The 127718-nt window shown below is 43.7% G+C and overlaps 4 protein-coding genes, 4 long non-coding RNA genes and 2 pseudogenes across 43 annotated transcripts; 6 read left to right on the forward strand and 4 right to left on the reverse strand.

Annotated features, from left to right (window-relative positions):
- Positions 1-7553: 7553 nt before the first annotated feature.
- Positions 7554-29412, reverse strand: LOC100346269 (uncharacterized). 14 transcript variants are annotated; one of them, XM_070062276.2, is made up of 6 exons: positions 29278-29412; positions 27503-27565; positions 26668-26862; positions 11633-11775; positions 11300-11392; positions 7554-9908 (listed from the first exon to the last, which is right to left on the reverse strand). In XM_070062276.2, the coding sequence occupies exons 4-6, from the start codon at positions 11664-11666 to the stop codon at positions 7903-7905; spliced, it is 2133 nt and encodes a 710-aa protein (XP_069918377.1). In that variant the 5' UTR covers positions 11667-11775; positions 26668-26862; positions 27503-27565; positions 29278-29412; the 3' UTR covers positions 7554-7902. The 14 variants fall into 14 exon arrangements, with proteins under 14 accessions (XP_069918377.1, XP_069918370.1, XP_089175372.1 ...); XM_070062269.2 differs by having other exon boundaries at positions 11633-11759; positions 27485-27565; XM_089319246.1 differs by having other exon boundaries at positions 11633-11759; positions 29248-29363.
- LOC108176764 (mesoderm induction early response protein 1 pseudogene) lies at positions 14425-15270 on the forward strand (annotated as a pseudogene).
- LOC138846729 (mesoderm induction early response protein 1 pseudogene) lies at positions 15326-16135 on the forward strand (annotated as a pseudogene).
- A 6114-nt stretch (positions 29413-35526) lies between the features above and the next one.
- LOC138846474 (uncharacterized) lies at positions 35527-40376 on the reverse strand. Its single transcript, XR_011383980.2, has 2 exons — positions 39975-40376; positions 35527-35753 (listed from the first exon to the last, which is right to left on the reverse strand). It is a non-coding gene; the product is annotated as an uncharacterized LOC138846474 (long non-coding RNA).
- ZNF383 (zinc finger protein 383) lies at positions 40353-58294 on the forward strand. 15 transcript variants are annotated; one of them, XM_017342425.4, is made up of 7 exons: positions 40353-40443; positions 41840-41896; positions 45009-45139; positions 49250-49300; positions 52379-52505; positions 52791-52886; positions 55487-58294. In XM_017342425.4, the coding sequence occupies exons 4-7, from the start codon at positions 49292-49294 to the stop codon at positions 56680-56682; spliced, it is 1428 nt and encodes a 475-aa protein (XP_017197914.3). In that variant the 5' UTR covers positions 40353-40443; positions 41840-41896; positions 45009-45139; positions 49250-49291; the 3' UTR covers positions 56683-58294. The 15 variants fall into 15 exon arrangements, with proteins under 15 accessions (XP_017197914.3, XP_051703065.3, XP_051703062.3 ...); XM_051847105.3 differs by having other exon boundaries at positions 49255-49300; XM_051847099.3 differs by having other exon boundaries at positions 40385-40484.
- Positions 51763-75619, reverse strand: LOC127491347 (uncharacterized). Its single transcript, XR_007919993.3, has 2 exons — positions 75405-75619; positions 51763-52632 (listed from the first exon to the last, which is right to left on the reverse strand). It is a non-coding gene; the product is annotated as an uncharacterized LOC127491347 (long non-coding RNA).
- Positions 75620-76121: 502 nt separating this feature from the next.
- LOC100345749 (uncharacterized) lies at positions 76122-87776 on the forward strand. The gene is given in 8 exon segments (XM_089319068.1): positions 76122-76291; positions 81113-81241; positions 85215-85279; positions 86462-86828; positions 86831-87154; positions 87157-87662; positions 87664-87730; positions 87733-87776. Coding segments are annotated over 8 exon segments (1533 nt in total). The 5' UTR covers positions 76122-76260.
- A 3044-nt stretch (positions 87777-90820) lies between these two features.
- Positions 90821-100833, reverse strand: LOC138846484 (uncharacterized). Its single transcript, XR_011384001.2, has 3 exons — positions 100696-100833; positions 93783-93828; positions 90821-90875 (listed from the first exon to the last, which is right to left on the reverse strand). It is a non-coding gene; the product is annotated as an uncharacterized LOC138846484 (long non-coding RNA).
- On the forward strand, positions 100824-115315 carry ZNF527 (zinc finger protein 527). Of its 7 annotated transcripts, none has more exons than XM_008257200.5 (5): positions 100824-101071; positions 104807-104884; positions 107557-107683; positions 108308-108403; positions 113023-115315. In XM_008257200.5, exons 2-5 carry the CDS (start codon positions 104852-104854, stop codon positions 114591-114593), a joined length of 1827 nt encoding a protein of 608 aa, XP_008255422.3. In that variant the 5' UTR covers positions 100824-101071; positions 104807-104851; the 3' UTR covers positions 114594-115315. The 7 variants fall into 7 exon arrangements, with proteins under 7 accessions (XP_008255422.3, XP_008255423.3, XP_008255421.3 ...); XM_008257201.5 differs by having other exon boundaries at positions 100897-101071; positions 107557-107673; XM_008257199.5 differs by having other exon boundaries at positions 100933-101154.
- Positions 115316-121872: 6557 nt separating this feature from the next.
- LOC103348439 (uncharacterized) lies at positions 121873-124948 on the forward strand. 3 transcript variants are annotated; one of them, XR_011383991.2, is made up of 3 exons: positions 121873-122089; positions 123071-123147; positions 124178-124443. It is a non-coding gene; the product is annotated as an uncharacterized LOC103348439 (long non-coding RNA). The 3 variants fall into 3 exon arrangements; XR_016224776.1 differs by lacking the exon at positions 124178-124443 and adding an exon at positions 124758-124948 and having other exon boundaries at positions 121893-122089; XR_011383992.2 differs by having other exon boundaries at positions 121893-122089; positions 124198-124443.
- Positions 124949-127718: the final 2770 nt, after the last annotated feature.

A 127718-nucleotide genomic window follows, 5' to 3' on the forward strand; every position in this document is an offset into this window, starting at 1 on the left:
ACTATAAATATACAAGATGACTATACAATGATATGCACATATAAAGTTATGATAACTCCACTTTTAAACTTTTATCAAATGTAACATGTTTTCATATAAGACAGTAAAATACAACAATACTTTTGAGATTAACCCATGTTGCATACAGTGTCAAATCATTTCTTTTCATGTCTGAGTAACGTTCCATTTTAGACATCCACATTTTGCTTAATAATTTATTTACTCATTGATGTACCTTTGGATTGTTTCCAAATTTTTGGCAATTATTATACAGTTGCTTTTTTTTTTTTTTTTTTTTTTGACAGGCAGAGTGGACAGTGAGAGAGAGAGAGAGAGAAAGGTATTCCTTTTTCCGTAGGTTCAACCCCCAATGGCCGCTGCAGCTGGCACGCTGTGGCCGGAGCACCGCACTGATCTGAAGCCAGGAGCCAGGTGCTTCTCCTGGTCTCCCATGCGGGTGCAGGGCCCAAGCACTTGGGCCATCCTCCACTGCACTCCTGGGCCGCAGCAGAGAGCTGGACTGGAAGAGGGGCAACCGGGACAGAATCCGGTGCCCTGACCGGGACTAGAACACAGGATGCTGGCACCGCAGGCAGAGGATTAGCCTAGTGAGCTGTGACGCTGGCCTACATAGTTGCTTTTAACATTTGAGTATAGGTATGTGTGTGAAAAGTTTTCAGTTGTTAAGGATAAATACCTAAGGAGGAGAACCATCGGGTCATATGTTAAGTGTTGTTTAACAATACAAGAAACTGCCAAACTTCTGTGTGGACCCAAGTCCATTCGTGGCAGAAATGCACTGAAGTTTCCACTGCTCTGCATCATTGTCAATGCTTGGTATTTTTACTTTTAGCCATTCCAAAAGGTGTGTAGGAGTATCTCATTGTAGTTTTAATTACCATTTCCCTAATCATGATTTTGACCATCTCTTCATCACCTTATTTTCTCTTTGTATCTCCTACAACCAGATGGATAAATCTCAAGTACATCAAATTTAACAAAAGTAGTCAAATCAAAAGGAGACATCCTCATACATAACACATACATTTAATTCCATTTATACAACACTGTAGAAAATGCACAACTGTAGGCACAAAATATAGGTCAGCGATCAACAAGGGTTGGGAGTAGGACGAGGGACTAACTAAAAAACAGGAGGGAATTTGGGGCAGTGATGGAGCTGTTCTATCTTGAATGCTGTGCTGAATGCATGATTGTAACACATGTGTCAAAATCTCATAATTGTATAATAAAAGTGAATATTATTGTAAAAAGGAAATAACATTTTGAAAATATTTGTTATATGCACACAAAAACCTGCACAGAGATATTTATAGCAGCTTCACTATTTTTTTCCAAGAGGCAGAGTGCTAAAGAAATAGAGAGCACACATCCACTAGATCACTCCCCAAATGCCTGCAATGACTGAGGCTGGGCCAAGGCCAGAGGTAAAAATGGAAACACAATGCTGGTCTCCCACAGGAACTCAATTTCTTGAGTCAATACTGCTATCCCCCAGGGTCCACATTGGCAGGAAGCTGGCTCAGGGATGGAGCTCGCCACCAAACCTAGACACTCCAATGTGACATACAGGCATCTTTAACACTAGATTAAGTGCCCACCCCAGCAGCTTCAGTATTAATTGCCAAAATTTGGAAGCAACCAAAGTGAATGGATAAATGAACAGTGATACGTCTAGACAGTGGAATATTACTCAGTGCTAAGAAGAAGGAAACTATCAAAGCCATGGCAGAAACCTAAATGCATGATATTGACTGAAGAAGCCAATTTGAAAAGGCCATATGTTTCCAAGTGTATGACATTCAAAAAAAAAGGCAAAAACCATTGACAAAGTATAACTTGCCAGAAGTTAAGGTGGAGGGAGGGATGTATAAGCAGAATAGAGATTTCTAGGGCAGTGAAACAAGTTTGTACGCTACAGTATCAATGGATACATGCCACTATTCATTTGTCTCAACCTATAAAATATATAGTGAGCTCTAATATAAACTATGGACTTTGAGTGATAATGAATGCCAATATAGGTTTATCAATTGCCAAGAGAAAAAAAAAACCTCTGGTGGCAGGTGTTGATAATGGAGGTGACTATATGGGTGAGGCAGTGGATATATAGAAAATCTGTTTACTTTCCTCCCAAGTTTGCTATGAATCTAAAACCACTCTAAAAACAAAACAAAACAAAAAAAAACTCATTATCTATTACAATATTATAATATAAAAGAGGGAGTATCCTCAGAAAACTAGAAATAGAACTACCATATGACCCCCTGATACCATGATGGGTACAGACCCAAAAGAAAGGAAATTAGTATGTCAAAGATATCTGTACTCCCATGTTTTTTGCAGCACTATTCACGACAGCCATGATACAGAACCAATCCAGGTGTTCCACTGATGGATGAATGGATTAAAAAAAAAATATGGTTACATACCTACAATGGAATAATATTCAGCCATAAAAAAGAACAAGATCCTGTCACAGCAACATGGAAAAGCCTGGAGGATATTATGTTAAGTGAAGTCAGTCAAGTACAGAACAACAATTACTGTATTTCTCACTCATATATGAAAGCTTAAAAGTTGATCTTATAGAAGTAGAGTAGAGCAGTTACTAGAGACTGGAAAGTGGAGGAAGGCATGAACAGAGAAATGGTTAACGGGAACAGCAGTGCACTTGGATGGGAGGAATGACTTCTAATGTTCTACAGCAGAGTAGGGTAACTGACAAAAATTCTCTATTTCAAAATAGCAAACAGAGAGGGTTCTGAATGTCCCCAACACAGAGAAAGGATAAATGCTTGAGGTGATGGATATGCTAATTACTCTAATCTGATCATTACATGTTGTGCATTGAAATGTCACACTGTAGCCCATAATTACAATCATGGTGTCAATTAATAATATACTGAAAAACATAAAAGAGGAATAACTTAAAAGTAATATACAATGTCTTTCCCCATTTGAGGCCCAGGCATACAGAAGACAAATGCTGTGTCAACTGGCTAACATGCTCATTGGCTTCTGCCAGTACTACAGCTATCATGGACGCATATTAAACCACTTTATCCTATAATCCCTGGTCTAAGTCCCCTATGCCTTGTGAGGCACTCAGAGAGAGGCTGAAACCTCGTCTTCATCCCAATCCAGGGGCTCTTGTCCTTGTAATTGTGGAGAAGAAATATTGGGGAACTTGCAATAGCCAAACATGATGGAGGAGCCGTGTAAAACAATTTGGTAATGAGGAATCAGCAGACATTGCATTGGAGACCAACGAGGAACCAGCAAATGTCACCAGGATATAACAGAGGGGTCACAGATGCTTTTAGTGGTTAATGGGCATCAACAGGTACTGTGCTTGTTGCTAATGGAGATGGGGGTAACGAAGGCTCTAAAAATACAGATGGGAAATGTAAAGATTGATTCACTATCAGTCATTGCCATTCTTTGAGTGGAGGGGAGCAGGTTAACATATGTACCATTTTGGGGGTGTTAGGATAGATAGATACTGCTAGGAAAGCAGTGGAGGAAACTGGTTATCACTGTGATGGAAAAATAAATGGAGGAAATCCCACCTTGCTAGAGGTTTAATGTAAGTATCATGAGTAAGAGTTGGAATAGGTGGAGTACACCACTGTTCTCCATCCTGGGGGTTGTAACCAGTGGTCATCAGACACTGGAGTATGGAGGTTACCAGGCATTATTACAAGTGGGATGAAGTAACAGATATTACAGTGGAGTGAGGTAATTGAGGGAGCGGTAATCTGAAGATCTGCAGACACTACCTTCTGGAATTAGTGAGGAATCACACACACAGTACTGGAGTAAGGTAGGAAGGAGATAAAGAGGGTATCCAGACATTGTTTTGGGTTACAAAGGGGAGAAGAGGGTTCTCTCCAGACACTCTACTGAAGGATCAACAGATATTATCATAACTTGGGAAGTAATGGTAGCTCATAAGATCCTAAAATGGGGAATAAATACAGTGCTGGATGAGGTAAAGGGGACTAATAGTAGGTCACCAGACATTGTTTTAAGATGGAAAAGGGTATATGGTGATTCATCAAAGACTAGGAAGACATGAAGAACAACTAATCATGATCGGCAGATATTGACCTAAAGTAGGGTAATGGGATGTGTCAGCAAGCCCTGCCAGATTAGGGCTTGGGGGATGAAAGGGGAATCCTTGGCTCTGTTCCCTTGACCGGGTTCTCTCATCTTCACCTCCCCACGCTGGTCTTCACAAAGGCAAGACCATCTTTCCGCACAGCTCAACGATTCCTCACTGCTAGTGTTGCCAAAGGACACCCTCCAAACCAATCTTTCCACTGGCCCCAGTGAGGACACCCAGCAGCTCAGCATTCAACTGAACATCTGCCGACATCTGTGATCCACTGCTGCCTGAATTAAGTTGGACACTCTTCAGGAAGATCCACCCCTGTCTGCTCTCAGCCTCTCCACACTAGACTTTAGGCCCACACACCAGGGCAAAAGGAGGTCTATAGGTTGAGTTACCTGATGGGCTGGACACTACTGAGGTGCAAACGAATGGGGCAGGGTACAGCTAAGAATGCAGTGGCAGTAAGTAGGCTTTCTTTCAATCACTTTGGAACTGACTTGGGATTTAGCAAACATGGCAGAAAATTTTAGAAACAAGCATTGACATGGGACTTCCTGTAGTTCATTTTCCATTTTTTAAAATGGGTTGGCCCCTCTGCTGTGGCCAGGGAGTGCAGTGGAGGATGGCCCAGGTGCTTGGGCCCTGCACCCCATGGGAGACCAGGAAAAGCACCTGGCTCCTGGCTCCTGCCATCGGATCAGCGCGGTGCGCCGGCCGCAGCGCGGCGGCCGCGGCGGCCATTGGAGGGTGAACCAACGGCAAAGGAAGACCTTTCTCTCTGTCTCTCTCTCTCACTGTCCACTCTGCCTGTCAAAAAATAAAAAAAAATAAAAAAAATAAAAATAAAAAAATAAAAAAAATAAAATAAAATGGGTTGGCTATGAGACTGGCACTGTGGCTTAGCAGGTCAAGCCACTGCCTTTGACAGCGGCATCCCACGTGGGTGCCAAGTTTGAATCCTGGCTGTTTCACTTCTGACTGAGCTCCCAGCTAAAGTGCTTGGGAAAGCAGTGGAAGATGGCCCAAGTGCTTGGGCCCCTGCACCCAGATGGGGCGGGCTTCCAGCTCCTGGCTCTGGCCTGGCCTGGCCCACCCCTGGTTTTGCAGTTATTTAGGGAGCAAACCAGTGGATGAAGGATTGTCTCTCTGCCTCTTTCTCTTTCTCTGTAACTCTGCCTTTCAAATAAATAAATCTTTATATATATATATTTAAATATTAATAAATTTTTATAAACCTTTGGCCTGAAACACACACATACACATGTATACATGTGTACACACACACATATAAGTATGTATGTATGTTTCAGGCCACAGGTTTATAATGACTGTTTTTTTTTTTAAAGATTTATTTATTGTATTTGAAAGTCAGAGTTACACAGAGAGAAGGAGAGGCAAAGAGAGAGAGAGAGAGGTCTTCCATCCACTGGTTCACTCCCTAAATGGCTGCAATAGCCATAGCTATGCTGATCCAAAGCCAGGAGCTTCTTCGGGTCTCCCATATGGCTGCAGGGGCCCAAGGCCTTGGGCCATCTTTTACTGCTTTCCCAGGCCATAGCAGAGAGTTGGATTGGAAGTGAAAGCGGCACCCATATGGGATGCTGGCACCTCAGGTGTGGTTTTACCCGCTATGCCACAGCACCGGCCCTTATAATGACTTTCAAGAAACAGGAAAGGGATATAGCCCAGGTTTAAAGACAGGGGAAGAAAATACCTGGTGTGTTTGAAGCCAGTTGGTTCTCCATTCTGGAGCTTCTTATACTGCAATATATATTCATGTAATGAAGAGGGGCCAACATTCTGTAATGTGTATTTATAGAAATCGTGCTCTGTGACTGGCATGTACCTAGGTTCATAGTGGTAAAGAGAAAAGGAAAATGGGGGCCAGTGTTGTAGTACAGCAGGTTAAGCTGACACTTGCAATACTGGCATCCTGTATCAAAATACCAGTTAGTACTGATAGCTCTGCTTTTTATCCAGCTTCCAGATAATGTGTCTGAGAAAGCACAAGATGGCCCAAGTGCCTGGGCCCCTGCCATCTCTGTGGGAGATCCAGATAGAGGAGTTCCTGGCTCCTTACTTGGGCCTGGCCCAGTCCAGGCAGTTGTGGTCCTTTGGGAGGTAAACCAGCAGACAGAAGATATCGCTCTTTCCCTAGCTCCTTCCTTCCCTCCCTCTGTCACTTTGCCTTTCAAATGAATCTTAAAAAAAAAAAAAAAAAAAAGGAAATAACATCTTTTAAAACATATGTAGTGTGGGAATCAGACAAATAAGTGAAATATACAGAATACCATGTTGTTAAGTGTTATGGAGAAAGATGGAGGCGGATAGAGCTGGAAATTTATACGACAGAGAAAAACAGGAGAGGACCATGAGGAGGTGTCACTGAAGGAAAGAAAGAAGTAAGCAAACCACACAGATGCAATGAGTAACTGTGCTCTTTGCAGAGGCACTACAAATGCAAAGGCCCTGAGGAGGGAATTGAACTGAGATGTTTGAGACACACGGGAGAAAAGGTCCTTACAGAGGACATGGCATAAAGATGGACATAGAGCAGAAAGAGAACATATATTGGGGTTTGTTATAGCAGAATATAACATGAGTACAGATTTGTTATTATAAAAACCCGGTCATTAAGGCAAATGAGTTGAAAGAACTGTGACAGCAGAAGGGAAATTTAAGTTGATCCAAGGTAACCTGAATATTTGTAACTCAGACGCTTTCCTGAGGATAATGGGAGTTCACAAGACACTATGTTGGTGCGTCAGAAGACAACAGGCTGATGGCTTCTGAGTCTCAATGGCACCACAGGTAGGCTAATAAGAGGAGTAAAAGTAATGGTGCTAAATGAAAATACACTCTGAGAGTGCATCAGGATACAGGATTTTTAATGTGATATCTACTGACAGAAAAAGTCAATGATGGATTTGATATGCACAAATGTGTTACATTAAAAAAATGAACACAGGGCCGGCGCCATGGTTCAATAGGCTAATCCTCCACCTAGCGGCACCAGCACACCAGGTTCTAGCCCCGGTCGGGGCGCCGGATTCTGTCCCGGTTGCCCCCCTTCCAGGCCAGCTCTCTGCTGTGGCCCGGGAGTGCAGTGGAGGATGGCCCAGGTGCTTGGGCCCTGCACCCCATGGGAGACCAGGAGAAGCACCTGGCTCCTGCCTTCGGATCAGCGCGGTGCGCCGGCCGCAGCGCACCAGCCGAGGCGGCCATTGGAGGGTGAACCAACGGCAAAAGGAAGACCTTTCTCTCTGTCTCTCTCTCTCACTGTCCACTCTGCCTGTCAAAACAAACAAACAAAAAAAAACACAGATAACTGTTAAACATTGTGTTCTGCATCAAATAACTCATAGATATTAAAATTAATCACTATAGTATATATGAGTATGAAGTTGTTTCACCATTTAATTTGTTGGCATTATATTTATTCCATTAAACAGGATTATCATTAACATCATCTTCTTTATGAAGAAATTGCTAAAGCATTCCATCATGTTTCATGAGAAGGCTACTTCTAAGGCATCAACTTGACTCAACCCCTCTCAGTATGAATGCCCCAAGCTTCAAAAAGGCTGGTGAAAACGTAGGAAGCGATACCCCCTCAAGTGCTTTCCCAGAGGTCCTCTTCTGAACAGTGAAGTATGAGTGACATTGACATGGGCATTCCTACTCACGATATATGTAGCATTCTACGGCACAGATTCAATAATACACAACCATATACCTCAGTGAGACTCCTCATATTGTTTTTGTCAAGTGTGAATATTCTGATGCACATTGAGCACTGATTTCTGCACAAAGCCTTTCCCACAAACTGTACACTTGTAGGGTTTGATTCCAGTATGTGTTGTTTGATGCTTATTCAAATTTGACCTGCCAGTAAAGGCCTTTCCACATTCAACACACACATAAGGCTTCTCTCCCGTGTGAATTCGCTGATGCACTTGAAGCTGTGATTTCTTAGTGAAAGATTTCCCACAGTCAGTGCATTCATAAGGTTTCTCTCCAGTATGAATTCTGTGATGCGTAATCAACTCTGACTTCTCTCTAAAGGTCTTCCCACATTCAGAACAGAGGTAGGGCTTTTCTCCAGTATGAATTTTCTGATGTTTACTGAGATTTGACCTTCCACTAAAGGCTTTCCCACATTCAGCACACACATAGGGCTTCTCTCCTGTGTGAATTGGCTGATGCACCAGCAGCTGAGACTTGGAAGTAAATGATTTCCCACAATCACTGCATTCATAAGGCTTCTCTCCAGTGTGAATTCTTTGATGAGTAACAAAGTTTGACTTTCGAATGAAGGCTCTTCCACACTCACTGCATACATAGGGTTTCTCTCCTGTATGAATCTTCTGATGCACGATGAGTATTGATTTTTGATTGAAGGCTTTCCCACATTCGTGACATGCATACTGTCTCTCTCCAGTATGAATTTTCTGGTGTATATTAAGGTGTGACTTCTGGGTGAAGGCTTTTCCACAGGTACTACATTCATAAGGTTTCTCTCCAGTGTGGATTCGCTGGTGAGTAATCAAGTCTGATCGCTGGGTGAAGGCCTTTCCACACTGAGTACATACATAGGATTTCTCTCCTGTATGAGTTTTCTGATGTGTAACCAGGTTTGACCTGTTGGTGAATGCCTTCCCACATTTACTGCACACGTAGGGTTTCTCTCCTGTGTGAATTCGTTTATGCACATGGAGTTGTGATTTGGAAGTAAAGGATTTCCCACAGTGACCACATTTATAAGGTTTCTCTCCAGTATGAATTACTTGATGTGTAATCAGGTGTGTCTTCCGGATGAAGGCTAGCCCACACTGCATGCAAACATAGGATTTTTCTCCTGTATGAATTCTCTTATGCACTGTGAGTGCTGACTTCTGAGTAAAAGCTTTTCCACAGTTAGTGCATTCATAAGGTTTCTCTCCAGTGTGAATTCTCTGATGTATAATTAGTTCTGACTTGTAGGTAAAGGCCTTCCCACATTCAGTACATATAGAAGATTTCTCTCTAACTTGTACTTTCTTTTGTGTAATGAGGTTAGAACTACGGTTGAAGACTTTCCCATATTCAGCACATATATAAGGCTTCCCTGCTGCGTGCATTTCTTGATGTACCTGGAGCTGTGACTTGGAAGTGAAGGATTTCCTACAGTTACTGCATTCATATTGCTTTTCTCTAGTATGACTTCTTTGGTGTGCAATCAAATGTGTCTTCTGGATGAAGGCTTGTCCACATTCCATACATATATAAGATCCCTCACCTGCGTGAATTTTCTGATGCATCTCAAGTGTGGACATTTGTGTGAATGCTTTGCCACAATCGCCAATTTTGTGTTGCGTCTCTCCAGTATCACTATTCGGATACATACTGAGATCTGAGTTAGAAGAGAAGCCTTTCTGACATTTATTGCATTCATTGAGTTTTTCTCCAGAATGAATTCTCTGAAGTCTAAAAAGAGAAGACACTTGAAAAAAAGATTTTCCACATTCATTACATTGACAGGGTTTCTCTTTGGCATGGTTTTTTTGATGTGTCATGAATTCTGGCTTCTGTACAAAAGTTTTCCCACATTCAATACACTCGTAGAGTTTTTCGCCTGTATGATCTTTGAGCTGTGACTTCTGGGTGAAGATTCTTCCAAATTCAGCATATTCACAGGATTTCTCACCAGGATGAATTTTCTGATACAGAGAAGATGCTTGTTTATAACTGAGGAGTTTTCCACACTTTTCATGTTCCCATAATTTCTCCTCTGTTGGAGCACACACATTGTCAGTATGGGAAGAGATTTTACCATACTCAGTCATTACTTTAACATTTTTTGATGTCTTACTTCTATCAAAATTGTGTCAATCTAAATTATGCTTCAAACCATTTACAAATGAGTGGCACAAATGGGGTCATTTGGGTGGAGGAATGTATGGACTCACATAAATTATTTTTTTAATGTCCTTATATTCATAAGGACTCTTTGTAGGCATTATTTTCTTGAAGAAAGCAACATCAGTTAAGGATTTTTTTTCTCTTTACTGATAGCTGTCTATCTGTCCACCAATCTACTAAAATACTTGCAGAATGAAAAACAAGGGGTCTTCAAAAAGTTCATGGAAAATAGCTACTATGAAAAAAACTAGCTATAAATTTCAACAGTCTTTGCACCAACATAAGTTTTTCCCCACAAACTTTTGGAAATATCCCTATCAAATATCAAATTTATGATCACTTTCCCTTTCAATGTGGGAAGGAGCTTATGAGAAATGCATTACTTTAGGTTTGAAACCCAAATTCCTCTTCTGTAAGGAGAAATGGGTGATTTTAGCTCAAAGAACATCTCAGCAGAGGCTGGAGGAGGAGGTACATAGAGAAAAGGGTGAAGGGGAGTAATCTGATGAGGAAGGTAGTGTTGATAAGAAACCTTCAGCGATATAATTCAAACTAGGTGAACAGATTATACTATGTACAGATAGAGAAAAAGGCAAAGAGCAACATATATAGAACAGTGACATTTATATAAACCAATGATACCAATCTCTTAAATTTTATAACATGCATGAATTAGAAAATGGCTTATGGGGCCAGTGCTGTGGCACAGTAGGTTAATCCTCTGCCTGTGGTGCTGGCATCCCATATGGGCGTTGGTTCTAGTCCTAGCTCCTTTTCTTATCCAGTTCTCTGCTGTGGCCTGGGAAAGCAGTAGAAGATGGCCCAAGTCCTTGAGCCCCTGCACCCAAATGGGAGACCAGAGAGGAACACCTGGCTCCTGGCTTTGGATCAGTGCAACTCCGGCAGTTGCAGCTATTTGGGGAGTGAACCAGCGGATGGAAGACCTTTCTCTCTCTCTCTCACTGTCTATAACTCTACCTCTCAAATAAATAAATAAAATCTTAAAAAAAAATCTTTAAATTATACAAATTGGCACATGACCCAGAATCCAAAAACTCAAAGAAGAAATGGCAAAGGTCATCCAGGTAGAAGATCCTTAGCTAGTTATCCAAGAGGTCAATGTCAAGGGTCATATATAAGCAATACAAATAACTTAGAGCCTTCCAGAAGAGTCACCTTAATACCATTTCAAAGTTGTCCATTTTTCTCCTGACTGCTGACATTCACTTCCCTGGCTCCCATCTACCTGTTCATACTCACCTGAACAACTCTGATATCGGCTCTCATTCCACAATGCCCATGGCCCCTTTCCTTGCTCCAACATGAAAATCTCTGGCTCTGGAACTTGATAGCCTGTTCATATGAAATGATGAAGGATTCAGTCCAGCTTATTACATTTCAGAGCACAATCAACAGTCTTATTGTTCATGAGGATTTGTTCTTCAGAAAAGTAACTGTATCTCTAGAAATACAGTATTAAAAGTAACCAAAGGACACAAAATTCTGAACAAATTATCACAATTTGAAATTCATCAACTGAAAACAGTACACTCTTAGGGAGGCCTCCTTTCAGATACCAAGGTGACTGCTTACCTACTGAGAGCAGGTGGCTGAAGGTCTCCTGCATCACATCCCAGTAGAGACTTCTCTGAGCAGGTTCCAGGTGCTGCCATTCCTCACTGCTGAAATCAATAGCCACATCCCTGAAGGACACTGATCCCTGCAAGGGCAAATTCCTGTTCAATGTGAACAGTTAGCTCTGGGGGATACAGAAACTGTAGGAATATCGAGCTTGGGTTTTGTTATTCATTTACTTCCTCTTTTAAAAATTTTTACTTATTTATTTGAAAATCAGAGCCAGAGAGAGAGAAATCTTCCATCTACAAGTTCACTTCCCAGATGGCCACAACAGCTGGGGCTGGGCCAGACCGAAGCCAGGAGCCAGGAGCTTCCTCCAGGTCTCCCACATGGATGTCAGGGACCCAAGTACTTGGCCCATCCTCCACTGTTTTTCCCAGGCCATTAGCAAGGAGCTAGACTGGAAGTAGAGCAGCTAAGATACGAACTAGCACCCACATGGGATGCAGGCATAGCACACAGTAGCTTTACCTGCTATGCCACAATGCTCACCCCAATTTATTTTCTCTTTTAAAAAATGTGTTTGAAAGGCACAGTGACAGAATGAGGGACAGAGGGGGTGGGGATCTTTCACTCTGATTCAATCCTCAAAAGACCACCAGTGGGCAGGCCTGGGCCAGGCTGAAGCCAAGTGCCAAGAACCCCACTCTGGTCTCCCAAATGGTGGCAAGGGCCCAAGTACTTGGAGCATCTTCTGCTGCCTTTCCAGGTGCATCAGCAGAAGCTGGATATGAAGCAGAGTAGCTGGGACGCAAACCATCACTCCAATATGGGACGCAGGTATCTCAAATGTTAGCTTAACCTACTAACCACACCACGGGCCCCAACTGACCTTCTGTTTTGCTTTGTTTTGAAAGATTTATTTACTTTATTTGAAAGACAGAGTTAGAGCCGGCGCCGTGGCTCAATAGGCTAATCCTCCACCTTGCGGCGCCGGCACACCGGGTTCTAGTCCCGGTTGGGGCGCCGGATTCTGTCCCGGTTGCCCCTCTTCCAGGCCAGCTCTCTGCTATGGCCAGGGAGTGCAGTGGAGGATGGCCCAGGTGCTTGGGCCCTGCACCCCATGGGAGACCAGGAAAAGCACCTGGCTCCTGGCTCCTGCCAGGATCAGCGCGGTGCCCCGGCTGCAGCGGCGGCCATTGGAGGGTGAACCAACGGCAAAGGAAGACCTTTCTCTCTCTGTCTCTCTCTCTCTCACTGTCCACTCTGCCTGTCAAAAAAAAAAAAAAAAAAAAAAAGAGTTAACAGAGAGAGAGAGAGAGATTGATTGATTGATTTCCCAGTTGCATTAGCAGGGAGCTGGATCAAAACCTGGAGCAGCCGGACTCCAGCTGGCACCCATATGGTGCCACATATAACCTGCTATACCACAGCACAGGCCCCTTACCGCCTCTTTTTTTTTTTTTTTTGACAGGCAGAGTGGACAGTGAGAGAGAGAGACAGAGAGAAAGGTCTTCCTTTGCCGTTGGTTCACCCTGCAATGGCCGCCGCGGTCGGCGCGCTGCGGCTGGCGCACCGCACTGATCCGATGGCAGGAGTCAGGAGCCAGGTGCTTTTCCCGGTCTCCCATGGGGTGCAGCGCCCAAGCACCTGGGCCATCCTCCACTGCACTCCCTGGCCACAGCAGAGAGCTAGCCTGGAAGAGGGGCAACTGGGACAGAATCCGGCGCCCCAACCGGGACTAGAACCCGGTGTGCCTGCGCCGCTAGGCGGAGGATTAGCCTAGTGAGCCGCGGTGCCGGCTTACCTCCTCTTTTTAAGAACTCAGCCCTGGGCCGGCGCCGTGGCTCACTTGGGTAATCCTCCGCCTGCAGCGCCGGCACCCCGGGGTTCTAGTCCCGATTGCTCCTCTTCCAGTCCAGCTCTCTGCTGTGGCCCGGGAAGGCAGAGGAGGATGGCCCAAGTGCTTGGGTTCCTACACCCACATGGGAGACCAGGAGGAAGCACCTGGCTCCTGGCTTTGCATTGGTGAAGCGCCGGCCATAGAGGCCATTAGGGGAGTGAACCAACAGAAAGAAGACCTTTTTCTCTGTCTCTCTCTCTGTCTATAACTCTGTTTCTCTCTCTCTCTCTCACACTGTCTAACTCTGCCTGGCAAATAATAATAATAATAATAATAATAAAAAAGAACTCAGCCCTGGTGTTCTCACAGAGGCCATGGGGTGGAAGTGGCAGAGACGGTGGCAGTTAGAGTCCCATTGCTGAATCTTACATCTGGGTTCTGGTCATGACCAGCCATGGCCACTGGGGAAATATGATCCAGCAGTATGGCAGATAATCTGTTCAGTCCATAACCCTGTGTTGAGTCCCTCCATCACTACTATAGTGGTTTACTAAAAACATCAGATGTTTCTTAATTTCTTGAAGAAATTAAAGAGTTTCAGCAATATTAGATGACCATGAATTTTATCAATCACCTGATATACAGGTATATGATTTTGATGATAAATGAACAGAACAGGAAGACATGTTGGAAGGAGAACAAACTTCAGTTCTAACATAAGGGATGTTACAAGGGAAGTGACATACCAATTAATTTCTCACCCTTTATGGTTCTGATATAATTGAATTATATCTCTGAAGGTTTCTTATCAACACTACCTTCCTCATCAGATTACTCCCCCTTACCCTTTTCTCTATGTACCTCCTCCTCCAGCCTCTGCTGAGATGTTCTTTGAGCTAAAATCACCCATTTCTCCTTTCAGAAGAGGAATTTGGGTTTCAAACCTAAAGTAATGCATTTCTCATAAGCTCCTTCCCACATTGAAAGGGAAAGTGATCATAAATTTGATATTTGATAGGGATATTTCCAAAAGTTTGTGGGGAAAAACTTATGTTGGTGCAAAGACTGTTGAAATTTATAGCTAGTTTTTTTCATAGTAGATATTTTCCATGAACTTTTTGAAGACCCCTTGTTTTTCATTCTACAAGTTTAGTAGATTGGTGGTCAGCACTATTCGACTACCTAAAGATGAGGAAGAAGACAGGGGAAGAGGATGACAATGGAGGCTGTGGTGGGGAAAATAAATGAAAGAATATAAAGGATTTTTGGGGACAGAAGGATGAAACTCAGTCTTCCATAATGATCCATCACAATCTGTTGCTTTTCAAGATGCCCAAGAAATAATCCCCCATGTTGATGTAAATATTTTGATGCAAACAGTGAAATAGAAGAAGCATGTGAAGAAGATAAAGATTATATTCTATCAGAAGACTGAAAAAAAGATTACGGCAGGCTCAATGTTTCAGGCAGAAAGTCCCATTGGCATTTGTGAATACAAAGAAAATGAAAAAGTTTATCAGCTCCTGTGGGATTCTGAGTACTCACCAGAGGAAAGTTAAAATGATCAACTTCCTTAAGGACACATCTAGAGGATCAGATGATGAGAAAGGGGTGCAAGCAATTCCTGAAGGCTCTCACACGAAAGACAATGAACAGCTTTATAGGAGTTGGTTAAATGCAATGTTGATACAGCAAAAGCATTAATACTCAATGTAAAAGCAGCTAGAGAGGAACTGTCTGTATGGACAAAGAGTGTAGAGCTTTTGAACAGGGTCTGAAAGCCTACAAAAAGGATTTTCACTTGACTTAGAGTAATTCAGTGCAAACAATACAGTACTGCTGCCCGCAGTGCTGGCATCCCATACATGTGCTGGTTCAAGTCCCAGCTCCACTTCCAATCCAGCTCCCTAATAATGTGCCTGGGAAAGCAGTGGAAGATGGTCCAAGTTCCTGGGCCCTGCCACCTACATGAAAGAAGTTTCTGGTTCCTGACTTCAGCCTGGCCCAGCTCTGGCTATTGCGACCATTTGGGAGGTGAACCAGCGGATGGAAAATATCTGTCTCTCCTTCTCTCTCTGAAACTCTTTCAACTAAATAAATGTCTAAAAAATAAAGTACAAACAAGGTCAGTTACTAAATGTATAGCATTCTATTACATTTGGAAACAATATGAACACTATAATCTCATTGCTCTGCAAACACTATTTGGAAAAAAATAAAATCCCCATACTGGTATAATAAACCACTTTGGATGAAAGTGAAAGCACTGCTTTTAGTCTAGCAATGCCCCATGCCCCAATACTTCAAACAGTACTAACAGCCAGAGAAAGGAGATGGCACTAAAAGCAATGGTAATCAAAATAGGGTGTCACCTAAAATACTAACCAAAGAAGAAAAAGTTGAAGGGTTACACATTAATGGACCAAAAGATGGGAATGAGAAGCCACTTCACACAAATATGGATACTAACAGTTGTGAAACAGATAACCCTTATCACTGACCCAAAACTTGCCCATATGACCATAAGGAATGAAAATTATTTTGATGATGAAAGTGAGAGACCTGCAAAATGGTGAAGGATTAACAGCAAAGGAAAAGAAAACCCAGGTTCTTCTGAATTCTTCCAAGCCATCTCACATTGAAGATCTGAAGAACTTGGAAACACAGATGACTAAATTTCAAATATATTTTACTTTCTCTGGAGTAACTAAAATGTTCAGGGTTGACGGGCCACCTTATAAAGCTGATTTCCTATAAGTAGTTAAAAACTGAAAATCTGAATTGGGTCTTCACTTTAGAGAATAAGATAAAAAGACCCTTTTGAGGATACAAAAAAGGGGCCGGCATTGTGGCATAGTGGGTAAACCCACCACCTGCAGTGCCGGCATCCCATATAGGCGCCAGTTCAAGTCCAAGATGCTCCACTTCCCATTCAGCTCTCTGCCGTGGCCTGGGAAAGCAGTAGAAGATGGCCCAAGTCCTTGGACCCCTGCATCTACGTGGGAGACCCAGAAGCAGCTCCAGGCTTCTGGCTTCAGATCAGCTCAGGTCTGGTTGGTGTGGCCACTTGAGGAGCAAACCAGTGGACTGAAGACCTCTCTCTCTGTACCTCTGTGTAACTCTTCCAAATAAATAAATCTTTCAAAAAAACTAAATAAGGGGCCAGCATTGTATCAGCAGGTTAAAGTCCTGGCCTGCAGTGTCAGCATCCCATATGGGCACCAGTTCGAGTCCCAGCTGCTGCTCCACTTCTGATCCAGCTCTCTGCTATGGCCTAGAAAAGCAGTAGAGGATGGCCCAAGTGGTTGGGCCCCTGCACCCACACGAGAAACCCAGAAGCAGCTCCTGGCTCGTGGCTTCGGACCAGCTCAGCACTGGCTGTTGCAGCTATTTGGGGAGTGAACCAGTGGATGGAAGACCTCTCTCTCTCTGTCTCTACCTCTCTTTCAAATAAATAAAATCAATCTTAAAAAAAGATATAAAAATAGTTTAGCAAATTTGAGTGAACTAAAGACCTATATATTCTCAGTTGATGTATTAATCATAAAATTTCACTACAGGGTGATTTTTGCTTAGCTTGATAAAGATGAGTAGAAAATAAAGTTCTAATTTCTGCTTAACATTTTTTCTGAATTTTTTAAATGGCCTTAGACATTTTTCCTCTCCATAAAATTTGAATATTATTAAGAAAACCTTTATATATTCTTAAAGTTATGCTGGCATGATTTATTTTTATATATAGAACTTTAAAAATAAACGTTAACTTTGTGTATATAAAATTGTTGCCATCAATGATGTCTTTCCATATCTTTATTTGGACTTAAGGAAGGTATTCTGTATTTTTCCAGATTCTTTTTAGCTTTTTAAAGATGTTTACATTAGGTAGCTCTTGAGCTGTCCTTTCTTAATATAAAAGTTGGTATAATTTTCTTAATTTGGGGTCTGGTGCTGTGGTCTTTTGCGTCTGTGTGTGTCTAAAATAAATAAACTGACTTTTAAAAAAAAAAGTCTTCAGGGCTGGCAAGCTATGTTGCCACCTACAATGCTGGCATCCCATACCAGTTCGAATTCTGGCTGCTCTGCTTCTGATCTAGTTCCCTGTTAACACAAGTGGGAAAGCAGCAGAGGATGGCCCAAATACTTGTGCCCCTGCCACCCACATAGAAAACCTGTATGGAGCTCTCTGTCCCTGGCAGGAGCTCTTGCCTGGCCCAGATCTGTCAGTTGTGGTCATTTGGAGTGAACCAGAAGGTGGAAGATCTCTTTGTCACTTGCTTTTCCCCTCTGATATAATAAACAAACCTTTAAAAAGCAGCAGCAAGTCTATTTTACCTAGGGTCCTAACTTAAAAAAAAAAAAAAAAAAGCAGATGAAGAGGATCACACTAGAAATAAACTGTCACACAACAGAACACTTTCAATATAATTCAAGGAATTCACTATAAAATCACTTAAAATAATTAGGGGTAAAAGAGCCAAGAAAAAAAAAGAAATAATATTTAAAAAGATAGGCTAAGGAAACAGTTACGGACATTTTTGTAAAAATAAACTGGTAAAACTCAGTAAAGAAGTGCTAAGGAAAAAAAAAGATGTTCTCCCTGAAAATAATTAAAGAATCCTGCTAAATTACAAAAGGTAGAGAAGAGCACATCAAGTGTTTATTATTCACAGTAGAAACTGAAGATACAGTGTTAATGCTATAAAGATAATGCTTAAAGAAAAAATAAAAATGTATCTAAGCATTTCAAATTGCTAGAAGGGTCACAAAAACAATGCAAACCTACAGAGGACATAGAGAATGATATATAAAAGAAGTGTTCATATCACAAGTAGAATATAACCTGCACCTTTCCAATGCAAAAGGACCCTGACAGTGACAATAAAAGGATGAACAAGGGCATTATTTGGAAATGCCAGCAGAGAGGAAACAAGAGCTTCTACTTAATATTAGAGCTGAATTCTAAGGGAAAAATATTAAACGTAACAATTTAGAATGAATTTCTTTCTTTCTTTCTTTTTCTCTTTTTTTTTGACATGCAGAGTGGAGAGTGAAAGTGAGAGTGAGAGTGAGAGTGAGAGAGAGAGAGAGAGAGAGAGAGAGATAAAGGTCTTCCTTTACCGTTGGTTCACCCTCCAATGGCCGCTGCGGCCGGCGCACCACACTGATCCGAAGCCAGGAGCCAGATGCTTCTCCTGGTCTCCCATGCGGGTGCAGGGCCCAAGGACCATCCTCCACTGTACTCCCAGACCACAGCAGAGAGCTGGCCTGGAAGAGGGGCAACCGGGAAAGAATCTGGCACCCCAAGCAGGACTAGAACCCGGTGTGCTGGCGCCGCTAGGTGGAGCATTAGCCTATTGAGCCCGGGCGCCAGCCAGAAGACCTCTCTTTCTGTCTCTACCTTTCTCTCTAACTCTGTCTTTCAAATAAATAAAATAAATCTTTAACAAAAAAAAAAAAAAAGGAATTTAAGATAAAAACCAACTAAAGGGTTAAAGGATGGTTCATACTTAGAAAAGAAATAATATACAAATAACCGTAAAAACTGTTAGCATTTAACAACCTATCTTTGAACTCTATTAAGCAAGTGAGAACAGAAATGGTAAATATACCATTGCTATTGTATAAACTTCTCCCAAAACTTACTGATCATAGCAGACTCCTGTAAGGTTTACCAAGGTTCACCTTGTAGCATTCCTTTGCCACCAAAGAGCCAAACTGTGACATTTTGTCTATTCACTCCTGGTTAATGGCTTTGAATGAAGATGACATTATCTCTGACAGGCCAGTGTTTTCTTCAGGATTCAAGCACCATTCAATTCCAGGTTCACTTGGCGGCAGCCCTCAGAATTCAAAGGTATTCTGATCTTCCCACAGTCCTTAAGGTAGGATGTTAAGTTAAAGCAGCCTTTGACAGCTGGGAGTTAGCCTGGAACTATCAGGTAGGCCTCAGTGTTACTAAGAGCCAGACTCCCACTACATTTGAATGAAACCCTGAAATGAAATTTTTCTACCTTTTATGCATCCAACAGAAAATGAAGACATGACAAGAATGGCCGCTGTAATGCTGTTTATTTTACCAAATAAACAATAAATAAGATGCAAAAGTATGTTCAATATATAATTTTTATGAAATCAAAAGAAAAACAATGTTGTAGTTGTTTGTACCTGAATACAGAACTAAGCAGTTAAAAAAAAACTAAGAAAACCTTTCACCTGTACTGGGAAAAATGGTCAGGTTGGGGACACAGGTAGGTGAACCACATGTGGTAGAATGAGAAGGCCATGCCAAGATGGCCGCTGGCAAGTGAGTGCCAGTTACTCAGGAAAGGCTTTGGAAACCTCCTGGGAAACTCCCTGGGAAACCACCTGGCAGTGGAGCCTGCCTGGCAACAGGCTGTGATTGGTTAGGGCATAAACTGCCCCTTGACTGGATTGGTTGCCTCGGCTATATAAGCTGCTGGACCAATTGAAATAAATGAGCCTGCCAGCTGCTCACCTCTGGCCCACTTTCACCCGACTCCCAGGGTCTGTGTGGTGACTCCGCGCCTCTTGCCCCCACCATGCTCCTCCTCTCAGAACAAATCCACTGCAACATCTGGCACCAATGTGACAGGACAATGCGTGTCGGACTCAGCCAGTTCCCCCCTTGATTTCAGCAGAATTCGGAACCAAGTCATCTTCCCTCACTCAAGAGAGATGACACTCAGGAGACACCGTGTGGGAATACAGTGTTGACCTAACAAATCAAGGAAGTCCCCCACTAAGCACAGGACATACGTAAGATCTGATACACCACTGTCTGTTCATCTAACGTAGGGAATCCCCTGCATAATGCCATCAGCCGCTGAGGGGCTTTCCTTTGGCTAGAGTTGGTGTGGCGTGCTGCTCTTAAGTGCTCAAACATGGGAAAGATACCCCCCTCTCAGAAGCCCACATAGATTACCAAACATAGGCAGTGGAGAAACACAATGAATCTGTGAGGAAAACAGCCTGTCACTCCAGGCCTCTGCCTCACAAGTAACAGTTGATGACTTAGGGAGAGAGAGCTCTGACAGTGAAAATGACATGACAGTGGACAACGCAACAATGCCTAGTCAGCCACCCCCTAAATATCCGTGGGATGAACTTAGACAATCTTGAGGCAATAACCCATGCGAGGTCATCCTATCTGCACCCAGTGAGGATCCCCACATTTGTAGCAATCCCTGGGCACCCCAGGCTCTCAGGGCAGCCGCTAGACCCCATCCTACCTGCATGCTTGCTGTTAATGTAGGAGCGGACACAGAATTCAGGCCCTGGATTCCAACGCCTGTAAATCACCTTACTATGCTAAAAAAAGGCTTCTCGAGTCAGGTTCCGACTCTCCCTACTTTGAACAGGTGCTCACACAATGGGCAGCAGACCTTCAAACTCATTTTGACTGGGTTGCACTGCTCAAAGCATGTTTGTTGAGACCACAGTTCTTACAGTGGAAAGCCTCCTATCAGGAAGAGGCTGAAACTATGGCAAGGAATAATGCTGCCTACGGGATTGCAATAACCTTTGATATGCTTACAGGCCGTGGCACCTACATATATCCTCATGAACAGGCCCGCGTTGGAGTAGTTGTCTATTTTGATCAGGTTAGAGATTTGGCACTTACAGCCTTAAAAAATATAAATCCTCCTAATTATAGTCAGCTTTTTAGAAACCTAGTTCAAGGCCCAGGCGAATGGTTCCCAGATTTCCTTGCCAGAGTCTTGGAGGCAGTGGAGAAAAGATTACCACTTGGCCCTGATCAAGACAATCTGGTCACACAATTAGCTTGGGAAGGTGCTACCAAAGAGGCAAAAGCTGCAATTGCCCCAGTCCGTAATAAAGACTTTTCTAAATGGATAGTAGCTATAAAGGAGGTAAACCCTGCTGATACAACCATACAGGCCCTAACTGCGGTCATTAAACTGAACACAAGGAAGTCTAATGATCCTCCGGTTTGCTGGGCATGTCAGGAAATGGGACACTTATGGTGAAACTGCCCAAATGCTGACAGACGGGGTAAGCCCAAAACGCTGTGTCCCAGATGTAAAAAAGGCTTTCATTGGGCAAAAGATTGCAAGACTAACCCTTTAAACTCCCAGTAGGGCGGCCCTCAGCCCAGCAAATAAGAGTGAGTCCCACCACCATTAACTGATCGATGCCTATCTTCAATCTGAGGCCAAAATTAACCCTATATTTAGATGACATTGCTTTTGTGGGTTTAATCGATATGCAGGCAGATGCCACTGTCTTGAAAGCTAGGAACGCAAGGAAAATGCAACACTGGAAGACAGCGGCCGGGCCTGACCTCCAAGGTGTTAGAGGATTAAAATTTGTTGATTGGGTCATCACGCCTGTAACGTGGCGAGATGACAATGGAGATACGGGAACCATTTTTCCGCTAATTGCTGAGGTTTCCATGACCTTATGGGGGAGAGGTGTGCTCTCACAAATGCAAGCAGTCCTTACTACGGATCATAAATCTCCACAAGCCAACAGCTTTAATGGAGAGCCTACAAGTAAGATTCATCCCCAATTCTAGGAGCCACTGCTCACCTCACACAAAAGCCAGGCCCAATCCCCACTGAATGGGAAAAAACAGGAAACATCTGGGTAGGGCAATGGCCAATATTACAACCCAAACTTGGCATCCTTAGAGAACTGGTACAGGAACAATTAGAAAAAGAACACAAAGAGCCCTCCACTAGCCCTCATAACACACCCATTTTTGTGATACCAAAGAAACAGGGAAAATATAGGCTACTACAGGATTTGAGAGCCATCAACAAAATCATAAAAAAGATGGGAACATTCCAGGCTGGCATTCCCCATCCAGGGGCCATTCCTAATGGATACCATATAGTTACCATTGATATCAAAGATTGCTTCTTTTCCATTCCCATCACGGAGGAGGATAAGGCCTACTTCGCCTTTACTGTATGGGAGGCCAATTTCCAGCTCCCCGCAAAAAGATTTCAGTGGACAGTACTCCACAAGGCATGAAAAATAGCCCTGCCATTTGCCAAAGATACGTTTCTCATGTGACCAGCACACTTAAAGATCAGTGCTTGGTCATACATTATGTGGATGATATCTTACTTGCTCACGACAATGCAGCAACTCTGAAGGCCTAAGTGAGACAGTAAGAAATTTACAATTCCTGGGTTTGTCTGTTGTCACGGAAAAGGTATAACATTTTCCTCCCATTCAATTCCTAGGTTATCAAACCTCTTCGCATGTATCTCCAATGGGGCCAACCTAAAAGTCAAGCATAAATACTCACTGAATGAATTTCAGCAACTATGCAGCCAAATCAGTTGGCTGAAGCCCTTCCTTCCCCAAACACCTGCAGAGCTTAGACCACTATTGGATTTACTAAGGGGAATAGCCCTTTCTCAAAAATCACATTGACATCAGCAGCCAAATCCACTGTAGAAAAGATCAACACACAGTTGTCAAATTTAAAAACCCTGGCCGGCGCTGCGGCTCAATAGGCTAATCTCCTCCGCCTTGCGGCACTGGCACACTGGCTTCTAGTCCCGGGTCGGGGACCCGGATTCTGTCCTGGTTGCTCCTCTTCCAGGACAGCTCTCAACTGTAGCCCGGGAGTGCAGTGGAGGATGGCCCAAGTCCTTGGGCCCTGCACCCACATGGGAGACCAGGAGAAGCACCTGGCTCCTGGCTTTGGATCAGTGCGGTGCGCCAGCCACGGCAGCCACTGGAGGGTGAACCAACGGTAAAGGAAGACCTTTCTCTCTCTCTCTCTCTCACTGTCCACTCTGCCTGACCAAAAAAAAAAAAAATAAAAAAAAAAAATAAAAACCTTTAGATATGACCCTCGAGTGCCTCTATTTGCCATAACCCTATCTACCCTCAAGGTCCCCTTAGGAGTTATTTGACAACAATACGGACCACTTTTTTGGGCTCACATAGCCTGGAGCAAGTGTCGAAAAATAGTTAACAAAGTAGATGCCATCCTTATGATGGGACTTAAATTAAGATATTATGCCAATAAGATATTTAACACAGAGCAAGACATAGTGGTCCTACCTCTATCACAATTAGAACTATCCACACTGATGCAGAACAGCACGCTCTTTCAAACTTTAATGATACATTTCCCAGGACAGGTTGACAATCACCTGCAAGTGGACAGACTACCCCAGATGTTACAAACCTTAGAAATAGACTATCCAAAACATGCTTTCCCTGCTAATCAACATATTCCCATGGCACCGTGTGCGTTTATGGATGCCAACAAATCACTGTTTGGAATAGTGATCTACTCCTCAACAGAAAAGATCCATGTAGAACCCCACGGGGGATCAGCACAGTTGGGAGAAATAAGGGAATAGTCAAGGATCTACTCCTTAGCCAGGATGGGCCAGTAAATATATTTTCAGATAGCATATACTCAGTACAGGTAGCAAAGACGACCCATTTTGCGGTCTTTATCCCGACCAATAAACCAACTGATCAAATGCTCACAACACCTAAAGAGCTAACTGAGAATAGAAAACACCCACGGTATATCTCACACATAAGATCACATACTGGGTTACCTGGCTTTATTTTCCAAGGCAACGAAAAGGTTGATCGTCTTATCTCCTGCAACACGGCTTCCTTTGGACACCTACAACAAGCCTGTACTCTACACCAAAAATTTCATATGTCAGCAAACAACATAAAATCACTTTTCCTGGAGCTAACAATGAGCCAATGCAAACACCTAGTGCACTCTTGCAAGAATTGTGCCCGCCTCGCCCCGTCAGGCCCACTGCAACAAGCAGGAGTGAACCCGTGAGGCCTTGCTCCTAAGAAGCTCTGGCAAGTGGAAGTCACCCACATTAACTCCTTTGGTAAACTTAAGTTTGTCCATGTGATGGTAGATACTTATTCAAAGGCTGCATTTGCAACAGCCCAATCCAGAGAAAAGGCTAGAAAAGTGATAAAGGCGGTTAAGTCAGCCATGCTGGTCCTTGGTGTCCCCTGGACCATAAGACAGATAACAGGCCAGCGTATGCATCATAGGAATTTAATTCCTTCCTGAGGTCCTGGAACATACAGTCTGCCACAGGTATTCCATACAACCCACAGGGACAGGCAATCACTGAAAGAACTCATAAGGTAATTAAAGATCTCCTTCAAATACAGAAAAACAATCATATGCCCTCAGACCCACAGCTTGCTTTGACTGAGGTCCTTTTCACTATCAATTTTCTTACTTTTCATTCCCAAGGGATCAGCCCAGCTTATAAATACTGAGGATCCTTTCCATCCCAGACCCCGGCCCCTATGGTTAGGGGGAAATACCCCTGACAGGAGAATGGAAGAGACCACACCCTCTGCTATCCAAGGGCCGAGGATATGCTTGTGTCTTTCCAGAGAATGCGGCACAGCCCATTTGGGTACCAGCCAGAAACATCCAGCCTGCAACTGACAGCCAACCAGAACCAGCTGAACAAGACTGAGAATTGCCTTGTTAGCAGACACATCTGCTACCGATTGTCAAGCTGCTGCCCTATCATCTTACCCTGAGGAACTGCCCATAGCCACATCCGCTACTGCTTTATACCCCCCTAGCTCTGGTCAGCCACTCGAACGGCCCACAGCCTGTGTGTGGTCACGCCATTCCTGATTACCATTGTTCCTCATTCCTACCCCATCTGAGCAAGCACACCAGAGGTCTCCCATTTTGAGGGTTGATTAGTCAAGGACGGGTAAGATCCCCTGGGGCACAGCCATGTACACAGACCAAATGGAAATGGGGTCAACAATGGTATGGCCATTGCTCAAAAATAAACGAAAGGGAGAAATGTGGTGGAATGAGAAGGCCATGCCAAGGTGGCCGTTGGCAAGTGAATGTCAGTTACTCTAGTATGGCTTCGGAAACCCCTTGGGAAACCACCTGGCAATGGAGCCTGCCTGGCAACAGGCTGTGATTGGTTAGGGCATAAATCGCCCCTTGACTGGATTGGCTACTTCAGCTATATAAGCTGCTGTACCAACTGAAATAAACAAGTCTGCAGGCTGCTCGCCTCTGGCCCGCTTTCACCTGACTCCCAGGGTCTGTGTGGTGACTCCGCGCCTCTTGCCCCCACCACGCTCCTCCTCTCAGAATGAATCCACAGCAACAACCATACTTCCATTTTTACCTTGAATTTCTTTCACCATAATTCTTGCATGTTGCTTTTTATATTTCTGATTTCTGAACTGTATGTACTGCCTATTCAAAAAATTAGACTGTTTCTAATAAACAATCATAATATCTTCAGAGCAATAAGAAATACATGATAACCATAAAATAAGAACAGAACACCTATAGAAAAGAATATTTAGGTGTTGGCATTGTGGCACAATGGATTAGGTCACTGCTAGGGACTCCCTTGGCAATTCCACATCTGCAACTGAGTCCTGCCTCCCCCTCAGATTCAGCTTCCTGCCAATCAGTGTGCACCCTCAGAGGTAGCAGGATGTGGTTCCTGCCACCCCTGTGGGAGACTCAGATGAAGTTTCTGGCTCCTGGCCTTGGTTTCACCAGTCCCAGCTGTTTCAGGCATTTCGGGAGGGAACCAGCAGATGCAAAAATCTCTTTCCCTCTCTGTTGTTCTGCCTTCCGAATAAATAAAAGTAAGTATACTTTAAAATATATTTAGACAACTAGAATTTTTGAAAATTAAAACACAGAATTAAAATGGTGATACCAGCCATGAGAAGCTCAATAGAAGGACTAGAAACAAAATTGACAAAGTTTCCCAGAAAGAAGAGTAGCAAAGAAATAGAAAATAGTGGAGAAAAGTGGAGAACCAGCATCTGATAAACAAAATTTCAAAAATAGGAATACAGAAAATATTTGTATATGAGGAGGAAGTTTAGAAGGAAAATGGAGAAATATTTCAAAACCCCATTCAAAAGTGATTTATAACCAGGAATCTTATCTGTGGCCAAAAGATCTAAACAGTGTGATAATCAAATTTTCATTCACAGTTCACCTCTCCAATGTCTTACATCTGGTCTTGCAAGTTAACACCCACGTGTTGCTCATTCTTGACAAAAAGATCAAAATTTGTTTTAGGAGCACCAGGGTCTACAGTCTGGCTACTTCCTGGCCCATCTGACTGCCCTGAGATTCTGCTGACAGATCAGAGATATCTATTTCTAGAATCAATCCCCACACCCTGGGACTCCTCACCTCTGAAGCCAGGGCTGGGGGCTGCTTGGATGAGGTGCAATTAGCTGGCATGGCCACACTGGGTCTCATTCCTTGTTCTCTCAGGGGCTGAGAGCTTAGTGCTCATCTATAAAGTCAAGCAAAACTGCTGGGAAGAGGCAGCTGGACTCCAAAGGAAGATCTGGCCCAGGCCTCTCCAAGAGACATCAAAGACACCTGGAAAGACAATAGCACATAGTCAGTCATTCAACATTACCACATAATCCCTGCCTGGGCACACTAAGATTCAAGTCCCTGGGATAGAAGGTACAAAGCAGTAGTTCTCAAACTCAAACTATCCATTCGAATCACCTAAAGGGGTTGTTAAAACAGATAAAAACTCTCAACCTCACCCCCTACACTTTCTGATTCAGTATTTCAAAGACTTGGCTCAAGAATTTGCATTTCTAAGGCCCAGGTGATCTTGAAACTGTTGGTCCAGGGACCATATTTTGAGAGAGAGGACTGAGGAGAATAGAGTTCAACAAAATCTGCGATAGCCATTAGTCATGGGAAAAACCATGGGAGTCGGAGGAACATTACTGCAGAACTGAACACCAGCTCAGTAATTTTCAGCTATGAAAATATGAACAAGTTTCTTCAGTATCAGTTTTAAAACTGAGGATGAAAATGCCTATCTCATAGCCATGAAAATCAAATGAGATGATGGTTGTAAAGTGCTAACCACCTCACTGGCACAGGAGAATCATGCAATAAATATTAGCCTTTACCATATTCTTATGAAGTAAATTTATAAAAAATTAAAAAGCATGTAATCAAACAGATAAAATAAGCATACCAAACAACTGTTATTTACATGTCACAGAAGTGGTATTTGTGCACAAGACATTCACTGCAAAAATGGTGCTGTTTCATCCACCTGAAACAAAACATCACACTAGTCAGTCAGTAGACACATCCTAATAGGACTGAACAGTTAGATATCTGTATTTTTTAAATCTCAAAAAAACATTAAAATAAATTTTAGTAGTATATTTTTGTGTGCCATTGAGGTGGGCTGGGAGGAATGTTACACCTAAAATTCAGCAACTATAAAAGTAAAGGGCAGTTATCTCTAGACGATACTCCCTAATAATGTTACAATACACCATAAAAATCAACATGAAGTTATATGCATAATTTTTAATTATGTGACAACAGGCTATTTCTAATTAAAAAATATAGGAGTGGGCATTTGGTGCAGCAATTAAATTGCCACTTGGTACACCTGCATCCCATATCAGAGTGTCTGGGTTGGAGTCGCAGCCCTGCTCCCAATTCCAGATTCAACTAATGAGCACTCCAGGAGGCAGCAGGTGATGGCTCAAGGACTTGGGTCCCTGCAACCCACCTGAGAGCTCTGGGGCTCCCAGCTCCCAGCTGCAGGCATTTGGAAAGAGAACCAGCAGATGAGAGGGTTTTGTTTTTTGTTTTTTTTTTTTTTCTCTGTCTTCTCCCTTTCTGCCTCTCAGATAAAACTAATGAATAATTTGAAAATTTTTTAAATCTAGCAATCACTAGGAAAAAAAAGAGCAGGAAAAAAATCTGGACAAGAAAATGAAAATTCACAGAATAGGAAACAAGTGACAATTAACCTAAAAGATTCCAACTTCACTAACAGCAAAATATATTAGATCAACTAAACCTCACTGCCTCTTAGAACTGTAAAAACTAAAAATGTAGTTGGCAGCCAGGAATTCAAATGTTAGAAAACATCTGGGAAAATGAGCTGCTTTATAAATTGTTGACAGAAGCCTCAATTGTTATATTATCTTTTGAGCTATTTAGTCAGGTCTATTATTTAACAATACACATAATTGTACCTAATAATATACTTTCAAAAATATAAAGCAGAAACGGCCAGAATAAGTGGACATATCACTTAGCCAATGTATTCTACCTTCTTCTGTAATTCAGCAGACAAAATAATCCAAAAGGAGCTAATATTAAATATATGCTTAATATTACTAATTAAATTAATAAGTTTAAAGCATTTAAATTTAAATATATGCTTAATATATAACATACAACAAGGACATACATTGTTTTTAGGCTATAAAGCCATTTTTTCAACTCAAGTATTAGCTAGAGAAATTAACTGGAACAGAAAATGCACTTTTAATAATGGGTCAAAAAAAAAAAACCTTAACACTTTTTAAAGGACAACTTCAATTTGGACAATAAAAAATGCTACACACCAAAGCTTTTCAATCTTTATATTTAAAAAAAAAAAAAACTGAAAACTAAACAGCTTAATTTTCAACTCAGGTTAGAAAACTAGCTGAATACAAATCCCACAGACTCCCCATTACTGACCCTACAGGCCTCATTCATTGACCACCGAATCCCATGACTAACCCTCCACCCCCAAATCCCAACACCTCATCCCTGAAAGCCCCTCACTGTCAAGAGAAAACGCCTGTCACAAACATTAACGGCTGCCAGCCTCTGCCAGCATTTAACTCAGGGACCACCATCACTAACTCCAAGACACCTCTCCCCCACTCCATTACAGACCCCACAGAATCCCTAGTCGCGACCAACCAAAATCGTCTCAGAGACCTCTTGACGTTAAAATATGGAAATGCGTACTCTACTCGGTAGCAGCGAAAAAGCCTTTGAGAACCACTTCCTTTCACGGTCCGCCTTCCAATACCGCCCCTTCCGGCCAGTGGTACCACGCATGCGCGGAATTCCCTTTGCGGTCACGTGGTGCCAACAATCACTATGGCGTAGAAGCGTCGTTAAGAGACATTGTCCCGTTTCCGTAAGGGGCGCCATTGGGTAGAGAACGTGGCGGCGCCCGAACGGAGCCTCTGCGTGTGGGCCGCCATCTTGGAGTTGTATCCGTTCCGTAGAGCGGAAGAACTGAACTCAACAGGATTCACGGAGGGGCAGGGATTGTCATATAGAACGCGGACATGCAGGGAGGGGCACGGTGCTGGAGATAGGATCTGGAGCTCTATTTTATATCTAGGACCGTCAGTCACCAGTTTGGAGCCGGCGCTTTGCGGGAAACAATTATCCGCTGGGAGAAACCACAGGGAAACGCGGCCGGGGGTCGAGGGGGGTTGGAGACAAAGGAAGAAATCGGGGTGGTACAATCCACTTTGAGGAAAACAGGATGGGCAAAACCCCAGCAAGACTAAGACACGCTGGAATGGGCAGTACGCAGCTGAGAGTGTGCTGTAGCCTCTAACGGGAGAAACTACCTTGGAAGATAGGGTGGAAAGCCGCAAAGGGGCGACACGTCAAGGTACCCCTTACTGAAGGGTTGGTGGAGGGGCTACAAGCTTGAATCCCCATCAGTCTCCATTAGCCTCCTCCCTATTGCAAGTTAAAAACTACGTAGGCAGCAATAATTTTAAAAATAACTAAATGGTGTTTCATATGGGCCAGGTGTGGCTAAAAGCACCTAAAGAAAACTTCGATATTTCAACTTACTTATAATTAAAAGTATAAACAATGTCCTTACTACGTAAATGACGCCTTCAGTCCATTCTCTCATTCTTCCCTCAGCTTCTATGTGGAAGCTGTGAAGCAGGTAACATTCCCCTTGCCTCTGCCCACACCACACTTAGTTGTCAAGAGTTCTTTCATCTCTCCTAAACATTCTGCAAAATCCAACCTAAATACTGTTTCTGCCAGGAGCTCCAGCCTGACGGTGGTGAGAGGTTGTGAGAGCTCTTGAAAACATTCAGTCCCCTCCAGGCCAGGGAATTCCCTCTCTGGGTCTCAGCTTAACAACAAAACCCGTTAGAAGGCCAGGCTGCTTGTCCCAGGTTCTTTTTCTTCCTCCAAAGTATACTCTGAGGAAAAATCTGTGAAATCCATTCTTAAACACACATCTCTAATGGAAGCCAAAGAATTACTGTTAATTCTGTCGGTAGTGTGACTTTTGTTATAAAAGGGATGACCTCTTTTATTGATTCATGTGAAAATACTTATGGCCAGAATATTACTAACTGTAAAGACTCCATTGAGTGGGGCATATGAATGAAACAAGAATAACTAAATGTTGAAGAGTAGATGGAGTTCATTGTAATGTTCTCTCTTTACTATTTCTATGAAAATTTCATATAAAAATTCAACTTACAAACTCCACAATCAAAAAATTACAAAAAACAAAACAGGTGGAGAAAGCATTTGAGTCAATTGAAGAAAATAGTTCCTATTACCAAGACCTAGCGGATATGGGTTTGGTTTCCCATGCTCTGAAGATAAACAGACCCTCTTCCTGGACCAGGTACATAGCAATTTAGATAGCCAAGGCCTCAATCTATGTCAATAGATTGACCTACATTATATATTCATTGTAATTTATTAGCATGTTAAATTACATACCAGCCATCATGACAGGAAACATCAGACATATGGAACAGTAGCTAGATTCTGGGACATCTCCGCCCACTTCCTGGAAAAAAAATAAGTATTTCTCCTGCTTATTAGACTATACCTCCCCTTTCATTCAATGACACATGTAATGTTAAACACAGTTTAGAGACAAGGACATTCCTCTCATATGTAGGTTCCACTCTGTCTGCAGTGTGTATCTACTTTCTCAGTAAAACGCTTGCTGCTTGCTATTAACTGTTCTGCAGCTTGTTCTTCAGTTTCTTTTTGAAGCAAAGTTAAGGACCTGGGTATGAGGCATCCGTCTTCTCCAGCAGCATAGCTGCCAAGATTATACAAAACTTTTAATAATTATAGCAATATGTACTGGAACTTCTGGAAGTTTGTGGAAAATGGAATTAAAAGATAAATATAAAAATTGTCAAATTTCTCAAAATTTGTTCCTTCAAGTTCAAGACACTTTAAAAAAAAGATTTATTTATTTATTTATTTATTTGAAAATCAGAGTTACACAGAGAGAAGGAGAGGCAGAGAGAGAGAGAGAGAGAGGGAGGGAGGGAGGAGTCTTCCATCTGCTGGTTCACTCTCCAATTGACAGTGATGGCCGGAGCTGCACCCATCCGAAGCCAGGAACCAGGAGCTTCTTCCAGATCTCCCATGCAGGTGCAGGGGCCCAAGGACTTGGGCCATCTTCTACTGCTTTCCCAGGCCATAACAGAGAGCTGGATCAGAAGTGGGGCAACTGGGACTCGAACTGGCGCCGTAAGGGATGCCGGCACTGCAGGTGGCAGCTTGACCCACCACACCACAGCACTGGCCCCTCAAGACACTTTTCTAAGTGATGCTACCAGCCATTTGGTCCATGCCTAAATACTGAGGGTTCTAAGAATTCAACCATGTCACTACAGCTTTTTTTTTTTTTTTTTACAGTATGCGCTAAAGAAAAATGGTACTAATTCAAAAGTTTTTGTTTCGAAGAGATTCATTTTATTTATTTGAAAGGCAGAGTTAGAGAGAGGGAGAGATCTTGTGTCTACTGGTTCACTCCCCAAATGGCCACTACAGCTGGGGCCAGGCCAAGCTGAAGCCAGGAACCTAGAACTCCATCAGGGCCTCCCATGTGGGTGCAGGGGCCCAAACACTTGGGCCATCTTCTGCTTTCCCAGGCACATTAGCAGGGAGCTGGATTGGAAGTAGAGCAGCCAGCACTCGAACTAGTGCCCACATGGGATGGCAGCATTAACTCATTAAGCCACATGCTGGCCCCTCTCTAAGAGCAAGAAACAGGGGGCCAATGCCGAAGCTCAGTTTGTTAATGTCCCTGCCTGCAGTGCCAGCATCCCATATGGGCGCCAATTCGAGTGCCAGCTGTCCCACTTCCGATCCTTGCTAATGCACCTGGGAAAGCAGCGGAGAATGGCCAAGTACTTGGGCCTCTGTACCCACATGGGCGACCTGGAAGAAGCTCATGGTTTCTGACCCAGCTCCAGCCCTTGAGGCCATTTGGGTAGTGAACCAGTGGATGGAAGACCTCTCTCTGTGTCATTACCTTTCTCTGTAACTCTTTCAAATAAATAAAAAATAAATGTTTAGAAAAAAGACCAGGAAACAAAAAGCTAAGCAACCAAATCAGAACTGTAAGGTGACTGCTTAATGATTCTCCATCAAATTGCTGATGAAGCATGAGCAGGAGCATTGTCCTGTAGTGAAGGATTCCTTGGCATTTTTCTGTTTATGCTAACTTTCTCAAAATGATCATGATCAGCAAGTGCTATCATTCTTCGGGCTTTCAGACACTTAATCAGAAAATGCCTGAGCACCCCAAAAAACTGTTGCCAACTTGCTCAACTCTCAGATATAACCTTGGAAAAGTAAGTGTGTGTACACAGAAGGTAAAGAGTAGGTTAAGTCAATGTTTCTAAAAGGTTGCAACTTGAAAGCTTGTCAAAAATACATGTGGCACTTCACATAAAGTACTATTTCAGATCAATGGAATCAAAATAACGAGTACTCAAACAATATATTTCACTTTGTGTTTCTATGGGGGTGCAAACTGTTGAAATCCTTACTTAATGCATACTAAACTGATCCTCTGTAAAAAAAAAAAAAAATTATCAATTCCCAACTTGACTCTCACTGGGATTAAACATGACAATAGGTCTGCTCTGATTTCATCATCATTTAAAAAAATCATCTATTATTTTTCACTTTATGTTTCTGTGTGGGAGCAAACTGTTGAAATCCATACTTAATGTATACTAAGCTGATCTTCTGTATATTAAGATAATTGAAAATGAATCTTGATGTGAATGGAAGGGGAGAGGGAGTGGGAAAGGGGAGGGTTGTGGGTGGGAAGGACAGTATGGGGGGGAAGCCATTGTAATCCATAAGTCGTACTTTGGAAATTTATATTCATCAAATAAAAGTTTAAAAAAAATTGGAAAAAAAATCAAAAACAACCTTGGCTTTAGGAAAAATTCCTATTGATTGTGATGCAGTCTGAAGTTATGTTTGCCTTTGTACTTAGTATTTTTCTGAATAACTTAGTGTTAACTACAAGGTGATTCCATCTGCTTTTCCTATCTAGCATTTCCCTGAATGATTCTCCCTCCCTAGTTCACTGTACTCTGTCCCAAGAGCAGACAAAGTGTTTCTTTACATCAGTGATTTTCACTGCCATTCTCTCAACCAGTTAACTCTCAATGTAAATAGAATTACAAGATACTAAAAAGTACTGCTTCCAGACAGCATCAGATAACACCACTCTTGTTCTAGTATCCAGATAGCTACCTGCAGTTGTTTTCCCTGAACTATTTATCTAATTTCCTCATTCTCTGCACTAGATTTAAAGTTCCCTATTGGAAGGGACCATGTCTCCTTAAGTTATTATTGTTTAACCAACTTCTAGCACAGCGTCTAAGATATAGTAAGTTTTCAATAAGTAACTATTAAATAGTGAATGTCAAGGAAAAGGAATTAAAATGGAGATACTGGAATACATCAAGGAGTTAAAACATAGGAAACTAGATAAGGATCATTAGCATATATTTTTTTAAATCTCTGATGGAGTCAGAAGAAAGAAAACAGGTCACAGTAATATGCACTTGTTCTCAATGTAAACTGTAAATGTCTTTCGATTTCTGTGATTCTGCTCAGATGGTGTACTTGGCTGTCTTACCAAAGAGTAAATTTCTACTTATTAAAATCTTGCAATCACTAATTGTTCCTTTTTAAGATCTTGGGGAACTTCATGTCTGTAAACATCTGAAAAATAAAAATCAGATTCCAGGATCAGAAACTCTGAACTCTGATGATTCCCTCTTTTGGAGGCCCTTTTAGCAGAACTAAAATTTCTATTTTTTTTTTTATTTTTTTTAACAGGCAGAGTGGACAGTGAGAGAGACAGAGAGAAAGGTCTTCCTTTGCCGTTGGTTCACCCTCCAATGGCCACCGCGGCCAGCGCGCTGTGGCCGGCGCACCGTGCTGATCCGATGGCAGGAGCCAGGAGCCATGTGCTTTTTCCTGGTCTCCCATGGGGTGCAGGGCCCAAGCACCTGGGCCATCCTCCACTGCACTCCCTGGCCACAGCAGAGAGCTGGCCTGGAAGAGGGGCAACCGGGACAGAATCCGGCGCCCCAACCGGGACTAGAACCCGGTGTGCTGGCGCCGCTAGGCGGAGGATTAGCCTAGTGAGCCGAGGCGCCGGCCTTTCTTTCATCTGTTTTTTTTTTTTTTTTTAGAACTAAAATTTCTAACCATCCTTACGATTCTGTTATGGTTTGGGTGCAATTTTCTTCCAAAGCCTCAAGCGATGGAAGCTTGGTGTCCAATATAGTTTTTTTTTTTTTTTAAAGATTTATTTATTTATTTGAAAGGCAGAGTTACAGACTGCTGGGGGGGGGGGGGGCGGGTCTTCCATCTGCTGGTTCACTTCCCAGATGGCCGCAACAGCCAGAGCTGGGCTGATCCGAAGCCAGGAGCTTCTTCTGGGTCTCCCACGTGGGTGCAGGGACCCAAGAACTTCAGCCATCTTCCACTGCTTTCCCAGGCCACAGCAGAGAGCTGGACTAGAAGTGGAAAACCCCGGCCTCGAACCAGTGCCCACATGGGATGCCGGCACTGCAGGCGGCAGCCTCACCCACTATGCCACAGCGCTGGCCCCTGTAATGCTTTTGAAAGGTAGTAGGCTCTGTAAGAGGTGGACCCAGTGGAAGGTGACTGAGTCATGGCTGTCCCCTTAAAAGGATTAATGGTGGAATGGATTAGGTCTTGTGGAGTGCAGTATTCCATACAGAGCAGAGCAAGTTTTTATAAAGGAGCAAGCCTGGCCCCTTCCTGGTTCTTGCTTCCTCTCCTGACAGGTGATTCATCTCTCTCTCTCTTCTTCTTCTTCTTTTGTGTGTGTGTGTGTGTGTGTGTCTTGCCTGCTCTCTCACCATTTGCTAGCACCATTGGACATTTCAGCCACCAGAATCATGAGCCAAATAATACTTTTTTAAAGATTTATTTATTTATTTGAAAGTCAGAGTTACACACAGAGAAAAGGAGAGGCAGAGAGACAAAGAGGTCTTCCATCCACTGGCTCACTCCCCAATTGGCCGCAGCTGCACTGATCCAAAGCCAGGAGCCAGGAGTTTCTTCAGCGTCTCCCACACAGGTGCAGGGCCCAAGCCCGTGGGCCATCTTCTAATGATTTCCCAGGCCATAGCAGAGAGCTTGATGGGAAGTGGAGCGGCCATATGGGATGCTGGCACTACAGGCAGCAGCTTTACCTGCTACGCCACAGCACCAGCCCCACCAAATACTGCTCTTTTTGAAAATATTAACCCAGTATTAGGTGTTTTGTTATAGTAACACAAAGCAGACTAAGACAGTTGCCATTAATAACATAGCTAAGACCACAGTCAGTTCTCATTCTCAATTATCTTCTATTGTAGAAAACTAACAAGTGTTCTCAGGTCTTTTTTTTTTTTTTTTTTTAATGTTTGCTTCCTCTAAGGCTAGACTCTAAATCCATAACCTTTGTAGTCTGCAAAGGTTTGCACCAGACCATCTTTATTGCTCCCCAGGAACTGCTTGATAATATCAATGCCTTTCTGCTATAACTCAGGGCATGACAAAGAAGGGGGTGGTGGGGAAAGGGAATGCTAGGAATTTATCAGCCATGATGCATGAATTCCAAAAATATTCAAGGTTATTAAAACTTATTATTGTATTAATTTGTCCATATCACTATAATTTTAAAAATTACTTAAATTATTACAAATTATTTAAATTATTATTATAAATTAATATATATTGATATAAATTATTTAAATATTATAATTATTATAATTTGACATATATTTGTCCATAATTTGGGGGAAAGCCACAGAAAATTACAACAGTTTAACATCTCCTCTTTAGGGGCCCCTTTAAAAAAGAATTATTTTTAATTCATTTGACTCTTTCAGATTTTCTGTGAACTTTTTCAAGACAAAGGAAAAGTTAACATGAAGACTCACAGCAGAAAACTTCCGAGGACTTAGTTTTGATGCTGACAAATATTTGGACTTTACAAATGTTGGAAAAGCCTTTATTGCACACATAATTGGGCAGTGAAATGTCTTTTTTTTTTTTTTTTTTTTTTTTGATTTGCACAGGCAGAGTTAGGCAGTGAGAGAGAGAGAGAGAGAGAGAAAGGTCTTCCTTCCATTGGTTCACCCCTCAAATGGCCGCTACGGCTGGCATGCTGCGCCAATCCGAAGCCAGGAGCCAGGTGCTTCCTCCTGGCCTCTCATGTGGGTGCAGGGCCCAAGCACTTGGGCCATCCTCCATTCCCTTCCCAGGCCACAGCAGAGAGCTGGACTGAAATTTCAAGGAGGAATTCTACAAAAAATAAACTTACCAAAGATTGTACAGAAATTAAGTCTAAAATGGCCAGAGAAAAATGCTATTCATATAGGAGAGAACCACAATAAGATTAACAATAGGCTTCTCATCAGAAACAATGGAAAGCAAGAAGGTAATGTCATAACTATTCAAATTGTCTCCCGACATTCTAAAACCCTGGCATTTAAGAATTCTATGTCCAGAAATTATGGTATCTATACACTCTGAGTACTACTCAGCTGTAAAAAAAAAAACAAAAACAAAACAAAACAAAAAAAACATGAAATCTTGTCTTTTGCAACAAAATGGGTGCAACTGGAAACCATTATACTTAGTGAAATAAGCCAGTCCCAAAAAGATATATACCACGTTTTCCCTGATCTGAGGTAACTAATACAGTATCTAAAATGCGATGTATTGGGGTGAAATGGACATTTTGAGATTCCATGATTATTTACAGCCCTTGTCTCTTCTGTTGAGGAACAGTGTTTTTTATCTTCATACACAGAAAGAGAGGCAAAGAGAGAGAGAGAGGTCTTCCATCTGCTGGTTCACTCCCCAGATGGCCGCAATGACCGCAGCTGCGCCAATCTGAAGCCAGGAGCCAGGAGCTTCTTCTGGGTCTCCCGTGTGGGTGCAGGGGCCCAAGCACTTGGGCCATCCTCTACTGCTTTTCTAGGCCATAGCAGAGAGCTGGATCAGAAGTGGAGCAGCAGGGAGTAGAACCGACGCCATATTGGATGCCAGCACTGCAGGCAGTGGATTTACCCGCTATGCCACAGCTCTAGCCCCTCCTTAGTATACTTGTAAGTCATGTCAGCTAGCCACAAATGATCCAGTTTTCTTTATTTGGGAATGTCTTAATTTTCTTTCATTTTTGTAAAATACCCTTTCTGGATATATAATTTTTTTTAAAATTTTATTTAAGTTATCAAGTTTAATGTATTTCATATATACAGATTTAGGAACATTGTGATACTTCACAACCTGTCCTCCCTCTTGCCCACACTCCAACCCTTCTTCCTCCTCCCTCTCCCATTCCCACTCTTAATTTTTATAAAGATCTACTTTCAGCGCCAACGCTGTGGTGCAGTAGGTTAATCCTCTGAACCCATATGGGTGCCGGTTCTAGTCCCTGCTGCTCCACTTCTGATCCAGTTCTCTGCTACGGCCTGGAAAAGCAGTAGAGGATGGCCCAAGTGCTTGGGCCCCTGCACCCACACGGGAGACCCAGAAGAAGCTCCTGGCTCCTGGCTTCAGATTGGTGCAGCTTCGGCCATTGCGGCCAACTGGGGAGTGAGCCTCTCCTTCTCTTTCTGTGTAAATCTGACTTTCACATAAATAACAAATCTATAAAAAAATGAATAAAAAGATATACTAAGGAGATTCTTCAGCTTGAGAGCAAATGGCCCCAAACAGAAACTGAAATTGACATGAAGGAACAGAGACACTAGTAAAGATAATTCTCTTTATTAGGATAGTATAAATGAATATTTCTTCTTTCTTAAGTGATTTAGAAAATGATTTTATGAAACAATAATTACGTAATGGCATTTTCAGACTCTAATAGATGGGAATTGAATATATTTGGCAAGAAAAGCACAAAAGAGTTTGGAGCAAGGCTCTATTGGGCTAAGAAATTGAATCCACAGGAATAAATGAAGAGACTGGGCATGGTAAATAAGGTTAACATAAGAAATGCTATAAATACAAGGGGTCTTCAAAAAGTCTTTGGAAAATATGTACTGTAAAAAAACTATTGGGGCCGGTGCTGTGCAGTAGCTGGTAAAACTGCCACTTGCAATGTCAGCATCCCATATGGGGTCAAGTTTGAGTCCCAGCTGCTTCACTTCTGATCCAGCTCTCTGCTATGGCCTGAAAAAGCAGTGGAGGATGGCCCAAGTCCTGGGGCCCCTGCACCCGTGTGGGAGACCTGGAAGAAGCTCCTGGCTCCTGGCTTCAGATCGGTGCAGTTCCAACTGTTGCAGTCATCTGGGGAGCGAACCAGCAGATAGAAGACCTTTCTCTCTCTCTGCCTCTCCTTCTCTTTCTGTGTAACTCTGCCTTTCAAATAAATAAATAAATCCCCTCTCTTGTTAAAAAAAAAGAAAAGAAACTATGCAGGGATTTCAAAAAAAATTTCTCTTCTAGTTTGATTTTTCTATAAACTTTTCCAAATATCCTTGTACTTGCTCCACTTTTTCTATCTCACCCACATGGGAGATCCAGAAGAAGCTCCTGGCTCCTGGCTTTGGATCCACACAGCTCGAGCCGTTGTAGCCATTTGTGGAGTGAACCAGTGGATGGAAGACTCTCTCTCTGTGCCTCTCCTTCTTTCTCTGTTTAACTCTGACTTTCAAATAAATGAATAGATCTAAAAAAAAAAAAAAAAAAGCAAAAAGCACTGTGAAACTGCTTCTCAATGAGGCAGTTTCTTCAGAGAACTAACTATACTTTCTCACTTTCTCCTTTGTCACAAATAAATAAAACTTTAAGCAGCTCCTGCTGCAGCTTGATTACTTAGTGACACCCAAGTGAATGGACCCCTTTTTTGGAGCAACAGAAAGAACACAAAAAGCATGAAACATAAAATGGTGATAAATTGGATTCTATCAAGAGTGAAAACTGCTTTGAAAGACACTATAAAGACGCTGAGAACAGATAAAAATATTCAAAGAACTAAAATTGAAAGGGATGTGAAAACTTCATACAGTGCTGGTGAGAATGTAAACGGTACCACCACTTGGTAAACACAGTCTGCTAGTTTCTTGTAAAATTAAATATTCACTTGTGACCCACCAATTCCACTATTTATTTCCCAATATAAACGAAAGCATATGTTTACAAGAAGGCTGGTACACAAATGCTTCGATAAGCTTCATTCTTATCAAACTGGAAACAAGCCAAATATGCAAAAGCACTTGCATGGATGTACAAATTTAGATGCATTCATAAAACGGCATACTAACCACCAATAAAAAGCAACACTGACCCAGAAAACAGCACTGATAAATCTGAAGAACGTGCTGAGAGAAGCCAGGCCACCCCCGCCCCCAAATACCTACCATGTGATTCCATTTATATGGGACGATGGACAAGTAGGGTGAATCTATAGCGACAGAAGGTAAGTCAGCGAAAGTCGCGGCTCGGGTGCACAGACGGAGATTGAGCAAGGTCACAGGAACTTTGCGGAGCGAGGGTGTTCTGCGCCTCACACTTCCCAAGGATTCTCACAGCTCCCGTCAACTTCTCGTGCAAGCTGGCGACCGCTGCCTTTCTCTCAGGGCATGCATACGTGCAGTGTGCGAGGCTGTCCAGCACCACGGAGGAAGCCGGCGTCATCTGGGAGTTTTCAGTAAGAGGCTGCGTCCTGAGCTCGGAGCGCGGGGCAGGGGTGGGACCCCCACAGAATCGGGTGCCATCTTCGCCTGGCCGTCCGCCGCGGGACTACATTTCCCAGAGTTCCCGCGAGAACAGGGCTGCCCTTTAGTTTGCCTGCGGGACGCTGGGCGTCCGGGGACGGGAAAGTACACGGTGAGCGGCCTAGGTCTTGCGGACTCCACGAGGCCCCGGGGGTGCGTCCCTGGGCTCTGAAGGGAGGCGGCTCCGGGAGTGTCAGCCGCGAGCGGGTGGGTGGGGCTCGGGGGCACACGCGAGGTGTGGGCTTCTGTGTGTGATTGTGGGACGCTGGGTGTGCGGGTGTTGAGAGCCCTGGTACGTGTCTCTGATAGGTGTGTCCCTGTCACTGTGACCGTGCGTGGAGCGCTCTGTGCAGGTATCTTCGTTGTAGGGGTGTAGCTGCAACAGCGTGTGACTGTGTCCTCGTGGGGGGACTGTGACTGTTGGCGACTGTCTAACTTTGTGTGACTTGTGTGCGGGCCGCCAGGGCTTGGGGTGGGAGCTGAAGGGTCTGATTATTCGGTGTGGTACTCTGAGGTGCGTGCGTGGAACTGGCTTTGGGTAAGTGTTAGGACCACGTTGACTGGATGCCTGGGACGGTGAGGCTGTGGGAATGTGATCACAGAACTTTACCTGGCACTGTGTGTGCGGTTGGAAGGTGCATCTAGTTGTGCGCCAGGGTGACAGGACGCAGTCCTAGTGGCCATTGCGTTACTTTGAGTGTGTGATTATGTGTAGCGCTCATCAGGGGGTTTAGAGGAACTGCCTCTCTGGGTGGCTGTGCACTGCATGTGGTGTTGGGCCTGCAGCACTGTAGCCCCGTGGCTTGTGGGGTGCTGTAAGATTGAGGGTTCTGTACACCATGTATCCCTCAGAGTGGGTGTGGAGCTGTGGCTCTGGGACCACGTATAGAGCTGTGGTTTGGGTGAGGTTGCCTGTGAAGGCGGAGAATATGTGGGTCCCCACGGTGCGTGACTGTGACATTGGGGATATGGGTGTGGGGTGCCTGTGCCTGCACTTGTGACTTCTGCACAGCCGCGACCCCTCTGGCTGTATTTCCTTCTCTGCAGAGGTGGTGGATGTAGGTCGAGTGGCCCCTGACTTGCTCAGTCTGGGCCACAAGAAAAGCCTGGCATCTTTTTTTTTTTTTTTTTTTTTTGACAGGCAGAGTGGACAGTGAGAGAGAGAGACAGAGAGAAAGGTCTTCCTTTGCCGTTGGTTCACCCTCCAATGGCCGCCGCGGCCAGCGCGCTGCGGCCGGCGCACCGCGCTGATCCGATGGCAGGAGCCAGGAGCCAGGTGCTTTTCCTGGTCTCCCATGGGGTGCAGGGCCCAAGCACCTGGGCCATCCTCCACTGCACTCCCTGGCCACAGCAGAGGGCTGGCCTGGAAGAGGGGCAACCGGGACAGAATCCTGCGCCCCGACCGGGACTAGAACCCGGTGTGCCGGCGCCGCAAGGCGGAGGATTAGCCTAGTGAGCTGCAGCGCCGGCCCAAGCCTGGCATCTTATGATCCCTTTCTGCTCCCTAGTTCTCCAGAAGTATGGAGAAAGAAAGAGGAATGGCTGTTGACCAAGCCAAGTACCAGGTATGCTGGGATATCTTTCTGCTCTACTTTTCTTGCATGACCATGCTTAACAGACTCATCAAGTGACCTGGTTCTAACAAACTCCATTCAAGAAAATGATGGGAAGCACTGAGGTGGACACACTGATCTCAGTATTCTCCCCAACTTCCTTCTACATAATAGTCTCATATTAATTTAGAAAATAGATCAGTTTCTCTTGTGTACCTAGTTTTTACTTTTTAAATACAAACACAACGTAGGCACACACATATACACACAAAAGTCTTTCAAAAAGTTTGTAGAAAATGAAACAAAGGGGCCGGTGTCGTGGCTCACTTGGTTAATCCTTCGCCTGCGGCACCAGCATCCCATATGGGAGCCGAGTTCTAGTCCCAGTTGCTCCTCTTCCAGTCCACCTGTCAGCTGTGTCCTGGGATAGCAGTGGAGGATGGCCTGGGTGCTTGGGCCCCTGCACCTGCATGGGAGACCTGGAAGAAGCTCCTGGCTCCTGGCTTTGGATCAGTGCAGCTCCGGCCCTTGTGGCCAATTGGGGAGTGAGCCAATGGGTGAATGACGTCTCTGCCTCTCCTTCTCTCTCTGTGTAACTCCAACTTTCAAATAAATAAATATTTTAAAAAAAAAAGCTTTAAAGAAGAATGATTTATAGGCCGGCGCCGTGGCTCACTAGGCTAATCCTCCACCTAGCGGCGCCGGCACACCGGGTTCTAGTCCCGGTCGGGGCGCAGGATTCTGTCCCGGTTGCCCCTCTTCCAGGCCAGCCCTCTGCTGTGGCCAGGGAGTACAGTGGAGGATGGCCCAGGTGCTTGGGCCCTGCACCCCATGGGAGACCAGGAAAAGCACCTGGCTCCTGGCTCCTGCCATCGGATCAGCGCGGTGCGCCGGCCGCAGCACGCCGGCCGCGGCGGCCATTGGAGGGTGAACCAACGGCAAAGGAAGACCTTTCTCTCTGTCTCTCTCTCTCACTGTCCACTCTGCCTGTCAAAAAAAAAAAAAAAAAAGAATGATTTATAATAAAAAGGTCAATCTACCTTCATAGAATGGATTCAAATATATTTGACAGAACTGAAAGTACTAATAGAAAAATTACAGTCATAGTGAGGGCTTGGAACCCCAGCCAGGTCTCTCACATGGGTACAGGGGCTTAAGGACTTGGGCCATGTACTGCTGCTTTCTCAGGCAGATTAGTAGGGAGCTGGGTTGGAAGTGGAACAGTCAAGACTTGAACCAGTACCCCCATAGGGTGCCTGCATTGCAGGCGATGGCTTAACCTGTTGCACCACAACACTAGCTACGTGTTAGTCATTATTAAATGTATATTCCAAGAAGTATTAAGTATATTCATATTGTTGTACAACAGATTTCTAGAAGTTTTTCATCCTGCAAACTAAATCTATAATCATCTAACAACAGCATCATATTTCCCACTCTCCCCAGCCTTTGCCAGCCACCTCTCCTTTCTGTTTCTGTGAGTTTGACTGCTTTAGATACCACTGTAAATGGAATTACGCAGTATTTGCCTTTTTGTGTTTGGTTTATTTCACTTAGCATAATGTCCTCAAAGTTCAAAAATGTAGCTTGTGGCAGTGACATAATTTTTTTAAAAGCATGTAGTTGCATTTAATTTAGACAATCTGTGACTTTTTTTTAAGATTTATTTATTTGAAAGGCAGGGTTACAGAGAAGCAAAGACAGAGAGAGGTCTTTTTTTTTTTTTTTAAGATTTTATTATTTATTTATTTGAAAGGCAGAGTTACAGAGAGGCAGAGAGAAAGAAGAGAGAGGTCTTCAATTTGCTGGTTCACTCCTCAGATGACTGCAACGGCCAGAGCTGTGCCAATCCGAAGTCAGGAGGCAGGAGCTTCCACCGGGTCTCCCAGGCGGGTGCAGGGGCCCACAGACTTGGGCCATCTTCCACTGCTTTTTGAGGCCATAGCAGAGAACTGGATCAGAAGTGGAACAGCTGGGACTTGAACTGGGCCCCATATGGGATGCTGGCACTGTAGGTGGCAGCTTCACCCACTATGCCACAGTGCCAGCCCTGAGAGAGAGGTCTTCCATCTGCTGGTTCACTCCCAAATGGCTGCAACAGCCAGAGCTGGGCTGATCCCAAGCCAGGAGCCAGCAGCTTCTTCCGGGTCTCCCACGTGGGTGCAGGGGCCCAAGGACTTGGGCCATCTTCTGCTTTCCCAGGCCATAGCAGAGAGCTGGATCTGAAGTGGAGCAGTGAATCTCAAACCAGTGCCCATATGGTATGCAGGCACTGCAGGTTTCGGCTTTACCTGCTACGCCACAGTGCAGACCCCAGCAGTGACAGAATTTATTTCATTTTTGTTTTGTTTTCAGTATATTTTATTTTGCAGAGCAATTTTGGGTTCACAGTGAAATTGCGGAGATTTCATATATAGCAGTCAACATCCCTCACACAGGTGGTATATCTATTTCTTTTTTTTTTTTTTTTTAGATTTTATTTATTTATTTGAGAGGTAGAGTTACAGACAGTGAGAGGGAGAGAGAGAAAGAAAAGTCTTCCTTCCATTTGTTCACTCACCAAATGGCTACAACAGCCAGAGCTGCGCTGGTCCGAAACCAGGAGCCAAGAGCTTCTTCCTGGTCTTCCCACATGGGTGCAGGTACCCAAGAACTTGGGCCATCTTCTACTGCTTTCCCAGGCCACAGCAGAGAGCTGCATTGGAAGAGGAGTGGCTGGGACTAGAACCAGTGCCTATATGGAATGCCGGCGCCACAGGCGGAGGATTAACCTGCAGCGCCATGGCACTGACCCCGGTATATTTGTTTCAATTAATGAAGCTACATTGACACATCATTTCCACCTAGAGTCCATGGTTTATGTTGAGTTCATTCTTGTTATTGTATGCTCTGTAGGCTTTGACAGATGTGTAATGATATGTATCCACCATTACAGTATCCTATGGAGCAGTTCCATAGCTCTTAGAAGCCTCTGTTCATCCCTCCTTCTCCCCACCCCTACTCTCAGTGCCTGGCAACCACTGATTTTTTTACTGCCTCCATAGTTTTGGCTTTGCCAGAATGTCATGTATGTAGCTGGAATCATTTAGTATGTGATCTTCTCATATTGGCTTCTTTCATTTAGTAATATACACCTAAGTTTCCTGAACCACTGATCATTGTGCCACGTCCCTTTGTATACATCATCAGACGTGTAAGTTGCTGTTTGTATTACAAGCATACTTCAAAACATTCATGGAGAAAAGAAATTAAAAGGTGAGTTTATTTTGGTGCAAAAGTTTCTTTGAGATCCGTGCATAAGTTTTTTGTAATATGCATTTTCCATGAAATTTTTGAAGACTACTTAGAGATGTTCATTTTTGTAGCTTAGTTTGTTTATTGGACAAGCTGCATGCTTTTAAGTTTTATATGATCTACAATGCCATTACATTTTATTGTCATGAAGGTATATGTGTTTTTTTTTTTTTTTTTCCAAAAGGTACATCTCTCTTGTTGATACCATTGGGTAATTATCAGGAACTTAATAATCACTCCCTGGGTGATAATCCAATGAGCTTCCACTTGGGACAGTCAGCTAATTTACTGTACTTGGTTTTACATGTCCACTGGTGCTAACTGCAGCAGATCCCCATTTTATCTTGTGTTAAAGTTCCCTACATTTTTTCTTATCATCTTGTGCAGTGGAAATGAGAATCTAATGTCAGAACTATAAATAATCCGATATTACAATGTCTATATTTTGGTTATTATGCACAATCCCTGGCTCATAACTCCCTCACCAGGGCAAGTCACAGAAACCAGAATTTTTCTGGGGTAGGGGTTTGGCACAGCATCTGAGATCCTGCTTGGAACCCCCATACCCAGTAATGGAGTGCTTGGGTTTGAATCCTGGCTCAGGTCCTGATTCCTGCTTCCTTCTAACACACACAGCGGGTGGCCCAAGTTGTTGGGTCTCTGCAACACACATGAGAGACCCAGACTGAGTCTCTAGTCCTGGCTCTGGACTGGTCTAGCCCTGGCTTATGCAGGCATTTGGGGAGTGAACAAGTAGATGAGAAATCCCTGTAACTTCTGTCAAATTTCTTTGAGGGCCAGCTGATTTCCTGCCCCAGATGAGTTTTTCCATCAGTATTGGATCATAAAAAGTTTAGTTTCTTTACAAAATCAGTTTTATTTTAGTAATTACAGTGTTCATTTCACTGTACTAATCAATGCCGTGAGGTTTTTTGTTTTTTTTTTTTTTTAAGATGAATGTATTTATTTATTTGACAGAGTTAGAGTCGGGGTTGGGGGGAGACATCTTCATTCCACTGGTTTCATTCCCCAGATGGCTGCAAAGGTCAGGGCTGGGCCAGGATGAAGCCAGAAACCAGGAGCTTCATCCAAGCCTTCCACATGGATGGCAGGGGCCCAAACATTTGGACCATCTTCCATTGCTTTCCCAGGCCCATTAGCAGGGAGCTAGATCGAACTGGCGCCTATATGGGATACCAGTGTCAGGCAGTAGCTTTATCCACTATGCCACAACCCTGGTCCCCATGAACTTTTTTTTGTTTTTTAAAAAAAAAGGGACCGGCACCATGGCATAGACAGTTAAGCTGCCACCTACAGTGCCAGCATCCCATATAGGCACCAGTTCAAGTCCAAGTTCAAGTGGCTGCTCCACTTCTATCCAGCTCTCTGCTAATACACCTGGAAAAGCAGTGGAAGATGGCCCCAAGTACTTGGGTCCCTTCCCCACATGGGAGACCCAGAAGAAGCCCTGGCCCCTGGCTTCAGACAGTCCCAGCTGCAGCTGTTACAGCCTGGGGAGTGAACCAATGGATGGAAGATCTCTCTGACATTCTCTCTCTCTCTCTCTCTCTCTCTCTCCTCTCTCTCCTCTCTGTTTGTTTGTATCTTTCAAGTAAAATGAAAATGAGTAGTAAATAAAATAAAATAAAATAAAAACAACAAAATCTCCTTAATTTATAAGCTGGCCATAAGCAGTTTTTTTCTTTCTAGGTAGAATATAAAAGAATGGTGTATTTCTAAGTCCCATGAAATAATTTATTATTCTTATGTGGCTTTGGTACAGCTGAGTATCCCCCTCTGGGGCAAAACTTAAGTAGGCATCCTAACTCATATTAAAATAATAAATAGGAGCCGGCGCTGTGGTGTAGCAGGTAAAGCCAGCACCTGCAGGGCCTGCATCCCATATGGGTGCCGGTTCAAGTCTCGGCCACTCCACTTCCGATCCAACTCTCTGCAATGGCCTGGGAAAGCAGTGGAAGATGGCCCAAGCCCTTGGGCCCCTGAACCCCCATGGGAGACTCGGAAGACACTCCTGGCTCCTGGCTTTGGATCAGTGCAGCTCCAGCTGTTGTGGCCAATTGGAGAGTGAACCAACAGATGGAAGGTGCCCCTCTCTCTCTCTCTCTCTCTCTCTGCCTTTCTGTGTGACTGACTTTCAAATAAATAAATAAATCCTTAAAAAAACACAAAAAAACAATAATATATGATAAAGATAATATGAACATAAGTAATACATATGAATATATAAATGATAACCATATACCATAATCTTTTACCAAATAATCTATACCAAATTAAATAATTGATTAAAATATTTACTTACAACAAATGAAAGCATTAAAATTGTAGAAGAGAGAGAAATTTATAGAAATATGGAAGGTGGAAAAAAATCTTACCCAGAAGCTATAAAAGAAAAGCTGACAGTTTGTTTTGCATGGAAAAACATAGATGAAGTAAAAGCAAAGCTAGAGGGTAACAGTGAGTACCTGTGTGTGCACGGACACTCCTATACCCACACCCACACACACCTGCCTGCACAGCGGTAGAAGGTGACTGCCTTTTGGCGTTGGAAAGCAAAAAGAGGTCAGCAGGGAAGTCTTTGGTCCTTCTATGTTCCCAGCTGGAAGTTTCCATTTGAGTGAGTCTGGCTTGGGTTCTGAGGGCTGCAGAGAGGGGTTTTTCAGGGCGGATTGTAGCAGCTCATCCTTGTGTTCAGAGCACCAGCATCACTAAGGTTGGGCAAGGTCTGGCTTCAGTCCCTTGGCTGAGGCAGAAACCTTGGTGGTTTGGGTTAGAGAGAGTAAATTTCAGCCTCTTCCCTTGGATTCAGCTACTGTGGTTTTTATTTTATTTATTTATTTATTTATTTATTGACAGGCAGAGTGGACAGTGAGAGAAAGAGAGACAGAGAGAAAGGTCTTCCTTTTTTTTTTTTTCTGTTGGTTCACCCTCCAATGGCTGCTACGGCCGGCACACCTGGTCTCTCATGCGGATGCAGGACCCAAGCATTTGGGCCACCCTCCACTGCACTCCCGGGCCACAGCAGAGAGCTAGACAGGAAGAGGAGCAACCGGGACAGAATCCGGCGCCCCGACCGGGACTAGAACCCGGTGTGCCGGCGCCACAGGCGGAGGATTAGCCTATTGAGCTGCGGCACCAGCCTCAGCTACTGTGTTCTATCTTGTAGCTAAAGCCTAGAGTTTTTATGGGTATAGAAGCAGTAGTGTTTGTTCCATCATCCCACTAACTAGAGTTGTATCATAAGAACAAGGGAAGTGAAGGTAGTTTTATCTGGCCATTCTTTTTTCTTTTTTTTTTTTTTACAGGCAGAGTTAGAGAGAGAGAGAGAAAGAGAGAAAGGTCTTCATTCCGTTGGTTCACCCCCCAAATGGTCGCCATGACCAGTGTGCTGTGCCGATCAGGAGCCAGGTGCTTCCTCTTATGTGGGTGCAGGGCCCAAGGACCTGGGCCATCTTTCACTGCCTTCCCGGGCTACAGCAGAGAGCTGCACTGGAAGAGAAGCAACTGAGAGAGAATCCGGTGCCCCAACTATGACTAGAACTGAGGTGCCAGTGCCGCAGGCGGAGGATTAGCCAAGTGAGCCACGGCACCAGCCTATCTGACCATTCTGAGGGATGTAAGACCAGTGTACTCTCTAAGGAATTTCTTCCTCTTTTTTTAATAATCTTCTTAAAATATTTATTTATTTATTTTTAAGAGTTACACAGAGAGAGGAGAGGCAGAGAGAGAGAGGTCTTCCATCCGATGGTTCACTCCCCAATTGGCCGCAATGGCCAGAGCTGTGTCGATCCAAACCCAGGAGCCAGGAGCCTCTTCCAGGTCTCCTGCACAGGTGCAGGGGCCCAAGGACCTGGGCCATCTTCTACTGCTTTCCCAGGCCATAGCAGAGTGCTGGATCGGAAGAGGAGCAGCCAGGACTAGAACTGGCGCCCATGTGGGATACCAGCGCCCCAGGCCAGGGAGTTAACCTGCTGTGCCACAGCACCGGCCCCTTTAGAGAATTTCTTTACTCCCTCCCTGTCTTGTCTTCTCACAACTGTCTTTTTTCAGAACAGCCCTGAGGAGAACTGATCATCTTCACTGCTGAAAACCATGGCTGGAGTAAGTTATTGCTTTTTCTTGCCTTCTTTTTTCATTAAGGGAAAAAAAACAAAAAACAAAAAACAAAAAACAAAAAACACCTATGTGAGCATTTGCTTTCCTTATCCTGACACCTTGGTGAACAGATTGCCCCATAGGATCCTGGTCCCCATTTCTTCTAGCTAGCGAACCGTATACCATCCATAAGTGCCCCTCTTTTTTTTCCAACCAGTTTTTCTCATCCCACTCCCAGGGACTATGTTGGAAAGGAAATGTGTTCTTTTTCAGGAAACAAGGAATGAGAATAGATTTATAGAATGAACTTGTCCTGTCTGGAATATGACTTGATGAGGTATGAATTGTTTAGCTGGGCCGGCACCGCAGCTCAATAGGCTAATCCTCCGCCTGTGGCGCCGGCACACCAGGTTTCTAGTCCCGGTCGGGGCGCCAGATTCTGTCCCGGTTGCCCCTCTTCCAGGCCAGTTCTCTGCTCTGGCCGGGGAGTGCAGTGGAGGATGGCCCAAGTGCTTGGGCCCTGCACCCCATGGGAGACCAGGAAAAGCACCTGGCTCCTGCCTTTGGATCAGTGTCGTGCGCTGGCCGCAGCGACCATTGGAGGGTGAACCAACGGCAAAGGAAGACCTTTCTCTCTGTCTCTCTCTCTCACTGTCCACTCTGCCTGTCAAAAAAAAAAAAAAATTGCTTAGCTGAGAGAAAACATGGAAAAGCCAAGATTATCTCTACAGAGTTAACATTCTCCAGTAAAACAGTATGAAAAGTAGTATCAGTAGCTCCAAATGATAGTCTGTTGCAAGATTTCCTGGTCTATGAGGATTTGAGAATCATGGGCTTGGTGGCTGACACAAAGCTCGATGACTGTTTAGAGTATCCATGGGTGAAGTCCAATGTAAAGCTGAACAGGGTTTTGAGAGATTTCTATATGAATTGTCAGGTTTTTTTTATCTCAGAAATAAGGATGGGGGGTGATAGATGTTCCAATGAGTTTGGCCATTGTATAAGTTATTGAGATAGTACTGTCATGGTCCAGAAGAACCTTATAATTTGTGTCTAGTAATATAGAAAATTCTGCTAGCATGGTAATAATTAATTTGTATTGATAGAAAATAATTCTTTTTTATAAATTTATTTATTTGAAAAACAGAGTTAGAGAGGCAGAGAGAGAGAGAGAGGTATCTTCCATCTGCTGGTTTACTTCCCAGATGGCCACAACAGCCAGGATTGGGCCAAGCTGAATCAAGGAGCCAGGAGCTTCTTCCAGGTCTCCCCAGTGGGTACAGAGGCCCAAGCTCTTGGACCATCTTTCACTACTTTCCCAGGCACATTATCAGGGAGCTGGATCAGAAGTGGAGCAGTCAGGACTTGAACCAGCATCCACTGGAATGCTGGGATGCATCAAGAGTGAAATAGGATGCCTGCACTGTGGCATTGTGGGAGGGGCCCCCGCCTGCAGTGCCGGCATCCCATATGGGAGGCGTTTCAGGTCTTGGCTTCTTCAGGTCCGGCTCTCTGCTATGGCCTGGGAAAGCAGTGGAGGATGGCCCAGGTCCTTGGGCCCCTGCACCCACGTGGGAGACCTGGAAGAAGCTCCTGGCTCCTGGCTTTAGATCAGCTCAGCTCTGGCCGTTGCAGTCATCTGGGGAGTGAACCAGTGGATGAAAGACCTCTCTCTCTCTGCCACTGCCTCTCTGTAACTCAGCCTTTCAAATAAATAAATAAATCTGCTAAAAAAAAAAAGAAAAAAAGAAAAAGAAAATGGGTAAATATAAAAGCTTTAATATATTGAATTGGATTTTTTTTCAAAATTATTTCATAAGTCAGTGATACATAATTTCATCAGGCATATTATATCTGGTTATGTTTCTTTTTGTAATATGCCAGCAATTGACAGTTATTTTTAGATTCATTGGGGGTTGCCAAGAGATAATTTAATTTTGCCATTCCTTTTTCCTAGATTAAATACTTCTAACTATAAAGTAAAACTTTTCCTCATCAGCTGTTTAGTTACCCATAGAGGAAAGAATGTTTGATTCTTTCCATTTATTCATCAATTTTCAAAACAGTAAGTTGGCTTCTTGGAATCCTCTGAAAGTGATCAATAATTTTTTTCAATATTACAAGCTCAGGGCTCAAACATGTTAATGTAATCAGTCCATTGCAGTTATTGTCCTTTTAATTTGATATACAAGTGGACCATTTTTGGCCAGGGGTAGATTCGTCAAGTTGACTCCTGAGTCTTTTCAAGTTGATCCTAGTAGTTTGGGGTTACTTTCTTGCTTTTTGATATAATATATTCAGACTCTTCCTGTGCATTTTTGATTTTTGTTTGAAATGCATTCTTTCCCCAAAGAACCTTAGTTCTTTTTATTTGAAAATGGTACTTAGAAACTATAATCTACATACTAGGGGTGCTCCTTGCCATTATGTCTAGGTCTTTTCAATAGACACAATCAGGAATTTGTTCATTTGGTTTTTTGTTTGTTTGTTTGTTTGTTTGTTTTTTTAATTAAAGATTTATTTTATTTGCTTCAAAGGCAGAGTGACAGAGGAAAAGATCTTCCATCCACTCTCCAAATAGCTGCAACAGCCAGGGCTGGGCCAGGAGCCTGGAATTCCATGTGGGTCTCCATGTGGGTGGCAGGGGCCCAAGCACTTGCTGCTTTTCCAAAGGTGGCTTAACCATAATGCTGGTTCCTTTGCTGGTTTCTTGATGATGCCAGATTTTCAGCCCCTTGCATGTTCAACAGCCAATGCTTGTGTTTGTAGAAGACTATGGAGAACTGCGAAGGACAAGCTCTTGAACTTTGCCTCAGAATCAGGAAGTCCGCATGGTCAAGAGAGGCCTGTGGCTCTGGTGACATCGTCAAGTCTGGCTCTGCCCAGCTCTTAACTCTGCAGCTGCACAGCAGGACTCCATTTGTTTAATATAAAATAAACTTATTACTCTTCCATCTATTCCTGAGATACAAAAATACTAGTTCTTAGTGATACCAGTAAAATTATTAATTTGTTTTACCTCAAAATACTTGCATTGGAGTATTTCTTTTAGTATACAATTAGTGCATATGTTTATTGTTTCAGGGACCAGTGACGTTCAGTGATGTGTCTGTAGACTTCTCTCAGGAGGAGTGGGAGTGCCTGGACCCTACTCAGAGGGACTTGTACAGAGATGTGATGCTGGAGAACTACAGCAACCTGGTTGCCATGGGTAAGGGCATCTGTACGAATGATTCAGAGTTCTATGGGATGTCTGCTTCTTCCACAGTGAATTTCTTGGCTGCTTTTCAAGTTTCCAGCTGAATCTCTGCTCCTTCCTCCCAAACAAGTAGTTTGAGCTGAAATGAAAAGGAAGAGTAACCAGTGGGCTATGGCTGAAGCTTCAGCTGCATCTTTCTTTGGCTGTTCCTGTAGCGGCATCCCTTCGTGCGCATCAGAGGACTGGATCTGATTTACCCACAACATAATCATGTCCCATATCTTTTCTCGTGAGCAGGACTTTATATTCCTAAGCCTCAAGTGATTTCCTTATTGGAGCAAGGGAAAGAGCCCTGGATGATTGGCAAAGAGCTGACAAGAGGCTTGTGTTCAGGTGAGTGAGAAAGGCCTCAACAGAAATCAGGACGGCACAGGAAATATCTCCAGCTGGTCAGTGGGAAACAACACATTTTAGGTATTACCATGGTCACTTCCTCTAAGATTCTAGGCCTCTGGAGAAAACTGAACTGATTTTTTTTTTTTTTAATTTTTTTTTTTTTTTGACAGGCAGAGTTAAAGAGAAAGGTCTTCCTTCCATTGGTTCACCCCCCCAAACAACCACCACAGCTGGCGCGCTGCGCCAGTCCGAAGCCAGGAGCCAGGTGCTTCTTCCTGGTCTCCCATGTGGGTGCAGGGCCTCTCCTCTGCCTTCCCGGGCCACAGCAGAGACCTGGACTGGAAGAGGAGCAAACGGGACAGAATCCGGCACCCCAACCGGGACTAGAACCTGGGGTACCAGCGTCACAGGTGGAGGATTAGCCTAGTGAGCCACAGTGCCGGCCAACTGAAGTGCTTTTAGCAAGAGTTCACAAATAACGTGTTTCATCTCTTCCCCCAACTCTATCACTACTCTTTTCCAGCCCTCTCAATTTCAGGCAGAAGGTGCCTTTCACTACCCCTCCAAAGAAAACTCTTTTACTCATACAAGCCTTTAGATTGAAGTCCTTGCTAGCTTTCCTGCTTTTTTACATTAGATTTTTGTAGATGTTTTAAATGTCCACCTTCAAAAGAATGTGACAGTATGTACTCATGCATGTGAATCCGTATCCCCAGACTCCCTACCTGCCCAAGTACTGGTCTTCATTATAGCTACTATCAGTGTCTTGTTTTATCAGTTTGTCTTAGAACTTCTTCTTTATCCAGCATTTTTGATTTCTTCATTTGTGTAAGGGACTCTGCTAAGTGCTACAGTTCGTGTCACCCTTAGGAACTTGAAGATTGAAAATGGTGCTAAAATATGCCCAGAAAACAATAAAAGAGAAGTCACATTAAATATGTAGAAGTAGGATTAGTCCATGCTGTTATAGTAGTTGGAGCCTTGTAGGTGATTGAAGCCACCATGTATAGACAGACATTACTGGGGGCCAAAAAGGGGGAGATTCTATGCCTACATTGAAAAGGAAGAGGTATAGGAGCCAGCGCTGTGGCTTAGTAGGTTAAGCTTCTGCCTGTGGCACCAGCAGCCCATAATGGTGCTGGTTCATGTCGCAGCTGCTCCTTTTTTTTTTTTCCAATCCAGCTCTCTGGGAAAGCAGTGGAAGATGGCCCAAGTGCTGGGGCCCCTGCACCCGCGTGGGAGGCCCAGAAGAAGCTCCTGGCTCTGGCTTCAGATAGGCCCAGCCAGCTATTGCTGCCATTTGGGGAGTGAACCAGGGGATGGAAGACCTTTTTCTCTGTCTCTCCCTCTCTCTGTCTGTAATTCTGCCTCTCAATAAATAAATCTTAAAGAAAAAGTAAAAGAAGAGGTGGCAGAGAAGAGAGATTTCAGATGAGGTAGGAGAACCAGAAGGGTACTTACTGAGTAACTACTATAAACCAAGAATCAGGCCAGGTGCTAGGATTATCGTATTAATCAAAACTTTTTATATATTATTTATATTTTTTGAGAGACAGAGAGCACTTCCATCCGCTGGTTTTTTCCACTATATGCCCATAACAGCCAGGGCTGAACTGGGGCTGAAGCCAGAAGCCAGGAGCCAGGATTGCAGTCTAGATCTCCCACATAGAACAACATTCCTTGAGCCATCACCACTGTGTCCCAGGATCTGGATTAGCAGGAAGGTGGAGTCAGGAGCCTGAACCTGGAATTGAACCCAGGCACACCAATGTGGGATGCAGGCATCCTGTCCACTAGGTTAAATACCAAATAAAACAAACCTGTTAATAAAGGTCTTAAATTTTTTTTTACAAAGTATATACAGAGTTTTAACTATCCCAAGGAGTCAGCACTACTAACCTCCATGTTGTTCAAGGGTTGACTATATAATATATGTATTTATTTATTTATACCACAAATAAATATATAATGTACTTATGTTATTTATCTAACATATATTAGTACACATATATGTATTTCATAACCACACATACGGACATGTGCACACTCTTCTACCACTCAGGAAATGCCAAAGGTTTTTGAAGCTCTGTGCTAGGAACCAGGGACAAAGACTAAATTTATTCTTTATTATACCACAGAATACCCAAGAATCTTCCTCATTTGCATTTATTTCTATTAGGTGACCTTTAACAGAAGCTAGAAATCCACTTTTCATTATAGTATGATGATGTACTTTCTCTTCTGCATATGTACATACATATTTATGCAGATATTTGTGACTAGTCATATTTTAATATGGGAGATGACCCAAGCATTGTATATGTATCAACCTTTCCAGATGACTCTGACCCTCATCAATATTTGAGAATCATTACGGTGACTTACTTCTATTGTCCCTTCCCTCTGCTGTCTGCATTGTATTTTGTTATTTTCTGTGCATTTCTTGCCCATTTTTCAGATTAAACAGGTACCCTTGAAAACTCTATGACATTTACCTGCTGGATTTTATTTTCGCTTTAATTTCTACATTTCTGTTATAAAAGGTTAACTTTTCTCAAGTAGGGAAAAGGAATGTTTACTATTTCCTTTTCTTTCAGATCTGGAGTCAATGTGTGAAAGCAAGTTGTTATCTCTAAAGAAAGAAGTTTATGAAATAGAGTCATGTCAGAGGGAGCTAATGGGACTGACGAAGCATGGCCTTGAGTTCTCCAGCTTTAGAGATGTTTTAGACTATAGAAGCCATTTTCCAAGTCAACCAGGCTATCATAATGGGCATTTGAACCAAGAAACATTCACTCATGAATACATGCCCACATTTATTCAACAGACATTCCTTACTCTACATCAAATAATTAATGATGGAGAGAAACCCTATGAATGTAAGAAATGTGGAAAGACCTTTAGTCAGAACTCACAGTTTATTCAACATCAAAGAATTCATATTGGTGAAAAATCTTATGAATGTAAGGAATGTGGGAAATTCTTTAGTTGTGGTTCACATGTTACTCGACATCTGAAAATTCACACTGGTGAAAAACCATTTGAATGTAAAGAATGTGGGAAAGCCTTCAGCTGTAGTTCATACCTTTCTCAACATCAAAGAATTCATACTGGTAAGAAACCCTATGAATGTAAGGAATGTGGAAAGGCCTTTAGTTACTGCTCAAATCTTATTGACCATCAGCGAATTCACACTGGTGAAAAACCCTATGAATGTAAAGTATGTGGGAAAGCCTTCACTAAGAGCTCACAACTTTTTCAACATGTACGAATTCATACAGGTGAGAAACCCTATGAATGTAAGGAATGTGGCAAAGCATTTACTCAGAGCTCAAAGCTTGTTCAGCATCAGAGAATCCACACTGGTGAGAAACCCTATGAGTGCAAGGAATGTGGCAAAGCTTTCAGTAGTGGATCAGCACTTACTAATCATCAGAGAATTCACACTGGTGAGAAACCGTATGATTGTAAGGAATGTGGGAAGGCTTTTACGCAGAGCTCACAACTTCGTCAACATCAAAGAATTCATGCTGGTGAGAAACCCTTTGAATGTCTTGAATGTGGGAAGGCTTTTACCCAGAATTCGCAACTTTTTCAACATCAAAGAATTCATACAGATGAAAAGCCATATGAATGTAATGAATGTGGAAAGGCCTTTAATAAGTGTTCCAACCTTACTCGACATCTGAGGATTCACAGTGGTGAAAAGCCCTATAATTGTAAGGAATGTGGGAAGGCATTTAGTAGTGGCTCAGACCTCATTCGTCATCAGGGGATTCATGCTAATGAATAATAAAAAAGCTCTGTCACCTTCCTGGTATTTTTAAATAGAAATTCATTTTTGCTAGTCTTTCACTACTTTTGGTTTATTTGTATTTAAGTTTTTAGTACAGATGTATTTCATTGTAAGTTACGGATTTTTATTGTAAGTTATGGATTCAGAGTCTGACATCCTTCCTCCTCCCCAACCTGTATCAGTGTCAATTATTCAGTAATTCTTTCCTTTCTCATTGTTTTATTTTACCTTGGTGATACTCTATATATTATTCTTCATATTTGCTTGTGTTTGTAGAACTATTTTTTTCTGTTTTGGATATTTGTACTTGTGCCAATATCACACTCTTTAAATTGTGTGACCTTTGGTTTTTCTAGCATACTATGGAATTAATACTTTGTTGTTTAAGTCTGTTCATTGTTTTCATGTCTTTTATTGTAAAACAAAATAAGAAATCAGAAGCTGAAAATCTAAAATTGTTTTAAATATACTAATTAGTGCTGTCAATTTGGTAAGTCTACCTGCTAGACTTTTTACAGAATGCTCATTTATCTTCATCTACTTGAAAGGCAGAGCTAGAACTTCCATCTATTCGTTCAATCCGCAAATGCTGAGCAATAGCCAGAGCTTGGCTAGCGGAAGACAGGAGCTTGAAACTCTGTCAAAGTCTCCTACATGTAGGTCAGGGTCCTAAGCATTTGGGCCGTCATCTTCTGCCTCCCAGGGTGCATTAGCTGGATCAGTGGCTTAACCCACTATTCCACAACACCTGCCCCTGGACTTTCTTTCTTTCTTTCTTTCTTTCTTTTTTTTTTTTTTTTTTTTTTTTTTTTTTTTTTTTGACAGGCAGAGTGGACAGTGAGAGAGAGAGAGAGAGAGAAAGGTCTTCTTTTTCTGTTGGTTCACCCCACAGTGGCCACTGCGGCCGGCTCACCATGCTGATCCAAAGCCAGGAGCCAGGTGCTTCTCCTGGTCTTCCTTGCAGGTGCAGGGCCCAAAGACTTAGGCCATCCTCCACTGCACTCCCGGGCCACAGCAGAGAGCTGGCCTGGAAGAGGAGCAACCGGGACAGAATCTGGCACCCCGACCAGGACTAGAACCTGGAGTACCAGTGCTGCAGGCGGAGGATTAGCCTAGTGAGCCGCGGCGCCAGCCTAGATTTTCTTTCTAAAGAAAGTAGTCATGGTGTACATGCTGTGCCTTTACTTGGTTTTATCATGCCAAAAACATGATTTCAATTTCAGTAAGTTTAGTTTTTTATTTTAATGACATATCTAATAATTTTATAGTGACTAATATTCTTAGTATGGTTGCCTCTAAATTTTTAGTTATAAAAATTGTCATTAATATGAACCAAAGTTTATCTTTGAGTGCTTTTTCTTTTAAAACATTTATATTAATTGTTGAAATTATCCATATTTTCTCCTTATAGACTGTTTCATTCTTTTTCATTAACCTTAATTCCATTGCCACACTAGAAAGATAATTACTGTTACGAGAGTGTTGTTTATATTTCCAGATACTTTTTTTATATGTGTTAATGATGTTTTCTTATGTATAACTACATACAAACATGCTGTATGTATTGGTTTGCTGTGAGGAGTTAATAAATGTAAATTACTTAGCACTATTCCTGTCACAGAGTATATGTTTAGTAAAAGGGTCCCACTAGTATTGTGGATACATTAATTATCACAATCATTTCATTATGATTGGTAGAAAAGGTCTTTGTTGTTGCTGTTGTTGTTATTGTTGACCTAAACCTCAGGGCTCTAGGTATTACATGCTTTTTACATTTTTTTCTCCCATCCTCTGGTTCACTTACCAAATGCCCACAACATCTGGAGCTGAGCTAGGACTGAAGCTGGGGCCTGGGACCTCACTCCAGATCTCCCATGGCAGTGGCAGCAACCTAATAACCTGAGTCATGACCAGTGCCTCCAAGATTCTGGACTTGAGAGCGGGAGCTGGGAATTGAACCCAGGCACTCTACTGTGGGACACGGGCATCTTAACTGGTGCCTTAACCACTAGGCTAATTGCCTACCCCTGTGGAAACGATTTTAACATGTTGTTTATCTTTGTCAAAATTGGAGAACTCAGAATGGAGAAAGAAATAATTGTGATGAGTACACAAAAGCTGTTCCCCATCACTCATTTATTACTTATCATGGAATTTTAAAAGAAAAAGAAAAAATATGTATGGGTGATCTTTGTTTAGACTTCATCTTTTATGCTGTATGGAGAATATCAGTCTGAAACTTTGTGGATATAAAGATGGATAGTTGGATAGTTGAAGGCACAACTACCAAAAAAAAAAAAAAAAAGGCAAGAAGAGATTAGAATAACTTTCCTAATAATTAGTTCCAAAAAAAGCAGAAAGCATATAAACCATAGTCTTCGACCAGAATGGAAAAAACAGTTGTAATAGACTAGCCATCAAAAACCTGAGCATTAATTCAGTATCCTACTAACAAAAGTTAAGGAATTAAACCCTTAAATACAAATTATTTAAATGGTAAAGAAAATGAGAACACAATTGAAAACCTGTGAGTCATAATTAAATTTGTATAATCTAATATGCATGCATATATATATTTTAAGATTTATCTATTTGAAAGGCAAAGTTACAGATATGCAGAGGCAGAGAGAAGCCTTGCATCCACTAGTTCACTCCCCGAATGTCCACAACAGCCAGGGCTGGGCCAGACTTAAGTCAGGAACCAGGAGCCTCATCCGGTCTCCCACGTGGGTGCAGAGGCCCAAGCATTTGGGCCATCCTCTGCTTTCCCAGGTCATTAGCAGGGAGTTGGATTGGAAATGGAGCAGCTGGGACATAGGATGCCAGAGCTGCAGAGGGCAGCTTAACCCACTATGCAACAGTGCCGGCCCCTCATGCATATATTAAAATATTAGAAAGAAGAGAGGGAGCAAGATGGTGGCCAAGTAAGCTGTCCCAGCAACTACCTCCTTTCAGAAACACCAATTTAAACAGCTATTCAGGCACCAATTCACCTGGGTAAGAGCTACAGAAAGCAGATGAGAGATTACAGTGCCTGATTTTTGTAAAATAATGAAAGCCATATTCCAAGTAGCACTGTGTACAGAAAGATGCCACCTGTGTGGGGAAGGGAGAAGGCATTTAACCCCAATGTTAGCTCACTGGAATAAGGTTCAGCATCACATAAGGCCCCTACCCTGCACACTGAGTATTTGGACCTCCACAGCCAAGCAACCTCTGCCATCCCTTCCCCAATGTCGCTCCCCCTCTTCGTGGAGGAACGACACAGGACCCTGCGCTGTTCTTTTGTCTGCTCGGCCCTCCCCGGGTTTGCTGCTGGTTCTTCCCGGGTTGGCTACCGTCCCTTCCACCTCCATGGAAGGGCGGTTCCCCCTGCCACTTTCCCCACTTCCGCGGGGGAGCGGCACACCGCCGGCCGGCTCTCGCGGGGGCTGCACAGGTGTTCCTTCAGATAGATGTTCCTGGTGCATATTGTCTCTCTCCTCCTTTATAGTCCTCTTCCGCCAATCCCAACTCTGCTACCCACACGCCGAGTACGCTGCTCTCCTCCAATCAGGAGCAGGTCCTGCTGTTTATTGGTTGAACTGGAGGCAGCTGTGTAGAAGCTGTTTGCTCCTCTCCCAGCGCCATATTGTGGGAGAGCAGATGCATAGAATAAGTCTTAATTCCAGTAACAGTCTAGTCCGAGTTGCTCCCAGTTGCTCCCCACACCCAACTATTGGCAGAAATCGGGGGAAGACCCCAGCTTCTGGAAGCTAGGCAGGAGAGGGAGTTTTGGAACTTGCCTTGGATTTTAGACCTGACCCACCACCTTGAGACCTAGCACCTTATAAAGTCCAAAGAACTCTACCAACCAGACCAGTACTGGCAGGCTGAGCCACTAGACTTGTCCTGGCATCAGGCAGAGACCACACTCTGGTAGGATGGACTGCTGGTGCGTGTCACCATTAGCTTCAGGCAGGCCTGGCATGCTTGTACCCCTGTGACTTTGGGAAGCCCACAGACTGTGGGACACAGATGAGACCCAGCCAGTGCCAATCTGGCTGACCGGGAAGCTGTCTTTATCACCCTCTGCCAGCCTTAGGAAGATAAGAAACCACAGGTCTGTGTTGGCACTTAGGTAAAGGCCAGGTTTGTCTTCCTCTTAGGCAAGTGCCGTTGGACAGCGTGGACCTTCCTCAGTATCAGGCAGGCACCTGGCCCTGTTTAAGATGGACTTGTTTTGGTATGTGTGCTATCACTAACTTCACATGGGCCTCATGTGCACACTCAAGATTGCACAGGGCCTAATGTCTCTGAGACCCAGGTGTGACCCACCCACGAAGATGAGGGACTGCCTTTATCACCCCTCCTACAAATTTGGCCGAAGAGCAAGGAACCACAGGACTGTTGGGGGATTCAGTACCAAGTTGGTAAAACCCAACATTGGGCAGATCCAAATGGTTCCTGTCTCCAGGTCTACCTATGGAGCTTCTGTGCCTGCTGCAGTGCCAACTGGAGTTCTGTAGCCCCAACAGATTATACACTAGCCAGTAACACCAGTGACCATTAGGAGTGGCATCAGACAGTGAGTCCACCTCAGTGATAGATTGACCATGGTAGGGTGGGCTTCACTCTAATCCCAGGTGGGCTGTAGGCCACAGGTGTGAGCAAGCATCATGGCATTGTTGGACACAAGACTAGGAGTCTAGGTTATTGAGATCTTTCTTAGTAGATGTATTTATAACTGTACACATCTGTCTATGTTCTGTTTTAGCTGAATACCATAAGTCTTAATATGCTGTATATTAATTTCATTCTTCTGAAATTATTTTATGATTTCTTCTTTGCACTTGATCTTAGCCAAAAGGCTGAGAAGCAATCTTCTTTGACCAGTTGGTTACTTAGGAGTGAAATGTTTAATTTCCACTTATTTGTGAATTTCCTCAACTTTTCCTGGTGTTGATTCCTTATTGTAAAAACATTGTGTTCAAAGAGCTTTTGCAGTTTTTACTTCAGCTCTGAGATGAAATATGTGAGACTGAGTTGACTGCCTCTTCCTGAGGATTCATGGGTTAGACATACTGGGCTGAATGGTATCTGGATGCCCAAAGTTCTTTTGTAAATCAGGACCATCCCAACCTGGGCTCATAACAAGTAGGGCTTTCTACAGAACTGGCCTCTGTTCTTCAAAAACATTCATGTTATAAAAAGCAAAGAAAGGCAGAGGAACTGTCTAGTTGACAAGACTCTTAAGATATGTGTGGGGCCAGAATTGTGGCCTACAGCACAGGCATCCCATGTGGGTACCAGTTCAAGTCCCTGGTGCCCCACTTCTAATCCAGCTCCAGGCTAATGCACCTGAGAAAGTAGTGGAGGATGGCCAAGTGCTTGGGCCCCTGCTACTTCTATAAGAGACCTGGAGGAAGCTCCTTGATCCTGGCTTCAGCCTGGCCCAGCCCTGGTCATTGCAGCCATCTGGGGAGTGAACCAGCAGTGGATGATCTGCCTCTCTCTGACTTTCAAATAAATAAATAAATAAATAAATAAATCTTTCAAAAAAGAAAAAGACTGGCCAGCGCCGCAGCTTAATAGGCTAATTCTCCACCTAGCGGCACCAGCACACCGGGTTCTAGTCCCGGTCGGGGCGCCAGATTCTTTCCCGGTTGCCCTTCTTCCAGGCCAGCTCTCTGCTGTGGCCCGGGAAGGCAGTGGAGGATGGCCCAAGTGCTTGGGCACTGCACCCCATGGGAGACCAGGAGAAGCACCTGGCTCCTGCCTTCGGATCAGCGCAGTGCACTGGCCACAGCACGCCAGCCGTGGCGGCCATTAGAGGGTGAACCAATGGCAAAAGGAAGACCTTTCTCTCTGTCTCTCTCTCTCACTGTCCACTCTGCCTGTAAAAAAAAAAAGAAAGAAAGAAAGAAAGAAAGAAAGAAAGAAAGAAAGAAAGAAAGAAAGAAAGAAAGAAAGAGACTAGGAGCTGGCGCCACAGCTCACTAGGCTAATCCTCCTCCTGCAGCGCCGGCACTCCAGGTTCTAGTCCTGGTTAGGGTGCCGGATTCTGTCCCAGTTGCTCCTCTTCCAGTCCAGCTCTCTGCTGTGGCCTGGGAAGGCAGTGGAGGATGGCCCAAGTCCTTGGGCCCTGCACCTGCATGGGAGACCGGAGGAAACACCTGGCTCTTGGCTTCAGATCAGTGCAGTGCGCGGCAGTAGCAGCCATTTGGGGGGGTGAACCAACAGAAGGAAGACCTTTCTCTCTGTCTCTGTCTCTCTCTCTCTCACTGTCTAACTCTGCCTGTCAAAAAAAAAAAAAAAAAAAAAAGACTGGGGCCAGCGCTGTGGTACAGCTGGTTAAATCCCTGGCCTGAAGTACCAGCATCCCATATGGGTGCCGGTTCGAGACCTGGCTGCTCCACTTCTGATTCAGCTCTCTGCTATGGCCTGGAAAGCAATAGAAGATGGCCCAAGTCCTTGGGCCCCTGCACCCGTGTGGGAGACCCAGAAGCTCCTGGCTCCTGGCTTCAGATCAGTGCAGCTCCGGCCATTGTAGCCATCTAGGGAGTGAACCAGTGGATGAAGACCTCTCTCTACCTCTCTCTGTAACTCTTTCAAATAAATAAAATAAATCTTTAAAAAAAAAAAAAAAAGAAAGAAAAAGATATATGTGACAACAGATTTCAAGACGTGATCCTGAAGTAGGTTTTATACCGGAGAAAAAAATGTTATAAAGAACATTATTATTAGGGCAACTAGAAATGCAACACTGCTCACAAATGCAATACTTTTTAATGCAATCCATGTGACACCTCTTGAATGTGATAACTGTACTGTGGTTATGTAAAAGAATAGCCTTGTTCCTGGAAAAGACACTGGAGAATTATGGGTTAAAGAGACATGGTATATGTATCCTACTCTTAAATGATTCAGAAAAAAATTGTGTGTGTGGGTGTGTGGGTGGGTAGAGAGAGAGAGAGAGAGGAGAGAGAGAAAAGGAGCTGGAGTAGTAAAGTAAATAAAGCAAAATTCTTTTTGAAAAGGGTAAATCCGAGGGCCTGGTGTTGTAGCTCAGTGCTTTAAGCTGCTGCTAGTGTGCCTAGGAAAGCAGACAAAGATGGCCCAAGTGCTTGGGACCCCGCCACCCAGGAGGGAGATCCAATGGAGTTCCAGGCTCCTGGCTTCAGCCTGGCCTACCCCTGTCTATTGCAGCCATCTGGGGAGTGAACCAGCAGATAGAAGACCTCTTTCTCTTTCTCCCTTTCTCTTGTCATTCTGCCTTTTAAATAAATAAATATATATTTAAAGATGATTTATTATTATTATTTATTTATTTATTTACACAGACAGAGGAGAGGCAGAGAGAGAGGGAGAGAGAGAGAGGTCTTCCAATTGGTTCACTCCCCAATTGGCCACAACAGCCAGAGCTGAGCCGATCCGAAACCAGGAGCCAGGAGCTTCTTCTGGGTCTCCCACGTAGGTGCAGGGGCCCAAGGACTTGGGCCATCTTGTACTGCTATCCCAGGCCACAGCAGAAAGCTGAATCAGAAGTGCAGCAGCCGGGTCTCACACCGGTGCCCATATGGGATGCTAGAGCTTCAGGCCAGGGCGTTAGCCTGCTGAGCCACAGTGCCTGCCCCAATAAATAATTTTTAGAAAGGTAAATCCGTGAAGGGCATGTATGGGTTTTTAAAATACTGTTATGACTTTTATATGAGTTTGAATTTATTTTCACATAAGATTTTTAAGCTATTTGAAAACAATGGTACATTTATTTGGTAGAAAATTGTGCAGTTCTAAATAAGGAGGGGGAAAGCCTTTTACATATTTATAGGGAATACCATCCTCAATATATTTAGGGAATTTTGATTGTAGTGGTGGCTCCACAAGTTTGGAAGCTGTCCAAACTTAATAAACCATATCTTTAAAATGGAAGACTCTTATTGTATATAAAGTATACCTCATAGTTAATATAAAAATAGCTATATAATCAGGAGGGAAAATTATAGACATCCATGTGCACAGTTGCTATTATCTATGTGAAAAACTAGAAAAAAGAGTATTTAATATACTTGAAAATATGTAAAGATTTATAGGAAGGAAGGATATGTTTATAATGTTTACCAGAAGTTGTCTCCAAGTTTGGGAAACATCACTGTATCTACTTCTGCACACAAACATATTCATAGGTATTACCATGTGTATTTATTTCAAAAATAAAAATAGGGCTGGTGTTGTGGCATAAAAAAATGGATATTTTAGTAAGCTCTGAGAAATACTGCTTTCTCTGTTTTTTTCTGGATTTTAGATTTATTTTTACTAGTCAGAATTAAGAACAAAGGGACTGGTACTGTGGTGCAGCACGTTAAGCCTCAGTCTGCAGTGCTGGCATCCCATATGGGCACTGGCAGCTCCACTGCTGATTCAGCTCTCTGCTAATATGCCTAGGAAAGCAAAGGAGGATGGCCTGAGTGCTTGGGCCCCTGCACCCACATGGGAGACCCAGATGAAGCTCTTGGCTCCTGGCTTTGGCCTGGCCCAGCCCTGGCAATTGTGGCCATTTAGGGAGTGAAACAGCAGACGAAAGATCTCTCTCTTTTCTCTGTCTCTCTCTTTATCACTGTAACGCTGACTTTGAAATAAATCTTTAAAACATAAAAGAACAAAGAAACAGTAGAAAAATGATGATATCCATTAAGATAACAATACTACAATTTGGTTTATATAATAAACCAAAATGTTATATACTATGTAGGGGATATTTAACATCTTTCAGATTTTTTAAAGTCTTTATAATTTTTTAAAGATTTGTTTATCTTATTTGAAAGTCAGAGGTATAGAGAAAAGAAAGGAAAGACAGAGAGCTAGAGCTTCCATCTGCTGGTTCACTCTCTAAATGGCCACAATGGCCAGGGCTGGGCCAGGCCAAAGTCAAGAGCCAGGAGCTTCTTCCTGATTTCCCACATGGGTGCAGGGACCCAAAGAATTGTGTCATCTTCCACTGCTTTCCAAGGTACATGAACAGGGAGCTGGATTGGAAGCAGAGCAGCCAGGACTCGAACTGGCACCCATATCGGATGTCAGCACTGCCAGGCCACAGCTTAACCTGCTGTGCCATGGCGTCGGCCCCGCTTTATAAATTTTATTATAAATGTTAATGAGTACAGAGTAATTTTAGAAAATCTAGAAGGACAAAGAATTAATAATGTCATGGCTGGCAATGTGGCATAGTAGGCTAAGCCTCCACCTGTGGCACTGGCATCCCATATGGGCACCAGTTCAAGTCCCAGATTCTCCACTTCCAGTCCAGCTCCCTGCTGATGGCCTGGGGAAGCAGTGGAAGATGGCCCAAATGCCTGGGCCCTGCACTCACTTGGGAGACCTGGAAGAAACTCCTGGCTCCTGGCTTTGGATCGGCCCAGCTCTGGCCATTGCAGCCATTTGGGGAGTGAACTGGCGAATGGAAGACTTCTCTCTTCCTCTCTCTCTCACCTTCTGTCTGTAAATCTGCCTCTCAAGTAAAAAAATAAATAAATCTTTAAAAAATTCATAGAGTCATCAGATTTTAATAAAAGACAATGACTTTCTCCATGGCATCTGCCCTAGTGTCCTCAGCCCACCTTGGACTCCTTCTCTGGCCTCTTCTCTGATTTAATCTCAAGCTTACACTCCCAATTGGTAGTCCTGATATACACTTCTGTAACTGTATAGCTTTTGGTGTACCCTGGTTGAAGTTTTGCATCTTGTCTCCAAAGAAATTTTAAGGGCTGAAAAGTAAAAACACACCTCATGTATCTTTTCCACTTTCTACACAAAATAACATAAACAGGTACATAGAAGTGCTCCAATTTAAATTAGCCTAGGATTAAAAAAAAAAAAAACACTTAACTTCATCACCCCATGTCAGCAGGAAGTAGCTCTAAAGACAGATCATCAAAAAAAAAAAAAAAAAAAAAAAAAAGCCGGTGCCACGGCTCACTAGGCTAATGCTCCGCTTGTGGCACTGGCACCCCAGGTTCTAGTCCTGGTTGGGGCACCGATTCTGTCCCGGTTGCTCCTTTTCCAGTCCAGCTCTCTGCTGTGGCCCAGGAAGGCAGTGGAGGATGGCCCAAGTGCTTGGGCCCTGCACCCATGTGGGAGACCAGGAGGAAGCACCTGGCTCCTGGCTTCGGATCGGTGTAGCACCAGCCGTGGTGGCCACTGGAGGGTGAGCCAACGGAAGGAAGACCTTTCGCTCTGTCTCTCTCTTTCTCACTGTCTAACTCCGGCTGTCAAAAAAAAAAAAAAAAAAGTCATTGTCCGTCTACCCCTCCTGGACTTTTGGGACTAATATAATCCCATACAACTCCTGCTTTATAAAACAAAAGGGGGGGAATGCTAGTAAAATGGCACAGTCTTATCTATGGCATGATCTACACTCTGACACCCTCCTAGGCTCTAGCTCCCTTGGCCATTGCTGGAAACCAGATGGCCACCTGGCCCAACCACCAGTGTCAAGCTCCAACCCCATCCTCATGGGATTCGCTGCTCCTACTTCCCTGCCTAGCCCCTGGCAAAGTTTTAAAAGGACCTGTTCCTGAACACGTGGCGCTCTCTCTCTCTCTCTCTTCCTCTATGTCTCCTGACCTCTGTCTCTGTTTCTCTCTTTTATGCTCTCCTTCTTCGCCCCTTCCCTCCAGTCTGTCGGGTTTCCCCCAATAAACTCTTTCCCTTAAAAAACAACAACAAAAACAAACCAAGCCACTTATACATGTCAGAATTCACTGGTACTTGGCAGTAGCACATTCCTTTGGGGAACTGAATGGCTGAGAGTTTCTGGTATGTTAGGAAATGGTGACATTCACAGATGTGACTGTGGACTTCACACAGGAGAACTTTACACACTGGATCCTTCTCAGAGGCACCAGTGCATCCTGAACGTATCTGCTCTCCAAGTCACGCAGTTACAGTGACTAGATCCTGAAGATTTAACTCTATTTGGAGTTTGGGGTTCAGATATTCCAGATTCCTTCGTTACAGAAATCTGAGGTGGGAAGACTCCCTTTGTTCAAACGGGCACCAGAGACAGTGGAGGATTGAAGTAGTTTATTATGCCAGCGGGCTCAGCTGGAATCATTTCCTGAGAACTGAGCGACAATCCCAAGTTTCTTATAACATTTACAGGTTCATCAGCATCATACCTTAGCTGTTACAGCATTGGTGGGTTTAAATTGTAGCCTACGTGACTTAGGACCACACTTTTAATGGTCGGTGGGCCTGGTATGTTTGTAGAAGAGATCCCAGGGGTAGATTTATTAGGACAGATTTAGGACTGGAGTTTACAGAAACAGAACCTCCGTAGACAAGATAACAGTGGGCAGTTGCTTCACTAGTTAATTGCAAGCAGCCACTTTTCAAGGTCTGTGTTAGAAGGCGGGGTCTGCTTTTCTTTCTTTGTCTCTGGTTGTGGCTGTATTTCTTCAACACCTTATTGTAGTGGATGTCAGATTTAGAGAGTACATAAAAATATCTGAGAAGATCCAGCATCCTACTGATGTGCACCCTGGAGACAGCAGTGATGGTTCTGTGCTATGTAGGCCCATGTTTGTGACATTCTGGGAGGGTGGCCCAGGATGTGATTTGCCATCTACCATCTATTGTAGGTCATCTTCAGAAGGGAGAGGAGGAGCTGTGCTCACGTCCTGAAATGCTATGCACTAAGTAGAGGGACTTTCCCTCTCTGTAACTGCTTTGTTTTCACTTTATCTCTTTGCTGACTTTACAATGCCAATGCAATTTGTGTAAAGATCTCTACTGGGTGACACATGCCTGTAAGTTTACATATGAACCTATAAAGTCTGCACATCTGGGTTAACTCCTTATATGATGTCATTTATTTGTTCCTCAGTCCATGTTTATATCTGTGGTATCTAGCTCACTCCTTCACCTTTCTGATCATTGCACCTATCTCTTCCTGAATACATAGTAAATATTTTAAGAATACACAAGTATTGTGTTTCCTCTGCTTTTTCTTCCCCTCAAGCCTCCTTCCCATTGTGGGACCAGTAGGTCCCAGGGCATTCTCAGAGGTCCCAGCTTCTGCAGCCTTCCTCACTTCTGCTCGAACCACTGTCTGGCCACTGAGCCTGATTCATTAAGTTCTGCTGCCATCTGGTAACTGTGGGTGACAAGCAGGGGTGCGGGTATCTCTCTTGACTGACACCCCAGTCTTGCCTTGAACTGCAGTGTTTCTAAATGCAGGGATTTAGATGCTGTGTCTGAGGGCAGGCCTGTGTGCCTTTTCTTCATCTTCCAGTGTTTACTGGCTCTCCTTTTTATCAACTTCTTGCACTCATTACCTGCTGATGTTGTCATGTTGCTCCACAGTTAACTTTCTTGGGTTTTCTTTTTTTATTTCATTTTTATTTTAATTAATTTTTAACAGATACAATATAATTTATACATACAAGTCTAAGAACATGATATTCTCCTCCTCCCTCCCTCTTTCCTTCCTTCTACCTTTCTTTTTTTTTTTTTTAGTTTTTGAGATAACATACTTTAAACTTACTTTCTAGTAAAAAGGCTTAATATTTCACCAAATAAGAAGTTTAACATGTAAAAAACAGTTCAGTGGGCCTATGCACGATGGCTATACATTTCTTGAGTTTTTTTATCCAAGCCTCCTCTAGGGGGTGCCTGTCACCTTATATCTACACCTAAGGTCCTTCCACATGCACTTCCCTGAAGATTATCTCTACATGTTCTTTCTGCTTCCTCTACCCAATCAGCTCCCCGGCCTCCTCCATCGGATTATTTCCTCCCTCTCTCATTTGCTACTGTTGCTGTTGGTTTTCAGCCTGAAGGGTGACTGCTAGCTCTTTAGTGTTCTGTATTTTCTAAGTCACAGGTTACTTTCAGACCAAATTTTTCTCTCTAGCCACCATTTTGGCCTCATTTTAAAGTCTTGGTTCACCATTTTATTCATTAGAAATTAAATGAATTTTAATGATTCCTTGGACTTCTCAGTGATTTAAAACTTTTAATTTATTCAAACTAAAAATTCTATAGATGTGTATAGAGCTTAGAAACTTTTTTTTTGGGGGGGGCACCATTTTTAAGATGATGTCTGGGCCCCAAGCTAGTCTCATTCCACAGGTCTAGATCTGAAGTATTTTCACTATTGTTTCTTCCAATGTATTTCATGGTTTGCAGTTCAGTTTCTTCTTTGGCTCATCAGTGACAAAGTAATTTTTTTTAAGATTTATTTTATTTATCTGAAAGAGTTACAGAGAGAGGTAGAGTCAGAGAGAGAGGGCTTCCATCCACTGGTTCACTCCCCAGGTGGCCGCAATGACCGGAGCTGTGCTGATCCGAAGCCAGGAGCCAGGAGCTTCTTCCAGGTCTCCCACATGGGTGCAGAGGCCCAAGCACTTGGGCCATCTTCTGCTTTCCCAGGCCATAGCAGAGAACTGGATTGGAAGAGGAGCAGCTGGGACTAGAACCGGCGCCCATGTGGGATGCCGGCACTTTAAGCCAGGACTTTAACCCACTGTGCCACAGTGCCGGCCCCTGTTCATGTTTTTAATTTCAAAGAATGTTTTTACATTTTCCCCTTTTTATTCATTTTTATTTGATATATTGGGTTCATTTTAACTAGATATGTTCCCTAGATGGGGATGACTATGGTTTTTTTTTTTTCATTGTGTTTATAATTCAGGTAGATTTTCACATCTCAAGTCAGATAAAGTGCAGGAAATAGGACTACCTAAAGCACAGACATCACAGATGGCTCTGAGAGTCACAAGGCAAAACTCAGGTCCAAGTTGCATCTGGCCCATAGTACACAGCACTCAGCTTGTATCACCTTTGATTTACATGAATGTAGCTGTACATGCTTTCTTAGGTGTTTCGTTCCTGTTTGTTCCTTTCTGTGGATTTTAAGAGATACTGCTTGAATTAGACAGCTATATATCACTATAATAAAATAACTGACATAGGCTACTTATGAAGAAAGAGGTTCAAAGCATGGTGTCTGCATCAGTTTAGATCTGTTGAGGGTCTTCTCTTGGCTGTGTCACACCTTCGCCAATTGCAGTGCTAAGAGTGATCACATCTTGAGCCAGGAAGCAGAGAGAGCTGGATGGAGCCAGGCCAGACTCTTTTATAATAACCCTCTCCTGAGATGTCAAGGGGTTCTGTGTGAACGACTTCACGTTCCCCGTGACCTAAGGCTTTCCTGCTATGCCCTACCTTGTAAAAGTTCTACCAGCTCTAGTACCAGCATCCTGGAGACCAAGCCTCCAATTACATGAAACTTTGTGGAACACAAACCATAGCACTGTTGCTTCCCCAGGCTCTTGTTTTTCCAGAGTCCCACTACCTTCTGACCTGCTCTGGTAAATTCTTGGGTTAATTAGAAACACTGTTTCAGCCTGGGTCTCTGTACATAGGAATCTGATTTACCTCAGGATCCTAAATCCTCACTCCACTCTCCCGGTCTCTCTCAGAGGTTTTCCAATTCCTCCATTTCATTTGTGCCCCCTCAGAGCACAGCTGCATACCTGACTTTGATTCACACTGAATTGTTGCAACACTTCTACATTTGTGGATAGTAAATCCCTGTGGAAGCTGTTGGCCTAGGCCGGAATAGGGATCTGGACTGATCCTCTTTCCTAACACACAAACCTTGTTTTTACTTCTCCAGGTGAAGGGATATTGGAAGACACTCTGGAGTGGGGTGTAAATTGTGGTGGAACGAGAAGGCCACGCCAAGATGGCCACTGGCAACAGACACTGCCTGGCAACAGGCTGTGACTGGATGGCTTCAGAAACTGCCTGGTAACAGGGTGTGATTGGTTAGGGCATAGACCGCCCCCCCCCTTTTTTTTTGACAGGCAGAGTGGACAGTGAGAGAGAGAGAGAGAGAGAGAAAGGTCTTCCTTTTGCCGTTGGTTCACCCTCCAATGGCCGCCGCGGCCAGCGCACCCCGTTGATCCGAAGCCAGGAGCCAGGTGCTTCTCCTGGTCTTCCATGTGGGTGCAGAGCCCAAGCACTTGGGCCATCCTCCACTGCCTTCCTGGGCCACAGCAGAGAGCTGGACTGGAAGAGGAGCAACCGGGACAGAATCCGGCACCCCGACCGGACTAGAACCCAGTGTGCCGGCGCCGCAGGCGGAGGATTAGCCTAGCGAGCCTTGGCGCCGGCCATAGACCACCCCTTGACCAGATTGGCTGCCTTGGCTATATAAGCTGCTGTAGCAACTGAAAGAAACGAGTCTGCAGGCCTGCTTTCACCTGGCTCCCAGGGTCTGAGTGGTGACTCTGAGCCTCTTGCCCCCACCACACTCCTCCTCTCAGAACAGATCAACCTCAACATCTGGTGTGCCAATGTAACTGAGAGAGAGAGCGTGTCAGACTTGGCAAGGTCCCCCCTGGATTTCGGCAAGTAGGCCCCTCAGTGTTTTGTGTGCTGTTCGGTTCTGTGAGGGTGAGCACAGAACCCCCTCCTACGCCCCTTTCCTTGTCCTTGTCCTTGGTCTAAGTGACCCCAGGTTAGGCACACACTGCCCAGATGCGTAACACCGCTTCTTGGCTCCTCCTTTCACTTTCAGTTTGCCCAGCGAATTCAAATAAGGGACTGATCATCCCAGAATTCAGAACTAAGTCATCTTCCTTCACTAGAGAGAGGTGACATTCCGGAGACACCATATGGGCATACAGCCTTGACCTAATGAATCAAGGAAGTCCCCCACTAAAAACAGGACATACATACAATCTGATACACCACTGTTTGTCTAACATAAAGAACCTCCTGCATAATGCCATCAGCCGCTGAGGTGCTAGGAATTTGTGTAGTTATGGCAGAAGTGCTGTGGGTGTCTTTCCTTTGGCTACAGTTGGCGTGGCGTGCTGTTCTTAAGCCCTCAAACATGGGAAAGATACCCCCCTCTCAGAATCCCATGCAGATTACCGAACATAATGAATCTGTGAGTGATAAGAGCCTGACACTCCAGGTCCCTGCCTCACAGATGTCAGTTGATGACTTAGGGAGAGAGAGCTCTGACAGTTAAAATGACATGACAGCAGACAATGCAGCAATGCCTAGTCAGCCACCCTCCAGATACCCGTGGGATGAATTTAGATGATCTCGAGGTAATAACCCACGCAAGGTCATCCCATCCGCACCCAGTGAGGATCCCCACATTTGTGGCAGTCCTCGGGCACCCCAGGCTCTCAGGGCAGCCGCTAGACCCCATCCCACCCATATGTTTGCCATTAATGTAGGAGTGGATGCAGAACTCAGGCCCTGGATTCCAACGCCTGTAAAAAGGCTTCTGCTAACCAAGGGTCAAGGATATGCTTGTGTTTTTCCAGAGAATGCGAGACAGCCCATTTAGGTACCAGCCAGAAATATCAAGCTTGCAACTGACAGCCAACCAGAACCAGCTGAACAAGAGAGTCCACCTTGTTAGTGGATGCACCTGCTCTATCATCCTATCCTGAGGAACTGCCCATAGCCACATCCACTACTGCTTTATACCCCACTAGCTCTGGTCAGCCACAGACCACAGCCTGCGTGTGGTCATTCCATTCCTGATTACCAGTGTTCCTCATTCCTACCCCGATCTGAGCAAGCACTCCTGTATTCTCTCGATTTGAGCACTGGTTAGTCAATGACAGGTAAGATCCCCTGGGGGACAACCTAAGACAGGCAGAGCCATATACGGAGATCACATGGAAACAGGGTCAACAATGGTATGGCCAAGAATCATGCCTCCTGTTGCTCAGAAATAAACAAAAAGGGGAAAATGTGGTGGAATGATAAGGCCATGTCAAGATGGCTGCTGGCAACAGAAACTGCCTGGCAACAGGCTGTGATTGGATGGTTTTGGAAACCACATGACAATGGAGCCTGCCTGGCAACAGGCTGTGATTGGTTAGGGCATAGACCGCCCCTTGACCGGATTGGCTGCCTTGGCTATATAAGCTGCTGTAGCAACTGAAATAAACGAGTCTGCAGGCTGCTTGCCTCAGGCCTGCTTTCACCTGGCTCCCAGGGTCTGTGTGGTGACTCTGCGCCTCTTGCCCCCACCACACTCCTCCTCTCAGAATGAATCAACCACAACAGTAAATGTTTAAGAATAATCAGGGCCAGTGCTGTGGTGCAGTAGGTTAAACCTCCACCTGCAGTGCCAGCATCCCATATGGGCAAAGGTTCTAGTCCTGGCTGCTCCTCTTCCAATCTAGCTCTCTGCTGTGACCTGGGAAAGCAGTAGGAGATGGCTCAAGTCCTTGGGCCCCTGCACTGGCAAGGGACACCAGAAGGGACTCCTGGCTCCTGGCTTCGGCTCAGCCTAGCTCTGACCATGGGAGACTGGGAAGGAGCACTGGCTCCTGGTTTCGGATTGGGGAAGCTCCAGCTGTTGCGGCCATTTGGGGAGTGAACCAATGGATGAAGGACCTTTCTCTCTGTCTCTCCCTCTCACTGTCTGTAACTCTACCTCTCAGATAAAATAATTGTTTTAAAAAAGAATAATCTTTGAGTATTAGCATCATTACAGGTCTTGGAAGTACCTTGGGGGGTGGTTACCAGAAAATTGTGGGTTTTCAGGAAATCAGGGAAGGAAAAGATAAGAGAATTACAATTCAGCAATTCAGGGAAAGCTCTTAAGGGACTCTGACTCATGAATGCCTACAAGCATTCACCTCCTGGCAAGGCTACAGACCAGTGGGTGCCAATGAGATTCATGTTAGAGATAAGTTCTATTCATAGCTTTCATCAGAGTCAGAGCTATGGGAGCAAAAGTTAAGGGGCACTGGGGGCCAACAGTGTGGGGGCACAATGTTAGGAGTCCCATATGGGCACCGGTTCAAGTCCTGGCTGCTGCACTTCTGATCCAGCTCTCTACTGTGGCCTGGGAAAGGCAGTGGAGGATGGCCCAAGTCCTTGGGCCTCTGCACCCACATGGGACACCAGAGGAGGCTCCTGGCTCCTGGCTTTGGCTCAGCCTAGCTCCGACCATTACAGCCATTTGGGGAGTGAACCAGCGGATGGAAGACTTCTCTCTCTCTCTCTCTCTCTCTCTGCTTCTGCTTCTCTGTAACTCTGCCTTTCAAAAAAAAACCAAATATATATATATATATATAAACTTCAAGGGCACCAAATAAACTCAATAATCAGGATAAGTAATATTTTATGTAGTGTTTTTAAAAATAAATTTACAATAAGAGCCCATATTTAACAAAGCTGTCAGAATGAGGCCTTTTCAACATCCCTCCTTAACCCTAACATAATCACAGGAAGGGACATTCCCTCCAAGCAAAACCTGTCCTCCAGCCTCCAATAAAAACCTCGAGGACTTGTGGGTCAAGCCTCGGGTTCTCACCGCCCCCATCACCAGGGGAGCTTTTTCTGCTGACCCCAGTTACTGGCTCTTCGCCTATTAGAATCCTAGAGGAAAATGACCAGAGTCTCCCTCACTTCCATTCCAAAAGTTTGGCCTAGGCCATTCTCGCTCTCCTGAAAACAACGTTGGAGTCTGTCAATCCTGGAGTGCTCGCCTACTCTTGAATCAAGACATAGGACCACTGTCACCCTCAGACCTGGAGTCTGCGCAGAGCATTGGCCCCCCCCCCCCCGTCTCCCACCCCCCCCCCCCAGCAGCGTCCACAAGCACCTGGCTCAAGGCACCATGCTCCCGACTCTGGTTCTATTAGCGAAAGGGCTCGCGGGGGTGGAGACTTGGGCGGATGAACTTGGCTCACCTGAGAAATGAAGAGACATGCGAGAGTCGCTGAAGAGCAGTGCACACTGGCCTCTGCAGAAACACATCTGTAGAGAGCCAAGACCTCGAGGTCTGGGAATCTTAATGGAATCCCAACTTGGTTGTATGAGCAGTGCGGGTTTCGGAGGAATCCTGCGTGAGCGAAGCCAACCCCCCGTCCTCCGCCTTCCTCCAGAACTACACTCCCCAGAGGCCTCTGCGGTCACTTCCGTCCTCCCTTACTGCCGCCCGTCTGGGAGCCTCGCTGACGTACATGAGCACTTCCGGTCGGTGGGTCCAGCCGGGTAGGCTTGTGGGCAATAGGGTAGACTTCTTTAATCGGGGTTTTCGCACGCTTCTACACTTCATTACCCGAGCCTCGGCCCCAGGACCCGCAGCGTGCACCCCACGTTCCGCGAGTGCCCAGAAGTCAGCACGTCCCTCTGCTGGACCCCGTTTTACTCACGGGGACCTGGGATGGAGAAGCAGAGCTGCCTCTGAATTCGGTCACTCTAATATATGCACTACCAGGCTATTTTCCTTTATTTGAGCCCGTAAGACTCAAGACAAACCCTACTTCATTGCTGGGCAACAAGGGTTTCACTGCTTGGCCAGAGGTTGGGGCTTACTGAGTCAACCTAGGCCCCTTTCCCAGAGTTCTGGATGGGAACTGGGCTGCACTGGTGATTTCTGTAACATCCCTGATCCCTAATTGTGAGGGTCTGGTGCAGACTCTGCTTCAGTTCGTGGGGAAGGAACTTCCATCTAGAGGCACTCTCTCATTTCTCTTCATATCCTCAGATCTGTCTTCTGAGACTTTGTCCCTCTCCAGGGAGAGCACCAAGGAGACCAGGAAAATGGCCACAGGGCTCCTGAGAGCCAAAAAAGAGATGAGAATTACCCACCATTCCATCTTGACTGTCAACAGGATGGATCAGTTAACTTTTCTTGCCCTGGAGGCTGCCATGTTGGTATTGGGCAAAGTTCATTTTTAGTTCTGGAAGAGTGGTTTGTGTTACATATACTCCTCCCTCAATATTCCTTTCTGCTCCATCTGTCCCTCAGTCATTCAAGAAGTGGTTAACTGAACAATACACAGAGAAGTTTAAATTAAAAAGATAACTGGGACATTCATGCATAATTGTACAGTAATGTGGATGTAGGGCAACAACACTCACTCCTCTGTGTTACACTTGTGACCTGAAATGGTTGGGGAGGATTCTGGGGAGAAGTGGAGCTGTCAGAGCTGCCCCTCAAGGATTTGTTAAGTTGGAGAATTGAGCAAGAGATAGGAATGGTAGGAGATCAGAAAGCATGGTTAGTGTCTCAGACCGGGCCACTGGGCACAGTGCCCTTGCCACAGATTGGGATGATTATAGTGGCCAATGAACCTTTTTTTTTTTTTTAAATTAATCTTACTTATTTGAAAGTTACAGAGAGGCAGAGAGAGAGAGAGAGAGAGAGAGAGAGAGAGAGAGAGGTCTTCTATCCACTGGTTCACTCCCCAGCAATGGCCAGAGCTATGTCGATATGGAGCCAGGAGCCAGGAGCTTCTTCCAGGTCTCCCACGTAGATACAGGGGCCCAAGCACTTGGGCCGTCTTCTACTGCTTTCCCAGGCCACAGCAGAGAGCTGGATAGGAGGTGGATCAGCCAGGACTTGAACCAGCACCCATGTGGGATGCCGGCACTGCAAGCAGTGGCTTTACCTGCTATGCCACAGCACAAGCCCTGGTCAATGAACTTATTTAAGGTTGATTTTTAAATAGGTACATGTGAAGATACAGACAGGTATCTATATATGGAACAAGGAGGCAAGGAGTGACTTGAATTTTGTGTTTGAGATTATTTTTAGCACCTGGCAATTGGGAGATTTCACCAAAAATTCAGACTATTTGCTTCTCTGAAAATAAGTGTGCCCAATGGCAACATGGTCCTTTGGTGTCAGATAATTTGGGCTGAACAGTATCTTTATCATTTGAATGAGGTCTGTAGGGTCTATTTGCTGAAGTTTTCTGGAATCTTCATACTGGGGTTGAAACCATTGGCCAGCCTCCATTTTCATGCTGCTTTTGTTTTTATTAGTTATTTGTCTCCTCATTGATTTGCATTTTCCACCTCTGGGTCTGAGTGGGCACAGATTAGATAGAATCATGAATGCCAGACTGATGTATATAGAATGTTTTTTGAGTAATTTGAGTTTGGAAGAATGTTGAGAAGAGATTTGAATATGAAAATAGATGATATATGGTATATAGGCATATAGGGACTTTAGGGGAAGCTTTCAAATCCCTGTGTATGGTGACTATGATGACCTTGCTTTAAATAAATTCAGTTAACTTTTATTGAGTCCTGACATAGTTGCCAGGCTGTTTTTCTGTCATTTCTGATATGAGATAATTTAGTTATTTCAGACTTGTTTTTCTTTATAGAAAAAAAAGATAATTTATTTGAAAGAGTGATTGGGAGAGAGATTTCTCTATTTTTCATCTTACTGGTTCACTCCCCAAATGCCCACAAATGCCAAGTCTGGGCCAGGACAAAACCAGGAACCAAGAACTCCATTTAAGTCTCCCACAGAGGTGGCAGGGACCCAAGCACTTGGGCCACCATCTGCTGCCTTCCCAGGCACATTAACAGGAAAGCTGAATTGGAAGTGGAGTTGCTGTGATTAGATCCAGTACTCCAGGATGGGATGCTGGCTTCTCAAGCAGTGGCTTAATCCACTGGACCACAAGGCAGTCCCTTCAGACTTCTTTGTCCTTCACAATAAATAAGAATAGAATTTAGATAGGAAAAGAAGTTAGGACTTATTCTTTTTTTTTTTTTTTAACAGAGTGGACAGTGAGAGAAAGAGACAGAGAGAAAGGTCTTCCTTTTGCCATTGGTTCACCCTCCAGTGGCCGCCACAGCCAGCGCACTGCGGCTGGCACACCGCGCTGATCTGATGGCAGGAGCCAGGTGCTTCTCCTGGTCTCCCATGGGGTGCAGGGCCCAAGCACTTGGGCCATCCTCCACTGCACTCCCTGGCCACAGCAGAGAGCTGGCCTGGAAGAGGGCAACCGGGACAGAATCCGGCACCCCAACCAGGACTAGAACCTGGTGTGCCAGTGCCTCAAGGTGGAGGATTAGCCTAGTGAGCCGCGGTGCCGGCCAGGACTTATTCTTAATCCTACACCCCTATGCTGATGATTTGTATGTTCCTGGATTTTATTGAAAAACTGAGAGTTCTATGTCTCTCACTTGTGAAATATTTCATTAATATGAAAATGTAAATACCAGCTGGCACCGCGGCTCACTTGGCTAATCCTCCACCTGCAGCGCCGACACACCAGGTTCTAGTCCCGGTCGGGGCGCCGGATTCTGTCCCTGTTGCTCCTCTTCCAGTTCAGCTCTCTGCTGTGGCCCGGCAGTGCAGTGGAGGATGGCCCAAGTCCTCGGGCCCTGCACCCCATGGAAGACCAGGATAAGCACCTGGCTCCTGGCTTCGGATTGGCGCAGCGCAACAGCCGCAGCGCGCTGGCCATAGCGGCCATTTGGGGGTGAACCAACGGCAAAGGAAGACCTTTCTCTCTCTCTCTTTCTCTCTCTCTCACTGTCTAACTCTGCCTGTCAAAAAAAAAAAAAAAAAAAAAGAAAAGAAAAAGAAAAAAGAAAATGTAAATACCAAGAATGCATGAGAAATCCAATTCAGGAATTTGCCAACATGATATTGAATCATGTGTATATGTACTTGCTTACTACTCTTAGTGTTAGTAGGGAACCCTTCTGATTTGCTGGGAAACACCAGAAGTTTGTGCAAGTTGAATATTCCTATGCCACTTCTACTGTTAGTTTACTAGGCATCATTTTAATGTTTTCAGAGGCCTTAAAAGTTTGAGTGCTTCAGCCAAACTCTTGATTTGATCTTCATTATGAGACCATTTGGCATTTTGAGACTCTCTTTGGCTGCAGATATAAAAATGGTTTTATTCTCTGAGTAAGTGCTGAATTGTATGTATTTTCTTTAAATTATACTTGTAAACTGCCTAGTTGCTTCTTTAGTTTGTTTATATCTTATCCTATATATACATATATTTATATTCTTACCTTTCAAAGTACAGCTTTCTAGGGTGCAGAGATTCATTTGAAATTTGCTAGTGAAATATGTAAATAATTTTCAGTCATTTAAAAATATTAGGTTGATAATCTTTGCAGGTCTTGTTTCTAGGTAGCAGGGCAATAGCAGTGAACTGTGTAGGTGGAATTTACAGTCTACTGGAAGACAGGAAAATAAAAATAATACATGCATTATCTTAGAATACAGTAGGGGCTGGCATTGTGGCACAGTGGGTTAAGTTGTTACTGCTCCCACTTCCAATCCAGCTCCCTGCTAATGCACCTGGGAAAGCAGCGGAAGATGATTCAAGTACTTAGGCTCCAGCCACCCACATGGGAGACTCAGATGAAGCTCCTGGCTTCACAGATGGCAGCCATTTGGAGATTGAGCCAGGGAATGGAAAATCATTTTCTCTCGTGCTCTCTCTCTCTCTGCCTTTCAAATAAGTAAACAAATAATTTTTTTTAAAAAGGGGTACAGTAAAGGAGGAGAGGGATAACACCCAAGTGAGGGATGGAATTTTATATAGAATGGCTAGAGAAGTCCTCCCTGGATCCTTAATTGTGTTCAGTATTCAGTTGTCTGAGTCCTTTACAATTAACAGCTCATCTAATCCTCACCATAACCCCCGAGATGAACACTAATTTTCACTTCACAGAAGAAGAAACTGAAGGTTTGAGCTTTTAACTAACTAGTTAACTTGGTCGCAGTAGTTGAGTACAGAGATGGATTCCAAATTCAGACATTATGGTTTGAGTCCATGGTCTTCACCACCATTCACTTCCCTTTGGATCTGAGAAGGGTGCATTTTGGAGTGAGGTTGAAGGAGACTCCTGCTATATGAGGTAGTCCTGCTATATAGAATATTGGTGGGTTAAGCACTACCACTACTACCACGACCACCCCAGATTCTCTGCTGCTTCAAGTAGAACAGAATTGCTTAGACCAAGCAGTCTCTGAAATTCTTCAGACTCTGCAAGATGATAATTTACTGTATCATTGTAAGTGGCTTCTCCTTGTTTTATTTTTAATTATTAAAAAAAAATATTTCAAAGGCAGAATGGGCAGTGGGAGAGTGAAAGAAAGCCCTCCAATTCATTGGTTCACTCCCCAAATGCTTGCAACAGCCAGGGATGGGTTAGGAAAAAGCCAGGAGTCAGGAACTCAATCTGAGTCTCCTGCCTGGGTAGCAGGTACCCAAGTAATTGAGCTATCACCTGGTGCCTCCCAGGGAAGGAAGCTGGAATTGGGAGTAGAACCGTAATCAAACCTAGGCACTTGGATATAGGATGCAGGCTCCCAAGCAGCCTCTTAACTGCTATATCAAATGCCTACCCCCGTCAGGTTTTAAAGCTCCCCAGAGGTAGAAGCTTTTGTTTTGTTTTGTTTTATCCTCCATAGCATCTAGCCTAGGCTATTGGCACTAGTCTGCACAAATGATGCTGACTGGTAAGAGCAGAAGAATGGTGTTTGAATCCTTAGCATCAGCATTGCAATCCAACATAAAGTCTAGAAATCTTCTCTGCCTCCCTCAGGGTATCCTCTTGGCCTTCCATTCTTACCTGTGGGTAAGGCAGACTCCTGGATGATCAGGGCTCTGTTTTGTGTTAAAGGTGTTCATGGCATTCAAGGATGTGGCTCTGGACTTTACTGAGCAAGAGTGAAGGATGTTGAGCCCTGCTCAGAGGACGCTGCATAGGGAAGTAATGCTGGAGACCTATAATCACCCGGTCTCTTTGGGTAAGAATGGCTTCCCTTAAGCAATTAAAATTTGTCCATCAGAGTATGCCTATTTTCCACTTCTTCAAAAAATTATAACTTTTTTCTTTGTAAATAGAGTTCATGTAAATAAAGTTTTATTAGAACACAGCTACACCCATTTGTTTATAAATTTTTCTGGTTGCTTTCCTGTCATGGTAGAGTTGAGAACTTGAGTCAGAGAATGTATGGCCCAGAAGTTTACAATAGTTTATTATCTGGCCCTTTAAGAAAAATTTCCAGATGTTTACTTTAGAAGATTGTATACTATTCCTTTTTTAGTCTGTTTATATTGTGAATTATATTAAATGATTTTTGAAAGTTGAACCAGTTGTGCATTCCTGGATTAAGCCTTCTTTAGTCATATAGTGAATCATTTTTATATATTGTTGGATTTGATTTGCTAAGGATTTTTTTTAATCAGTGACCATGAATGATTTTGGCTGGTAGTTTTCTTAAAATGTCTCGTCTTGGAGCCAGCGCTGTGGCACAGCAGGTTTAAAGCCCCTGCCTCCAGCATCAGCCTCCTATATGGGTGTTGGTTTGAGTCACGGCTGTGCCTCTTCCAATCCAGCTCTCTGGTATGGCCTGGGAAAGCAATGGAGGATGGCCCAAGTTCTTAGGCCCCTGCACCCACATGGGAGACCCGGAGGAGGCTCCTGGCTCCTGGCTTTGGATCAGCTCAGCTCTGGCCGTTGCGGTCATTTGGGGAGTGAACCAATGGAATGGAAGGCCTCTCTCTCTTTCTCTGGCTCTACCTCTCTCTGTAACTCTGTTTTTCAAATAAATAAAATAAATCTTTAAAAAAGAGTCTTGTCTGAGATCAGAGTAATAGTGACCTCATAAAATGAGTTTGGAAGTATCCTGTTTTTTTAAACAAAAATGTCTATTTCTTTTTTTTAATTTTTTTATTTATTTATTTTTTTTTATTTTTGATAGGCAGAGTGGACAGTGAGAGAGAGAGACAGAGAGAGAAAGGTCTTCCCTTGCCGTTGGTTCACCCTCCAATGGCCGCCGCTGCAGCCGGCGCACCGCGCTGATCCGATGGCAGGAGCCAGGATCCAGGTGCTTTTTCCTGGTCTCCCATGGGGTGCAGGGCCCAAGCACCTGGGCCATCCTCCACTGCACTCCCTGGCCATAGCAGAGAGCTGGCCTGGAAGAGGGGCAACCGGGACAGAATCCGGCGCCCCGACCGGGACTAGAACCCGGTGTGCCGGCGCCGCAAGGTGGAGGATTAGCCTATTGAGCCACGGCGCCGGCTCATAAATGTCTATTTCTATATTTAGATGCTATATCTTTTCTCTCATTGACATCATATTTTCCTTTAGTTCTTTGAACATAATTTCCTTTAATTATTTGAAAATATTTATAACAGCTATTTTGAAATCTTTGCTACATTCAAGAACTGGGCCCACTCCATTGCATACCTTTTATTTCTGTTTTGTTATACTTTGCTGTTTCTCATCTGAACTCAAACTGCGAGCCGTGTCTTCCTGGAAGTATGTAGCAGCTGGTATTCCTGCAGTTCTCACCCCGGAAGGAGCTTCTTTTATTTAGCCTGGCCTCATGGGGAGGTTCTCCCATGTGCCTGCACAACTCTCCTGTCATCTGAGGAGATGAGCAGAGATCATATTCAGATTTTAGAGCCATTTCCAGTGGTTTTCTTGATTTTAGTGATTCACTAATTCCCAGCTATTCTTCTGGCCTTTGGTTTTCTGATATTTCAAGCTCTTAAGCCTTCACCTCTACCTCCTTTCCCCTGGTGGTAGAACACATCAGTTGAAAATGCAGCAAATTCATAGATCCTATCCCATGCAGCTCTTTCAGGAATAGGTTTATCTCTTATCTCTGCCTAGTTTTCTTTTGCCATGCCTCTGTCACCCTCTAGTAGTATAGGCTACTAGTTGGCCAGTGATTTGAGCAGTTTATTTTAAGGTTTTCTATCTTATTCCTTCTGTGGTTTTCTTGCTGTTAGGAATTCTCAAATCTGCAGCTGCAGTTCCAACTCTGAATACTGATTTCTAGAATCTTGAGCCAGTAAAGGCTATGGTATTTCATCATTGGTGTAGCTGTGGATTTTGCAGGTGCTCTCAAACAAGAAATTATTAACTTTTCCTGTTGCAATGTTTTTTAAAATTATTTTTAATTAAAAAAATTTTTTTTAATTTGAAAGGTAGAGTTGTAGACAGAAAGTTTTTCCATCCATTGGTTCACTCCCCAAATGACCACAAGGCCAGCTGGAGCTGACCCGAAGCCAGGAGCCAGGATCTTCTTCCAGGACTCCCATGTGGGCACAGGGGCCCAAGCAGTTGGGCCACCTTCTACTGCCTTTCCAGACCACAGCAGAGAGCTGGATCGGAAGAGGAGCAGCCAGGAAATGAACCAGTGCCCATGTGGGATGCTGACACTGCAGGCAGAGACCTGGCCTTCTATGCCACTGTGCCAGCCCCTATTTTTTGTTTTTGAAATACACAATGACAGAGAGATGGATCTTCCATCCACTGATTCACTCCCCAAATGCCTGCAATGGCTGAGGCTGAGGCAGGCTGAAGCCAGGAACCTGGAATTCAATATAGATCAACCCCATAGGTGGCAGGGACCCAAGTACCTGAGCTTTCTCCACTCTACCTTGTGTGTACATTAGCAGGAAGCTGGACTCTGCAATAGAGCCAGGATTCAAACTCAGGCATTCAGATGTGGATAGGAGTGTCTTACATGGCATCTTAACTGCTAGGCCAAATCCTGACTCAGCCATTATTTAAGGAGATATGTTTTCTGCTCTTTTCTCCTTCCTCAGTTTCCATCCTACTTAGGCTCACTGCTTGATGGTACCTCACAGGTTTCTGGGGCTCTGTTTTTATTTATTCTCCCCCTCCCCCATCTCTCTGGTTCTTCAGTTTAGTTAATTGCTTATTGATCTATCTTAAGTTCACTGGTTTTGTTCACTCAAATATGCTGCTGTATCTGTCTGATAATTTTATAATTTCAATTATTTTACTTTTGAATTCTAGAATTTCCTTTTGTTTCTTTATAGTGGTTTCTTTATTTGTTTAATCATTGTTTTCTTTAGTTTTCTGAACATATTAATAATATCAGCTTTGAAGTATTTTTTTTCTTAAATCTTGGCCCACTCTAATGTTTTCTGTTGACTTTTTTTTCTGAGTATGGATCACTCTTTCGTGTTTTCTCAAAATTGAATGTTTTAAACGTTTATTTATTTGAGAGGCAGAGGGAGAATGAGAGTGAGAATGCTATAGTCCACTGGTTCACTTCTAGTGCCACAATGCCCAGGGCTGGGCCAGACTGAAGCCAGAAACCAGCAAAACGAAGTTTCCCATATGAGTGACAGAAAACCAACTACCTGAGCCATCACCTGCTGCCTCCCGAGAGTGCACATTAGCAGGAAGCTAGAACTGGTAGCAGAGCCGGGATTCAAATCCAGGCACCAACTAGTGTCCCATCCACCAGATAAAACATCCGTCCTATAATTGGGCATTTTAGACATGATATTTTAGCTCTTCTGGTACATTACGTATTTCCTGCCTGAAGATTTTTGTTGTTTCTGCTTTTTATTTGCTTAGTAACTTTTCTAGATTAATTCTCTGGAATGTCTCTTCTGTGAAGATGATACTTTGGTTTGATCTTTAAATTTTATTCTTGTTTTTATTTTTAACCCTGGATTCCTAGCTTTCAACCTTGTGGCTACAGAGCTTGGTGGTCAGCAAGAATCGATCATAGCCTGTATTCAAAGACCTTGAATGAGGAAGACTCCTATGTATAGTGAGAGTTAAGTGTGTGGGTTGGGGAGTACATTCAAAAATCAGACAGTTTTCAATTCTTTTACAGTATTTTACTTCCCCTGAGCCCTTACTTCCCCTCGGCCTGGTTGTAGCCTCCTTGTCAGGGATGTGTAGATAGCTTTGGCTACCGCTAGTCTTTCCTTTTTTGCCCACAGCCTTCCAGTCAGCCATGGTTGTGTGGAGACCTTATCAAGCCATTCTGGAGCTGGCTCACTTCAGGGTTTCCCTGCTAAATTTCTGAATAGTCCACCAGGGTTTTTTGTTTTGTTTGTTTTTTTGTCAACCAAGACTGCAACCTAAGACAGCAGTTTCTAGCCTACTCTGTACACTTAGTTCTGAGATCATTATTTTTTTTTTGACAGCTTCACTGGGTGCTGGTTTCTCGCTTCCACTCTAAATCAAGTGAATCTCTCCAGTAGCAGCAACACTGATCATTTTACAGCCTGCCCTGCTACAACCACCACAGTAACTGTGTAAGAAGGAGAGGGGAGAAAAGGGAAGAGTAACTCCAGTAATCTGGGGCTCCTACTGTTTTTTATCTGAAGTTCAGTGTTTTCCATGAATAAATACTTCTCTATTTGTATTCTTTTGATTGATTTCTGAAATCCCTGAGCATTTATGGACTGTCAGATAATATGAAAGTAAGTCCTTGATAGGAGTTTTTTATACTGTAGTAGGAATGGGATCAATAAACTTTTTTCTTTAGATTTTATTTTTTTTTTTGGTAAGACAGAGTGAGGGAGAGGGTTTGAGGTGGGGGGGCAGAGAGAGAGAGATCTCCATCACTGATTCACTCACCCAAATGGCTGCAATGACCAGGGCTGGGCCAGGTTGAAGCCAGAAGCCTGGTATTCCATCCAGATTTCCCACATGAGTTCCAGGGACCCAATGCTTGGGCCATCTTCTGCTGTTTTCCTAGATGTGTTAGCAGGTAGCTGGATCAGTAGAACAGCCAGGACTCCAACTGGTGCTCATATGGAATGCCAACATCTCAGGAGGCAGCTTAATGCACTATGCCAGACCCAAACATTTTCTATAAATGGCAAATACTTGAAGCTACATGCATTCTCTGTCACCTTGTCTATTGCTCTATCCTTTTTCTTGTTTTCATTCTTTCTTTATTCCTTTTTATTTCAACTCCTTAAAAAGGCAAACACCATTTTTAGCTGGTGGGTTATGCAAAGAGGTCACAAGCTGTATTTGGCCTGGCAGAATGAGTTTGCCAGCTCTGACAATTGAAAATGTAATTCATAAAGTGAAATTAAAAAATAGGGAAATCCATGTGTGGGTGAGAGAGAGCTTGTAAATGACAGTTATGAATGACCAGTAAGCAAGCAAAATTGGCACTGGCAGAGCCACCTGTGACTCCTCTGAAAATGTGCTTTCTTCAACGGGATCAAAGCCAGAAATTCAACCTTGTCCCTCCTGCCTTCAGATATTCTCCAGTAGGCAAGCCCTCAGCCAACATATGTGGTTCAGCCATCTCCCTCAGCTGTTTTCATGTTTGTGTACAGAAAATCATCCTCATCCAGGGAAATACTATGCAGATGATCAGAAACAACAGCAGGAAAAACTCTTTGATCAATCCTACTTGAACAACACAGCGGAAATTCAAGAGAAAGAAGATTCTAAGCCCCTGTTTGGAAGAGTAAGCAAAAGTGGCACTTCACAAAGATTCTCTAGCCCACCCGACAAACAGCCAGTGAGGTCCAAGGAAGACATCACAGGGATGGATATAAGGCCCAAGCCAGAACAGAAAGCAGACTTTGAGAAAACAAAGTATTGCATGGTTTAGAAGTCTCAAGATTTGGAGCAATCAAATATGAAGACTTTGGGCCAGGCTTTACCAAGGAGTCAAACCTACTTAACCTCCAGAAAACACAAACAGGGAAAATACCTCACTTGTACCCCAAGTGGGGACAAAGCTTTAGCAGTATGTCAGTTCTCATCAAAAACCGGACATGCTCTGGGGAAAAGCCTTATGTGTGCCGCAAATGTGAGCGAGGCTTTTCCTGGAAGTCAAACCTCATCACACAGCAGAGGACACACTCAGGGGAGAAACCTTATGTGTGCAAGGATTGTGGACGAGACTTTACTTGAAGTCAAACCTCTTTACACACCAGAGGGTGCACACCGGTGAGAAGCCTTATGTTTGCAAGGAATGTGAGCGTGGCTTTCGCCAGCATTCACACCTCATCAGACGTAAGAGGACACATTCAGGAGAGAAGCCTTATGTTTGTAGGGAGTGTGAGTAAGGCTTCAGCTGGAAGTCTCACCTCATCAGACACTTAAGGACACACACAGGAGAGAAGCTGTATGTATGCACAGAATGTGGGCACGACTTTAGCTGGAAATCAAACCTCAAGACACACCAGAGGACACACTCAGGAGTTAAACCTTATGTGTGCCTAGAATGTGGGCAGTGCTTTAGCCTGAAGTCACACCTTAACAAACACCAAAGGTCATACACAGGGGAGAAGCCATTTGTGTGCACAGAATGTGAGTGGGGTTTTACTCTCATCACACATCAGAGAACACACTCAGGGGAGAAACTGTTTATGTGCAGGGAGTGTGGGCGAGGCTTTAGCAGGCAGTCACGCCTCTATTAGACACCACAGAACACATTCAGGAGAGAAGCCTTATACCTGCAGGAAGTATGGATGGGGCTTCAGTAGAAGTCAAACCTCAACAGACATCAGAGAACACACTCGGGATAAAAACTTTATGTGTATAAGGAATGGAATGAAGCCTTTGACCAGAAGTCACACTTTCTCAGTCATCAGATTATACATACAGGGCTATACCTTTAGCAAGTTATCCATTGCTAGACACCAAAATGGAGGCATCTTATGTGTGATGGTAGTATGTGTGACTCTGTACTGCTAAGTGTCACATCTCTAGTCCACCCAAAGGAGAACTGCTGGCTCATTTAGGAGCTCTGACCTTCCTTAACAGATATGGGGGGTTGTGGAAGGTCTGTCAGGCAAATTCTTGAAGGATGTACTTTTATATATGTTGAAATTAGGGAATGGAGGGGCCGGCACTGTGGTGCAGTGGGTTAATGCCTTGGCCTGAAGTGCTGGCATCCCATATGGGCACCGGTTTGAGACCTGGCTGCTCCACTTCCTGTCCAGCTCTCTGCTATGGCCTGGGAAAGCAGTGGAGGATGGCCCAAGTTCTTGGGCCCCTGCATCCACGTGGGAGACCCGGAAGAAGCTCCTGGCTCCTGGCTTCAGATCGGCGCAGCTCCAGCCTTGCGGCCATTTGGGGATTGAACCATTGGATGGAAGACCTCTCTCTCTCTCTCTCTCTCTCTCTCTCTCTCTCTCTGCCTCTCCTTTCTCTCTGTAACTGTAAATTTCAAATAAAATAAATAAATCTTTAAAAAAAAAAAAGAAATTAGGGAATGGAGACTATGCCAGTGTTATTTTCCAAGTACACTTGAACACTGATTCAATACTGAGTGTTAAAGAAACAACATAATAGGTTAATCCTCCGCCTGCAGCGCTGGCGTCCTATATGGGTGCCGGTTGTCCTGGCTGCTCCTCTTATAGTCCAGCTCTCTGCTGTGGCCTGGGATAGCAGTACAAGATGGCCCAAGTCCTTGGGCCCCTGCACCCACGTGGGAGACCCGGAAGAAGAACCTGGCTCCTGGCTTCAGATCAGCGCAGCTCCAGATGTTGTGGCCATCTGGGGAGTGAACCAATAGAAAGAAGATCTTTCTCTCTCCCTTTCACTGTCTGTAACTCTACCTCTCAAATAAATGCAGAAAATATTTAAAAAAAAAAGGAAGAAAAGAAACAACACTGGCGGTTGTCAGATGTCTGATTTTCTGCAAACAAGAGACCTGACAGATAGTGTGGCTGATTTAACCTTGGTTCCCCAGACCATGACCTAGGAGAGTCAGCTCCAGGAGGAATTTGGGGATGGTGAATTTATGGGGACAGGGGTAGTACATGTATAGAAGAGGGTTTTATTATGTAGCAGGCTGATGGCGAGAAAGACTATAAATATCCTAGCTCTAGGTTTGGGGAAGAAGTATTGAAGTACCCTGCTTTTGCTTGCTGCTTGTGGCTTTCTCTGTTTTCCAGGTTGAATCCATACTGAAGATATTTTTATTGACTGATATATTTAACTAGAAATGTGTATTTTTGTGAAGAAAATATGAAATATGTAGACATAGAAAGTGAAATTGTTTTTTGTTCTCTTTTGAGATAACAGACAAGTTTTACAAGTAATTCTTAGATTTAAATTTCTCTAACACTTATATCATTTTTATGGTTGGATATATTATGGTTTTGAAAATAGAAGTGTCCCGGCCGGTGCCGCGGCTCAATAGGCTAATCCTCCGCCTGCGGCGCCAGCACCCCGGGTTCTAGTCCCAGTCGGGGCGATGGATTCTGTCTCGGTTGCCCCTCTTCCAGGCCAGCTCTCTACTGTGGCCTGGGAGTGCAGTGGAGGATGGCCCAAGTGCTTGGGCCCTGCACCTGCATGGGAGACCAGGAGAAGCATCTGGCTCTCAGCTTCGGATCAGCGCAGTGTGCTGGCCGCAGCGTGCCAGCCGCGGCGGCCATTGGAGGGTGAACCAATGGAAAAGGAAGACCTTTCTCTGTCTCTCTCTCTCACTGTCCACTCTGCCTGTCAAAAAAAAAAAAAAAAAAGAAAGAAAGAAAGAAAGAAAATAGAAGTGTCCCACAAATTATCTTAAAATCGTGGCGCACTAGGTTAATCCTCTACCTGTGGAGCCTGCATCCCATGTTGGCGCCAGTTCTAGTCCCAGCTGCTCCTCTTCCAGTCCAGCTCTATGTCTTAGGTCCTTGGGTCCCTGTGCCCGCATGGGAGACCAGGAAGAAGCACCTGGCTCCTGGCTTCGGATCTCCAGCTTTTGCGGCCATTTGGAGAGTGAAGCAATGGAAGGAAGACCTTTCTCTCTGTCTCTCTCTCTCCCTGTCTGTAACTCTACCTGTCAAATAAATAAATCTTTAAAAAAAATCCTGGGTTAGGACCCAACTGTTTTCATGGAACGTGAATATATTATGCTGAATTTTATTTGGAAAATAAAGTTTCCAAGAATGGGCCAGAAAATATAATAACTGTGTAATAATATATCTTTGTCCAAATATGGGTATTTAGATCTTTAGAACTAGGTAAAAAATTAAGAAACCCCATCTCTGTATGAGCATTTAGAATGTGATAAGGTAGGGTTTCAAATGAGTTTGACAATGGCAATTACAAGATTCAGTGTATGGGTTACTGAATGTAAATTTAGGAGAAAAAAATGTAGCCTCAATATCAGAAGAAGTTAGAATTAGGGAAGCACTATTTAAAATGGTATGAAGGGTAAGGAGTCTTAATTTCTGTACAACATCCAAGTAAGTTTGACTAGAATGAGAACTCCTGGCTTAAAAAACTATGAAATGTTATTCTAGGTGGGGTGGTGAGCATGGCCTGCCCATCTCATCTCTGTCCCATGGCAGTTCCTGGCTGGCTTTCTAACTCCCCAATAGAAAAATACCTTTTGAGTTTTAATTTCTTTGCCTTAAAATGTAATTATTGTTTGCCATAAAATTATGGCACAAAAATAAGGATTCAAAAATTAAACATGTTCCTTGTCTGTTTTTTTAACTTTTAGAAAGAATCTCAAGGTTTCCAATTTGTCTACAAAACTAGCATTTTGCCTTAAGTTGTTTAAAAACTCTCAACAGGAAAAGCACAGCAGGGCTGTTAGATGAAGACCACTCAAGTAGATTTAAAGAGATACAAACCCCAGGAGACAGCTTCTATGGCAGCAGAAGCCAGACAGAGCTGGAATTGTTCTGAAAGAGACAGAAAGAAATCCTACAATTTGCCATAGCCCAGTCCCATCCCTGGTGATCTGCAAGCCCTCATCAGCATGCTGCTCACTACCTCTCAGGAGAGACACAACTGAGTTAGGTTGCCTGATGGTCTTCCTAGGCCTGGCCTGGCATTAACAGGCACCACTTACTACTCCGGTATTTGGCTTCTTCTTAGTCTTCCATTTATTTATTTTTTATGATCTGTGTCTAGAGAGCCATTCACTACTTCCTCATTTTTCATATCCTGAGGCAACAGCTCTAAATGATTAAAACAAACAGAATTGTCCCAGAGCAGCCACTGTACCCTATACCCCTCTGTGGTGAGTAGTAGACTATATTCTTTTTCTTTTCTTTTTTTTTTTTTTTTTTTTTTTTTTTTTTTTGACAGGCAGAGTGGACAGGGAGAGAGACAGAGAGAAAGGTCTTCCTTTTCTGTTGGTTCACCCCCGAAATGGCCGCTATGGCTGGCGCGCTGCGCTGATCCAAAGCCTGGAGCCAGGTGCTTCTCCTGGTCTCCCATGCAGGTGCAGGGCCCAAGGACACGGGCCACAGCAGAGAGCTGAACTGGAAGAGGAGCAACTGGGATAGAATCCAGCGCCCCAACTGGGACTAGAACCCGGTGTGCTGGCGCCACAGGCGGAGGATTAGCCTATTGAGCTGCGGCACCGGCCGACTATATTCGTCATGGAAGAAACTTTGAAGCAAAGATGGTAAACAGCATGAAATAGTGAATATCACCTTAATTCCATAAGTCTATTATGGTTATCATTAAAATGTTTTCTTAAAAATAGTGGCACTAAGTTTTTAATTATTTAATTCTCCCTGAATTCATTAGTATGTGATAGTTATCTGAGTGTGATAAGATGATGTTTGGGGCCCTGAGACTCTTCTAGAGGATGGTTAAAATAAATTACATAATAACACTACAATATTACTGTTTTGACATTGTGCTGAAGTTTGCACTGATGGTGCAGTAGAAATAGTAAGTAAAGCTGCTGGGGCTTTGGCATAAACCAAAGCAGTGTCACCAAACTGAACTAGTTACTGTGTTCTTCACAACCATTTACGTGGAATAAAAATAGCCAATTCCACTTAAGAATATTATTCAAGAGACTGGCATTGTGGCACAAATTATACTTTTTTTGAGATCACTGTAGATTCACAAGTAGTTGCAAAAAAGTATACAGCACAATTTCATGTACTCTTTGTCCAGTTTATCCAATAGTTAACATCTTATAAAACTGTACTACAGTACCATAATATATTGAAATATATATATATATACATATGCACATCTGTTTGATATTTTGCATCATGAAATGGGAAATGCACACAAAGTTTTTTGTGTGTTGAAGTATGATATGTTACTTCAAGGAAATCTACTTCTGTGATAGTTTGAGCTGAACTAGCCACTTTTTTATAGATACCATTTCTATTTGAAAGGATACCATTTCTATTTGACAAACTATGGTGAGTCACATCCAGATAGTCAGTAGACTTTTTGTCAAAAATGGAGTGAGTACAAACACAAAATTCTTCAAAATGATACTAACAAAATGAATTTAAAAGTTCATGAAAAGGATTATATACCATGCATTGGCCAAATGAGATTTATCTCAGGAATACATGGAAGATATGACATAAGAAAATCAATTAGCATTATATAACACATTAATAGAGAAAAAGGGGAGAAACTACAAATCTTCTCAATAGACATAAAAAGTTTTGACAAAATTTGACTCCTTTTCATGGTGAAAAAAAAACTTCAACAAACTAGGAATAAAAGGAAACCTTCTAAAATAAACAGCATCTGTGAAGAACTCCTAGCTAACACTATACTAAATGGTAAAAGATTGAAGTTTTTCTATCTATAGTCAAACAAGTAAAGGATGTCCACATTCAATACTGCTGTTCTACATACTACCACTGGGAGGCTAAGCCAGGACAATTAGATAAGAAGAAGACAAAAGGCACTCATGGGGACGGACATTTGGCACAGTGGCTAAGGTGCCACTTTGGTCACTTGTATTAGTATCAACGTGCCTGGGTTCCAGTCCTGGCTCCTGTTCTGATTCTAGCTTCCTGCTGACGTGCAGCCTGGGAGGCAGCAGGTGGTGGCTGTGTTCCTGTCATGCATGTGGGCAATCCAGATTGAGATCCAGGCTTCTGATTTCAGCCTGGCCCAGCACAGGTACTGTGGGCATTTGTGGAGTAAACCAGAGGATAGAAGATCTCTCTCTCTATGTGTCTCTGCCTTTCAAATAAATAAAACGAATACAGAACTTTTTTAAAAAGGTGTCCAGGGAACTGAATTTAGCCTGCATTCCACGTCAGAGCACCAGGGTTTGCTCCAGCTCTTAACTCCAGCTTCCGGTCAGCTAATGCAGACTTTGGGAAGCAATAGTGATGGCTCAAATAATTGGGTTTCTGCCACCCACATGGAAGACCTGGATTTTGTTTTTGGCTCATAGCTTTGGCCCTAGCTGTTGCAGGCATATGGAATGTACCATGGGTGTTCTATTTGTCTCCCTTTCTACCTCAAACAACAAAAAAAAGTTTTTAAGGCATCTAAATTGGAAAGGAAAAAATAAAATCATTGGCAATGAATCCACAGAGAAATTACCAGAAATAAATCAATTCAGCAAAGTTACTGAGTACAAGATCAACACATAAAAATCAGTTATGTTTCCATACACCAACAATGGACTATTTGAAAATAAAATTAAGAAAATAATTCCTTCTTATAACATAAAAAATAATAAATTTAATCAGAGGTGAAATACTTGTGTAATAAAAGCTACAAAACATATGCTGAAAGAAATTTAATAAATGTTGGGCATTTTGTGTTCATGGATTGGAAGACTTAATATAGGAGTTCCTCCTTACCTATAATATCACTTTGCATATTTCATTGCCCGTGGTCAACCACAATCTGAAAACATTAAATGGAAAATTTCATAAGTAAATAATTCATAAGGTTTAAATAATTTATTATAGCATATTGTCATAATTGTTCTATTTTATTATTGGTTATTCTTATTATTCTCTTCCTGTGTATAATTCATAAATTAAACCTTATCATTCAAGGAGGTATGCATGTATAGGAAAAACATAGGGTTCAGTACTATCCACATTTTCAGGCATCCACTGGGGATCTTGGAATATATCTAATATATAATAGATAATAGAGGATATATATATACTCTAATATGAATGATCCTATAATTATTAAAGAAATCAAATCCATAATTTAAAATTTCTGAAAACAAAATCTATAGTATAATTATTTCACTGGAAAATTATAAAATATTGACAGATATATTAAATCTAATTATGGAAAACTATTGTAGGAGGCAATACTTCTCAAATCATATAAGGCAAAAATTACCTAGCTTAAAAAAAAAAAACAGAAATAGTACAAAAGAAATAAAACCCTACAGACAGTATTTCTTATAAACACGGACAAAAAAATCCTTAATAAAATATTAGCAAATAGAAGCTGGCATTGTGGCACAACTGGTTAAGCTACCACCTGCAACACTGGCACCCTGTACAAACACCAGTTTGAGTCCAGGCTGCTCCTCTTCCAATCCAGTTTCCTGGTAATGCACCTGGGAAAGCAGAAGATGGCCCAAGTACTTTGGTCCCTGCCACCCATAGTGGAACCTTAATGGAATTACAGGCTCCTGACTTCATCCAAGCCCAGCCTGGGCCTTTGCATCCATTTGGTGAGTGAGCCAGCTGTTGGAAGATCTCTCTCTCTCTAACTCTGCCTTTCAAATAAATAAACCCATCACATTTATTGGAGTGTCTGGTTGGAGTCCTGGCTACTTTGTGCTTCTGCTCCGGTTTCCTGCTAATGTGCCTGGGAAGGCAGTGGAAGACGGCCCAAGTGCTTGAGTTCCTGCTAACCTTCTGAGAGACCTATAAATAATTCCTGACTCCTGGCTACAGCCTGGCCTAGCCCTCCCTAGCTGTTTGACCTTGTGAAGAGTGAACCAGAGAATGGATGCTTACACTTTCTCTCTCTCTCTCTCTCTCTCTCTCTGTTGCTTTGCCTTTCAATCAATAAAATTTTTTTTAAAAATTGGAGTGTCTGGAGTTCCTGCCACTCATGTATAAAAACCTGGATTCAATTCTGGACTCCTGGCTTTGGCCTGGCCACACCCCAGCTGTTGTGGCCACTTGTTGAATGAACCAGCAGATGGAAGATCTGTGTGTGTGTGTGTGTGTGTGTGTGTCTGCCTCTCTTTGCTTTTCAACTAAAATGAAAATGAAATTTTTACTTTTTTTTAATTTAATTTAATTTTTTTTTTTGACAGGCAGAGTGGACAGTGAGAGAGAGAGACAGAGAGAAAGGTCTTCCTTTGCCGTTGGTTCACCCTCCAATGGCCGCCGCGGCCGGCGCGCTGCGGCCGGCGCACCGCGCTGATCCGATGGCAGGAGCCAGGAGCCAGGTGCTTTTCCTGGTCTCCCATGGGGTGCAGGGCCCAAGCACCTGGGCCATCCTCCACTGCACTCCCGGGCCACAGCAGAGGGCTGGCCTGGAAGAGGGGCAACCGGGACAGAATCCGGCGCCCCGACCGGGACTAGAACCCGGTGTGCCGGCGCCGCTAGGCGGAGGATTAGCCTAGTGAGCCGCGGCGCCGGCCCGAAAATGAAATTTAAAAAAAATGTAAGGTTTAGTGTATGTATCTATGAATATTAAAATAAAGCCTAATACATACTTAATGAATGATGGGTGTTACAAAGTTGAAAAGATGTTTAGAGTCCACTGGATAGGTTTTAAAGAGAAATATATTAATCTTGTTTTAAAATATTGTAGATGTTAACTTAAAAATGTAAAAAGGGGTATACTATATTTCAAAATTTTTTCAAGGGGAATGTAACAAAACATTTTAAGGAATACTGCTTTGATGAAGACCAAGCTTAGGTGGTAGGTATTTTGCACAGCAGTTAAGATGCCTCTTGGGATGCCAGCCTGCCATACCAGAGTGCCTGGATTTGAGCCCTGCCTTTGTTACTGATTCCAGCTTCTTGCTAATTCATGTCCTGGGAGGTAGCAGGTGGTAGCTCAAGTAGTTGGGTCCCTGCCACCCAGGTGGGAGACCTGGATGGAGTTCTTGGTTCCTGGTTGTTACAGGCATTTGGGGAGTGAATCAACAGAAGGAAGATCTCTCCATCTGTCTATCTTTGTCTCTCTACCTTTAAACAAACACATAGGCTGGCGCCGTAGCTCAATAGGCTAATCCTCCACCTTGCGGCGCCGGCACACCGGGTTCTAGTCCCGGTCAGGGCGCCGGATTCTGTCCCGGTTGCCCCTCTTCCAGGCCAGCTCTCTGCTATGGCCAGGGAGTGCAGTGGAGGATGGCCCAGGTGCTTGGGCCCTGCACCCCATGGGAGACCAGGAAAAGCACCTGGATCCTGGCTCCTGCCATCGGATCAGCGCGGTGCGCCGGCTGCAGCGGTGGCCATTGGAGGGTGAACCAACGGCAAAAGGAAGACCTTTCTCTCTCTGTCTCTCTCTCTCACTGTCCACTCTGCCTGTCAAAAAAAAAAAAAAAAAACACACATAGCATTGTAGGGAAGCAGGCTAAGCTGCTACCTATGACACCAGCATCCTATAAGAGTGCCTGTTCAAGGCCTGGCTACTCTGCTTCTGATTCAGCTTCCTGCTAATGTGCCTGGGAAGGCAGGGGACAATGGCCAAGTACTTGAGTCCCTGTCACCCACATGGCAGACCTAGATGGAGTTCTTGGCTCCTGGCTTTGGCCTGGCCCACTCTTGTCTGTTACAGCCCTTTGGGGAGTGAACTAGCAGATGGAAGATTCATTCTCTCTCTCTCCATCACTTTGCCTTTAAAATAAGCAAATCTTTTTAAAAGAAATAAAAATTTTAAAAAGGTCAAAGTTAGTAAAGAAAAGATGAAGCTTAATAAACTATGCATTGAAGGGTACTTCATGGGCATATACACTAAAGTCAAATAGTGTTGCCTCTTCTCAGGAGGCTGATGACTCTTGGGAGTTTTGCACCTAAAAGGGCACTGCCATGGTGTCTGGGACCACACAAGGGCCACCTGAAACTGGCAGTTATGTACTTACTCCCTTAGGGCTTTTGCTGTCATGGTTCTAGCAGATGACCAGAGGGCCCATGGATGATGGGCATGAACATATTTCTGTATATATATGAGGTATGTTGTTTTACAGATTTTTTTGTGAACTACATGTTTTATATTTATGTGCATATTTACATATCTATTGGTTTATGTTCAGATAAGTTGTCACACATCTGAATCCCAATTCCCCCAGATAAGAATATTAATTGATGTATTATGAGGAACAAATGTGAACATTTACATGGGTTATCACACAGTTTTTGGATCTTAGAAGTTATGCATTGGGGCTGGAATTGTAGTATACCAGGTAAAGCCACTGCCTGTGATGCCAATATCCCATATTGGAGCCAGTTCGATTCCTGGCTGCTCCATTTCCAATCCACCTCCCTGCTAATGGCCTGGGAAAGCAGCAGAGGATGGCCCAAGTGCTTGGGCCCCTGCACCCATATGGGAGACCTGGAAGAAGCTTCTGGCTCCTGGTTTCAGATCAGCTCAGCCCTGGCTGTTGCGCCCATCTGGGGAGTGAACCAGTGGATGGAAGACTTTTACCTCTTTCTCTCTCTAACTCTGACTTTCAAATAAATAAATAAATAAATAAATAAATCCAAAAGCAAGTTATTCATTAGATGCAAATTCTCTCCCACGGAAATTAACCATGAGTTTTTTATTTTCATGCATTTGAAATTTATGAGTTGTATGGTGTGGTTCTTCATTTGCATTAATTCTAGGGTATAGATTTATTTTAAATGCCTCAATAATCAATGCCAAGTAAAATTATGCTCCATCCTTCCTCCATAGGCAGAGCTATGGAAAATTTTCAGTGCAAACAATATGGGTGGTCAATCAAAATAACTAAACCAATAAACCATTCTTGGTTTCTTTGTTCTTAATTTTACTTCATTTTCAGTTCAGACAAAAACTCACTCCTTCAAATAATCAATAGCTGATACATAACAGTTTACAAAAAAATCACATTATCATAATTCTAACACTTCCTAGTGATATTGAGAGCTGTGTACTGATAGGGACAATTAGTGATTTTTTTTTAAATAGTGTCTTATTAACTACCACACTGTTATAATACACTTTAAATGTACAATAAGGTAGCCTTTATCATAAGAATAAGAAATGAACAGAAGTCCAAATTTTTAAAATAGGTGAACTGCTGCAGTTATAGGTATACATTTAGGACAATTGTACAGCTCTTACAAGACTGACAATTAGTGATTTGCTACAAAATATATTAGATAACATCAAGAGGAGAAAAATGTATATTTTTAGTAAAAATCACAAAGTAGTAAAAATACGAGTACATATGAATAACTACATATTTAACTAGATAGGATAAGCTTTGCTATTAAGATATCTTTACTAAATTTGCACCAATTTTTGGCATTTACTTAGAATTTCCCTGTAAGGAAATAATATGGTTAAGAAAAATTTCTAGGATGAAAAATTATACCTGGAAAATTATATTTTCCAGCAAATTTTAAAAAGATATGCTGATTGCTTTCCTGTCACCTTTCAACTCCACGCATGCCTTTCTCTGTTCTGTGATGCTGGGCCTGGGATTCCACTCAAGACATGTCCCACACTCACTTGTCAATGGTTTTTTGTTATAGTTGCCTTAGTCTACATTTAAGGGAGATTGCAAAGCAAAAAGGGGGGAGGAACTAGCTTCCTGCTTTCCATTTCTGTCCGTGTCTCTCTAGTAACAGAGGAGGGCAATGCCTTGCCTGCAGACTCCTGCTGATCTCCCAGCCCTGGACTGCAAAACCCAGTGACTGCCAGCTGAGTTGAAATAATTTCTCAGAGCTCTTCCATTCTGGCAAATTCATCTCTTCCTCTTTGTTCCCTGAGTGTTAGCTGCTTCCTGAAGTTAAGACCTTTCATGTTCTTTCAGTCTTTCAACATTATGTAACCAATTTCCTGTAATTAAATCTCTTTGACAATCCCTATGTGGGTGTGCTGTCTTGGCTAATTGAATTCCTGCTAATACATCTGTGTATATATGTACGATTATGGGTGTAATTGTAGGACTGTGTCTATGTATGCGATTGGTTGAGAATTTGTAATTGAATGGGAGATCATGAGCTTGACTATATGGGACCTAGTGGGCGATTGGGAGGCACAGAAAGAGTAGAAAGTGATAGAATGCTACCACTGTTTTAGCAGTGCAATATCTTCCTTGGCTGGCATACTTTGAAGACCACTACCTCACTCTATGGAAATGACAGAGTCAAACTAGTGTTGGACTTGGTAATATAAGAAAAATAAATAGAAGACAAAAAGCCTTCCTATGACCAATTACTGATATATGAAGAGGCAGCTGTTTGTTTGTTTAATGTGGGGTTGAGTGCCCTGGTCTTCTTTTTCTTCTTTTTTTAAAAAAATATTTATTTGAAAGGCAGAGTTACAGAAAGAGAGGGAGAGACAGAGATCGCTCATCCAAGGCAGTCTTACATAGCCAAAGTATGTTCAAAGCTATACCTTGCTAGTCAAGAAAGGAATATCTTTGGCCAGTGCCGCGGCTCACTAGGCTAATCCTCCGCCTGCGGTGCCAGTACCCCAGGTTCTAGTCCCGGTTGCTCCTCTTCCAGTCCGGCTCTCTGCTGTGGCTGGGGAAGGCAGTGGAGGATGGCCCAGGTGCTTGGGCCCTGTACTCACATGGGAAACCAGGAGGAAGCACCTGACTCCTGGCTTCCGATCAGCGCAGCGGTGCTGGCCATTTGGGGGGTGAACCAACGGAAGGAAGACCTTTATCTCTGTCTCTCTTACTGTCTAACTCTGCCTGTCCAAAAAAAAAAAAAAAAAAAAAAAAAGGAAAGAAAGAAAGAAAGGAATATCTTTGAGTCTGTAGCATCTCACTATGAAACATCCCAGATGATCTTTTAATTGGTCCAGTACCAAGCCATAATTATCATCCAAAGAACACAACTAGTACATTTCATTAAATGAACTAAACTATTAAATCTAGAGTCTTAAAAAAAAAAAAAAAACCTTCTGAAAGTAAAATGCTCAGGTTCACAGAGCAAGTAGCAGTCATTTCAGCCCCAGCCCCAGTGGTCAGCCTCCTTTTGTCCAGCACTCCCCGGCCTTGGCTATTACAGGGCTCTCTGGGGCAGGGGATTGAGTGAGTTCTCCAAGAACAGATTTTCAAAGAACTTCCCCTGGCTTCCACACATACCACGGACTGGGAGTTTGACTTGGGGGCGCACCTTCCGGGAATTCCATGGGGGTGGGAGAGAATTTTGCTTTGTTTGGAATTTTCAGTCAGGGGGTTAATTTCCTGTCCTGCAGCCATGGGCGGTTTTCTTCATTAGAGATAAAAGGTGAAAAGATGGAAAGAAAGGAAGAACACCACCGGAGCTATGAACTATAACACACACACACTCTCTCTCTCTCTCCTCTCAGACTCCTCCTGAAAGGCAACCCCAGAAGCGGCTCCGGTGCCTGTCTCAAGTAGACTCCTATGACTTCTAGGACAAGAACAGTTATTGAACACGTCAACCCAAAGTCGGACAGACTCTCTCACGCAATCACGATCACTCTCACTTTCTCAACGTGACACGCCCCAAATCTGTCACACTACCCAGAATCACGTCGCCCCGTTGGTGTGTAAGCACAAAAGTGTGCAACATTTACACACAAACCGCCACACCTGAGTTCAATAAAGTTAGTTACCCAGGCGTTCAGCCTCACCGCTGCCTCAAACACAGCCGTGAACAAAGCAAACCGCTTTCACTCCAGCGCCTGGCTTCTCACACAAGCCCTCTCCACCGGCACTGACCGCGGACGCCTAGGGCGCAGGCGCACGTGGAGGTGGGTCGTGGAGCCCTCTGGGAAATGTAGTTCAACAATGAAGGCCGCGGCGCAAAGCGTTCTGGGACTCGTGGTTCGCGGGGGTCCAAGAGGAACGCTGAGATACTTGTTCAGATCCCGCCGAGCTAAGTCCTGGACGCCGTGGTCCTCATCCGTGCTCCGCCACGCGGAGGATTCTGGGAGGTGACGTCGCAGGTCTCGGTTACGGGTCCCGTTTTCAGAGCCCGCGTCCCGGGAGGTGAGTTAGGCCCAGCCCTGGGCAAGAATGGGAGGTCAGGGCCGGGCTCGGAATGGACCAGCCGCAAAGAGGGCGAGGACTGGGTGAGCGCCGCCTGGAAGAATGTATGTGAGAGAGTGTGTCACTGTGTCTAAGTGACAGGCAACGGGTGTGACAAACTGTGAGCTTGTGTGTCACCGGGTGTGTGGGTGCGCGTGTACTTATGCATGACAGTGACTGTCTGTATGTGGGGAAGAGAACTGTGTCTATGTGTGTGACTGTCTCTGCAGGTATAACCATGTGTTCTTGTGTGTGGGTTTGCGAGAGGCTGAGGATCGACAGTGTATGTGGGATAGTGTATGTATGTGTGTGTGACTGTGTGTGACCTCCGCCGTCTCTGCGGATACAACTGCATTTGAGTTTGTGTGACAGCGTGACCATGGCCTTGTGTGATACTCAATGTGTGTGTGTGATTGTGTGACTACATCTTCTTGCTAATACATCTGTGTATATGTATGAGATTATTGGTGTAATTGTGGCACTGTGTCTACGTATGTGATTGGTTGAGAATTTGTAATTGAATGTGAGATCATGAGCTTGATTGTACGGGACCTAGTGGGCGATTGGGAGGCACAGAAAGAGTAAAATGACTTGTCCAAGTTCTCATAGTTAATAAGTGACAGAACCAGGACTCAAACTCAAGCAGTTTAGCTTGAGGCTTCTGGCTTTTAATTACTAAATTCCCTTAATATTTCCCACGCTGTGGGAGTGGAAAATGGGAGCCCTGGGTTCTGAGGGTGTAGGAGAGGATGATCTCTGGTCCTGGACTAGGATCCTTTGGAATGTGGCAAGTTAGTCTGGGCCTCTTCCTTCAGTCCCCTTATGATTCACAGGACCTGTTCTAAAGACAGTGTAGTGAGACCTAAAATTGGTTGCTTCTGCGGAGGAAAGCCCAACCTGAAAGCCTAGTCTTCCCTTAAGCCAGTAAGTCTGAGATTGTTAAAGCTGTTCCGTGTTTGGTGCTGAGACAGGCTGGGGCCAGGGCTCTTTTTCTGATGCATCAAGTGAGCTAAGTTTTCGGTTTTTACTTTCTCAGTTAGTAAACTGCTCTCTGTTCATTTCCAAATGTACAGATTTAAATGGGAACAAGGGCGGCACCTCTTTCTGCCAGGTTTTGGTTCATGCAGTCTTGACCTTGAGGAGAGGAAGACTCTAACAGATGGGTTAACTTGCCCAAGGTCATATAATCAATGAGAGAAAGGAATGAAGAAGAGTCCACCTTGTCTGGGAATTATAAAAAATTGAATTCTTTTCCATCACACCTTTTTGTTTTTTCAGAGACTGATGGTACAAGCCAAACTTAGAAACATACTATCCAAGGAATACTCAGCTATTTAACCGAAGAAAATGTGCAGGAAATTTCTTTTGTGCATGTACTAAGGCTTTTGCTCCCAGATGCCAAGAATACATTGATTCTTCTCTCAGGTTGCAGAAGCTTTGATGGACGACTTAGAGCTGCACTGAACTGAGGAAATAACTTTCCTAGAGTCTGAGTTGGCTGGGACAGAGTAGCCCAGAATAGGCACTTGTGCATCCTGAATTCTAGATCAAGAACAAGTGTTCTCATTTTCAAAATGAAGAAATGTTGGCTCTGAGAGGACAAGGAACTCCTTTCAAGCCTTACGATTTGTTGTTGGCTTTGTATTTGGCAATGTTTCCCTTAGGCTACATTTTTGTGGAGTAATCAAAAGAAGACTTGCCATCCCTGTTCTCTAGGAAATAGATGGCATTGATTTCTCAGGTTTGGTTGACTATTTTCCATTCAGACATCATAGTCTCTTAAAAACATACCAGTGTTTTGAGTCGCACTCCCATTGAGCTCCTTTGATTTGAATTGGTTGCTTAAGCATCTTGAACCTCAGTTTCAATTATCAGTAATGATGGAGATCATAATATCTCCCCTTGGTGTTTTGTGAGTAGTAAATGATGTAACGGCATTCATGGCATGTTACACTGCAATTTATATTACAATAGGCCCAATAAGATTTATTTTTCCAGCATTTACACGGTGTTTTTGAGCACCCACAATCGTTCTGGCATTGTTCAAGCACTAGAATACACAAATGAACTTAACAAATCCTAGCCGTCTTAAATCTTAAAATTTTGAGTGAGGAGGCAAACATGAAACATGTTTGCCACATGTCCAATGGTGATAAATGCTGAGAAAGACAATCAGACTAAAGAAAAAGGAAATCACCAATATTGGGGTTTTCTTTAGAGTGAATTTTCGGGTAAGTCTTTCTTGTGAGGTGACAACTGAGCACATATAGCAATAGAAGGTATGAGCCATGCTGATATCTGGGAAAAGTTTCCATACAGAAAGAAAAGCAAAGGCAACAGCTCTAAGGGAGGAGTGAACACAGTGTTGAATAGAAGAGGGTATGCCTAGAGTGGGGCAAGCAAGGTGGGAAGGGTAGAGAATGAGCAGGAACAGTTGGGACCAAATCATAAACCTTGTTGGCCACTGGTTAAACCTTAGATTTTGTTGAGTTCAGGTTATGTGTCTTGAATATTAGTCAAGACTTCTAGGGGCTGATGCTGTGGTGCAGCAGGTTAAAGCCCTGGTCTGCAGTGTGGGCATCCCATATAGGTGCTATTTTGAGTCCAGGCTGCTCCACTTTTGATCCAGCTCTCAGCTTTGGCCTGGGAAAGCAGCAGAAGATAGCCCAAGTGCTTGGGCCTGTGCACCAGCGTGGGAGACCTGCAGGAAGCTCCTGGCTCCTGGCTTCGGCTTGGTGCAGCTCTGGCCATTACGGCCGTCTGGGGAGTAAATCAGCGTATGGAAGACTCTCTCTGTGTCTCTACCTCTCTTTAAAAAAAAAAAAAGATTTATTCTATTTATTTGAAAGACAGAGTTACAGAGAGAGGTAGAGACAGAGAGAGAGGTCTTCCATCCGCTGGTTCACTCCCCAGATGGCTGCAATGGCTAGAGTTGCGCCGATCCAAAGCCAGGAAGCCAGGAGCCTCCTCCAGCTCTCCCACGGGGGTGCAGGGGCCCAAGTCCTTGGGCCATCTTCCACTGCTTTCCCAGGCCACAGCAGAGAGCTGAATCAGAAGAGGAGCAGCCGGGACTAGAACTTGCCCATATATGATGCTGGCATTTCAGGCCAGGGCTTTAACCCGTTGCGCCACAGTGCTGGCCCCTCAAATAAATAAATCTTGGGCCAGCACCACAGCTCGCTAGGCTAATCCTCCACCTGTGGCGCTGGCACTCCGGGTTCTAGTCCCAGTCAGGGCACCAGATTCTGTCCCAGTCACTCCTCTTCCTCTCCAGCTCTCTGCTGTGGCCCGGGAGTGCAGTGGAGGATGGCCCAATTGGGCCCTGCACCCCATGGGAGACCAGGAGAAGCACCTGGCTTCTGGCTTTGGATCAGCGCAGTGCTCCGGCCACAGTGCGCCGGCCTTAGTGGCCACTTGGGGGGTGAACCAACGGAAAAGAAAGACCTTTCTCTCTGTCTTTCACACTGTCCACTCTGCCTGTCCAAAAAAAAAAAAAAAATTCTTAAAAACAAACAAGAAGACTTCTAGAACCAGGTTCTGTATTTACCTTTTTTTGAGGTCTTGAAAAATACGAGACTGGCTCATCTAAGAAAGATATGAGGTCAATAAAGGGGCAATAATTCTATCTTTGTGAGTCTCAGACAAGAAATACATGGCTGAGATGTTAATTTTTTCTTCTAATTTCTCCCTTCTCAGGACTTTCTTCTTCTTCAAAAGAGAAAACTAAATAAGGAGGCAGGAATGGCTGTTGGACTTTGTAAAGCCATGTTCCAGGTAAGTTCATGTTTTCACTCTAGATATTTCACCTCATTTTTTTTTAAGGACTCCCTTTCACTATAGGGAGCTTCCCTACAGACAGCCTGGTGAGCACCCTCTTCTTTTGTTCATCTGTGCTTCTATAAAACAACAGCCTTTTTACTCAGTGTTGTGCTTCAATGTGTGATGGATCCAACATGTGTGGACAAGTGGAAGGATTGGTCTTAGAAAGGAGCCTAAAGTTTTATCCATAGTAACAGAGGCAAGATAGACTGTATGATTACAGGTTAGTAGGTGAATATGGTAGCAAGAGGATGAAGAAGTTCTAGATGAGAACAAGAGAGGAGTTTGTAGCAGTTTGAGAGAGAGAGAGAAACAGAAGGCATGAAATAGTTGTTATGACAGGCTGGCGCTGTGGCATAGTAGGTTAAGCTTCTGCCTGCAGTGCTGGTATCCCATATGGACACTGGTTCGAGTCCTGGCTGCTCCACTTCTGATCCAGCTTCCTGCTGATGTGCCTTGTAAGACAGCGGAGGATGGCCCAAGTCCTTGGGTCCCTGCACCCACGTGGGAGACCTGGAAGAAGCTCCTGGCTCCTGGCTTCAGATCGGGTTAAAACTGTAAGCTGTGTTATAACTGATAAACATCTAGTATCTACTATAATACTTTCACCCTGTAAACAGTAAATATTTACTATTCAGTGAATAAATGAAATTTCCTATCATGCATCCATATGAAGAAAGAGTACTATCACGTATCACATGAAGAAAGAGTACTTGGCCGGCGTCGCAGCTCACTAGGCTAATCCTCTGCCTTGCGGCGCCGGCACACCGGGTTCTAGTCCCGGTCTGGGCGCCGGATTCTATCCCGGTTGCCCCTCTTCCAGGCCAGCTCTCTGCTGTGGCCAGGGAGTGCAATGGAGGATGGCCCAAGTGCTTGGTCCCTGCCCCCCATGGGAGACCAGGAGAAGTACCTGGCTCCTGCCATCGGATCAGTGCGGTGCACTGGCTGCAGCGCGCCGGCTGCGGCGGCCACTGGAGGGTGAACCAACAGCAAAGGAAAACCTTTCTCTCTGTCTCTCTCTCTCACTGTCCACTCTGCCTGTTAAAAAAAAAAAAAAAAAAAAAAAAAAGAGTACTCAAAAATGATGGGGTTCCAGTATGTGGAGTATGTTCTTATTTTCTGTCAGAACTAATTCTATATAGTAGAAATATGGCTGAATGTGTCTGGAGAAAACAACTACACAATTTTACATAGTGTTGTAGAACTCCCAGCTGCCCCAGTGCTCCTTTCAGAGTTCCAGGAGGTCACCCTCATGCAGCTTACAGTTCAGTGGTATAGCCTAAACTCAAGTCTTTCCAGATTTTTTGTATAATTTCCCAATGAAAATTGTATACAAAAATCATTATATATACTTCATTATTTCCCAATGTTCCTGGAACTTTCCCATTACATATAGAGTCTAAATTTCAGACCATACTAAAAGCCCAATTTAGGGGCCAGCATTGTCGCACAGCAGGTTAAAGCCTGATCCTGAAACCCCGGCATCCCATGTGGGTGCCAGTTCGAGTCCTGGCTGCTCTTCTTCCGATCCAGCTCTCTGCTATGGCCTGGGAAAGCAGTAGAAGATGGCCCAAGTCCTTGGGCCCCTGCACCCATGTGGGAGATCCAGAAGAAGCTCCTGGCTTCTGGCTTTGGATCAGCACAGCTCCAGCCGTTGCGGTTACCTGGGTAGTGAACCATCGGATAGAAGACCTCTCTGTCTCTCCGTTTCTACCTTTATCTGTAACTCTGTCTTTCAAATAAATAAAAATAAAAATCTTTAACAAAAAAAGAAGAAAATAGTACTGAAATAAAAAAAAACAAAAAGCCCATTTTAGGACGTTCATTCACTATTCTGCCTTGGCCAGTAACTCAGCATGGAGAATATGAACACATTTTCTGTCTGTATAGTATTTGTAAATACAACTTCGACCTTGCTCATGTATTTCTTCATGTTATAAGTTAATTATTTTTCTTGTGTACGTATTTCTTTTTCACAATATATAAAAAATTTAAGAGGTGAGTCTGTTGAGTCTGTTTCTAATATTTCTCTTTCTTTCAAGTTATGTTACAAATAGGCATGTAATTGTTCTGTAATAATTGTTTCTCCAGCATCACTTAGAGGTTTTTTTTTTTTAAAGATTTATTTTACTTATATGAAAGTCAGAGTTGGAGAGAGGGAAAGACAGAGAGAGAGAGAGAGAGAGAGAGAGAGAGAGAGAGAGATCTTCCATCTGCTGGTTCACTCCCCAAATGGCCAGAGAGAGAGAGAGAGAGAGATCTTCCATCTGCTGGTTCACTCCCCAAATGGCCACAATGGCTTGGGCTGGGCCAGACCAAAGCCAGGAGCCAAAAGCTTCTTCCTGGTCTCCCATATGGGTTCAGGGACCCAAATTCTTGGGCCATCTCCACTGTTTTCCCAAGCACAGTAGCAGGTAGCTGGGTCATCAAAAGTGAAGCAACCAGGACTTGAACTGGCACCCATATGGGATCCTGGCATCGCAGGGGGCAGCTTTGCCCATTATACCACAAGACCAGTCCCTAGAGCTTTAAACTATAGAAGAATTCATCTTGTTTGCTAGGACCTAAAGGAGGCCTCAACACTTGGTGAACTGTTTTTTTGTTTGTTTGTTTGTTTGAAATTTCAGGGATTGGTGACATTCAGAGATGTGGCCCTGGACTTTTCCCAAGAAGAGTGGGAATGGCTGAACACATCACAGAAAGATTTGTACAAAGAGGTCATGTTGGAGAACTACAGGAACTTGGTATGGCTTGGTAAGGATGTTTCTCCCTCATAACTCAGAATCTTCCTTCTGGAGCGCTTTTTGTTTTTTCCATTGGGAATATCTAGGGCATCTTGAAAATGCTTAGTTGAATTTCTACTTCCTGTTCCCAGGAAATGATTTGAAGTAGTTTCAGATAGTTGGAAATGGGTAAGTTTCCTTTTGTTTTAGAATGGTGGTTTGGAACTCCAACGTGAGCACGATATGGGAACATGAAAATTATGGGGCCCCATTCTAGACCTCCAAAATCAGAAACTCTGAGAACAGGACCACTAGTATGGTTTTGATAAATCTTCCAAATAATACTGATGCCCATTACAGTTTGAGAGCCCCTGAACTTTATGATTCAGTAGGTCTAGGATGGGACCTGAGAATTTCGACTTCTAGTTAGTTCCTAGGTGATGGCTGCGTTTGCTCTAGCACTTCAGAAATTATGCCTGTGGATGAAGCTTCACCTTCCTCATCCTCCATACAAACATCTTTCTATTCTTGGGCCCTTCCTCTATTGCCCTTTCTTGCTTGATGACCGAGAGATTGGATTTGTGTTCTGAGTTAGCTGTAGCATGTTGATTTGTCTATCTGTCTCTCGCTGTCATTCTTCTTCCTCTCTAAACAGGAATCTCCATATCTAAGCCCAATATGATATCCTTACTGGAGCAAGGAAAAGAACCTTGGATTGTGGAGAGGAAGCTGTCACGTGGTCACCGTGCAGGTGAGTGACTAACTGGGTAAGGAGGGCTGAGGTTAGTGCTCACCCAAGTGGTCAAGAGAAGGCTTTCCTGGACTTCAGTGGGAACTGAGAGCTCTTTAGCATGCAGAAAATTGCCCTAGAAAATTCATCTACCTTTGGAGTTTTTTTCTGTCTCTATCAAATTATTTTCTCTAGTCTTCTGTCTATACCCTAAATCTCAGACCCTCTCAGATATTTCTTCATCTTTATAGTCAAAATATTATATATTTTTAGACTTCTTTCTAGAGTTTTTATTTTTATGAAAATTATAATTGGGCCAGCACTGCGGCTCACTAGGCTAATCCTCCACCTTGCGGCGCTGGCACACCAGGTTCTAGTCCGAGTCGGGGCGCTGGATTCTGTCCCGGTTGCCCCTCTTCTGGGCCAGCTCTCTGCTGTGGCCAGGGAGTGCAGTGGAGGATGGCCCAGGTGCTTGGGCCCTGCACCCCATGGGAAACCAGGAGAAGTACCTGGCTCCTGCCATCGGATCAGCGCGGTGCACTGGCCGCAGCACGCCGGCCGCGGCGGCCATTGGAGGGTGAACCAACGGCAAAGGAAGACCTTTCTCTCTGTCTCTCTCTCACACTGTCCACTCTGCCTGTCAAAAAAAAAAAAAAAAAGGGTCATTTCAAAATTCTGTGAGGAACAAATTTTCTGACTAAATTCCAGGATTTATGTATACTTAATTTTTTTAAAGATTTATTTATTTGAAAGGCAGAGTTACAGAGAGAGAAAAAGAGAGAGGTCTTCCATCCACTGGTTCACTCTCCAGATGGCCACCACGGCTGGAGCTATGCCGGTCTGAATCCAGGAGCCAGGAGCTTCCTCTGGGTCTACAGGGGCCCAAGGACTTGAGCCAGCTTCCACTGCTTTCCAGGCCATAGCAGAGAGCTAGATTGGAAGTGGAGCAGCCAGCACTCGAACCAGTGTCCATATGGGATGCTGGCATTGCAGGCAGAGGCTTTGTCTGCTCACCACAGCGCCAGCCCCTGTGTAGTTCATTTTGTCTTTAGCCTTGCATTATCTGGTCAAAATACTATTTCCAAAGTTACGTACATTCGTTCTTTTAGGTTCTCCGTAGATCCCAACCTTTCCACTCAGGTGCTGCCAGAATCTCCTGGGTTTCATGCCATTAATACAATAATGATTTACTCATTAGTACAGTTGGCACTCAGTATCTGTACTCAGAAGATACTGCAGAGGTTTAATTCCCTTATATAAAATGGCATGGTATTTTCATATCACCAACACACATCTTCCCATGTTCTTTAAATCATCTCTAGGTTACTTATATTTAAAACAATGTAAATGCTGTATAAATAGTTGTCCTGTGGGTTTGTGTGTGTGTGTGTGTGTGCAGAGAATAATGACAAGAAAAAAGTCTGTACATGTTAAGTAGAGGTGCATTTTTTTCTGAATATATTTGGTCTGTGGCTATGGATGTCCACCCGTTCAGCATATGGGAGACTAAGTCCACAATAAGACCTTTCCTTCTTCAAAAATCATAAATCAATCTATTTACAATATAGTTCTGATTAGACTCCAAATCTGATCATAATCTAACTTCCAACTTCTGTTGAGTTACAGGTTATAGCTAGCTGGAATTTATGTATCTCTTAATATCTAATACATTGCCTGGATACATTTTAACCCCAAAAAGGTTTACCTTTCCTAGTTTTTGTTTTGTCCTATTTATAATCCCTGTTTGGAGATGGATATAATAACACCTGAATGTACTATTGGTGTGAGTGCAAGAATTGCTTAAGGAATATAGAATATTTTATTTTATGATGAGCATTACAACGTGTCCACAATGAGGCATGTACCACAGGTATGTTACAAATATATTATTCTCATGCCTCACATGCAAGGTAACATCATTTTGCCAAACAAGAAACTGAGCTCAAGAGATACATTCATGGTGGATGGATAGATGCAGAGCTAGGATTAAAATTCACCTTTGACTCTAAAGCCTGTATTGTTTGTCCTGTGCCATTTGTCTCCCTCTTTGCCTGAATCCATAATTTCTCTTTTCCCCTCTTTTCCCTCAGTGAGTTACTGATGATAGGCGAATTCTCTTCTTTTTTGCTGAATGCCATTAAGATATCAATTGACTTCTAAGTATTTTGCTACTCTAATCATAGTAATATATCTTCCATGTATACTTACTCCCTGCTCTATGCTTTCCTCAGTCTACTGTCTATGTAGAATTTCTTCCCCTATAGTATCTATCGTATCTCTTTTTTGTTTTAAAGAAAGTGGTTGGAGCTCACTCCAGGCACACTGGCATCTCCTTTGTTGGAAAATATCTGATGTCTTCTCCCATCAGGCTTCTACTAAGCATTACATTAGGTATTATATAAACCTGCCATTTACTGAGAGGAAAGACTTATTCTTAGTATAAAGGGAATACAGTGGCCCTGTATGATGGATTCGGGAAAGGAGGTCCAGGAGAGTGAGTGCGGGAACAGAGGGAGCTGTATTGAATCTTGAATCCTGAATCCTCCTTACAGTTGCCTTGGCAGGGCCAGACTGAATGATTTCATGGGCCTTACACAGTCCACGGCTGGACCTTCCCCACCCCTGTAATAGAGAATTAGTGTGAAAAGCCCTCTCAGGCCAAAGTTTAGATAGGAATTCAAGTAAGAGAAAATTTAAGGTAATGCATAGTTAGGGTTGGGGCCTTTCCTTGGGTAGAGAGTCTACTGAAAAAGAAGAAAGACATAAATATATAATATGTTCTTTGTTTTTTTTTTTTATTTTTGTGTATGTAGGCAGCTTTTGTTGTCAATACATGGGAAACTATTATGAAAGGCTATATTTAATTAATATGCAGATGCTGAAATGTACAGTTCTAAAATAACCCCTAATCACATTCAAACATGAAAATGGCTGTTACTGAAATAGTCACTAAATTTTGGAAGCTTTGGAAACCAAGCTCATTTTCCCCAGAAATTATCCATAACCAAGTCAGTGAGTTTTGATCATGTTTTTCAGATATTTATACTACCATATATATATATACATATATATACACACTAATATACTACTAATAGTCTTATCATTTAGCTAGTCCTTTATTATGTTCCATACTGAATCATTGTATGTAATTTAAGCTCTTTTTGTACGTAGTTCCCCTCCTACTAGGTTCTGGGTACATAAAGATTAAGTTCTGTATAGTTGAATATACTGTGTGATTATTGTGGTATGGACATGAAAAGGACTCTTTTATTTCTCTTGTTGAGACCATCTTTTAAAAAGTGAGTTTTCTTTGTGCCTTACCCCAACCAATATCCTCTCCTGAAAATATCAAGTATCTCTTCTGCAGGCACCATTCACTCTTAAAAGCCAATCTTTATATTTCTTGTAGCCACAGACAAAAGAAACCACCAACTTTTCTGTGGATCCTGATAAAATCTTAGAATTTGTTGAGCAGCATTACTAGGAAAAGTTTCGGAGATGAATCTGGCAGCATTCTTCATTTCACAGCGTGCTGTTATTTTCCTAAGCAGTGTATGCAGCAGCAAGAATAGAAAGGAACGAGCATTAGTCCTTGCCCTCCTGGAACCTTTAGTCTTTTTTTTTTTTTTTAAGATTTTTATTTATTGATTTGACAGGTAGAGTTACAGACAGTAAGAGAGAGAGAGAGACAGAGAGAAAGTAAAGGTCTTCCTTCCGTTGCTTCACTCCCCAAATGGCCGCAATGGCCAGAGCTATGCTGATCCGAAGCCTGGAACCAGGTGCTTCCTCCTGGTCTCCCATGCGGGTGCAGGGCCCAAGCACTTGGGCCATCCTCCACTGCCTTCCCGGGCCCCAGCAGAGAGCTGGACTGGAAGAGGGGCAACTGGGACTAGAACCCAGCGAGGGACCTTTAGTCTTATGAATACACATGCAGATTGGATTGGAGGCTTGGAAGAGCAAAGGGAGCAAAACTTTGATTGTGATATAATCAATCATCCTCAAATCTTTGTCTTCTTGGCATTTGGCTTTGTCTCCCTCTTGATCCCCTGCATTTTACTTACTTAACCTACACTGCCCTCCCCATCACGAGTACCGACACCTTCCTCCATCAGCTGTCTTCGTAGTTCCTTTGTATTTTTTTTTTAAAGATTTATTTATTTGAAAGCTAGAGCTACAAGGAGAGAGGATAGGCAGAGAGAGAGAGAGAGGTCTTCCATCCAATGGTTCACTCCCCAGTTGGCTGTGATGGCCAGAGCTGCGCCCATCCGAAGCCAGTAGCCAGGAGCTTCCTCTGGGTCTCCCACGCAGGCGCAGGGGCCCAAAGACTTGGGCCATCTTCTGCTTTCCCAGGCCATAGCAGAGAGCTGGATCGGAAGTGAAGCAGCCAGGTCTCAAACCGGCACCCATCTGGGATGCCTGCACTTCAGGCCAGGGCGTTAACCTGCTGTGCCACAGTGCCGGCCCCAGTTTCTTTGTATTTTGTTCATATTGTGTGGTCATATTTGGGAGATGTTAGAACCATGTAGTTCCCCCCAGTTAAATTCTTCCTCCCAGTTAAATTCTTGAATTTCTTCTATAACAGTGTTGTTTCTCCTAGCAAAGGAAAGAAAGGATACAATTGCTTTCTTGATATTTTTCAGACTGGGAGCCATGGTGTGAAATCAAGGAATTATCTCCAAAATGCTTCATTGATGATGAAGAAATATCCCAAGGGATGGTAATGGAAAGACCTATAAGAAATGACCTTGAATGTTCCAGTTTCAGAGAAACCTGGAAATGTGAGGGTGAATTTGACCATCAGGGAGATCAGGAGAGACATTTCAGGCAAGTGACAACTCTTAAGGATATCTCTACTGGGAAAAGATATAATGAGTATAAAAATTCCGAGGGAAGCATTTCCTTAAAGCCATTATTTTTAACACAACAGAGATTACCCACAGTACAGCAAATACATAAATTTGATATTTATGATAGAATTTTCCCCCCAAATTCACTCATAATTGACTGTAAAAGACTTCATTCTGAGAAGGAACCTTTGGTAGGTAATGAATGTGAAGAATTCAGCCAGAATACACACTTTTGTAGGGCTATAGGAATTCCTTCTGGTGAGAAACCTTATGGAGGGAATACTTTTTCAAATCTCTTGGGTTTCCATTCATGGCTTTCTCAACATCACACTTCTCATTTTGGAAAATTATCCCACGAATATGATGAATGTGGTGCTGCTTTCAGCTGTTACTCATTGTTTACACAACCTCGGAGAATTCACAGAGGAGAGAAAGCATATGCATGCAATGACTGTGGGAAGGCCTTTAGCCGTGACTTCTTCCTTAGTGCACGTCAGAGGATTCGTCTTGGAGAGAAACCTTATGAATGTAAGGAATGCAACAAAGCCTTCAGGCAGAGTGCACACCTTGCTCAACATCAGCGAATCCACACTGGAGAGAAGCCCTTTGCGTGCAATGAATGTGGGAAGGCGTTTAGTCGTTACGCCTTCCTCGTTGAACATCAGAGGATTCACACAGGAGAGAAACCATATGAATGTAAGGAGTGCAACAAAGCCTTCAGACAGAGTGCACACCTCAGTCAGCATCAGAGGATTCACACTGGAGAGAAGCCCTACGAATGCGAGCAATGTGGAAAGGCCTTCAGCAGACGCATAGCCCTGACTCTGCATCAAAGAACTCACACTGGAGAGAAACCCTTCCAATGCAGCGAATGCGGAAAGACTTTCGGCTATCGCTCACACCTTAACCAGCATCAGAGAATCCACACCGGAGAGAAGCCCTACGAGTGCATTAAATGTGGGAAGTTCTTTAGAACTGACTCCCAGCTTAATCGACATCATCGAATTCATACTGGAGAGAAGCCATTCGAATGCAGTAAATGTGGGAAAGCCTTCAGTGACGCCTTGGTTCTAATTCACCACCGGAGAAGTCACGCAGGAGAGAAACCCTATGAATGTAGCAAATGTGGCAAAGCCTTCAGCTGTGGCTCATACCTCACTCAGCATCAGAGAATTCACACCGGAGAGAAACCCTATGCGTGTGATGAATGTGGGAAAGCCTTCCACCAAATCTTGTCCCTTAGGCTACACCAGAGAATTCATGCTGGAGAAAAACTCTATACATGTAATGCATGTGGGAATAATTTTAGTTGTGCCTCCGCTCTTAGAAGACATCAGAGAAGTCATAACAGAGAAACTCTCTGATTATAATAGGTGTAGGAAAGAAAACATGTAAGCATCCCTCCGTTTTTATTTAATATCAGTGAATTATTTTTGGTTAGTAATTCTGTGAATGTAGTACATATAGAAAAGCCTTCAGTTCATAAGCATCCATTATTTGGAATACCCTGAGTGGGGGACATCTGCTCTTTTCCCCTATCTACACCATCTGCAGTGCATACAATTCCAATGGAACTTAATCAGGGAAAGCAGTGGATTGGTCAGACTGGCCAGTTATTTCCCCCAACCTGGTGACTGAGAAGAGATTGGCAAATTAGCCCTTCTAGACCCATAAAGCCCTTTGGGAGTACTGCTGTGGGTAGTAAGAGAGTTGTTTCCTAGAATTGGAGGTTTTGAGGGTTCAGTAAATCCAGTTGGCTTTTGCCACACCTTCCTAAAGAGAAATTCAACTCGGAGGAAAATGGACTTGAAAGACAGAAATCTGATAACATTGATCTTCCAGACCCAGTCATGCTTAATATGTATACCATTCTTTACTTCCGCATCTTTGTGAGCCAATAAATTTATTTTTATTTTGTGTAATTTAATTTAAATTAGGTTTTTGCCTCTTGGAATTAAAGTACCAACTCACCCTATGTTTACTATACCTGTATGATGGCCTTAATCTTTTATATGACATATTTGGTTATGCTGAGGATAAACCTTATAATAAACATATGAAAGGTGAATATACAGCCTTCATAAAACTGGGAGAATTATTATATTTTACTTGTTGATAGAAATTAATGTTTATTAATCTATTTCACAACAAGGATAAATATTTTTTAATTTATCCAGTAAAATTCCTTGATAGGCTTTTCATTAAGGAGTTGAAGTTGTTTTTCCATGGCCTGTAAAGAGCGAATGGAAAGCTAAGAGGATAATGAATCCATCAGTTTAATGAGTGGTTCTTCATCTTAAAGGGATTATTTGATTTTCTTCTTTAAATATTGGCTTAAACATACTGTGTAGGAGTACATAATAAGACAGGATTATAAATGGGGTCTTTTGTGAATTGGCTAGAAACATAGTTATGAAGTGTATGGATAAGTTCCTTGTATTAGAGATACCAGACAGACATTGGTGGCAAACAGAAAGAATGAGCCATTTTCAATAAATGGTAAACAGTTGATGACTGAATGTTTTAGATAATACATTATTACCATTATTCACAGTAATGGGGAATGGGAGGGTGTGGAGCAATATATTTCTATGAGTGTTTTATCTGAATGGGTGTTGAGAGGTACACCTTGTTGATATGCAAACTTAGCCATCTTAAACAGAATCTTTGGCATTGTCTGAGAGCATTTATGAAAGCAGATCAGAGCAAATAAAGAATGAAGGATTTATATCTATGCATAAAGCAAAATAATGATTAATTTCATAACTTATTAGTAAATTTCTATTTAGACCTAATAAAGGTCTAAAATTATTTTTCTTAAATATTGACAGATTCCTTTTAAACAAACTAAACTATGACCGATACTTCAAACTATGAGTAAAAACTAATGTAATTATTATAAAACATTACCAAACTTATTTAGATCTAATATAATCTAATATAACATGTTAATATCCAAAGCTTAATTCATGTCATCATTGTCTTATTTCTCTGAGGTATTGGAATGCTTGTTCTAATAATTTCTGAGTATTGAGTAATAATTTATTTTGTTTTAATTACCAAACTTTGCAAATATATTTTATTAAGATTACATACTTACCAGGCCTACAGGAAGAATAATAACTCAGACCAGTAAACAGTTTGAGTTATTCAGTAATTGATTTTGATCTAGATATTGTGTCTGATTTCTTCCTCCATGATGACATAAACCAAGACAACTGGTTGATTCTCTGTATTACCAATCAAGCCTTTTTTTAACCCATGTCTTTAGCATAAGTATATTTTGCGGTCATATGTTTTTCCTCACAATGAGGTACTAAATTCTGTTTATCTGAGACTATATAGCCTGTTGTCTTTTAGTGACACATCAACCTGATCTTGTAGCATTATTGAAAATTAATGCTTTTTTAGTATCTGATTGTTGTTGGGACCATTTAGAGATCTGTGTTTCTGTGTGTATGTGTGTACATGCATCCAAAGAGGTGTATTTAATTTAAAATTTTTGTATTATGTACCTCCTGTGTGCCAGACTTTGCCAGTGGAGACACAAACAAAATAGACTAAACCAGAAAAAAAAATCACTGCCTTCATAGAGCTAATTTCTAATGAAGAAGACAGACTATCAAAAATATGTAAATAAGATACAACATGTAGGAGAGTAAATTTTGAAGCAAAAAAAAAAACGTGAAGGAAGGGATGGAGGAGCCATGGAAGGCGTCTTTTGAAATTGACATTTGAGTAAAGGCCTGAGAGAGCTACGATTATCTATACATTGATACTTCATATACACACTCACACATTAAGGCAGGTTTTATGCTTTTTGCATCTACTGGAAAGGAAATCTATGTGTATGTATACATCCATATACATCCGATGGAGGTCATTTTAAGCAAACTCCTGTTTCCTTCAGCACTGCTCTGACACCTTTGCAAGTATCCTAACTTTCTGGCAATAATAAAATATTTCATTCTCATCCTCAGTGTTTGCTTCCCAAATCATGAAGTTAAGCTACCTTCCATAGAATCTAGGGAGGGAGAAACAGTGAAAATATTCATAAGGGAATATAAAACCAGAAATAGGAGTTTCCCTTATAAGACAGAAATAATTTTTATTGGTTTTTAAAAGGTCTTGGCTGGCTAGATTTGGGCCTGAGAATATGTCCAAGACTGAATTTTCTTTATATATGACATTTTCTGTCTTCCGTAATTCCTGTTACCAAAGGAGAAAAAGATTGTTTAACTTCACAGTATAGTTCACTTTAATAAGAGGTGCATAGTATATTAATTACCTTTTATACAACTTGAAATTGTTTCAGGGTTTGTGAAACATCGTTTCAATAGTAAGTTTTTTATGTGCATTTGAAAATTGCTAATTTAAAACTGCCTCAATTACATGAATCCAAAGGAAATGTGGTTCACATGTGTTATGCTCTCTTCCTCCTACAGAAAGTTTTCTTTTTTTAAAAAAAAAAAAGTAATTTCAAGTAGCCTTCCTCAGAGAAAACAATGCAAAACTTGCGTGACGTTTATTTTTTCCCACCGAGTTGGGGTCCTTTTAGTCACGACTGGGTTTGGATGGAAGGCCTGCACCTGAGTTTTCAGCAGAATTACTGCCGTTCTGATTGAGCCCCTTTTAGATACAGCTGGAGAGTGTCGCTCCCCGTCTTCGTGGAGGAACGACACAGGACCCTGCGCTGTTCTTTTGTCTGCTCGGCCCTCCTCGGGTTTGCTGCTGGTTCTTCCCGGGTTGGCTACCGACCCTTCCACCTCCGTGGAAGGGCGGTTCCCCCTGCCACCTTCCCCACTTCCGCGGAGGAGCGGCACACCGCCGGCCGGCTCTCTCGGGGGCTGCACAGGTGTTCCCTCAGGTGTTCCCCTTAGATGTTCCTGGTGCATGTTGTCTCTCTCCTCCTTTATAGTCCTCTTCCACCAATCCCAACTCGGCTGCCCACACGCTGAGTACGCTGCTTTCCTCCAATCAGGAGCAGGTCCTACAGTTTATTGGTTGAACTGGAGGCAGCTGTGTAGAAGCTATTTCTCCCTTCTCAGCGCCATATTGTGGGAGAGCAGATGCATAGAATAAGTCTTTTTTTTTTTTTTTTTTTTTTGACAGGCAGAGTGGACAGTGAGAGAGAGAGACAGAGAGAAAGGTCTTCCTTTGCCGTTGGTTCACCCTCCAATGGCCGCCGCGGCCGGCGCGCTGCGGCCGGCGCACCGCGCTGATCCGATGGCAGGAGCCAGGAGCCAGGTGCTTTTCCTGGTCTCCCATGGGGTGCAGGGCCCAAGCACTTGGGCCATCCTCCACTGCACTCCCTGGCCACAGCAGAGGGCTGGCCTGGAAGAGGGGCAACCGGGACAGAATCCGGCGCCCCGACCGGGACTAGAACCCGGTGTGCCGGCGCCGCTAGGCGGAGGATTAGCCTAGTGAGCCGCGGCGCCGGCCCATAGAATAAGTCTTAATTCCAGTAACTTAGTCCAGTCTGAGTTGCTCCCCACAGGAGAGTTTGCTCCTTTTAGACACAGTTTCACACTGAATTCTGGTTTCTACTTTGCATCTTAATTTTCTATACCCTACTAACATTTTCTAATTTATTCCTAAAGCTCAGTACAGTGATGATAGATTTAATGGTGAAAAAAATGTAGATTCCTTGAAGCTGTGAGGTGAGGTAACCTCAGTGACAGGGGAGTAAGTCACCCTCCTGGGCAGGTCTCTCCTCCCTCCCTCCCTCCCTCCCTTCCTTCCTTCCTTCGAAATTCCAAATTGCACAGAGAGGGAGAGACAGATCTTTCATCACCTGGCTCACTCCCAAGGTGGCTGCAACAGCCGGGGCTGGACCAGGCCAAAGCCAGGAGCCAGGAGCTTCTTCCAGATCTCCCAGGTGGGTGGCAGGGTCCCAAGCACTTGTGCCACCCTCCACTGCTTTCCCAGGCTTGTTAGCAGGGAGCTGGATTGGAAGTGAAGCAGCCGGGATGCAAACCTGCACCCATATGGGATTCCGGTATCACAGGTGGCTGCCTTACCTGCTACGGCACAACACGGAGCAGTAGTCAGCTTTCTTAAAGGCACTTACTCCATAATATATACCATATCTTCCAGAAAAGCAGTGGAAGTATTTTCTCTGTTGATTATTGGGACAAGTATGGATGATGGAGTTAGACTTATGTGTGGATGTCAACTCTTTTAAGTGAGAAGGACTTGAAGAAGTGATTTTACTTTCAGACTCAGCCATTTATAAAACAAATAATGATTGTAACCTTTCAAGTTTTTGTGAGAGCTACTTGAAAAAATTAATCTATGTAAACAGCTAACACATTACTAATGATGAAAGCAGTCATAGGAAGTTGAATTGCATGCCTGAGAGCTGGCTGCTCATGGGGACAGAATTGTAAATTCAGCCCCGTGTCATGCTTCCTTCCCATCCAACCCTTCTTTTATTTATTTTTTTTACATTTATTTATTTATTTGAAAAGAGTTATACAGAGAGAGAAGGAGAGGCAGAGAGGTCTTTTTTTAAAGATTTGTTTATTTGAAAGTCCGAGTTACACACACAGAGAGAAGGAGAGGCAGGGAGAAGGAGATAAGTCTTCGATCCGCTGGTTCACTCCCCAGTTGGCTGCAACAGCTGGAGCCATGCCGATCTGAAGCCAGGAGCCAGGAGCCTCCTCTGGGTCTCCCACATGAGTGCAGGGACCCGAGCACCTGGGCCATCTTGTACTGCTTTCCCAGGCCATTGCAGAGAGCTGGATTGGAAGTGGAGCAGCCGGGACTCGAACCAGCGCCCATATGGGATGCTGGCACTGCAGGCGCCAGCCTCATCACTGTGATTTTAATTTACATTTCCCTAATAATTAATGATGTTAAATGTCTTTTCATACTCTTGTTGGCCATTTGTATATCCTCTTTGTAGAGATGTCTAATCAAGTCTTGATTTGTTTTTTTTGTTTGTTTGTTTAGTCAAGAAGCATTCTTAAAATAAGTTAGATACCAGACCCCTGACCTATTGCAAATGTTTTCTCCCAATCTGTAGGTGATTTTTTTAAATTTCTTGATAATTTCCTTTGATGCATGAGTTTTTCATTTTTGAAAGTCCACTTTATCTAACAAATTAGATGTAAACAAAAGAGATTATCATTTCTAGAAAGCACAATGCCTCCGTAGGCCCTACTCACTGAGAATTGTAACCTCCTGCTTTCCCCCAAAGATGGAAACCACTTGTTCTGGAAGGTGAGCTACTCCACCAGTCCTGAACTGCCCTCCCCTAGAGTCTTACATAAGGGAGAAATAAATGTATGTGTTCAAGTCACTTGTTACATCAACTTAACCTGCATCCTAACTTCCACGACTCCAGTGTGCCATACATATATTACCACTTTCTGTGTGTACCATGAAAAAGTTGGGAGCACTATTACTTGGACCATTTCCTTTTGGTCACTCCTCTTCGGTGCTATCAAGAGATGAATCCTGGGGCCTGCACTGTGGTGTAGTGGGTTAAAGCACCAGCTTGCAGTGCCGGCATCCCATATGGGTGCTGGTTCAAGTCCTGGCTGCTCCTCTTCTGATCCGGCTCTCTGCTATGGCCTGGGCAAGCAGTAGAAGATGGCCCAAGTCCTCGGGCCCCTGCACCCACCTGGGAGACCCAGAAGAAGCTCTTGGCTCCTGGCTTCCAATTGGCGCAGCTCTGGCTGTTGTGATCATTTGGGGAGTGAACCAGCAGATGGAAGACCACTCTCTCTCTCTGGCTCTACCTCTCTCTGTAACTCCTCAGTCTTTCAAATAAATGAAATAATACTTTTTTAAAAAAAAAAAAAAGGAGAGAGGTGAATCCTTTCTGCCATACCAATTCAGGTATTTTATTCCAGTCCGGATAACGGTGGAATATCCCAACTTCTGGTGGAAATTTGAACATATAGTACTGTTGGCCAGGTAAGGCCAGTTAGACTCTGCGGTAGACTGGTGAGACCTGGTGCTGGAACCCTCCAATACGCCCTCTCCACTAACCCTCCCCGGGGACCCACACCCGTGAAAGGCTGCCCTGCATTCGTGGGTTGCCCTGACACTGTGTGTCTGTGCCCTCAAGGGTTCCCTTCCTAGCTGGGCAACAGGAACTGCCCTCCAAGGAGAGACATTTTCATTGTTTCTGCAACCTTCCCAAGTCTCTCGTCTGCTTCGGCTACTTTGGGGCAAACAACGACACAAGGAAAACTGACCTTTCCGAAGTTTGCCTTGCAGCCTTTGAGCCCAATTATTACGCAGTGAGTTTGCAAAATTAACGTGCACTGCTGTTTGATTCTTTTGGACAAGCGTCACCACACCACCCCTCTAGGAAGAACCTCCCAACTCTGGGGCTCCCTCCAAGTCTTCACGCGCTGCTGGCGGGCGGGAGCCTCTCAGAGTCCTCTCTCCTCCACCCTGGAGAGATGGTCCTTTTCCACCTTGGACTTCAGTGCCCTCTGTTTCTTCCCCACCCACCAAAGCGCCCTCCTGTACACGCACAGGACTTAATGAGTCCAGTGAGCGGTGGGACACTGCGAGGCTTCCCGCCTCTCTCACCAAACTACGAGTCCCAGGGTCCTTCGCGTTGAGCCTTTTCCGCCCCTCCCCGAACTACATTTCCCAGAGGCCGCTGCGAGCCAATTCGGCCTTAATAAGTAGCGGAATTCCTAGCTGGGCGGAGCTAGGGAAGCAGGTTGTACCGAGGGCCTCAGGTGAGGTCGCTGAGTGCGCCAGAGGGTCTTTGAGGGCCGAGGAGCAGCTGTAGGACGACTTGTATCTGGGGCTGCCTGAGTGCCGGTGGCCGTTGTGTTTGGTGGTTGTGCGGCTGTGCACGAGGGAGCGTGAATGTTTCGGTCTTGTGTTGCAGGTAGGAGCTGTGCGTGTGTGAAACTTGGGGAGAGTGCTGCGCGTGCAACGGCGTGTGGGCACTGCCGTGTGTGTAACGAAGGCGGGATTGTTGCGTGGGTGTCAATGTGTGACGCTGTCCCCAGGTTAGTGAGATGGTGTGACCTCGTGTGGCTGTGCGAGCCTGCCACTTCACCTTTCGGAACGCAGCGATTCACAATGTGAATAAAAACATTGTCTTTCTCTGCCCGAAATAGTGGCTGACTCTGCCAAAGAGCGTGAGCCAAAATCTGTCTTTTCTGGAGGGAAGACCTGGCCTCACCCCGGGTCCTCCCCGGGTGCGCGTCGTCTGTAGGAGGCACACACAGGGTTAGCAGTGCCTTATTGCCGAATGTGGTAATGGCACTGCAGAGCCGGCCTTTTCTGTTGCTGTGATGTCTACAACTGGGAATCCCTGCTGCTTCTTCCTCTCCCCTTAGGGAATCCTTGGGAGAATTACCTCCGGGAGAGAAGACAGGAATTTGAATCTCCGTTGGAAGGTTCCAAGCACGGAGACTTTCTCCCGAGTTGCAAATGTGGTCTTATACTGTAAATTTACAGATGTAACAGAATGTAACCTACGCAGGAGACAGACACTCTCCTGAAGGCTATCCATGTTTTCTTACGGAATAACGGCTAGTTTTAGAGTTAGAGAAGCTTGAATTCTACTTTGGGCTTCTTCACCTACAAACTGTCTAGCAATCAATGCAGTCAATCTCTATGTCTATCCATCTGTATCTCTGTATGTCGTGTTGGCTCTCCTTCTCTGGAGAACCCAGGATAATAAGATCCTCTTACCAGGTTTACAAATTTGGGCAAATAATGTCAATATTCCTGAATGGTATTCCCTCCATCTTATGTTTGTGCTATAATTTATTGAACCATTGATGGATTTTGAGGTTTTAAATAACTGGCAACGTGGCCTGTAAGCGTCCTTGTGTTATGTTTGTGTTGATTTTTCTAGTCATTCCGAAGCTGTTGAAGGATCATATGGCGTTGTGGTTAAATGTTGAGCAGAAAGCTCCAACGACTGATCTTGAGGTGAGGATTCCCACTGTGTGGAAAGCACACAAGAGCATAACAGTGCTAACCACAGGCTCAGCACACTGCATCACCTGTAGGTTCAGAATGGCCAAAGCATGGCTTAACACACAAAGGGCTGGTTGGAATAACACGTTACTCACAACAAGAAGACATGAACCAGCAATATCAGTATTGGTTGTCTGTGCTGGCCTTCCGTGATCAGCCAGTCCCTCCCAATAGCTAATGCAGGGCGACGGACTATAAGCACCTCTCATGTGCTGCAGGCACACACCATGTTTTCTCTGCATGGAGCAGATATACTCACGGGGCTGGCCAGGTGCCATATGCTGCACACACTTAAGCAGTACAAGAAAGGAAGTTCACTGCTTACCCAGAACAGGAAAGATTTCTCTTAATAAGGAAGAAGAATTTGGGGCCAAGCAATAGCTGGGCATCTGGCCTCCCTAAAAGAGAATGGCTCAAACACAGGGCACTGATTGGGCAGTCCTGGGGAGGGGCAACATGTTACTTGAAGGCTTCTTCTCCAACATCCCCTGACCTGGGGAGGGGGGGAGCAAAGCGTGTTACAAGCAATAGGACGGACAGCTACCCCAGTATGGAGATGAAGTTGTGCTCACTATGGTCCTTGGATGGCTTGAAGGGCAGTAATTCTCACAGAGCAACCTTGCCCCATTAGACAGTGTGAAACTTGGGGAGAGTGCTGCGCGTGCAACGGCGTGTGGGGACTGCTGTGTGTGTAACGAAGGCGGGATTGTTGCGTGTGTGTCACTGTGTGACGCTGTCCACAGTGCGCTTGATCAGGGCACTGAAAGGGCCAGTCCAAGGAGGATGATCAAGCCTTCCTAGATTATGATTCTCAGGCAAGAGCCCCAGGCGCTGAGGTTTAGTTTAATAGGGACTGCAGATTTACAAAAGAAAGCGTGCTGCTTGAAGGTGTATTTTCTCCATCTGGATCTGGACCTTCCTAGAAGGGGCCGGTGCTGTGGCGCAGTAGGTTAATCCTCTGCCGGTGGCGCTGGATTCCCAGCTGCCCCTTTTCTAATCTAGCTCTCTGCTGTGGCCTGGGAAATCAGTAGAAGATGGCTCAAGTCCTTGGGCCTCTGCACCTGCATGGGAGACTAGGAAGAAGTACCTGGCTCCTGGCTTCAGATCAGTGCAGCTCTGGCTGTTGTGGCCATCTGGGGAGTGAACCAATGGAAGGAAGACCTTTCTCTCTGTCTCTCCCTCTCCCTGTCTGTAACTCTTACCTCTCAAATAAATAAATAAATAAATAAAATCTTTAGAAAAAATAAAGAAGTGCCTTTTTCTGATTGGAACCCTATATGGTACAGAAACATATAAAACAGTGACTTTTCACCAGGGGGACTATTGTGGTACTGTCATCATATGCACATGGGGGTGGCATTTCCACATCAAAGTAGGTTTCAACTGCTATGAAGCACCAGAAGAATCCATGGTTGGGTGTTGAAGGTCCAATATATAGTCAATCTGTCAACCCCAAGCTGAGTCAATATCCTTGCTATGTCCTCCTAATTCTCCATGTTGTACTACTTGGGCTTGTTGACAGGAATCGACTGACTCACATCCCTGGCTTCTATATCTTCTAGGGTTACTCTCCTGGGTTTGGACCATTCCTGCGTTCCAATCAGTCATGGAAGTCTACCTCGAATGAAAGAATGCTGTGTTATCATAATAGACTCCATGGGGGAACCTTGAGTAGAACCTTGGCATCACTCTGTAAGAATCTATGGTCAGCCTCTAAGCCTGGAGCCCTTTTTGAATATATTCTGTTCACTCAGATTTGCTCAGGAATATTGGCTTCATCAGTCACTACACCCACACTGAAGATGTGTCTCCAGTCTAGTCTGGAACAGTCATCCCACTGTTGAACCTGGATCCCACACCAGGATTTAGGGATATAAATAGTGTATCATGGCAAGCGAGGTGGTAATGCAGGCTTTGAAAATTTAGTGGAACAGTGTGAAGCATCCCATGTTAGAGGTTTTCTGACTGAATTTAACATTGACAGATCTCTGTACAGAAGCATATATACAGTAGCCTCATGACAAACCTAAACATATTCAGGCAGTTTTAGTAAGCCACATTCAGTCACAACATTAAAAAAAAATTCAACACATGGTTATTTTTATATGTCAACATCTCTAGGCTATAGTGCCCAGTTACTTAATCAAATGCTAATACAGATATTTATTTATTTATTTATTTATTTATTTTTTTGACAGGCAGAGTGGACAGTGAGAGAGAGACAGAGAGAAAGGTCTTCCTTTGCCGTTGGTTCACCCTCCAATGGCCGCTGCGGCCGGCGCACCGCGCTGATCCGATGGCAGGAGCCAGGAGCCAGGTGCTTCTCCTGGTCTCCCATGGGGTGCAGGGCCCAAGCACCTGGGCCATCCTCCACTGCACTCCCTGGCCACAGCAGAGGGCTGGCCTGGAAGAGGGGCAACCGGGACAGAATCCGGCGCCCCGACCAGGACTAGAACCCGGTGTGCCGGCGCCGCTAGGCGGAGGATTAGCCTAGTGAGCCGCGGCGCCGGCCCAATACAGATATTTCTATGTAGCTATTTTGAAATGCAGTTAACATCAATAAGATATCTATAGTATCCTAATTCTACAGTTATCTATAGTAAGATAATTTTAACTGTGGTTCTCATCCAATCAGTTGAACAAAAACAGGTTTTCCAGAGAAGAAATTAGCCTGCAGATTGAAGCTTTAACTCCCGCCTGATTTTCCAGCCAGATAGCCTTCCCTAGAGATGTGACTTGCCAGGCCCCATAATTGCATGAGGCAATTCTTCAAAAACATTTATTAAATTTGTAAAAGTTCATAAGTTTATAAAATTTTAATATATAATTACATATTCTATATTTATATAATTGAACCTCTATTTTGGAGAACCATGATAGAGATTTTGAAACCGAGAATGGTTCTAAAGGAACACATTCTGAAGGTTTTCTTACTAGTTCAGGGATTTTTTTGAGTTAGTTCTCTACTACATTATTTAAAGGCACTAGTTATTGGGCTGGTGCTGTGGGGTGGTAGGGTAAGCCTCTGCCTGCAGTGCCGGCATCCCAGATGGGTGCTGGTTTGAGCCCTGGCTGTTCTTCTGGTACAGCTCTCTGCTATGGCCTGGGAAAAGCAGCGGAAGATGGCCCAAGTGCTTGAGCCCCTGCACCTGCATGGGAGACCCAGAAGAAGCTTCTGGCTCCTGGCTTTGGAATGGCTCAGCTCTAGCTGATGTAGCCATTTGGGGAGTGAACCAGCGGATGGAAGACCTCTCTCTCTCTGAAACTCTATCTAATAAATAATAAAAATCTTTAAAAAAAAAGGCACTAGTAACTGGATTTCCAATGATAAAGAGGGTACTCTGATATCCATAGCATGATGTGGTAAGACAGGTAAAATCTCACCAGTGGATATGCCTAATCATTAGTTACTTTAAAAAAAAATGAGGTTCTGAGCAACGGTGTGTTTGATAACTTGGAGCATTTTTGACAAACTAGCAAGTATATTGAGATTTACTAGTTGTTCCTAACTGTGCTTGAGAAAGCAGAAAAACATAATTTCAAGACTTCAAATTCCCACCTCAAATGCAGCATAAATGACATGAAAAAATGTTTACCCTAAAAGCAAAACAAAAACCAAACCTCTTATGAAAGCTTACCTCATAGTTGCAGAGCTGAGATTTATGAATACTAAACCCAGAGTCTTATCCTGCAAGTGTCTAATTTTTTAATTTATTTATTTGAGGGGAAGAGTTACAGACAGTGAGAGGGCAAGACAGAGAGAAAGGTCCTCCATCAGCTGGCTTACTCCCCAAATGGCCATAACAGCTTGAGCTGAGCCAATCCAAAGCCAGGAGCCAGAGCCTCCTCTGGGTCTCCCACACGGGCCCAGGGGCTCAAACACTTGGGCCATCCTCCACCGCTTTTCCAGGCCACAGCAGAGAGCTGGATTGGAAGAGGAGCAGATGGGACCAGAACCAGCAGCCACATGGGATGCCAGTGCTGCAGGCAGATGATAAACCTACTGCGCCATGGCACTGGCCCCAAGTGTCTAAATTAAAACAGAAACCGAATGCCCAGCTTTCTTCTGACAGGTACAGAAACTTTTCACATACCCTTACCTGGCACACAGAAAATCACTGAGAGGTAATGAAATTGGTCCTGCTCTGACAGTGGTAAATATGCTTACTTGACACATTAAGTACATGAATCATTTTATGTAGGCATGAATTATCTCTTTCCCTCATTATAAAAAAAAAAAAAAGATGTAGGTGGGTTTCTCTTTCCAAATGAAGAATAACAGTTTTTCTTTGACATATTCACTGCTTTCAACTACAATTAGAACTTAAGATAAAATTTAAGGGTGGGCATTGTGGCACATCAGGTTAAGGGTTGCTCTGTGAGGAGTCACCACCATCCTGGATCAGAGTGCCTGAAAGCCAGCAGAAGATGGCCCAAGTACTTGGGTTCTTGCTGCCCATGAGGGAGACCTGGATGAAGTTCCTAGCTCCTGGCCTCAGCCTGATGTATCCCTGCCTGTTGTG

This window comes from Oryctolagus cuniculus, chromosome 18 (assembly GCF_051225735.1).
Source record: "Oryctolagus cuniculus isolate XC-2025 breed Fujian yellow rabbit chromosome 18, ASM5122573v1, whole genome shotgun sequence".
Lineage (NCBI taxonomy): Eukaryota > Metazoa > Chordata > Mammalia > Lagomorpha > Leporidae > Oryctolagus > Oryctolagus cuniculus.

What these genes read in the sequence shown, in the direction of transcription:
- LOC100346269 (XM_070062273.2), bottom strand. Translation starts at nt 26,736, where the DNA reads ATGAGACCCAGTGTGGCCATGCCAGCTAATTGCACCTCATCCAAGCAG. An exon ending in CAGCCACCTGCTCTCAGTAG is followed by an intron (nt 11,393 to 11,632) that starts GTAAGCAGTCAC and finishes TCATATGAACAG; the next exon opens with GCTATCAAGTTCCAGAGCCA. An exon ending in CCGATATCAGAGTTGTTCAG is followed by an intron (nt 9,909 to 11,299) that starts GTGAGTATGAAC and finishes GTGCTCCAACAG; the next exon opens with AGGAGAAATTATGGGAACAT.
- ZNF527 (XM_008257200.5), top strand. Translation starts at nt 104,852, where the DNA reads ATGGCTGTTGGACTTTGTAAAGCCATGTTCCAG. An exon ending in CAGGAACTTGGTATGGCTTG is followed by an intron (nt 107,684 to 108,307) that starts GTAAGGATGTTT and finishes CTCTCTAAACAG; the next exon opens with GAATCTCCATATCTAAGCCC. An exon ending in GTCACGTGGTCACCGTGCAG is followed by an intron (nt 108,404 to 113,022) that starts GTGAGTGACTAA and finishes GATATTTTTCAG; the next exon opens with ACTGGGAGCCATGGTGTGAA.
- ZNF383 (XM_017342425.4), top strand. An exon ending in CAGCAACCTGGTTGCCATGG is followed by an intron (nt 52,506 to 52,790) that starts GTAAGGGCATCT and finishes TCTCGTGAGCAG; the next exon opens with GACTTTATATTCCTAAGCCT. An exon ending in GACAAGAGGCTTGTGTTCAG is followed by an intron (nt 52,887 to 55,486) that starts GTGAGTGAGAAA and finishes CTTTTCTTTCAG; the next exon opens with ATCTGGAGTCAATGTGTGAA.